The 144,179-nt window shown below is 32.1% G+C and overlaps 7 protein-coding genes and 2 long non-coding RNA genes across 20 annotated transcripts; 6 read left to right on the top strand and 3 right to left on the bottom strand.

The window, feature by feature from the left end:
• Positions 1 to 10,386: 10,386 nt before the first annotated feature.
• LOC133031566 (uncharacterized) lies at positions 10,387 to 12,834 on the top strand. The gene is made up of 3 exons (XR_009684681.1): positions 10,387 to 11,799; positions 11,902 to 12,000; positions 12,176 to 12,834. It is a non-coding gene; the product is annotated as an uncharacterized LOC133031566 (long non-coding RNA).
• Positions 12,835 to 12,901: 67 nt separating this feature from the next.
• On the top strand, positions 12,902 to 14,907 carry LOC115704035 (THO complex subunit 6-like). Its single transcript, XM_061105094.1, has 7 exons — positions 12,902 to 12,914; positions 13,022 to 13,075; positions 13,207 to 13,287; positions 13,608 to 13,647; positions 13,888 to 14,000; positions 14,081 to 14,383; positions 14,466 to 14,907. Exons 3-6 carry the CDS (start codon positions 13,225 to 13,227, stop codon positions 14,234 to 14,236), a joined length of 372 nt encoding a protein of 123 aa, XP_060961077.1. The 5' UTR covers positions 12,902 to 12,914; positions 13,022 to 13,075; positions 13,207 to 13,224; the 3' UTR covers positions 14,237 to 14,383; positions 14,466 to 14,907.
• A 27,944-nt stretch (positions 14,908 to 42,851) lies between these two features.
• Positions 42,852 to 62,556, top strand: LOC115705449 (THO complex subunit 6-like). 6 transcript variants are annotated; one of them, XM_061105088.1, is made up of 14 exons: positions 42,852 to 42,998; positions 58,969 to 59,164; positions 59,254 to 59,285; positions 59,381 to 59,479; positions 59,657 to 59,733; positions 59,983 to 60,028; positions 60,360 to 60,420; positions 60,526 to 60,579; positions 60,713 to 60,793; positions 61,115 to 61,154; positions 61,390 to 61,502; positions 61,583 to 61,693; positions 61,765 to 61,881; positions 62,045 to 62,556. In XM_061105088.1, the coding sequence occupies exons 2-14, from the start codon at positions 58,970 to 58,972 to the stop codon at positions 62,135 to 62,137; spliced, it is 1,119 nt and encodes a 372-aa protein (XP_060961071.1). In that variant the 5' UTR covers positions 42,852 to 42,998; position 58,969; the 3' UTR covers positions 62,138 to 62,556. The 6 variants fall into 6 exon arrangements, with proteins under 6 accessions (XP_060961071.1, XP_060961068.1, XP_060961065.1 ...); XM_061105085.1 differs by having other exon boundaries at positions 42,876 to 42,998; positions 58,962 to 59,164; XM_061105082.1 differs by having other exon boundaries at positions 42,882 to 42,998; positions 58,916 to 59,164.
• Positions 62,557 to 75,819: 13,263 nt separating this feature from the next.
• Positions 75,820 to 79,815, top strand: LOC115705447 (eukaryotic initiation factor 4A-10). 2 transcript variants are annotated; one of them, XM_030632783.2, is made up of 5 exons: positions 75,820 to 76,109; positions 77,802 to 77,871; positions 78,001 to 78,104; positions 78,321 to 78,751; positions 78,950 to 79,815. In XM_030632783.2, exons 2-5 carry the CDS (start codon positions 77,804 to 77,806, stop codon positions 79,583 to 79,585), a joined length of 1,239 nt encoding a protein of 412 aa, XP_030488643.1. In that variant the 5' UTR covers positions 75,820 to 76,109; positions 77,802 to 77,803; the 3' UTR covers positions 79,586 to 79,815. The 2 variants fall into 2 exon arrangements, with proteins under 2 accessions (XP_030488643.1, XP_030488644.1); XM_030632784.2 differs by having other exon boundaries at positions 75,936 to 76,643.
• Positions 79,816 to 85,349: 5,534 nt separating this feature from the next.
• Positions 85,350 to 88,874, bottom strand: LOC133029592 (uncharacterized). The gene has a single exon (XM_061101902.1). It carries the CDS (start codon positions 88,872 to 88,874, stop codon positions 85,350 to 85,352), a length of 3,525 nt encoding a protein of 1,174 aa, XP_060957885.1.
• Positions 88,875 to 96,420: 7,546 nt separating this feature from the next.
• On the top strand, positions 96,421 to 102,040 carry LOC115704840 (diacylglycerol O-acyltransferase 1B). 2 transcript variants are annotated; one of them, XM_030632050.2, is made up of 16 exons: positions 96,421 to 97,162; positions 97,580 to 97,660; positions 97,863 to 97,936; positions 98,070 to 98,145; positions 98,363 to 98,430; positions 98,656 to 98,779; positions 98,872 to 98,970; positions 99,125 to 99,226; positions 99,318 to 99,454; positions 99,650 to 99,731; positions 99,857 to 99,877; positions 100,178 to 100,240; positions 100,545 to 100,592; positions 101,027 to 101,089; positions 101,290 to 101,343; positions 101,556 to 102,040. In XM_030632050.2, the coding sequence occupies exons 1-16, from the start codon at positions 96,716 to 96,718 to the stop codon at positions 101,658 to 101,660; spliced, it is 1,644 nt and encodes a 547-aa protein (XP_030487910.1). In that variant the 5' UTR covers positions 96,421 to 96,715; the 3' UTR covers positions 101,661 to 102,040. The 2 variants fall into 2 exon arrangements, with proteins under 2 accessions (XP_030487910.1, XP_030487911.1); XM_030632051.2 differs by lacking the exon at positions 100,545 to 100,592 and having other exon boundaries at positions 96,444 to 97,162.
• Positions 102,041 to 102,529: 489 nt separating this feature from the next.
• On the top strand, positions 102,530 to 103,570 carry LOC115704841 (uncharacterized). Its single transcript, XM_030632053.2, has one exon. It carries the CDS (start codon positions 102,929 to 102,931, stop codon positions 103,322 to 103,324), a length of 396 nt encoding a protein of 131 aa, XP_030487913.1. The 5' UTR covers positions 102,530 to 102,928; the 3' UTR covers positions 103,325 to 103,570.
• Positions 103,571 to 106,492: 2,922 nt separating this feature from the next.
• LOC115705415 (casein kinase 1-like protein 1) lies at positions 106,493 to 111,146 on the bottom strand. 2 transcript variants are annotated; one of them, XM_061105062.1, is made up of 16 exons: positions 110,850 to 111,146; positions 110,421 to 110,539; positions 110,270 to 110,310; positions 109,697 to 109,766; positions 109,374 to 109,522; positions 109,182 to 109,277; positions 109,012 to 109,082; positions 108,865 to 108,926; positions 108,693 to 108,756; positions 108,538 to 108,622; positions 108,331 to 108,457; positions 108,118 to 108,200; positions 107,984 to 108,047; positions 107,532 to 107,674; positions 107,052 to 107,342; positions 106,493 to 106,916 (listed from the first exon to the last, which is right to left on the bottom strand). In XM_061105062.1, the coding sequence occupies exons 2-16, from the start codon at positions 110,494 to 110,496 to the stop codon at positions 106,911 to 106,913; spliced, it is 1,428 nt and encodes a 475-aa protein (XP_060961045.1). In that variant the 5' UTR covers positions 110,497 to 110,539; positions 110,850 to 111,146; the 3' UTR covers positions 106,493 to 106,910. The 2 variants fall into 2 exon arrangements, with proteins under 2 accessions (XP_060961045.1, XP_030488610.2); XM_030632750.2 differs by having other exon boundaries at positions 106,493 to 107,342; positions 110,850 to 111,117.
• A 24,680-nt stretch (positions 111,147 to 135,826) lies between these two features.
• On the bottom strand, positions 135,827 to 143,846 carry LOC115705112 (uncharacterized). 4 transcript variants are annotated; one of them, XR_009684679.1, is made up of 8 exons: positions 143,657 to 143,840; positions 143,511 to 143,565; positions 142,760 to 142,791; positions 141,938 to 142,628; positions 138,331 to 138,394; positions 137,899 to 138,157; positions 137,634 to 137,801; positions 135,827 to 137,374 (listed from the first exon to the last, which is right to left on the bottom strand). It is a non-coding gene; the product is annotated as an uncharacterized LOC115705112 (long non-coding RNA). The 4 variants fall into 4 exon arrangements; XR_009684678.1 differs by having other exon boundaries at positions 141,938 to 142,791; positions 143,657 to 143,846; XR_009684680.1 differs by lacking the exons at positions 142,760 to 142,791; positions 143,511 to 143,565 and having other exon boundaries at positions 143,657 to 143,839.
• Between the last annotated feature and the right edge of the window lie 333 nt (positions 143,847 to 144,179).

Raw genomic sequence — 144,179 nt, 5'->3', positions numbered from 1 at the left:
CCAACCATACCATCGTACACTATCAATCAAACATAAAACCAATAAAAATTAAATAGGATTGTATTGGTTTGCATATTTTCAATTTTGTAGAACCAAATAATTATTTTGATTTATGAAAATGTTTAAAATCAAACCAAACTAATTAAATGCTCAAACTGAACCAAATCGTTGGTCTTAAGAATGAATTTGTTCGGTTTGAAACCATGATTTGTATTTTGTAATTATTTTAAAAAAAAATTAAGATTGTTTCTTTTTTTACTAACTTTTTTATTTTTTATTTTCAATGTTTATAATGTTAGAAAAATTAATAATAAATCCAATATCAATTTGTATATAACGCAGAACACAATAATAATATATAATAATTAGGTATGCGTACCTGATTGATTTATAGCAATTACCTCAATTCGATTCATAGCAATTACTTCAATTCGATAGTGTAATACTATCAACTAAGTCTTCCTCCTTATATCTCTAAATAGAAGCAGGTTATTTATCTGATTATCAAAAGGTATACAATTGTGATGAGACAATATGTATTTATAGAGTTAGGGAGGGGACTTAGCTACATAACCCTAGTTGGACTGGGCCTGCTCATCAAATGCTTCAATTAACTAGAAAAGCCCACACTTTTGTTTCACCTAGACTTTACACACAGATGCTAAGCCCATTAACAATTGATCACTAATAATATGGGCTAACACAAGAAAGAACTATCCAATCAACCAAGTTTTAAATAAAACCAATAAAAGTTAATGTAAGCCCAAATAAAAAGTCTAACATTCTCCCACTTGGGCTACATTAATTTTTATACATATATATTATATATCAAAATAATTTTGTTTAAAAGGACTCATGGGTTGAACAACAGGAAAACATTTGTGGCCACTTTAAAAAATGATAGTTCTCTGATAGCATCTCAATATACCGGTCCAATTTAACCTTTGATAATGAACTATGACAATCATATTATTTTTAACTCACCAAAAGACATTCATAATCACAAATACCAAAGTATTAAATCGACATGGTCAATAAGTCTAGTAGTGTGGTAAGGAATTATGTTCAACATGTGATCAATTTAAAATAACATAATATCCTTATCAGTCCTCAATTTTACTGATACCGTGATACTTAATAAATAAGCCAGTAAAATTAACCATACACTACTTAATAAATAAGTTAGTGTCACTAAACTTGCTTAAAAAATTAAGCCAATAAAATATCATTGTCATTAAGCAAATATACTTAAAATACAATGATCACAACAAGATATGAACTACATGCTTTCAATTCAATTATTATCGAGAATATAACAAAACATAATTGAAAAGCATAAACATCCAATAATAAAAATTATCGGCCCACAAAGTAGTTCATAACATCAACATGTAAATTACATATAAATGTAATCTCAAAAGATAAAACAAGAAACTCCCACTAACCCAAAGGAACAAAAGATTATAAAATGCTCATATCAAAAACATGTTTATCAAACAATATGGCACTTAATCCTTTGGTTAGAGGATCTGCAAACATCAACTTGGTCTTTCAATATTCTATCACAATGTCTCCTTTCTTGACCAAGTCTCTAATAGTGAGATACTTTATTTCTATATGTTTGGAAGCACTACTAATCTCATTATTCTTTGAAAAGAAAACAACAATATTATTATCACAATAGATTAGTATAGGAGAGGAAATAGAATCAACTAGTCGTATCTCTAAAATCAAAAACTGTAACCATAAAGCTTGCAAAGATGTCCCATAACATACGACAAACTCAACATATACAGTAGATGATGTGATTAAAGTCTATTTAACACTTTTTTAAGAAATAGCAACACTAACAAAAGTAAAAATATAGCCAGAAATTGACTTTAAATCATCTACACAACCACCAAATCTAAATGTGAATAACTAATAGCTTGAAAATTGTCAACATGCTTATATACAAGCATAAAACTCTTCGTTCTATGCAATTATCTCAAAACTTTCTTGGCTGCAACCCAATGATCATGGCCAGGATTAGATAAATATCTCCCAAGAACATCGACCATGAAAGCAATATCAGGTCTAGTACAAACCTAAGCAATACATCAAGCTCCCTACTACACTTGCATATGGGATATTCTTTATTGCTTCTCTTTTTAAGTCGTTCTTGGGACAATGTTGCTTAGTAAATTTGTCCCTTTCAGAATATGAACAGAACCACCTTACAAAAAATTTATGTTAAACCTTTTGAGTACACAATTAATGTAAGCTTTCTTGAGATAAGTCAAGAAATTTTTTATTCTTATCACGATGAATCTCAATCTCCAAAAGATGCCTCTCCAAGATCCTTCATATCAAAAAATGGTAGACATAAAAATTTTTGGTCTCATTTAGTAATGACAAAACACTGCTAGCAAGTAAAATATTGTCCACATAAAGAACAAGAAAAATATGACAACTCCCACTGATCTTCATATAAATACACCGGTCAAACTTGTTCTCGATGAAACCAAACAGTGTCACAACCTTATCAAACTTCAAGTACCACTTGTGAGATGCTTGTTTGAGACTATAAATGGATCGTTTCAATTTGTAAACCAAATTGTCGTTTCTATTTTTCTCGAAGCCTTCAGGTTGAGACATATAGACTTGCTCACTCAATTCTCCATTCATAACAACAGTTTTAACAACCATTTGATGCAACTCTGAATCAAAGTGTGCAACTAAATCCATAATAATTCTGAATGAATCTTTAGTGAAAACAAGTGAGAAAGTTTTAATATAATCAATACACTCTTTGAGTAAAGCCTTTTGTCACTAAACGTGATTTATACCTTTCAATTTGTCCCATTTTATCCTTTTAGTTCTTAAAGATCCATTTGTAACCTATTGATTTAATACCATAGGTAATAGAGCTAACTTCCATATATACATTATTTTTGTCCATGAACTTAATCTCATCATCCATAGCTTCTATCCATTTTGAAGAATGTGGACAATTAGGTGCTTCACTATAAGTGAGAGGTTCCACAAAATGACCAAGATCACATTCACCTTCTCCAAGGTAAACAAAATTATCATCACACCTTATTGACATCTTTTGTCTTTGAGATCTCCATATAGGAGGTACTTCTGGAATAACCTTTATTTGTTGACCATCATTTTAAATGACATATTCCACAATTAGATTTCTCCGATAACAGAATCCTCATCAGCAACAAAACCTTCTTCAATAATAAGTTCCTCATTAATAATAGGACTCTCGTCATCTTAGATATTAGGAGCAATATATTCATCAACAATGAGAGCATTACCAACTGGAGCAGGATTAAGACTACTATTATCATCTCTTGAAAAAGACATAGGAATAAAAATTCTTTTAGATGACTCCTTTGATTTATCATACTGAATGGTTCTCATTTCATCCATAAAATATTCAACTGCAGTGTTTTCACTAGTGTCATATAATTTTTCTACAGCATTGAAAAAGTCATTAGCATTTGAGGTGTTTGGCAAACCATTAAATGAATGTTTTGGAATTGAACTTTCATAGCAATGAGACTAAGATTATTTGAATTTTTCCATTGTGCATGAAGAATTTTTTAGGCGACAATGCTGATATTAGTAAAAAAAAAAAAGTACATAAGTCCAAATCTATTATGCCTAAAGTAATTTTCACATCTCGTTTCCATGTTTTAAAGTTAGAAGCATTCAGAATTCAGATAAAAACGTTATTGTTGTTCGCAGAAAAGGAGACCAAAAAATAAAACTTGATTAAGCTATATATGAGCCAAGCAATTAGAAAATATTGTAGAGTCAACTGGTCATTATAAACTCCCATTTGGGGTGAGAATATAACACACATGATCTACCTTCATGAAGTTAACAATAAAAAAAAAAATACATATCAAGTAAGAATTTATTACTTTTGGGCAAATAAATTTCTTAAATAATATATATTAATTTAAGCAAAAAATAATAATAAATATATATTGAAATTATTACCTTTGGACAAATAATTAAAATATACACATTTAATATTAACTCACTTCATGGAATGTGAACTAATATATATAACTACTACCTTTGGGTAAGTAATTACACATATAGTCAACTAAAATAAATATTTTCTACAACATATGAAACTTGGTGATAAAATAATCATTAAAAGATAAATAATTTTCAACTAAATTTCTAAAAAGTTATATATTAATTGCTTGTAATATATTGACAATAAAAAATAAAGTGTCCACCATAACACATTATTTTTACATCAAACACTCAAGTTTTACAAACTTTAGAACAACAAATAATGGAAAGATGTGAAAGAAAGAATATTGGTGGAGATTATATAGTCAAGATAAATCAAATAAGAGAGTGACTACGTCAAACAGAACGAGAAGAAACTCAAAAAAAAAAATCAATGATTTACGGATTTCGAAAAATCATCAAAAATTATTTTTAATAATTTTTTAACTACATAATTATCATTAAAATAATAATTATTATTAAACGGAGTCAAAAAATTATTTAAAAATCATAGAAAAATCATAAATTAAATTATAAGCACGCTGGAAAAAGAAACGTCAAAAAACGACATCGGAAGTGGCTGCACGCGCCCCCACGCACCGCTGCCGAGAGTGGGCATCGCAGAGGAGGGTCTTCTTCTTCCTCCAGCCGGTTCCTCATGCAGGTCACGCGACTCGGTTCGTGCCCAGGTGGGTCGGAGTTGTTTTCCAGCCAAAAACGCGACGAAAACTTCGGGAAAAGGAGGGGTTTTATTCGGGATTGAATTTCTACTCTATCTATGGATTCAATTCGGCGTAAAACATCCAAAACAACGGTAGATCTAGTAATTTAATCCGCAAATTTCAAACCGAAAAAAAATCATTAAACCTACTGATTTTGGACTAAATCGGTAATGGAAATAGGTAGCCGTATTAGAAAATAATGTAGAAATCATTTATGCATAATCAATTTCAATCAATTATAATTATAATAAAAAAATCTAAATATAATTTCATCATTAAAAACACAACAACCCTAAAATTTTAATCTTGAAATTCTCCTAATTTATTGAACAATTTTATGCAAATAATATATCAAAAGAAAGAGAATTTAATGAGGAATAAAACCTCTAAACTTTTAAGATTGAAAAACAAAAAATTCAACATAGAATAATAACGAAATTAATATGTAATTGAAGAAAATTAACATATACATATTAATTGTTATACAAATTATAGGTTCTAAATCATATACAATAGGCAATCTGATACCACATGTTAGAAAAAATCATTTAATAAACCCAAGATCAATTTGTATATAACATAGAACACAATAATAATATATAATAATTAGGTATGCGTACCTGATTGATCTATAGCAATTACCTCAATTCGATTCATAGCAATTACTTCAATTCAATAGTGCAATACTATCAACTAAGTCTTCCTCCCTAGATCTCTAAATCAGAAGCAGTTTATTTATCTGATTATCAAAAGGTATACAATTGTGATGAGACAATATGTATTTGTAGAGTTAGGGAGGGGACTTAGCTACATAATCTTAGTTGGACTGGGCTTGCTCATCAAAGACTTCAGTTTATTTATCTGATTATCAAAAGGTATATAATTGTGATGAGACAATATGTATTTATAGAGTTAGGGAGGGGACTTAGCTATATAATCCTAGTTTAACTGGGCTGCTCATCAAAGGCTTCAATTAACTGAAAAAGCCCACACTTCTGCTTTACATAGAGATTGCACACAGATGCTAAGCCCATTAACAATTGATCACTAATAATATGAACTAACACATCAAAGAACTGTCCAATCGACCTAAGTTTTAAATAAAACCAATAAAAACTAATGTAATCCCAAATAAAAAGTCTAACAAAAAAAATCTCGAAGCAGTATTAAAACAATATCAATATTTTGTGTAAGATTGTTCCCAATATCAATATTTAATAAAATAAAAAAATATATTAACTATACATAAAGAACTTAGTCTATTTGATTTGGTTTGATATTACATTGAATATTTTGTTAGTTCGCTCTAACGCTTGTTTAGTAGACAACAAGTGAATAAGCCTGGGCAAACTGTTTGTGAGATTTATAAAATTGTGATCAAACTTAAAAAATTATAAATGGTTAAAATTGACCACTCTAATGGATGGTCAATACCAGAAGAAATTCACATATATGAGAAAACTAGAAAGAATTATGGAATTTCTTTCCGTTTAGAAGTCTAAGACTTCTAAGTTTGTTCTATTCTTGTTAATATTGCCATTTACTAGCTTCCCAGACACCCTTAAAGTAATAAAAGAGAAAGATAAAAGAGCATGGATTATGGAATTTTTTGTCTTTTACTTAATAGTTTATTTAATCAATGCAAAGCCTTGACTTTCAAAGTTTAAATAAGACCAAGACCAAGACCAAGACATAATTTACTATCGTGAACTCCTTTTTGTTTGAACAAGCCTTGTTACTAAAGAAAATTATGTCCAGCGTGGAGATAAAAATTTAAATATGGTGTAATGAAATCATATTCTTCATGACACAAACCGTAGAAAGAGAGGAACTCCATGAAAGTCTTGCATCTCACGTGGAAAGAAAAGATGCTGCCAAAGCTTGCTGCAAATGAGGCAACTGCAAAGGGCATAAAGCTCGCTCTTACGAAGGAGAAAGAAAAGAACCGACATTGTTATTGGAGCTACTAATGACAAATCCATGCTCTTTCGACCTCCAACCACCATGATGATGCAGATGTCACCTCTTTATGGTGTGTCGAGCTATACGACTAATATAATTTATCATTTTTTTATTCTATTTTATGAGGAATAGATACATAAATAAAAGTATTATTATAATTATAAAAAAAAAATTTAATGTCTTTTGAAGTTTTCGAGTTATAAATTATAAATTATGCTATTTTTTAATCAGAACAACAAAGATTATGCTAATTTTGTATTATTTATTTGGCATTAGCCATTAGGTATAGCGAGAAAAATCATCTATAATAGTTAAAAATATCGATAACTTCAACACTAATAATATGAAAAGGTTCCCAAATATCAAGGTGTATTAAATTAAAAAAAAAAAACAACAGTAGCAAAATTATTGTTAGAAACAAAGGGAGATTGCTTTTGTTTAGCAAAATGACATATAGAGCACATATAATCTAGTGGTTTCTCACAAAATTGCAAATGTTTATTTAAGATAGTAGTAATGTTCATAGAGGGATGACCAAGGCAAAGATGTCGGGGGTCCTTGAAAGTACATGTATTGTTTGAAAAAATAGAAATATTAGATGTGAGAAAATGTTTGCAAAACAGTTGTCCAATTTTTTTAGCAGTCTCAATCGTGAAAGTAAGGGAGGAATTCTGAATCGAACATTGAGTAGAAGTAAATGTGAGTTTATTAGGACAATGTTCAAGATAAGCATTAATAGAAAATAAGTTAAACTGGAATTATGGAATGTATAACACATCAGTTAAAGTTAGTTTATCAGATATTTTCACGATTCCATGTTTGTTGATCTGTATCTGATGACCATTAGGTAAAGTAACTAAGTTAGCAAAAGGATTTTTATTGAGAGATGTAAAACAATGAAGAGAATGACATATACGGTGTGTGGCTCCACTATCTACAATCCATAGAAAAAGTGTAAAAGGATTCTCATTACCAAAGACGTTAGAAACCACAGGAAGACTGTCACTGGTGGAAAGAGCGCCTCAAATTTTTTGATTGAGGAGGGAAATCAGTTGTTGGCTGAGTTGTAGCTGGGAAGAACCGGTGATGGAAGCCTTTGGACTAGTAGAAACTTGATTGTCCGAGTAGTAGATTTATTTTTCCTCTTGTCACCATATCCTAGTGGAAAACCATGAATGAAGTAGCACTTCTCAACCAGGTGACCTGGTTTAAGACAGTTGGAACAAGTTGGTGGAAGCTTCTTACTCCAAGAAGGTTGATTGGGGTTTGGTTTAGCAGGGGCAACAACAATAATACTGGTGTTGCCAAAACAACGTTGGTGCTCTTGTTGAGCGACCATAAAAAAAACTTTAGACAGTGACAGAAAAGGATCAAAGAGAATAATCTGAGCCCGAATGCCCAAGTAAGATTCCTTGAGACCAATCAAGAATTGAAGAATCTGGTCTCTGGTGTAGTAATCAACTTTTTGCATAACACCACAAGTGCAACCACAAGTGCAAGGAGTGTTTGGTTGATACTCATTGAGTTCATCCCAGAGGGCTTGTAACTAGGTAAAATAGGTAGTGACCAATTTATCGCCTTGTTTAATATTGTTAACAAAGGTCTTAAGTGTTGGAAATATTTTACCAGGATCTAGATTTACTACCAAGTATGTTTGATTAACATCCTAATATGAATTCTAAAACAATGAAATAAACACATATAAAGTTTAGTTAACCTTACATTGGGTGCAGCGGAATATAATGACTCCTTCCATTCAGATCTCTAGCCCTTGATTCCTTTCTGTAGCAGAGCATTATCAAGATCTGAATCTGGATCTCTTTCTCTCCTTCCTTTGATGCTGATTCTCCTTCTTGTTGTTTGGATTCTCCTACAGTCTTACACACTATGATTGAGATACCACTTGATGTGTGTGGGCACTACTCTATCACTCAAGGATTTCGAAATTTTAAGAGAAGAAAAGAGAGAGGAAAGTGGCTATGGCTTTCTCTGAAAGAAACAATGTGCAAGTCATGAGTTTCCTGAAGCCAACACTTTCTATTTATAGAATGCCCTCTAGGTTTAGGTTAGAATTGTATGGCATTAAAATAATGGAAAAATAAATAGTAAACCCTTTGCATAGTGGGCGGCCATATAAGGAAATTGGGCCTCACTTTGCAACTTTCCCATTTTGTTATTTTTCATTCCCATTTTCTCAAAAATGCCAATTTTCTAATTTAACCATTTAAATGCCAATTCTAATTATTTAATAACTTAAAAATAATTATTAAATAATATTGTCATTTAATATATTTATTAATTTAGACGTATAAAGTCTCTTAATTAATAAATAAACCTAGAATCTCTTTTCTTTACAATTTCGCCCTTGCTTAGTGAAAATTCATAAAGTAGACATAGTCTAACATTAGAATTATAATTGATTAATTAAAATCAATTAACTGAGTCTTACAAGCAGTATGGTCTCAACTAGTATGGGGACCATGGGCCTATATTTTCGAGCTTCCAATAAGTCGAAACGAATTTACCAAGTAATTTCCCTAACTTATTAATTCCTTATTGAATCCACACTTAGAACTTGGAATTGCACTCTCAGTCATATAGAACGCTCTATATGTTCCACGATATAGATACGTCATTAGTTATCTATTGTTATAATCCTAATTTGATCAATGACCCTCTAATAGTTGATCTACATTGAATAGGCACTAAGTTACCGTTACACCTTCACTGTATTTTATCCTTAAAATACTTAGCTCCGTCTAAATGATATTTCAGCGTAGTGAAATGAGATCTCCACCATTTATCTCTGTTTAGCCAAGCTCGAAGGATATCATCGTTTCACTTCTAAATTCCTATAGAAGTTATAGATTCCATATTTATGTTAGCGCTCCCACTCAATTATACTATCATGTTCCCAAAATGTACGTATCACCCTGACCCAAAAGTAGGCTTAACTAACAAATCAAAGAACATGTATAGTACTCTTGAGATCGAACCTAATCATATCAGGATTAAGATCATTTGATCTAGGATCAACGGGTGTTATTGAATTGAATAGATATTACGGTAAATTTTAATATATCTAATCAAAATTCAATATTGGTCCCTTCCGATGTATACTCCACCGATACTGGTAAACTTTGCCAATGTCTTGGAAAGGACATAACACTTTTCCGAGGTGTAAGAATACCTATCGCTGATTATACCATGTCAGTCTAAATCCAGTGTTCTGACAAATCAGGGAATAAACTTTCGAACATATATAATTAAGATTATATTCCACTGTGCTAACAACACTATAATCATTAACAAATTCATATGTTCTGGACTTAAATAGAATTCATACATTATATATAATCATGAAATAAATCATGTGAACCATGCAACATAAAATGTTATTTCTGATCTTTATTAATAAGTAAATCTGATTATATTGAAATGGATTTTATTTAGGGCAAAAAACCCAACATTAAGTTGGAGAATACAAGGGTCATTACTCTGGCAAGGGGACCAAACAGGGGCAAAACTGCCTCGTCGAGGCAAAAACACAAGACCCATAATCTGTGTAACACATTTAAATAAAGTCAATATAATGCTTAATGTTATTCGGCGAATTGTTATATATCTTGTCATTACGGGCTCGCCATATCGTATCCACTCCTCTTGTCTTCGAGTTCCAAAGAAAAGTTACCCAATCCCAAACCCGAGCTCCCGAGTCTAAAATTGGCATGATACCCCATGGGGAAGACCTCCATAGGTCGTAAGCAAAATTATAGTAGAGGAAAATGTATTCCATAGATTCCTCACCCTCCCCACAAATTGGGCAATCGACCTTCTCAATGTGCATTCTCTTAATGAGTTGAGCACGAACAGGTAGAGCATTTGAAAGGATGCTCCACCAAAGAATCTTATGACGCTCCAAGACTTTTGAGTTCCAAAATTTATTCCACAAGGCAGGAGCAACATTGCACAACGGATCACGATCAAGAGCTTGGACTAGGTAGGAAAATTTAGACGAAAACAAACCACTCGGCTCCTTAGTCCAAACCCATCGATCACTACCTTGTCCACTAGGCTTTTCCCGAAGAGGGAGTGGAGCCTAGGTATGTAGTCCCCGTTATCAAGGAGAAAATCTGCCACTTTCTCCAAACCCTCAAGCCTAGTAGAGGAAGGCTTAGGGTAGTAATCTTGGTCATTGATAATCCACAGGTCATCCCAAATATTTGTCCATTTCACATCCACTATAACTTTGCAAGCACCTTTCTTGAGGATAGATATCGATCGCACCACATTATTTGAGAACCAAGAATTCAAATTTTTAGAGGAACACTCCAAGAACGATTTACCTCTCAAGTACTTGGCTTTTAAAATTCACAACATAGCGATTAATCCTCATTAATAAGTGCTCAATCCCATTTGGCTAGCAAGACCTTGTTCATTTTTATAGTCTTTCTAAATTCAAGACCACCCCGAGATTTAAGGAGGCATAAATGGTCCCAAACCTTTAAATAAATTCCACGATTATTTTGTTCTCAACCCCTCCAAAAATCCCTAACCATACCATCAATTTTAGTGGCAACCCCACCATAAATTCCACGGTTTAATGAAGCTTTCATAATTTTTATTTTTTACATAGAGGGATTTTGGTATTTCATTAAAGTCACGACCTACGTCGTGTCGTTTTAGGCCAATTTTATATTTTTTTAGTTAGTTTTGGTGGCAGAATACTTCAATCAAACCAGATAGCTAAACAGTACTACTACCTCTTCAAATTCCAGAATGTGCGGCGATGTGACCAACTGGGACGAAGAGACTTACAGGGAAACCATATTGAAGGATAGGGAGATTCAAACCCGAACCGTTTTCAGAACCGCTTGGGCTCCCTCCCAAAACCCTAATCCGGACTCCATCGTCGTCGCCTCCAGTGACAGATCACTCGGTTCTTACTCCATTTCTTCAATTATCTCTGACCTTGTACGTTCATCCTTTTCTCTATCTAAATATAATCCTTATCCTCTCGAAATGGCGATTTTCTTCTTATAAATAATATCTGACCATTGCTACTGGGACTAGGGAACGCCAAAGCTCCACAGTATGTATGGCGAGTTGATTATTTATTTATTTTTTTGTTTGTTTGAGAAAATTATGCTGAACTGAGCTGAGTATGGTGTTATGTTGCTTGGTTTTGATGTAGCTATTTTGAGGCTGAACCTGAGTGTTTCCTTCAAGGGCATGAAGGACCTTTATACGATGTGAAATTCTATGGTGATGGTGAAGATGCTCTGTTCCTAAGGTAATGGTTCAATTATACATTTTGAGTTTTGTATTTTGTAAAGAGATGATGCTTGTTAATGGCACTACGCTCATTGTTTCATGTTTGAATTTTAAACACAAGTTTTGTTTCAAGAGCTAAACATTTGTTGAAGAAAAATCTGAAAGTCATTTTTTTTTCTTTAAAAAAAATGCAGCTGCGGTGATGATGGTCGTATTCGAGGATGGAGGTGGAAGGATTGTACAGAATCTTACGCTCCTATTCCTTTGCAAGGTATTGAATGTGACTTTCTGCAAGTAGGTCTTAAGCAAGCATTCCTTTTGAATTTTGTTACTACTTGTCTGATATAGATATCGTATAGCCCTATGTAGTTTTTTTTTTTTAGCAGTGTAGCTTGGTATTTCTACATTACATAATTTGATAATTGATATTGGTAACAGCCTTGTTTTTATTAGAATTTTGTAAAATCTCACTTCTTCTTCTTTTTCTTCTTCTTGTTCTTTCATTATTATGCTTTCAGGAAAGCACATGAGACCAGTTCTTGACTTGGTGAATCCTTAACGTAAGTGAGTTATTTAAAATGATAAATCATTTCACTACAGTTTATAGTGTTGTTCATATATCAGAGTATGAAGGGAGTCTAGTTGCAGGATTTGTCATATGTAGTCTTGTTACCGCCTGTAGATAATATGTAAAGTAAAATCATTAAACCTTGTTGACATGCTGGAAATTTATTTACTGAAACAATGATTTGATGTTTCGATTTTCTTATCAGAATTGAGGTTTTTTTTTAATATTTTTATGATGCTTATTTTTTGTATGTTCTTATTAAGGCATTCTACATTTTGATTTGGTATTTCCTAATTACTGTTTTCTCATTTTCATCTCATGTTATTGTGCTTTGTAGAGGTCCTTGTATTGCTGTTAATACTCTGGTGTGTGCTCTTCCAGAATTTCAATTCTTCGGGTCTTCTCATCTCTCCTTTCAGAATGATGGTGCAATGCAATGATTATATTTCTAACCAAAACTTTTTTTTTTCAGAGTGGGTCCATATATGCAGCTGCAGGGGATTCTTGTGCTTATTGTTGGGATGTGGTATGTATTTGTTGTGGGGAACGTACTACTCATGTTATGACTTTTCCGGGCAGACATATACATTACTTCTATTTTTATTGCTTTGATTTCCTTTCTGCACTAATCCTGTACGACGTGTTCAAAAATTGTAGGACACTGGTCAAGTGAAAATGGTTTATAAGGGGCACTCAGACTACTTGCATAGCATAACTGCTAGAAACTCTACTAATCAGGTGCAGATGTCGTTTTTAGTTTTTCTTAAACTTTCACGAGAGCTTCATCTACTAAGGCTAACCTGTAATAGATTTTCCTCTTACCCTGCTCTCTTCAACACAAATTGCTTCGGAGAAACATGTTTCATCAACAGAAGCACAAATTTCTTGAATTAAGATAATAAGGAGGGTGGGGTGGGGTAGGGGGGAGGGGGAGTAGCTGTCATTTGACATCTTTATAATTTAATCACAGTGATAACTCTAAAAGCAGAGTGCCTTGATATAGAGATCATGCATTACTTTCCTGAATTTTGTTTATTCTCATTTTTCTTAATATTCAGATTATAACTGGTTCAGAGGATGGCACAGCACGAATATGGGGTAAAAATCTAGCCTTTTGGTTTTGAGGTATTCAGAGCAGAAGCTTCTGCACCAAACCATTTATATATATTCCTTTTCTTTGTTTTGATTTCTTTGTTCTCTTTCTTATGTGGTTTATTGGTTTCTGTACTTTGACTAGTACTTTGTAATGTATAAGTATTTCAATTTGTTTTCCTCCAATTAGCTTTAAGTAGTACTGAACTATCTTTTTAGAAGAGGAAGTAATGCGGTGTAACTTAGATTACAGAAGTGGAAAGTGTATTCAAGTGATTGAACCAGGAAAGGAAATGAAGCTGAAAGGACATTCCTCGTATGTCGGTTGCATTAGTCTTGATGCAAGTGAAAGCTGGTTGGTTAGTACGAATTTATTACAGTAGTATTCTTTTTCTTTTCTTCATTTTAGTATTTCTTACTTCAAATTAAACATTTTTAGGCTTGTGGGAGTGGTCGGAGTTTATCAGTATGGAACCTTCCTGCTTCTGAATGTATTTCAAAGATTTCAACTTCTGCATCTGTGCAGGATGTGGTTTTTGATGAAAACCAAGTGAGTGGCTTTTCTTTTTATTCTCAACGGTTAGACATGGAGTGAAGCTTTTAACATCTTTTTGGTCCATATCAGATACTAGCAGTTGTGGCAGAACTCCTGCTCAACCGGTTCAATATAAATGGGGAGATTCTTTCACAAATACAATGCGCTCCTCAGTCAGCCTTCTCTGTCTCATTACATCCATCTGGGGTATGATTTTTATCTCTCTCTCTATTCAAGTGACTCAGGCTTACCCATGCTTCTCATTTCATTGAGCCACTGTTTGGTTCAGGTTACAGCCGTTGGTGGTTATGGAGGTCTTGTTGATGTCATCTCACAATTTGGAAGCCACTCATGCACATTTCGCTGCCAATTTGAATATTAAGAATTCTACTGCAGTTTCAACCTGTGTGAACATGTTGCTGAAATTGTAAGTTGTTTTTGAATTGAAACAAGCCTCAGGAGTCAGCTAGTAGACATCTTTTCCCTGCACAGAATAGTTTAAGGTTGCTTGTTGGATGCTTCACTGTGTTACTAGCATGGAATTTTTCAGCACCTCTATTTGTGACATTGTTTTACTGCAAAAATATTAGCAACTTGTAGTTTACTAATTTTGGCAATACCACCTTGTAATAATTAGGCCTTCCAAAGATTTAAGTTATAGATAATTTGGATGTGGTTGATTTAACGAGTGTTAGCTCATTTACATTTTGAGGAAAGAGGTCTTTCGATTATTTGTATTTTCTTCATCTGATTATGGTTTTAATTTGTGGGGTTTGGTGATTTAGGCGCAAATCATAATTAGGTGTAATAATCATTATAGATTGCAATACTTAAGTCTAAAGTCTAATCTAATCTAATCTATAATAAAAATATTGGAAATGAAATTACACTCGCAGCACATGAATATTTATTTTTTTTAAGAAAACATTCTTATTAGGCACGTTGATGTCTTGCAAAATGATTAGCGATTGAGAGTCAATAGTGAATTGTAGTGATATGATACTTTAGGTGGTGCTAGTCTTTTAGTATTTTTTTTTAAAAAAAAAATGATTGAATAAATAACCAATTGTCTATCTTGGTCGGGAACATTTTTCACGAATGAATGATAATCTGATTTGAGTGGGGCTTTTTGATTCGTCTGCTATTTCTGAATTTTTGTTCATGTGATTTGTTGCTGTGTTAGTTTTTATGCTTATTAAGTTATTTTTGTTTTGTTTATTACTCTTGCTCTATTGGATATTTGGTGTATGCATGAGGGCATCTTTACTGAGAAGGTAATCATTCTCTTATATTTGTTTACTTGAATTATTAAAATTAGGAAAGAGAGAATTTAATTAAACAAGAGATAAAAGAAAGGGAATACTTCCTCCACTAATTTTGTAAGGAATGTAATGGATTTTATTTATTTTTATTGAGAAATTTTATTTACACCTCAAAATTTTTTATAGACACCGTATTTTAATAATTTCATTTTATATAAAATTTCTTAAAAACCGTGTTTTTACAAATGTCAATTATATATACGAAAATATAAAACTGTATGCGTCTGCAAAAGCAAAATGTAATTCTGTTATTGTAGAAAACAGTTTTGCAGTAACAAAACAGAACAGGCAGAATATAAAATATTTGCAGAAAAATAAATAACTTGACACAAGAGATTTATACGTGGTATCAGTGTTCTCCCGAACACTACTAGTCCACGGGGCCACGCCCAGAGAATGAAATCAATTAATAAAGTATCAAAATTACAAAGACAATTGACTTAAACAAGTTTAGACTCCCTCTAAAGTATTGTCGCAATCTTTTGTAATCCACTTTATGAATCTGACTTCTTGAAACACCTTCAAGCCTGAACTCCCTTCGTCTTTGAAGTGTGAGTGCTTACTTCCTCCCGAAGTAAGGCTTCAACAAGTCTTCTCCCGAAGACCAAGTGCTTACTTTCTCCCGAAGTAAGGCTTTATCAAGTCTTCTCCCGAAGACCAATCTCTTGTTCAGTCAAGTAGTTCTTCACAACCTCTAGGACAGAGTAAGAACAGAAATAAACAACTAGAACCTAGATGAACAACTAGGCTCTCACAAAACAAAGAAACTCTCTTCTCTCAAAAGATAAATGCAAAAAATGAATAATGGAAGAGCTGATTTGAATGACTGCTCTCTAGGCTCTATTTATAGAACATAGAAACCTTAGAGACAGTCACAAGGTCGAATCTACAGCTGTACAAAAACTTTCCTAAGAATACACGATCTGCAGCATTAGATTCGGATGCTGACGCAACAGATCAGACCAGAAACGGGAAACTTGCTATAATCGGGTCCGATCCTCTATCAATGCTTGATTCCTGCCAAAAACAGATTAGATATTCTGATTGTATCAAGATACAATCGAAATCAATAAGGAAAAGGCAATAATCAAAGTTTCCCTAAAAAAGACAACTTTCCCAAAAGAGAATTGCTTCTCTTTTAAGAAGTTTCCAAACAAAGGAAAGTTCAGCTGAAAAGTGCAACTTTCCTAACAAGGAAAAGAACAACTATAATCCGAATAAACAAGGTAAGAAATCGGTTATGAATGCAAAAGAATCTTACCATAAAAGAAAAAATATTTTGTCAACTAACTTGCCAAAAAAGGACTTTACAATCTCCCCCTTTGGCACTTTAGATGAACAAAATATTTTTTTAACACAAAGTACCTGCAAGATAAAGTTAGCCATAACAAATAACTACTCCCCCTGAGTAACACAATCGAAAACCAACAATAACTAAAGAAACATGCTAACTTTTAAACAAAATAGTTCACAAGTACTAAACACAACTCTCCCTGGAAAAAGGGTCCAGAGTTGGTCCAAACAAACAGTTAAAATCAAAATATTACTCCCCCTTTTTGTTTATCTAAGGGCCAAAGATAACAAATAAGAAAATAGAAATATGTCCAATCAAACGCAAAGAAGAAAAAAAACTTAGTCTCGGTAGAGCTTGACCAAGGAGGTCAACTGCTTGGACATCTCTTGCTGAAGTTCCTCCATGGCAACAAGACGATTGTTCACCAGCTGAACCTCATTCTTGACTTCCTGGATTTCTGCAGCAGCAGAACTCGAACTTGCAGCAGCAGCAGCAGCAACAGCTCCAGCTTTAGGCCTCTTTTGAAACACACCATCAAAGTACTCCGAGGGTTGGAATGTTGGTCCAGTGATTGAAGGCTCAAGTGTTTCATGAGATTGGGCCACATTTTTCTGAGAGGATAAAACCTTAAAGATTAGATTTGGAAATACAAGCTTAAAGGTTGGCTTTTTACCTCTTCAAAATGAAACAATTTGGTTCAAAATGTGGGAGGCCAAGTCAATAGATGCTCCAGAGGTGATGCGGTAGAGGAATGAGGCCACATCTTGAGACACCACGGTCTTGTTGGAGTTTGGAACCCAATTGCTAAGAGCAAACCTCATGAGTGATGCATGAGCAAAAGTAAGATGGGTGATTCGAAGACTCTCCCCTGATTTTAATTCAGACCGTGCACCAGTGAGTTCAGAGAGCATCAATTCACGATCCATAGACATAATGGCATTTGAGACATTCTCTGGAAGTTGCAAGGCTTGAGCAATGTCTTTTTCAGAAAAAGAAAACCAATGTCCCCTAACATACACTTTTCGAAAAAAAGTCTAGAATTCTCATCAAGAAAATCATCAGAGAGATTAGCATAGAAATCCTTAACAATGTTTGCAATGTACCCATTGAAACCAGTGAGAGTGTTTTCCCATTGATGAAATTGAATAAACTAAACAATTCCATAGACCCGATGAGCATGCAAATCATAATTTCTCTCACTCTCAAACTTACGGGTAGCATACAGATTCCAATCATGCTCATTATCATGATAATAAAATCGAGGACAGTGAGAAAGGGTTGTAGGAACGTTACCAGGAGAGGATTCCTTCAAAGGCAAGCAGCAGAAGCCTTTGCTGCTGAAAAGGATCGAGCAGGAGTTGGAGCAGATTTGGTCAATTGAGGCTCTATCTCGAGTTCAGTGTCCTCACTATCTGAGGAAACTCCCATGTCCTCTGGAATCTCCTTCTCAGAATGGAGAGAAACAGATTTGTCAGAGGAGACTTCCGTTGGATCTTCTTCTTCTGAACTCGAAGAAACCGAAGGTGGATTCGTTTTAAGCTTCTTCTTGGCTGGAGGCACTGGCTTATCACGACTTCGAGATGATCGAAGTTCCTTCTCGACAGAAGCTTGCTGGGCATGAGTTCGAGTAGAAGGACCAGATGGGGTAGATGCAGGAATTGATGCAGCAGGAGGAGGAACTGCAGCAGGTGGTGGAGATTCCTTCGAAGATGAAGACGATGAAGACCAAGTCCTGTAAGGACGCACAGATTTTGAGCCACTTGCTTAGGAAGACGTTTTGGCTTCTCGGGCTGAGATTCACGTTGGGGAAGCGATGAATCTCCTGTTTTTGCAGCAGCAGCAGGAGGCACGGTTGAAGCAGCAGGAGGTGCATTGGAGGGGGTTGCATCGGTTTCCACCATCTTTTTGGGATGCCCTAGGTTCTTTGTTCTCACCATTTTGATCTGAAAGGGACGATGAACAGTTACAACAAGAGAGACAAGAAAATAGGTTCGGGTTGTTGGTATTACATTTATCCAGGATCTTAGATCTACTCACAAGTATGTTGATTTAACAACCTAATATTGAACTTCTAAAACGATGAACTAAACACATAAAAGTTAAGAATAACTTACAGTGATTGCAGCGGAATTAATGTCTCCTTCCACTCAGATCTCTAACCCTTGATTCCTGTCTGTAGCAGAGTATAATCAAGATCTGAGCCCGAAAGTTCTTCAGTTGGATGTGATCCTTCACAGTCTTCCAAACTATAATAAGGTACTGAATGATGTGTGTGGGCACTTCTCTCTCACTAGGAATTTCGAAATTTCTCTCTTGTTTTCTCTCTTGATTTCGTGTGACACACAATGCAAAGCAAAGTTTTCTTTTTCAAGCACACCAAGAGAAGAGAGGGGGCGGCTATAAATAGGAAAAGGGAAGACCACAACTTTCCAAATAAACAGTTTCCTCTTTTACTGTGTAATTGAATAACTGCCTTATTTAGTGTGATTCACCACTTTCCTATTTAGGCTAGGCTTTGATTAGCAATTATATGGCAAATTAAATTGAAAATAATAATTGGGAAATATGCAATCATGTGGCCGGCCATGGTGTGTGTGGGCCTCACATGGATTTTGCAGTTTCCTCAATTTTATTTCTATTTCTCCAAAAAATGCCATTTTTCCAATTCTAATCATTTATATGCCAAAACTAATTATTTAATAACTAAAATAGATTATTAAATAATATTGCCATTTAAAATTAATTATTAATTTAGACATGCAAAGTCTCATAATTAATAATTAAACCTAGAAACCCTCTTATTTACAATTTTATCCCTAAACTGTGAGAATTCACAAATTAGACATGGTCTAACTTTTAGAATTATAATTGATTAATCATAAATCAATTATAGAGTCTTACAAACAGTATAGTCTCAACTAGAATGGGGACCATGGATCTATATTCTGAGCTTCCAATAAGTTGAACCGATTTACCAAGTAAATCCCTAACTTATTAATTCCTCGTTGAATCCACTCTTAGAACTTGGAATTGCACTCTCAGACTTATATAGAGCATATCATATGTTTCACGATATCAATATGCTATCTCATTTAACCATTGTTATAATCTTAATGTGATTTAGAGATCCTCTATATAGATGATTTACATCGAGAGGGGACCAATTTACCGTTTACACCCCTCAATGTATTTTGCCCATTTGAACACTTAGTTACCTGTAAATGATGTTTTAGTGATCTAATATATAGTCACTGAAACAAGAGCTCATCCATTTACTTCTATTTAACTAAGCTCAAAAGGAATCATCACTTTACTTCTATACACCAGTAGAAGCTATAGATTTCCATATTTATGTTTAGCACTCCCATTCAGTTATGCTATCATGTTCCCAAAATATATGTATTATCCTGACCCAAAGGTGAGCTTTAACTAATAAATCAAAGAACAAGAATAGCACTCCTGAGATTGAGCCTAAGCATATCAGGATTTAGATTCTCTTAATCTAAGATCAACTTCTGACATTGACTTGGAAAGATACAACAGTAAGTTTACAATATCTTTAACCAAGTTCAATATCGGTCCAGTCCAATGCATACTCCATGCATTCGAAACTAGTATACTTTGCCAATGTTCTAGAAAGAACATAACACTTACTCCAAGTGTAAGTATACTTCATCGCTGATTATCACATCAGTGTAAATCCAAAACACTGACGAACAGGGACCAAATCTTTTGAATCATATAATCACAATCACATTCCACTGTATTGACGATACTGTAATTGTGAATAACTATATGTTCTGGATTTAACTGATTTTGTGCATATATCAAGTATATATATTAAACCATAAACATGTAACATACATGTAATCATAATTCACTTCTAAATTGATAACTAATCAGATTGTAATAAGTTTTATTTAGGGCATAAAACCCAACAAACTCCCACTTGCACTAACATAAAACAAGTTGTGCATTACAATCAATCTTTTGTCTTGATCCTCTGATCAAGTGTAGTATATTTGAATCCACCCATATGTCTGGAACCAGGTTCATAAGACCCATGAAACCTCCTTAACTTATGCTCTACTCATCAAGGGATACTGAAATCCTTACTGCCCATTAAGTACATCTGAACAACCAGAAGACATATCTCTCAAATTTTAAAATTTGGAATTGAGATAATGCAGTGTACAATTTTCTTCAGTAAAATAACTTTCTGGTAATTTTGAATTTACAAAATTATATCTTCTCTGATGAAGCTTGAATTATTATAGATGGGTTTTAACACTCTTCTATAATGATTCCTCCACCCCCAGAGTGACCACCATCTCACAATGAGTCGGTGTGCAAATCAGGATCGCTAATGCATAGTTCCTTATATAACATATATGTCACTTTTGTAAATCTTTCTTGATTGTCCCCTAATGTTCCCCATTTGATTACATCTCAGATGGCTCCCACTCAATAGCAGATGTCTGGTTAGAAACTTTTAACCTTTTACTATTGTTTCTGGGAACATCTCATTGTGACTTATTATCTTAAGCTGAAACTGTAAGTTTCTTTAAGATTAGGTCAACAACATAGCAGTCTAGTATTTGAAGTGTAAAATACTTGCTAGAGATTTAAGCAATCAAATCAAGATACCATAAAATGTTATGAGGAATAGACATCTTGAATCAAGTCTTTCGAATAGACTATGCAAGAATTCTTCTATCTTACTCTCATAATTCTGATAAGTTATTTCTATCCATGTGAATGGTTAGACTTGTTTTTATCAGAGGTGTTCTTAAGTTCCTATCACAATTATCAACCAAACGAAGATGGGTAAAGAATTTTAATATTCTCCCACTCAACCAAGGTAATGTGAAACATTATCAAAGAATTTTAATGGTATCAATAACTATTACAACAGTGAATTTAAACTGGAACATATAATCAAGATCAAGGATTTATTCTGATAATAGCTAATTTATTATATTATTTCCATGTTTAAAATTATGTGTCACAAAGGGTACTGTAGAATAAAGTCCACCCCTAAGTTTATAGAGATTATGGTCCACCCCTAAAGGTTGTAAATCTCTAAGTGTGATAGAGAGTCTGTGGAGTTGAATATAATCCAGAGTTCATTAGATATAAAAAATCGTTTGAACTGCATATTATTCTTAACTTTTCTCCACCCCTATTAGATCAAAAGATCTTTTTATTAAACAAATTCTCAAATAATTGTTTTTGGAACTAACAATTATTCATAAACATAGAAATAACTTCTAGTGTTTATGCAGTAATTACTTTGTAAGGAGTTTAAATACCTTTTGAATTTGCATCAATAATAAAAACACATACACATTCAAACATAGTAAATATAATAATCGGTAATAGATAAAATAAAGAACTGAAGCTCAACTCATAAATTGCAATATAATTGAAAAAGATATTTTATTATAAACCCAAAAAAAATTGTTTGCAATATTTATGAGAACCAAACAGGGAATTAAGATCCCAAAACTTGAAATCCAAATTGTTTGAAAAACTAAACAATTAATTCAAATGAACGAGCTTCTTCTTTATTGTAGACAATCTCCATCCACCATCCAGCTTTCTAATCCAACTCGTTAAGACAGCACCCGAGTTTAAGAAGCTTTAGCTATAAGAAGAATAATAAACAGGGTTAGTAGTCCAGAATTATTAATCCAAAAGGATAATAATTCACTAAAAACACATCAGTTTATAAAGAAAATACCTTGTTTCTTTGCGAGATACTTAGGACATTGGGATTTCCAATGGCCTTTCTCATTGCAGTAGAAACACTTTCCTTTTGGTGTATTGCCAGAAGCTCCAGCATTTTTGTTCCTAGCTGCATTCGCAGCTTGAGCTCGCTTCTTGGCATTTTTCCACTTCTTCTTATGATTGGATTTGGAAGTAGAAGCAACAAGTGCCTCAGGACTACTTGTCTTATTACCATTTCCAGAATACTGAAGTTTATTCCCTCTTTTCTTGGGACCTCCAATCAAATTTTCATATGTCTGAAGGTCATTGACTAAAGTATGAAAGTCTTGTTCCTTCTTATTCATGACATAATTTGATGTGTAGGGCAGAAAATCTGGAGTCAGACTATTCAAGATGAGACTCACCTGAGTAGTCTGATCCATTTCAGCACCATGATTCTGGGCTTCCTGGAAATAACTAGCCATCTGGAGAAGGTGATCATGCACATTCTGATGGGGTTCCATCCGTGCGTTGATGAATTTCTTAGTCGCGTCAAAACGAGACTGGATAGATGCCATACCGAATAGCTCGATTAATCGCGTCATGATTTCTGCAGCCGTGACAGTGTTTGCAAACCTTGTTTTCAAGGTGTCAACCATGCTGGAAAGCATGAAGTAACGAGCTTTATTGTTAGCATTATGCCAACGCTCGAACTTCTCTTTCACTGTTTTGGTTTCATTGTCACTTGGCTGCTCAGGGGACGGCTCAGTCAACACAAACGAGGCACTTTCACCTATGAGAGCAATATGAATGTTCTCTCTCCACTTTGGGAAGTTAGACCCATTTAGCTTATTTTCAGTTAAGAGTGACAACATGGGATTTGACATTGCAATTCAGGATACTACAAGACAACACATAGATATCAATTATGGTTTATCACAAAATCTTATTTAGAAATTATTGGCATACAGCAATTAGGAATGACTAGAGAAAATACAAAAAAAAATTCAATCCTAAATAATTTCCAAGGTTTTCAACAAATTGATATCAGTGTCCCGTTTAGGCGAGAATCAAAGCTATCATTCATCGAATAGAGTTGTCAGCTCATCTAAAATGGCAAACATTCTAGCAACCTTTTATTCGATCGAAAAGAGAATCCGACGTTGTCCCGTTTAGGCGAGAGTCAAGGTCATTCTTATTTCATGAGCTTCTACCATTGTTTCATATGTTTGTAAGTCTTATACAGTACCCACCATTAGGGTGATTAATACCAATATAAAACACTTACAAACATATTTATCTTTCGAGATTAAACGGTGCTAACTTGCTAATGAACGTTCCTCCATTAGGGAGGATTACTCACTAAAACAATAGCTATGTAAAACCAACAATGGAGATCGAATATCTTTAAATAATAAAGCTCATTATTTAAATTGTATTTTCTTCTATTATTTATTTATTTTAAATCTATATATATATTTATTAAATTTTAAATTTAGAATAGAATCTAAATAAAATTTAATTTAATATTTGTAAAATTAAACTTAGATGGTTAAGAAAATAAAATGAATTATTTCCATCTTAGTGTTAATTTTCCAACAAATATTAAGAAAATTACTTAATTTAAGTTGTATTAATTTAAATTAATTTGCAACTCAAATTAAAATTTTCTACAAATATATATATTGTATTTCCAAAATATACAATTTTCGAAATACATTTAAAATAAATCAAACTTTACTTAGAAAAAATACCTCAAGCAAAAATATTATCTATCTAGATTTTCTTGACTAATTAATCCAATTTCTAACAATATATTTCAGTTCGTTTATTTTAAATTAATCATTAAATGAAAAAATTATTGATTTAAGTTGATTCAAAATTAATTAAAATAATTAATTTACAACTTCAATCTATCTTTCAAGATAAATTCAAAATCATCTTGCATAATCAAATGCAATTTTGAAAAATGATTAATAAAATAAATAGAATATATTTTGAAAATTATTCAAATTTAAGTTGTTATGGAAATACCCAACTTAAAATAATTTTCTTATTTAATTAAATATCATGAAAATAACAATATCTAAGTATCATTATGAAAATCAACTTAGACATTTAATTTTCAATTTAATTAAATGTATTAAATTCAGGAAATAAATAATTAAGTATAGAGAAGGCTTAATCATTAATTTCCAATTTAATACAAGGAAAAATATCCTTAATTGAATTGTACCAAAATTAATTATTAAACAATTAATTTCACAATCAATGATATTTTCCTATATTAGAAATAACAATAATTAGTATGGAAATAACTATCTAGAAAATATCTCAATTCTACTAAGTATCTTTTCAAGATCTGGAAAATGTCTGATTTAAGTTATTATAGAAAGAATCTATAATTTACAAACTTAAAATTTTTCCAAACATCATTTAATTAAATATCAAAATTAGGTGGTAACTACCTAATTTAAAGATATTCCCTTTTTAAGTTTAAAACCAACTTAAAATAATATCTTTTAAGAATCTTCAATAACTAATTCCTAGAATTCCTCAGCTTAATATTATTATCAAAATATATTCAAATTTAAGTTAAAAGGAAAAATTAGTAATTACTAATTCATAACTTAAATAAGAATATTTAATGAAATAATAAAAGTAAGTTTCAGAAAGAATCTAGTTAGTTAAAATTCTTTATTTAATTAAATACAAGAAAAATGCAAATAGTTTATCTAGAAATGAAATTCATTAAACTATGTTTTTTTCTTAAATTAATTTCGAAGAAATTAATTATGTTGCTATTCAATTTTATTAGGTCAAACTAATATAATTAACCTAGCACAGTTATCCAAATCAGGCAAATGGGCCTTCACAATTGGGGTTGTTCATGTGAGGGGAGGCTGGGTCCAGTATGTCGCACCCACTTCTAAGGCTCCCAACTCTCACACAAGGCCCAAAAGAGATGAATTTAACCTTAAAATGAACAACTATTATTAATTGAATAGGCCCATTAACTAAATGAGCCTAAATAATATCTATCAGGTTATGACATTTTATTTAGCAACAACAACCTATATGTATCTATAATAGAAATTAAACATATAGGCTCACACAGGCACACAGATTTGGATGGATCCTATCATGTTACTAGGTCATACACAGATGAAAGAAGTTTGTAAAAAATTACCTGTTACAAATTATCTACTTGATCTATCATCAATTGAACCATGGGTTAAAATCAGATCATTTGATCTGTCAACAAGTTAACCCTGGCAATTTAGATCAAGTAATAATAGGTTTTAGAAAAACTTACAAACAATCTAAAACACATACTCCTGCAACAAGGTTAGATCTGGATAGTTGGATGTAGGATTTATTTAATTTTAAATCTATATTTCGAAAAATAAAATTAAAATTAAACCTACCATTTTGAAAAAATTAGGTTTTGGGTAACCTAAATGCATTTCAAAATTAAATTGCTAACTTTCCTTTTAAATTTCATGTTATTTAATAAATCAAATAATAAAATAGAAAATGGTAAATACATACCCTTTTCTTATTTTACAATTTAATTTAATTGAAAAATAACAAAATTTAAAAGTTAACAAAAATACCTTATTTCCTCTTTTAAAATTATCATGATTATTTTGATCTTATTTTAATTAAGGTCAAGTTACCAAAAAAAATTAATATCTGACCTTAAAAAAAATAAAATAATCAAATTTTAAAAGAAATAAGAAAAGAGGTAAGCAAAACTTGATTTTTCCCATTTTCAAAATCAAATTGCACTAATATCTAAAATTAATTTTAAAAATTAAAATTAATTTATTTCTGATAATTAGATTTGAAATTTGAAAAACAAAAATCAACATACAAAACTACACAAAAAATCGGAATTTAATTCCATGAAATAGCATGAAAAATCGAAGAAAACGAAGAAAATAGCAGGTGGTACGGACAGCATGCAAAGCATGCTGTCCGCGCGCGTGGAAGGGGAGACATAGCCCAGAAAACTGGGCGCAAGCACCCCTGCGCATGATTTCCGCGCGCGTAGGGAAGGTGCTCACCACCTAGATTTTTCCCGATTTTCAAAAATTCATAACTAATTCAAATTAAATCGAAATCGAGTTCTGTAAAAAAGTTAATTGCTTAGAATTTTCCAAACTATCCAATAAAAATAATTCCAGATACAGACAATCAATTATTTTTCCCATAATTCACAAACATCAATCAAACATCAATATGACACATCATGAAACCATCCAAATCACAAGCAAATCGTTTTAAGTCCAAATTTCTTGCAAGCAAATCAATTACCATGGCTCTGGTGCCAGTTGTTGGTATTATATTTATCCAGGATCTTAGATCTACTCACAAGTATGTTGATTTAACAACCTAATATTGAACTTCTAAAATGATGAACTAAACACGTAAAAGTTAAGAATAACTTACAGTGATTGCAGCGGAATTAATGTCTCCTTCCACTAAGATCTCTAACCCTTGATTCCTGTCTGTAGCAGAGTATAATCAAGATCTGAGCCCGAAAGTTCTTCAGTTGGATGTGATCCTTCACAGTCTTCCAAACTATAATGAGGTACTGAATGATGTGTGTGGGCACTTCTCTCTCACTAGGAATTTCGAAATTTCTCTCTTGTTTTCTCTCTTGATTTCGTGTGACACACAATGCAAAGCAAAGTTTTCTTTTTCAAGCACACCAAGAGAAGAGAGGGGGCGGCTATAAATAGGAAAAGGGAAGACCACAACTTTCCAAATAAACAGTTTCCTCTTTTCTGTGTAATTGAATAACTGCCTTATTTAGTGTGATTCACCACTTTCCTATTTAGGCTAGGCTTTGATTAGCAATTATATGGCAAATTAAATTAAAAATAATAATTGGGAAATATGAAATCATGTGGCCGGCCATGGTGTGTATGGGCCTCACATGGATTTTGCAGTTTCCTCAATTTTATTTCTATTTCTCCAAAAAATGCCATTTTTCCAATTCTAATCATTTAAATGCCAAAACTAATTATTTAATAACTAAAATAGATTATTAAATAATATTGCCATTTAAAATTAATTATTAATTTAGACATGCAAAGTCTCATAATTAATAATTAAACCTAGAAACCCTCTTATTTACAATTTCATCCCTAAACTGTGAGAATTCACAAATTAGACATAGTGATTAATCATAAATCAATTATAGAGTCTTACAAACAGTATAGTCTCAACTAGAATGGGAACCATGGATCTATATTCTGAGCTTCCAATAAGTTGAACCGATTTACCAAGTAAATCCCTAACTTATTAATTCCTCGTTGAATTCACTCTTAGAACTTGGAATTGCACTCTCAGACTTATATAGAGCATATCATATGTTTCACGATATCAATATGCTATCTCATTTAACCATTGTTATAATCTTAATGTGATTTAGAGATCCTCTATATAGATGATTTACATCGAGAGGGGACCAATTTACCGTTTACACCCCTCAATGTATTTTGCCCATTTGAACACTTAGTTACCTGTAAATGATGTTTTAGTGATCTAATATATAGTCACTGAAACAAGAGCTCATCCATTTACTTCTATTTAACTAAGCTCAAAAGGAATCATCACTTTACTTCTATACACCAGTAGAAGCTATAGATTTCCATATTTATGTTTAGCACTCCCATTCAGTTATGCTATCATGTTCCCAAAATATATGTATTATCCTGACCCAAAAGTAGGCTTTAACTAATAAATCAAAGAACAAGAATAGCACTCCTGAGATTGAGCCTAAGCATATCAGGATTTAGATTCTCTTAATCTAAGATCAACTTCTGACATTGACTTGGAAATATACAACGGTAAGTTTACAATATCTTTAACCAAGTTCAATATCGGTCCAGTCCAATGCATACTCCATGCATTCGAAACCAGTATACTTTGCCAATGTTCTGGAAAGAACATAACACTTACTCCAAGTGTAAGTATACTTCATCGCTGATTATCACATCAGTGTAAATCCAAAACACTGACGAACAAGGACCAAATCTTTTGAATGATATAATCACAATCACATTCCACTGTATTGACGATACTGTAATTGTGAATAACTATATGTTCTGGATTTAACTGATTTTGTGCATATATCAAGTATATATATATATGCACATGTAATCATGTAACATGTAACATACATGTAATCATAATTCACTTCTAAATTGATAACTAATCAGATTGTAATGAGTTTTATTTAGGGCATAAAATCCAACACGGGTAGGTGGTGAGTATAAATGACAAAAATAAACATGGAAGCAAGAAAAGAAAAGCAAACCAATTTTGAAATTTTGAAAGGTAACCGCCAGCCCATGAACAAAAAGGAAACCACCCACTCTCTTCCAACTCCTTTCTTTTTTTAAGAAAAAATAAAATAAAAGGAAACTAGAATAACCAACAAAATTTCCAAAAATAAGACAATCTTTCAAGATTAAAAACACATTACCATATAAAAGATCAATCTTTAAATGGAAACATATCAAAATAAATCAAGGAAGAATAAATATTGATACTTACCAATTAAGCACAAAATTTCCTTAGCCCATGAATCAAGTCACCAACACCTCCCTCTCTTTATTTTTTATTTTTTAATTTTAAAGAACTGAAAATAAAATAAAAGATGTACAATAAATATAAGAAATTCTAAACCAAGCAATTTAATCAAAAATCATTACAAATGACAAAAATATATGTTATGCTTTCGAAAGAGAATAATTAATTAGTATTTCAAGAACAAATCATACTTAATTGATGTTGAGGAAAAAGATATGCATGTTACTAACAATTGTGAACCAGGATTTTTAATTTATTTTAGTAGAGTAGACTTACAAAATTGAACACACTTGTCAGACATAAGTGTGTGCAGTGAAAATAGGATCATTGTCCTTGGCAAGATTTTTCATTTTAGCCTTTTTCAATTTGATCCCGCAACTGGATGCTATCACACCATACTGAAGGTAGCCCTTTTCTATGGTAGTGCATCCTCATCATAGTTGCTAATTACAATATTCCAGCTTACTCAAAAGATGGCTTTCACACCTCAGTATGGGTAGCTCTATTCCAGCAAGGGGCCTGACAAGTAACTGAAACAAAAATTGCTCAACTCTGTATAAGAACATTATGAAATCCCAGACACAAATAAAGTAACATGAAACTTTTAACTCAACCTCAAAAAGTATGATAAGAATGAGATCCTAACTAATTATAACCCCAAAGCATAAACATAATTTGTCAAAATAAAATGAAAGAAGATTAAATGCTAGAAAAGAAAAACTTAACAATATTGTACAGAATTATGAACAAGAGAGATTTAGACAATGCAAACTCCCAAAGACTTTCTGAGGGAGTCAAAGCGACTTGAGTCTAGGGCCTTGGTGAAAATATCAGCTAATTGTTTTTCAGTATCAACATATTCTAATTGCAAAGATTTATTTTCAACAAGTTCCCTGATAAAGTGATGCCTTATATCAATGTGCTTTGTTCTAGAATGTTGAACAGGATTTTTGGAAATATTTATGGCACTAGTGTTATCACAAAAGATAGTTAAAACACCCAATTCAAATCCATAATCAATCAACATTTGTTTTAACCATAACAGTTGAGTACAACAACTGCCAGCAGCAATGTACTCAGCTTCGGCTGTGGACAAGGAAATGGAATTTTATTTCTTGCTATCCCAAGATACTAGATTATTTCCAAGAAAGAAATAACCTCCACTTGTGCTCTTTCGATCATCAGCATTGCCTGCCCAATCTACATCACTAAAACAAGCAAGGTTAGAATTTGTATCTTTAGAATACCAAATTCCATAATCAAGAGTACTATTAACATATCGAATAATCCTTTTTACAGCAGATACATGAGATTCCATAGGATTACTTTGATATCTAGCACAAACACCCACACTGTAACAAATATCTGGACGACTAGCAGTTAAATACAATAGACTTCCAATCATACTACGATAAAGTGTAGTGTCTACCTTTACTCCATTCTCATCTTTTGTCAATTTCAATGTGGTGCTCATTGGAGTACTTACCTGCTTAGCCGATTCAAGACCAAACTTCTTGACAAGGTTCTTAGCATACTTACTTTGAGATACAAATGTACCTCCTTCCATTTGTCTAACTTGAAGACCCAAAAAGAAAGTAAGCTCACCAACCATGCTCATTTCAAATTCACTTTTCATTTGATCAACAAAAACCTGCACTTCATGGTTAGATGTAGAACCAAAAACTATATCATCAACATAAATTTGAGCAATGATAAAATCTGATTTTATATGCTTGATGAAAAGAGTTTTATCCACACTACCTCTTTGATAATCATGAGAAAGTAAAAATTGAGTTAACCTTTCATACCAAGCTCGAGGAGCTTGTTTCAGACCATACAAAGCTTTTTCAAGTTTATACACATGGTCTGGAAATTGAGGATCTTCGAATCCTTTTGGTTGCTCAACATAAACTTCCTCACTCAAAATACCATTGAGGAAGGCAGATTTTACATCCATTTGAAACAATTTAATATCCAAATTAAAAGCAATACACAAAAGTAAACGAATTGATTCTATTATGCAACAGGAGCAAAAGTTTCATCAAAATCAATACCTTCTACCTGTGTGTATCCTTGTGCCACCAATCTGGCCTTGTTTCTCACAATTGTACCGAACTCATCACTTTTATTTTTAAAGATCCACTTTGTTCCAATTATATTGATACCTTTTGGTCTTCGGACCAAAATCCAAACCTTGTTGTGAACAAATTGGTTGAGTTCCTCTTGCATTGCATTAAGCCATTCTTCAAAAGTCATGGCTTCCTTCACATTTTTCGGTTCATATTGAGAAACAAAACAAAGATAGCTAATCAAATTAACATACCTTCTTCGAGTTACCATGCTTTCTTCAGGATTTCCAAGAATGAGATCTTTTCGATGATTCAATTTGACTCTGGTGCTTGGTTTTTTCTGGATAGAATCAGTGATGATGTTTGGATGAGTCAAGATAGACGGTTCTGGTTCTCCAGTCTCAGTTGCAGCAGCAGATTCGTCATTTGCAGCATCAGCGTTGGGTTCTGCTACATCAGAATCTACTTTTGCTGCTTCTGGTGGAGTATCCATAAAGCTATCTATCTTGGCTTCGGTGGAAAACTCTGAAAAATCTTTAAAATCATCAACAACCACATTAGCTGATTCCAAAACAGTTTGAGTTCTCATGTTATAAACACGATAAGCTCTGCTGTTTAAGGAATATCTAATAAAAACACCAACATCACTTTTAGCATCAAATTTACCAATATGCTCACGATCTCTATAAACATAACACACACATCCAAAAACATGAAAATGACTTACATTGGGGCATTTACCTTTCCAGATTTCATAAGATGTTTTTGAGGTACCTGTACGAATAAACACTCTGTTTATTATATAGCAAGCTATGTTAATAGCTTCAGCCCATAAACGCTTTGTCAACTTCTTGCTATTTAACATCACCCTTGCCATTTCCTGCAATGTTCGATTCTTCCTCTCAACAACTCTATCTTGTTGAGGATTTTTGGGAGCTGAAAATTCATGAGTTATACCTGTAGACTTACAAAAATCATCATACACAGAATTTTCAAACTTCTTACCATGATCACTCCGAATTCGAACAATTTTCCCAATATTACAACCTTTTTCAACTCTTAATCTCAGACAAAGAGTTTTAAAGGCATCAAAAGTGTCAGACTTTTCTCTTAAAAAATATACCCAAGTGAAATGAGAGAAATCATCAATACAAACAAAGATATATCGTTTACGATTTAAACTTTCAACTTGAATTGGACCCATAAGATCCATGTGAAGCAACTCCAATACTTTTGAGGTATTGATATCAGACACAAGTTTGTGAGTGATTTTTAATCGCTTCCCAAGTTGACATGGTTCACACTTACCAACACTTTCTTTACCAAGCTTGGGTAGACCTCGAACAATACCAGCATTTGACAATTTTTTCAGGTTTTTATAATTAATATGCCCAAGCTTGGCATGCCACAAATCCGAGGTGTTGTTGATAGCTGAATGACAAGTAAACACAGGAGTTAGGGTATAACAGTTATCATTGGATCGAAATCCTTGCAAGATACATTCATTATCATCATTAAGTACATAACAATGATCACTGTCAAATGAGACAGTATACCCTTGGTCACAAATTTGACTAATGCTAAGTAAATTAGCCTTTAGTCCTTCAACTAACATCACATTTTTCAGTCTAGGTAACCCTTCAAAATTTAGAGTTCCCATACCAACGACTTTTCCAGGTAAGCCATTGCCAAAAGTGACTTCTCCACATTGCATAGGTCGAATGTTAGTCAAAAAGTCCTTGTCACCTGTCATATGTCTAGAACAACCACTGTCAAAATACCACATTTGAGATGCAGCACTTTTATTAGAAAACCAACTAGACAATTTTTCTTAACCCATATTTGTTTCAAACCTTTATGTTTCTTTTGAGTTTTTTCCAAATTACCAAAATAATTTGTTTTAAACAAATTTTTCAACGTGAAACATTTAGGTCTGATATGTCCTTTTCTACCACAAAAATGACAGGTAGGCACAAATATTTTTACCTGAGATCTTACTCTTTCCGTAATTCCTAGAGATTTTGCAACATCAGAAACAGCTTCTGCTACAACAGGCTGTGAAACTGTTGCAGCAGACTTCACATTTGTAGCCTCAGGAAGATTCATTGGAACACTAGATTTCACAAACTTCGTGATTCCAGAACTTTCCATCCCATTTGATCCAATGCCAGCGAAACCTCTTTGACCTGCATTTTGAGCTTTTTCAAAAATATAAGATCCAGGGTTAAGCATTTGAACATTTTTCTTAAAATTTTCAAGTTCCTTCTTTAAGAGAGTGATTTTTTCATCTTTAACACAAAAATCTGTCTCATACTCTTTTATTTTTAGTTCACACATTTCAATTTGATGAGACAATTTTTTATTCAATTTATTCAACTCTCTATTTTGAGAAGTAACCTGAATCCATTTTTCATACATGACTTTGTATGATTCAGCAAGAGACTCTTCACAGATCTCAGACTCATCCGAATCTGATTCCTCTTGTATAGTGGTATTATTCAAACATACCAATCTAGTTTTCACCTGTGAATCACACAACACATTAGTCATAACAGAAGTTAGGGCAACATTCTCAGAATTATCTTCATCACTCTCGGTTTCATCATCACTCCAAGTAACATTGAAACTTTTCTTATTCTTTTTCAAGGTGTTTGCACACTCAGATTGAATATGCCCAAAACATTCACATTCCCTGCACTGAATTCCCTTTTTGTTAGAAACAGATGGTTTAATAAGAGTATTACCCTTTGAAAATTTTGAGATATTCTTTTTATTTCCCATCTTTTTCATATATTTCTCAAAATTCTTTGTTAATAAAGCAATCTCATCATCATCACATTCACTATCAGAATTTTCATTATCAGCAACTTTCAAAGCGATACTTTTACCTTTATCGGCAATGGATTTGGGTTTGTCCTTTTGTTTAATTTGTTGATTTAATTCAAAAGTACGCAAGGAACCCATCAATTCTTCTACCTTCACTGTGCTAAAATCTTTAGCTTCCTCCATTGCCAAAAGCTTAGTATTGAACCTCTCTGGAAGAACTTTAATAATTTTTCTCACAAGAACAGAGTCATCAAGTTTCTCACCAAGAGCAAAATATTCATTAGCAATATCAGATAATTTATCATAGAATTCAGTTAAGGTTTCATTATCTAACATCCTAAGCTCATCAAATTTAGTTTGAAGCATAATGAATCTAGAGCGCTTAACATCAGAAGTTCCCTCAAACTGAGTTTGAAGGATCTCCCAAGCTTCCTTGGCAGAAACACAAGATGATATAAGTTTAATATAACCTTCACCTACACTGTTAAATATAGCATGCAAAGTTTTGCTATTGTAGGCAGAAAGTTTATCATATTCAATAGACCATTCCAGTTCAGATTTTATAGTAGTATTACCTGAAGAATCTGTCTCAACTGGAAGAGACCAACCTGATAAAGCCATCCTCCAAGCTTTCTCATCTTGAGATTTGATGAAGGCCCTCATTCTAACTTTCCAATAAGGATAGTTAGAATCATTAAGCAACGGTGGTCTAGAAATAGAACTTCCTTCTGCAAAAAATGACATTTTAACACAAAAATGTTATAGGACCACACTAAGAGTTTAGTGTCCTGCTCTGATACCAATTGAAAAACCGTGTTTTTGCAAATGTCAATTATATATACAAAAATATAAAACTGTATGCGTCTGCAAAAGCAGAATGTAAATCTGTTATTGTAGAAAACAGTTTTGCAGTAACAAAACAGAACAGGCAGAATATAAAATATTTGCAGAAAAATAAATAACTTGACACAAGAGATTTATACGTGGTATCAGTGTTCTCCCGAACACTACTAGTCCACGGGGCCACGCCCAGAGAATGAAATCAATTAATAAAGTATCAAAATTACAAAGACAATTGACTTAAACAAGTTTAGACTCCCTCTAAAGTATTGCCGCAATCCTTTGTAATCCACTTTATGAATCTGACTTCTTGAAACACCTTCAAGCCCGAACTCCCTTCGTCTTTGAAGTGTGAGTGCTTACTTCCTCCTGAAGTAAGGCTTCAACAAGTCTTCTCCCGAAGACCAAGTGCTTACTTCCTCCCGAAGTAAGGCTTTATCAAGTCTTCTCACGAAGACCAATCTCTTGTTCAGTCAAGTAGTTCTTCACAACCTCTAGGACAGAGTAAGAACAGAAATAAACAACTAGAACCTAGATGAACAACTAGGCTCTCACAAAACAAAGAAACTCTCTTCTCTCAAAAGATAAATGCAAAAAATGAATAATGGAAGAGATGATTCGAATGACTGCTCTCTAGGCTCTATTTATAGAACATAGAAACCTTAGAGACAGTCACAAGATCGAATCTACAGCTGTACAAAAACTTTCCTAAGAAAACACGATCTGCAGCATTAGATTCGGATGCTGACGCAGCAGATCAGACCAGAAACGGGAAACTTGCTATAATCGGGTCCGATCCTCTATCAATGCTTGATTCCTGCCAAAAACAGATTAGATATTCTGATTGTATCAAGATACAATCGAAATCAATAAGGAAAAGGCAATAATCAAAGTTTCCCTAAAAAAGACAACTTTCCCAAAAGAGAATTGCTTCTCTTTTAAGAAGTTTCCAAACAAAGGAAAGTTCAGCTGAAAAGTGCAACTTTCCTAACAAGGAAAAGAGCAACTATAAACCGACTAAACAAGGTAAGAAATCGGTTATGAATGCAAAAGAATCTTACCATAAAAGAAAAAATATTTTGTCAACTAACTTGCCAAAAAAGGACTTTACAATTTCTATCTTTCTTTTTAATGCAAATTGGAATTTTATTAATTTGCTAAATCAACCAAAAGACAAGATTGTAATTCAGTAGGAACATCCCTCCCACTGAAAACTCGATCTGGAAAAGAATATGATGCTCTAGCAAAGCTGTGCGCAATCATATTAGCAGATCGTTTAATGAAAAACAAAGAAACATTATTTAAAATAGATAGAAGCTTTCGACAGTCCATCATCACTCCCCCAAGAGGTGAAACCATGGTGATGTTACTTCGAATAGCTTGGACAATTGAGAGACAATCGGGCTCGAGTTCAACATTATGCCATTCATGATCCTTGATCCAACTTAACGCCTCTTTAATGGCTAAAGCTTTAGCCATATCTGGTGCCATTGTACCCCTGCGATAGACTGTTTTGGCCTCCACCAAGTACCCGTGGTGATCCCTTGCCACCAACCCGAAACCATATGATGAACTGTGGTCAAAAGTTGCTGCATCAACTGAGATTTTGAGTACATTCTCAATAGGCTTAACCCAAGAAACCGCCCCATCACCTGTAATATTTGAGGGATAATGAGCGATGTTTGACTTATCTTGAGCATTCATCCATTGCATAAAATACTGAGAAGTTGCAGACACAACACTTGCCACCGTGCGTCTTTTACCCTGCCAAACCAAATTGTTCCTCACCCCCCATAAAGACCAACAAATCATGGCAATCTCACCCCATTTTTCACTGCTGAAAGAAGCACAAATTCGATCAAATCAGGTTGTAAAATCAGTGATATTTGCAGCAAAAAAACTAGGCAACACCACCTGCCAACACTGAGTAGCAAAAAGACATGAAACCAGAGCATGAAACTCTGTTTCATCATCCATATTACACACAGGGCATGTTCTTTGTACTTGAACATGTTTAACATGTAATTGACTCAAAGTTGGCAAGCATTGGGACAGAGCTCTCCAAAGCAAGTTGAGAACCTTTGGTGGAACTTTAATTTTCCACAATTTATTCCACAAGCTACCACTATCAGCAGGATGCCATCTTTGTTTCTGCAATTGCAACAACTTGTATGCACTTCAAATAGTATACATCTCAGACGCTTCTTTGCACCAATAAATTCTATCTTCACTCTGGTTGTTGCTCAAAGGAATGTTGAGAATACAAGCTTGATCTCAAGTATCAAACAAATCAGTTATGATCTCCATATCCCAAGCTCGCTCATTACTTTTCATTAGAGATGAAACTTTATTACCAATCAGTGACAGTGAATCGGAAGTAATAAAAGGATTTGCATCATCAAACAACCAAGGCTGCCCCAAAATGCTAACACTATCACCTGAACCGATTGCCCATCTCATCCCAATAGAAAGCAGATTCTTGGCCTCCCAAATGCTTCTCTAAATAAAGCTTGAATTATTCCCTAGACTAGTATCAAGAAAATTGCCCAAAGGAAAATACCGAGCTTTGTAAAGTTTGCTAACCAAGCTATTTGGTTGAGTTAAAAATCTCCAATCTTGTTTACCCAACATAGCAGGATTAAAATCATGAAAATCTCTAAATCCCAATCCACCCGAGTCTTTATGCTTAGTCATCTTATCCCAACCCATCCAATGAATACCTTTACCTTGAGAGTTATTTGTATGCTACCAAAATTTAGTAATTGACCGTTCTAGATCCTTAGTCACCTCCATAGGAAGAAGAAAGACACTCATAGCAAAAGTTGGGAGGTATTGCACTACTGTTTTTATGAGTACTTCCTTTCCAGCTCGAGATAGTAATTTTCCATCCCAATTCTGAATTCTCTTTCTGATTTTATCCTTTACAAAACCCATAATTGATGTTTTGTTGTGACCCAAAGTGTTAAGAAGGCCAAGATAAGTACTATGACAAACAAAAAAATATATCTTAAAAAATTTATACCTTTAATTGTACTAAGTTTTTTTTTAATTTTTTTTCTTCCAATTCATATTCTTAAAAAATATATTTATCAAACAAAAATAAATTATATTTTAAATATTATGACAAAAAATTAAAATAAAAAATTATATGAAATTTTCTTAGAAAAAAATAAAAAAAATATATATACATGAGTGAGAAAAAATTATGAAAATAAAATTAAAATAAATATTGAAATTGACATAAAATAGTGTGAGGAAAAAAAATATATTAAGAGTAATTTTTAAAAATTATTTAAGTTTATATTTTTTTTTTTTAATAATGGGTGTATTTATCATTTTATGGGGTGCAAATAGAACTCCCCATTTTTATTTTATTTTTTAGTATTAAATATATAATGACAATTTTGTCCTTTAAAACATATCTTATAAAATAACTACTAAATACTATAGTTTAACTCAAAAAGACAATTTAGTCAATTAAAGCATTTCGATTACGTTTTTTGATAAAGTAAACAAGATAAATCACTATTATTTCATTTCCAAAAAATTTTAGTAAACAACATATTACAAATATTGATTCCGATTATTCTTCATTTATTATGTTACATTTATCCATTAATTTATGCCAATTCTGACTACTGTATAGTAAACGTAAGATCCTAGCACAGGTTTCAAGTTTTCTTTTTTGTAAAAAAAAAAAAAAATTGTAAATTTGTAACCGTAGAAAAAAAAATTGAATCTTCCAAGAAATATATAATTCAGAAAAAAAGACATGCATTACACCAAGTATTCTTGTATCAAACTTTATCCTTTTTATTTTAATAAAAATAAAATAAGTTCACTAGTAAATTAATAATTTTTTTAATAAAATCACCCAAAACATAATATTTATTTTATTATTAATAGAAAAATATTAACATTATATAATTTAATTAATTTTAATATTTATTCTTTCTATTTTTAGTGTTAGTAATAGGGAAATTTACATTATGTAATAACTTTTCCCCATTTATTACAAAAATACTGTGACACGCTTACATTTACGTTTTTACTGTTTTTTTTTTTTAATTCGGCAGTATACTGCCATTAGTTGTAGGTTTGTATATATTATATGGCTTATAGGTGTCCTCATAGGGTTTAGTCTCTACATTTTTTTTAAAAAAAATAGTGCTTTAAAAAGTGATGATTTGACGTGTTGTGTCACTTTTTGTGACACTTTTTTATCTTTTTCGGGTTTTATTATTTTTATAAAATATTTTCAAATCCACTCTCCCATAATCTCTGTTCATCTTCTTCTTCTTCCACATGTGGGTAGTTTGATATTTCTTTTCAAAAAATTTCAGTTATTACATTTTCTTCTCAAGCTTCCCTCTTAATTTTCCCCCATTTTTTGTTCATTTTTCTCTATATAATACTACTCCTCCTCAATCTAAATGACAATTACACGTTCATCCTCATCATCCCCTATTGCTAAAAATTCTCCAAAACAACCCCAGAAAATGAAACCCAAACCAACAATAGGTAAGAAAAATTTGAAAGATAATCCTCCTAGCCCTACTTCTCTTGTTGCCCCTAAAAGAAAACTACTTGATGGAACTTCCAAGAACACTTGAGGAAAACGTCCTCGAACTGTTGTGGAGAACTCGGACTTTGATTTTGAGTTGGAGACTGAGTTTGTGAAGTCTCCTAAATCTGTGAAGGTATTTTCGTATTGATCTTGTATTGTTTTAGGGTTTTTTTTTACATTTTCATTGTATTGTTCATTTCTCTGTAAATTATTTGGGGTTCTCATTTTGCATGTTGATTTTTTTTGTTTCTTTTATTCTATGATTTTCTATTTTTTCATGTTGTGTATTGTTGTTGTTTTGGTTTTGTTTTCTTAAATTTTAGGGAAAGGGTAAATCCCTAGTAAAGATTGTGCAATCAACAGATGTGGTTGAGGAAATAATTGGAAAAAGGGTTGTAGAGGTGTGTGATTTCATTTATTTTTGTTCTATTTTTTTTATGCTTGTTTTTGTTATTCTTTAATTTTTTGGTGTTATTGTAGTATTTTTTTAGTAGTGTTTTCTTTTATTTTTTTTTAGGATTGGGAATCTAAGTACACCCGATCAGAATACTACCATTCTAGAGTAGTAACTTCTGGTTATAGCCAATATCACTGGAGAGTTTGATGCTCTTCATTTTCAAGTACTATGTTCAAATTTTTTGGTGTTATTGTAGTATTTTTTAGTAGTGTTTTCTATTATTTTTTTAGAATTGGGAATCTAAGTACACCCAGTCATGATACTACCATTCTAGAGTAGTAACTTCTAGTTATAACCAATATTACTGGAGAGTTTGCTGCTCTTCATTTTCAAGTACTATGTTCAAATATTAAAAGAAATGGAAGAAGAAGAAGAGAAAGTCAGTCTATTACTTCAATTCTCTTATAATAATACCCTTAGATGTTTGCAAGCCCGTTTGGCACTGAAGTTAGGGACCAATATCCTTATCCATGTGAAGCAAAATTCCAAACTATAACTTCATGTAATCGTGGCTCTCAGTGGAGAGTTTGTCATGTTGTACAAAATATTGATGGAACGTCTTAATTGGTTACACGTGTCAGAAATGTAATAAAGATATAGACTACTTTACTTCTAGGTGGTCCTTGATAATATATATTATGTATATAAAGAATCTAAATGAATGTTGACTATCATCTTGTACACGTGTAAGATCATCCTCCTACGTGGCACCAAAAGGCTCATCTAACACACACCTATCTCATTTTGTTTTAAAAATAGATGTTTACAATTATACAACTTTTATACATATCATGGGTTAAGAAAGTTTGATTGAAGTAATATTGGCTATACTCCTTCCTCCAGTGGGTGTTTTCCCTCCGCTTTGGTTGTGCGTAGTAGCTGAGGAAATTCTTCAGAGTTTCCTTGTTCTTGTATGCTTGACTTTTTTCTACTTCTGGGTGATGTTTGTGTGTTATTAGATTCGCGTTGTTGATGTCGAATTTCGGATCTAGTTTTTTACTATTGTTTTCAAGTTTTTCTACCATTTTTTCAGCAACCAGGTTCTCATAGTCAACTATGTCAAATTTTTTGTTTTCAAATTCTCTTGTTTCTGACTCTCCTCCTTCTTTTAATTGGTGTTCCAATATGTATGATTCTGTTGTTGCTGTGTTGTTTTCAAGTATTTGTTGTGTTATTTTCGAGCATTGCCACATTCTCTTGAAATAATTATGTTCTTTTTTCCATTGTCCATTGCTCTTTATGAGAACTGGTATAGATTCCATGTCCTGTCATTTTTCACAATATTTCATTTACGTGGCCTTTTTTTCATATTAAAACAACAGTAAAATAACACTACAAAACAGTAATTTGTTGTTGATTTAGTAATTTTTTCTCTTAACCAGATTTTATAGTTTTTTCCTGGTGTTTCAAAGATTCCGGTGTTGATTTGTCCGTCCCCAACCACGAAGGAGAGGTGTCGTTTGTGTTTTGTTATTGTTTACAGTATAAAAGTAAATATATTGGGCCTGGGCAGTATAAAAGAAATAAAAATGAGCTTGGACAGTAAAAATGTAAAATTTGTCGTGTCCCAGTATTTTTGAAAACATTTGGTAAAAAAGCAGTATTTTTGTAAGTTTCCCTAGTAATATTGAAAGACAGCCCACACCAGGCCCGTATACTATGTTATCGGAGAGGGTGGAGGTGGACCGGTGATCCAGTCCAAGTGGCTTATTTTTGGTTGGACCGCCTGAAGGGTCCATCTACTTTCTCTCTCCATAATAAACACTTTTCTCCTTTTTTATACAATTATTTATTGAATTGATCCACCAACAAAACTCCAAAACGTGTCTCATTCTGAGTATATTTCGATAAGTACTAAATCGAGCCCAAGTCGGTTTCCAAAACCCAAGGGTAATTTCGGAAACGTAAAAAAGATTTCAATTTAATAAGGGAAATTTACATGGTATACTAACTTTTGCTATTTTTTTACAAAAATACTGCCAGACGTTATTTTTTACTTTTTTACTGTATTTTTTATAAGTTTCATATTGCAGTATACTGTGTTAAGTTTTCACTAGTGTTCTACTGGTGTTTTATAGTTTTTCTACTGTTGTTTTGAGTTGTTCTGTTCTGTGTTCTACTGGTGTTTACACAATATTTTTGAAAACATTTCCGTTGGACAGTATTTTTGTAAAAGTTAACTCAAATTCCAGTATTTTTGTAAATTTCTCTTTAATAACCCTTCTCTTTGGGGTAAGTTGAAAAATACCCCTTTTATTAATCAATTAATTAAATATACCTCTAATTTTATATTTATTTGAAACATACCTTTTTTTATATGTATTGTACCCAAAATACCCTGACATAAGAGAGTCATATGGAGAGTATCTTGAAGTGACAAGGGCAAAATTGGTACAATGTTTTAAAAAAAAAAAAAGTAAAAATGATAGACTTCAATAAAAAGGTAAAAATAAAAGAGGACAATATAAAAGGGAAATTTGAATTTTTATGCTTACATTTGGTTAAAAAAAATTTTCTAAACAAATAATAACTAATATTTGTAGGATATGACAACTTTTATGGTATCCCTAAAATACCCCCATTTACATCACCCCTATATGCACCATCGGACCACCTATCGGACTACCCATCGGACCACCCATCGGGCCACCCATCAGACCACCCATCGGACCCATCGGACTAGATCTGCTACCAATTTTCTTTTTTTTTTTATGTTTTTGTACCTACAAAAGTAGGATCAGGTGACCATCGGACCACCATCGGACCCCATCGGACCCCCAATTTTTTTTTTTTATGTTTTTGCACTAAAAAAAAAGTATGGGAAATTAGAGAAGGGTATTTTTAGATTTTAGATAAAGTGATCATATATTTTCAATGGTGATATGTTTTAAGAATAAAATATTAAGTATATGTAAGTATAGAAAATCAAATTGTATAGAGTGTAATTTCCTCCTTTTCTTTCTCATCTCAAACCCTCATTCGCTCACTCCCTTATTTCTCAACTCCGAGGTCGATCCGAGGAGTTTGGGAAAAAAACCCTAAATCACTCTCTCGATCTCTCCTCTCTGCCTATTTTTCACTTAGCTTGTTCAATCTTTACTACTTCAACTACTTCTTCATTGTTATCTTCAGGTACGTAGTGTTGGAAATTATTTTACCAGGATCTTAGATCTACTCACAAGTATGTTGTTTAAACACCCTAAATATGAACTTTCTAAAACGATAAATTAAACACATATAAAGTTAAGAAAACCTTACATTGATGCAGCGGAATTAATGTCTCCTTCCACTCAGATCTCTAACCCTTGTATCCTTTCTGTAGCAGAGTATAATCAAGATGTGAGCCTGAATGTCCTTCTTCTTCAAGTTTGATCCTTCACAGTCTTCCAATCTATGATTGAGTTACTGCTTGCTGTGTGTGGGCACTTACTCTTTCACTAGGGTCGAAAAAGATGAAGGAGAAAAGAGGAGAGAGGGTTTCGGCCAAGGTATAGAAAGTGGGGAAGGCTCAATTTTTCTGAAGAGAGAAATTTCTGTCAGAAAAGGTTATTGAAAACTTGTGATTTGACTGAGCCATCACTTTCTATTTATAGGCAACTACTAGGTTTAGGTTAGGATTTATTTGGCATTAAAATAATGAAAATATTAATTTGAAAAACCTATTTAAGTGGCCGGCCATGGTGTGTTATTGGGCCTCACTTAATTTTGCAGTTTTATCAAATTTTATCTCTATTTTCTCAAAAACGCCAATTTTCCAATTCTAACCTTTTAAATGTCAAAACTAATTATTTAATAACTAAAATACATTATTAAATAATATTGTCATTTAATTTAATTATTAATTAGACATATAAAGTCCATTAATAAATAAATAAACCTAGAAACTCTTTTCTTTACAATTTCACCCCTGCTTAGTGAAAATTCATAAAATCAGACATAGTCTAACTTTAGAATTATAATTGATCAATCACGAATCAATTAATGAGTCTTACAAGCAGAATGTTCTCAACTAGAATGGGGACCATGGATCTATATGCTGAGCTTCCAATAAGTGAACCAAATTTACCAAGTAAATTCCTACTTATTAATTCTTCGTTGAATCCACTCTTAGAACTTAGAATTGCACTCTCAGACTTATATAGAGCATATTGTATGTTCCACGATATCAATATACTATCTCATTTAACCATTGTTATAATCTTATTGTGATTTAAAGATCCTCTATATAGATTATCTACATCGAGATGGGATTTCTTTACCGTTCTCACCCCTCAATGTATTTTGCCCCTTAAAACACTTAGCTACCTGTAAATGGTGTTTAGTGATCTAATAATTAGTCAGTTAAACAAGAGCTCATCCATTTACTTCTATTTGCTAAGCTCGAAGGGAATCATCACTTGACTTCTATACACCAGTAGAAGCTATAGATTCCGTATTTATGTTCAGCACTCCCACTCAATCATACTATAATGTTCCCAAAATATACGTATCACCCTGACCCAAAAGTAGGCTTAACTAATAAATCAAAGAACATGAATAGCACTCCTGAGTTGAGCCCAAGCATATCAGGATTTAGATTCTTTTAATCTTAAGATCAACTACTGATATTGACTTGGAAAGATATGTATAACGGTAAGTTTGTAATATCTTAACTTAGTTGCAATATCGGTCCAGTCCAATGTATACTCCATACATTCGAAACTAGTATACTTTACTAATGTCCTGGAAAGAACATAACACTTACTCCAAGTGTAAGTATACATCATCGCTGATTATCACATTAGTGTAAATCCAATAACACTGATGAAACAGGGACCAAAACTTTTGATTCATATGATCACAATCACATTCCACTGTGTTGACGATACTGTAATTGTGAATAAACATATGATTTGGATTTAACTGATTTTGTGTGTATGAATGTAATAAACATATTAAACCATTAGCATGTAAAATTCATGCAAACATCAATCACTTCAAATTTATTGTATTGATAACTAATCAGATTGTAAAGAGTTATATTTAGGGCATAAAACCCAACAAACTCCCACTTGCACTAATATAAAACAAACTGCGCAAATAGGTCAATCTGATGTCTTGATCTTCAGATCAAGTGTAGCATATTTGAATCCACCCAAACTTCTGGAAACTAGTTCATAAATACACTTATGAAACATCCTTTACTATATGCTTTACTCATCAAGGGATACTGAAATCTTTACTGTTTTAAAAGTACATCTGAATTAACAGAAGACATATCTCTCATATTTTAAAATATGTAATTGAGATAATACAGTGTAGACTTTTCTTCAGTGATATAACTTTCTGGTATTTTCGAATAGACCAAGTTATAGTTCTTCTCTGGTAGAGCTTGAATTATTATACAATAATTCCTCCACCCCCAAAGTAAGCACCATCTTACAGAATTTCGAAATTAGATGGTGTGATACAAAGACAACTGATACACAGTTCCTTAATATCTGACATATAGATCACTTTCATAAATCTTTCTTGAATATCTTCTAATGTTCCCTATTTGATTACATCTCAGATAGCTCCCACTCAATAGCAGATGTCTGGTTAAATAATACTTTTAACCTCTGATTGTTTGGAGAGTTACCTAGTTGTGACTTTTGTATTAGTCTGAGACTTTAAGTCAAGACTAAGTCATCAACATAGCAGACTAGTATTTGAAGTGAAAAATACATGCCAGAAATAAAGTAATCAAAATTAAGATACCATAAAATTTTATGAGGATTAAGAATTCTAAGTTCAAGTCATTTGAATGGACTGAACTAGAGTTCTTTATCTTATTCTCATAATTCTGATAAGCTATACCTATCCATGTGAATGGTTAGATTTGCTTTTCAGTAATGTTCTTAAGTACCTATCACAAGTATCAACCTAATGAAGATGGGTATAGAACTTTAAAATTCTCCCACTCAATTAAGGTAGTGTGAAACTTTAACAAAGAACTTTCAAAGGTATCAAACTTTTACTTACAATAGTAAAACGAAATGGAACATACAATCAAGATCAAGAATTTATATTGACAATAGCTGACTCATTATATTACTTCCATGTGTTGCATAGGGTATTGTGGAATAGACTTCACCCCTAAAAATATACATATAGGGTACTTGTGGATAACCTCCTCCCCTAAGTATATATAGAGATTATGATCCACCCCTAAAGGTTGTAAAGATCATGATTCTCTTAGTGTGATAGAGTTTATGTGGAGTTGAATACTATCCAGAGTTCATTAGATATAAAAGATCGTTGAACTGCATAGTTTTCTTAACTTTTCTCCACCCCTATCAGATCATAAGATCCTTTTATTAAACAAATTCTTAATAATTGTATGAGAATTAACAATTATTGATAAACATAGAAATAATTTCTAGTGTTTATATAATATAACTCTATGAAGAGTTGTAAATATTATAGAATTTGTATCAATAATAAAAACACTTACACATACAAATATACAAATATAATGTGGTAATAATTGATGAAGATAAAATTAAATGAAGCTCAATCTCATAAATTGCAATAGTGAATTTCGAAAATTAGAAACTTTATTAATAAAAAAAAATGTATTGCAACAATATGAGAGAAACAGGGATAAATATCCCTAACTAAAATTTGAAATCCAAATTGTCTTTAAACTAAAACAATTAATTCAAAAAAATTGAAAAGCTTCATCTTCATCTGGACGATTTCACCCTTGGTCCAGCTTTCTGATCCAACTCAATTGAGTTCAAGTAGCTTGGCCTATAAGAAGATTAAAACAATTAAACAAAGTTTAGTCCAGAATCATAAATCCAATTGGATAATAATTCACTAAAACTCTTAAAGTTTATAAATTGAAATACCTTGTTTCTTTGCAAGAAGTTTAGGACACTGGGGTTTCCAATGACCTTTCTCATTGCAGTAGAAACACTTTCCTTTAAGTGTAGCATCACCGGAAGGAGCAGCCTTTTTATTGGCTTTTGTTCGCTTCTTAGTGTTGTGCCACTTCCTCTTCGATTTGCGCTTTGAAGCAGAGGCAACATTTGCTTCAGGTTTTATCGTCCCATTACCATTCCCAGGATTGTGAGGTTTACTCCCTTTCTTCTTGGGTCCTCCAATCAAATTTTCATAAGTTTGAAGGTCATTGACTAATTCATGAAAGTCAATTTCCTTCTTATTCATGACATAATTTGATGTCTATGGTAGAAATGCTAGAGTCAGGCTATTCAAGATAAGGCTAACTTGAGTAGCACTGTCCATTTCAGCACCATGATCCTGGGCTTCTTGGAAATAACTGGACATGAGGAGAACATGGTCACGCACGTTTTGATGAGGTTCCATCGGTGCATTAATGTACTTCTTAGTCGCGTCAAAGCATGACTGAAGCGATGCCTTACCGAATAGCTCATTTAACTTCGTCATAACTTCAGCAGCCTTCTCGGTTTTAGAAAACCGAGTTTTGAGGGTGTCAACCATGCTAGAAAGCATAAAGTATAGAGCTTTGTCATTTGCTTTCTGCCAACGCTCATACTTTTCTTTCACAGATTGGAAGCATTGTCCCCAGGCACTTCAGGTGACGGCTCAGTTAAAACAAACAAGGCACTTTCTCCTATGAGAGCAATATTAATGTTCTCATTCCATTTATTGAAGTTAGATCCATTCAGCTTATTTTCAGTCAACAGTGATAACATGGGATTCATTTTGACAAAACAGGATACTACAAAATAATAGAAATCAACAAATAGAAATTAATAATGGTTTAGCACAAAATCAATTCAGAAATTATAAGCACATAGCAAGTAGGAATGATATGAGAAAATACTTAAAAAATTCAATCCTAAATAATTTCCAAGGTTTTCAACAAACTGATATCAGTGTCCCGTTTAGGCGAGAGTCAAAGCTACCATCCATTGAATAGAGTTGTCAGCTCATCTAAAATGTTAAACATTCTAGCAACCTTTTATTCGATCAAGATTGGAATCCAGCGTTGTCCCGTTTAGGCGAGAGTCAAGGCTATTCTATCTTATGAGCTTCTACCATTGTTTCGCAATTTGCAAGTCAAATATGGTCGCCACCATTAGGGTGATCTATACCATATAAAACACTTACAAACTACTTATCATGCGAGATTAAACGGTGCGAAATTGCTAATGAACGTTCCTCCATTAGGGAGGATTACTCACTAAAACAAACGCGGTGTAAAATCCACAATGGAGATCGAATATCTTAATAATAATAAAGTTCATTCTTTAAAATGTATTTTCTTTATTATTCTAATAAATAAATTCTCATTAAATTCGAAATTAAGAATTGAAATTCAAAAATAAGAATTTAATATAATATTTATAAAATTATACTTAGATGGTGATTGAAATAAAATTAATTATTTCCATCTTAGTAATAATCTTAAATATAAATATTAAGGAATTAATTTAAGTTGAATTAAATTAAATAATTAGCAACTTAAAAATTTCCTTTGAGAATATATTTATTGAGTTCGAAAATTTAAAGTATATATTAAATAAAATATACAATTTTCGAAAATAATAAAAATAGAAAAGAAATACTTCAAGCAAAAATATCACCTATCTAGATTTTCTTTTGACTAGTTAATTCAATTTCTAATAATATATATATATTTTAAATTCATTTATTTTATATTAATCAATTAAATAAAAAAATCATTGATTGTAGTTGGTCCAAGAATTAATTAAAATAAATAATTAATTTACAACTCAATCTATTTTTCAAAAATAAAAAAAAAAATTCGAAAATATTGCATAATTAAAATGCAAATTTCGAAATTGATTAATAAAATTAAGAAAAAATATATATTTTGAAAATTATTTAAATTTAAGTTGAAAAATTAAATTTCAACCTAAAAATAATTTTCTATTTAATTAAGTGTCATGAAAAATCAATAAATATTTAAGTATCATGATGAAAATCAACTTAGATATTTAGATTCTTCAAGTTAATTAAATGTATTAAATTCAAGAAATAATAATTAAGTGTAGAGAAGGCTTAATTATTAATTTCTATTTAATACTAGGAAAATATACTTAATTAAAATTGTACTAAAATTAATTATTTAAATAATTAATTTCACAAAGTATAATATTTTCCTATTTAAATATTAGAAATAATAAGTAGTCTAGAAATTACTATCTAGAAAATATCTTATTTGACTAAGTATCTTTTCAAAAATTTGAAAAATATCTAATTTAAGTTAGATAGAAAAAATCTAAAACTTAAATAATTTCAAATTTAGATTTAATTAAATATCAAAAATTAAGTTGTAACCACTTAATTTGAAGATATCTTTTTAAGTTAATATTCGAAAAGATATTAACCTAAAAATATCTAAAATATTCCATTTTAAGTTAATATTCGAAAAGATATTAACTTAAAAAATATCTTAAGAATCTTTAATAACTAATGCCTAGGATTTCTCAACTTGATTTAAAATTTAAATCAAATATTCAAATTTAAGTTAGATAAGAAAAATCAGTTGATACAACTAATTTATAACTTAAATAGGAATATTTAATTAAATAAGCTCCAGAAAGAATCTTAGTTAGTTAAAATTCTATATTTAATTAAATACAAGAAAAATACAAATAGTTTGTCTAGAAATAATATCTAAAACTAAAAGTATTTTTCTTAAAATTAACTTTAAAATATTAAAATGAAAAATAAATTTTCATATATTTTAAAAGTTAATTATGTTGCTAATTCAATTTTATTAGGTCAAACTAATATAATTAACCTAGTACAGTTATTTAAATCAGGCAAATGGGCCTTCACAATTGGGGTAGTTCATGTGAGGGGGTGCTGGGTTCAGTATGTCGTACCCACTTCTATGGCTCCCAACTCTCACACAAGGCCCAAAAGAAAGGAATTTAACCTTAAAATAAATAACTGTAATTAATTGAATAGGTCCAATAACTAAATGGACCTAAATAAAATCTATCATGGTGTGACATTTTATTTAGCAACAACCTATATGTATCTATATTAAAACAAAATAAACATATAGGCTCACACAGGCACACTTTGGATGGATCCTATCATGTTGCTAGGTCATACACAGATGAAAGAAGATTGTAAAATTTACCTGTTACAAATTATTAACTTGACCAAGGGAGCCATCAGATCATTAGATCTGGCAAAAAGTAACCATGGCTATTTGCAATCAAGTAATAATAGGTTTTGAAAACTTACACACAAGCTAAAACCACATACTCCTGCAACAAGGTTAGCTGGATAGTTGGAAGTAGGACTTATTTAATTTTAAATAAATAATTTCGAAAAATAAATAATTAAATAAAAATATTTTAATTTTCGAAAAAAAAAATAAAAATAAAAAATATTTTAATTTCGAAAATAAAAAAAATTTAAATTTCGAATTTAAAAAAAATATTTAAAATTAAACCTACTTTTTGAAAAATTAGGTTTCAATCAACCTAAATATCATTTCAAAATTTGCTAACTACTTTTTAAAAGTTAAATGTTATTTTAAAAATAAAAATTAAATAAAAAATTAGAAAAGATAAATGAAATATCTTATCATATTTTTAAATTTAATTTAAATAAATAAAATAACAAAATTTTAAAAGTTAGCAAAATATCTTACATCTATTTAAAATTACATGATTATAAATATCTTATTTTAAATTTAAATAAGGTCAAAATGTCTAAAAAGATTTAATTTTAAAAAAAATATATATATAAAATCTGACCTTAAATTTAAAAAAAAAAAATAAGATAAGATATAATCAAATTTAAAAATAAGATAGATTTTTAAGCAAGAAGATAGATACTAATTCTATTCAAATTCAAATTACACTAATATCTTGAATTAAATTTAAAAAATATTAAATTAATTCAAAATTATAATTAGAATTGAATTAGGAATAGTAATAGTATATATACAAAACTATACCAAAAATCGGAAGTTAATTCCATGAAAAAGCATGAAAAAACGAAGAAAAACGAAAAAATTGTGAACTGTACGGACAGTTTCGCGATTGCAGGAAAATTTCAAAGACAAAATTTACCCCCGATTTTTTCAAATCTTCAAAAATTCATAACTAATTCAAATAAAATCGAAATTGAGTTCTGTAAAAGGCTAACTTGCTTAATTTTTTCCATACTATCCAATAAAAATAATTCCAGAAACAAAATCGCAATTATTTTTCACGAAAATTTACAAACATCAATCAATCATCAAATAACACTCAATACAACATGATACCATCCAAAAACAAACAAACAATCGTTTTAAAGTCCAAATTTCATGCAAGTAAATCAATTACCATGGCTCTGAGGCCAGTTGTTGGAAATTATTTTACCAGGATCTTAGATCTACTCACAAGTATGTTGTTTAAACACCCTAAATATGAACTTTCTAAAACGATAAATTAAACACATATAAATTTAAGAAAACCTTACATTGATGCAGCGGAATTAATGTCTCCTTCCACTCAGATCTCTAACCCTTGTATCCTTTCTGTAGCAGAGTATAATCAAGATGTGAGCCCGAATGTCCTTCTTCTTCAAGTTTGATCCTTCACAGTCTTCCAATCTATGATTGAGTTACTGCTTGCTGTGTGTGGGCACTTACTCTTTCACTAGGGTCGAAAAAAATGAAGGAGAAAAGAGGAGAGAGGGTTTCGGCCAAGGTATAGAAAGTGGAGAAGGCTCAATTTTTCTGAAGAGAGAAATTTCTGTCAGAAAAGGTTATTGAAAACTTGTGATTTGACTGAGCCATCACTTTCTATTTATAGGCAACTACTAGGTTTAGGTTAGGATTTATTTGGCATTAAAATAATGAAAATATTAATTTGAAAAACCTATTTAAGTGGCCGGCCATGGTGTGTTATTGGGCCTCACTTAATTTTGCAGTTTTATCAAATTTTATCTCTATTTTCTCAAAAACGCCAATTTTCCAATTCTAACCTTTTAAATGCCAAAACTAATTATTTAATAACTAAAATACATTATTAAATAATATTGTCATTTAATTTAATTATTAATTAGACATATAAAGTCCATTAATAAATAAATAAACCTAGAAACTCTTTTCTTTACAATTTCACCTAACTTAGTGAAAATTCATAAAATCAGACATAGTCTAACTTTAGAATTATAATTGATCAATCACGAATCAATTAATGAGTCTTACAAGCAGAATGTTCTCAACTAGAATGGGGACCATGGATCTATATGCTGAGCTTCCAATAAGTGAACCAAATTTACCAAGTAAATTCCTACTTATTAATTCTTCGTTGAATCCACTCTTAGAACTTAGAATTGCACTCTCAGACTTATATAGAGCATATTGTATGTTCCACGATATCAATATACTATCTCATTTAACCATTGTTATAATCTTATTGTGATTTAAAGATCCTCTATATAGATTATCTACATCGAGATGGGATTTCTTTACCGTTCTCACCCCTCAATGTATTTTGCCCCTTAAAACACTTAGCTACCTGTAAATGGTGTTTAGTGATCTAATAATTAGTCAGTTAAACAAGAGCTCATCCATTTACTTCTATTTGCTAAGCTCGAAGGGAATCATCACTTGACTTCTATACACCAGTAGAAGCTATAGATTCCGTATTTATGTTCAGCACTCCCACTCAATCATACTATCATGTTCCCAAAATATACGTATCACCCTGACCCAAAAGTAGGCTTTACTAATAAATCAAAGAACATGAATAGCACTCCTGAGTTGAGCCCAAGCATATCAGGATTTAGATTCTTTTAATCTTAAGATCAACTACTGATATTGACTTGGAAAGATATGTATAACGGTAAGTTTGTAATATCTTAACTTAGTTGCAATATCGGTCCAGTCCAATGTATACTCCATACATTCGAAACTAGTATACTTTACTAATGTCTTGGAAAGAACATAACACTTACTCCAAGTGTAAGTATACATCATCGTTGATTATCACATTAGTGTAAATCCAATTAAACTGATGAAACAGGGACCAAAACTTTTGATTCATATGATCACAATCACATTCCACTGTGTTGACGATACTGTAATTGTGAATAAACATATGATCTGGATTTAACTGATTTTGTGTGTATGAATGTAATAAATATATTAAACCATTAGCATGTAAAATTCATGCAAACGTCAATCACTTCAAATTTATTATATTGATAACTAATCAGATTGTAAAAAGTTTTATTTAGGGCATAAAATCCAACACGTAGTGGCTTTCGTCTTTATTTTTCCTTTTCAATCAATCTGTAGTAGTTGGTAATGATTTCTCTTTCGTGATTTGTTTTAAGTTGATTCAATATGTTCATATCTAATTGATTTTTTCTCAACACAATAGTAACTCGAAAAACAATTTTCAAAAAAATTGATTTTGTACTTTAAAGTTTGTTTTTCGAGTTTGAGAAAAAAGCTCAATACACCCAAAGTTCTCACTTTCTCGTTCTCTCTACCGTAATTGTAAATACATTTGTTTTGAGAAAATTACGTACAAAGACGAAATTTTAAAATAAATATCATAATTATCGTTAATTATTTAAATATATAATAGAGTGTTAGTTTTTTAATTTATATTGGACACGTGCATACATATGCAATCTGCATATTATTCTTGTTTTTTTTTTTTTTGAAAGACAATCTGCATATTATTCCATTTTGCTTTAGATTTTAATTATATTGTTTTGCTTTTTTTTTCTCTGTCTTCTAATTATATATACCGGTTAGTTTTTTATTTTCTAACAATATATCTATTCATATATTTTTTTTTTATCTTGTATATTTTCAAGCTACAACATTTTTTATTATTATTTTAATAACAATATTCTTTTTAAAATTTTTTGGTCTTGCTATTTTTTTTTTAAAAAAAATGTTTGGATTAATTTTATTATTTTTGTTTTTTTTCTGAAAGCAATTATTTTTGTTATTTATTGTCTATCTTATAATTTGAAAAGTCTTTTCCAACTACACCAATAATTATTTGAATTTAAAAATTATATTATTGTGAGATACTAAGATGATCATTTTAACAATAGCTAAAGAGTGTTGTTGAAGATGAGGATGATTTTGATTCAGAATGTGATGAAGCACCTATTGTGTTGCCAAAAAAATTAAAGGTTAGTATATTGTTTCTATATTCCGAATAGTGTATTATTTGATTCTTGTTAATGTGGATGCACATTTATATGTTAGTTGTTTTTTTGTATACAGAGTTGTTTAGTATACTAAGTTGTTCACATTTTGTTTGTGTGTTGTTTAGAGATCTATATGTAACTTTTTTAGTGAATAGTTTGTATGTTAGTGTACTTTTTTGGGTTTTTTTGTTGTTAGTGTAGGTTGTTTAATAGTGTATTTTTTAGTAGTTTTTTTTGTTTACCGAGTTCTATAATTTACTGAGTAGTTTATTTTTTTGGTATATTTTCTTGTTATTCAAATGTTACAGTTTACTGTACAGTTTCTTAATGTATGGTATATATGTTTAGTTTTTTTTTGTTTTTAATGTGTTTATGATTTAGTAGTCTTCCTTTCTATTTACTTGTGTTTTGCTTAGTTTTTTTTTGTGGACACCAACTGTTTGGGAATTTGTTTCTGAGAGTGCCCGTAAAGAAATTTTTGGTTTACTGAGTAGTTTATTTTTTAGGTATATTTTTTTGTTATTCAAATGTTATAGTTTACTGTACAGTTTCTTAATGAATGGTATATATATATTTAGTTTTTAGATTTTTTAGTGTGTTTTTTTGTTTTTAATGTGTTTGTGATTAATTTATGATTTAGTAGTTTTTTTTTACTTTAATTTTTGTTGTTATACTATTTAGTTTACTGGTTGGTTGCTCTTTATTGATGTTATGGTGAATATTTGCTAGTGGATTTATCTATGATTAAGTATTTTTGATTTGATTAAGGTCACATTTCTCAGTAGAAAACTAGAAAGTTTAGTCAATTAATTGTTTTGTATATCTTTCTTGAGAAAAGGATTTTGTTCTACTGAGTTTAATGCATGAAGAAATGAAGAAATATAAACCAGTGTTCAATACTATAATTACTGTTGTCATCTTATTATATGGTTATGTGTATGTTTGTGTTTATATGCTTTTAGAATTAAAATTCAAGAGAAAATGAAGAGAATAGATTATTAGGATTGAAATTCCTCATCTTATGATTTTTAGGATCCCATAAAGCTGTTTTTTATATTTTTAAATGTGTATAAGGTTAAGAATTCTCTCGAACTAACATAGTAATTTTGGTTTACTTATTAGCTTCTTTTTAAATGATAGTTTTCTTGTATTACTGATGTATTACTTTTTATTTTTAAATTCATTATTTCAGTTTATAGTTTACTTGTTAGTTTCTTTTTAAATGTTTTATGTTTGTTTCTAAATTTTTTTACAGGTTTGGGATTTTTACTTGAAACCAGAGGATAGATTTTGTGGAAAAATCATATACTCGTTTGATGTGGGTGTTATTGCAGAAATCAAGGGTAGATTGACTACTAAGCAACTTACTATGTTTCAAGAATCCTGTTTTAGACATTTTCTAGATCTTGAGGAGTGCAACATGCAATCTCAAGTTATACACACTGCTTTGTGTAGGGAGGTTCATTAGGCAAATGTTAAGGAAATTTTGTTTGATTTTGGTAATTCTAGGACTCGATTTGGGTTAGGTGAATTTGTTGATCGAAGCTTTTGTCAAGCTTTAATGGTGTTTTGTTTTTGCAAGTTCGAAAGTTGCAGAGCTTCAATGGTGTTTTGAATTTTTGAAGGTTTCTTTTTGATTTTTTTTTTGTTCTCAAATGGTTTTATACGGTTTGGCAGTATGATACGCACGGGTTGATCCAATTTTTTATGGTTCAGTAGGAATTTTTTTCCTAAATTTCGGTAGGGATATACATATATATGATATTTTTGTTTTTTTCGGTAAGTGTAAGATTAATATGTTAATTTGGTATATTAGTAAAAATTGCCCCTTTTTTTTTAAAATAGTATTTTTGAAATTAATGGTAGTATAAATTATAAATGTTTATCTTTTTTGTTAGCCCAAAATAGAAAAAAAAAAAAAAAAAGCCCATTTGTAATGTTTGAGTTAGCCCAATTGTGGTTTAGCAAGAAAAACCGAAGTCATATTTATTAGACTTTCGTCCTAAGTCATAGCATAACTTTTTGGCTCTCTCTCCGTAACGCCATCTCTCTCTCTATATCGGCCTTTTTTGGCTTTCTTACCTCGTTCACTAGCTGATCCGAGATCGGAGAGGAGGAATTCTGTTTCATTCATTGGCCGGTTAAACAATTACTTCACTCATAACAGGTACTGCACTTACGTTTTTGAAGCTGCTAATGAGGATTAAGTACAGATCTGGTTGTTTGAGTTTTATCAAGTGATTCTCTCTGTTTGTACAGAGTTCCACTTCGGCATTCTACATGGATATGTTTTAGCTATTTTCCAATTCTCTCTTTTTTTTTTTCTTCTTTTTAATAATAGTTAGGTTTTTCATAATTGGTTTGTTATGTTTAGCTCTAAGACTTAAAAGTGTGTACATTATTACCTTTTGAAACGTTATGATAGGAGTATGTGTTGATAATCATACTATTTTGTTCTAATCTGGATGGTTCCGAGATTCTGTTATCAATCTTTTTGCATTTGAAACGTAAGGGCGAAGAAGCTTTCATAATTTCTGATTTTGGTGCAATAAAAAACATTCTGTTTCTTTTATGTGAATCCCATATGTATGGTATTTGTTCCTACATGTCTTTTATTTCAGTACCGTGTTAAGTTGGGATAATTCTATATCTTGGTGTTGATGAAGTGTTTGGTGCCATGGAGAAACTTCTCTTTAAATTAAATTTTAATTATGGTGTTTCTAGGCAATTTTCGAATGCTAATTATTTTAGCATCTCCTACGGACAAATAAGTTGCCTGTAGTTTCAAATTTTATCCGGTAATTTAATAGAAGGAAAATAGGCTATGTTTCATTGAATAGGTATCAACTAATAACCTGTTTAGAGAAGTTTTGAACCAAATTGGACAATAATTTATTGAATAGCTACCAACTAATAACCTGTTTAGAGTTGTGAACAATTAAGGCTTATTCATTTGCATCTCTTCAGCATTTGTTGTTAGCATTTGACATGTTTCTGAAAAAGCGAACAATTTTTTTGAAAGCATTCAGTTAAGCCACAAGAAATTCTGTTAGGCATTATTATATTAGTCAGACTCTCTGATTAGTTAAGTCTACATAAGTCTTTTAGGTTCGTGATTTCTGGGTAATTACTTAAGTTGCAGAGAGGCATCTTATAGGCTTCTTAGCTCTCTAAACTCACAGATATTACAAACTTTTTACTCTTTTTGTCTTGTTCCTTCTGTCAGCTTTTCTAGTAAGCTTTTCTTGATTGAGGTTTCGTTTAGCAGAGGCAACAACAATAATACTGGTGTTGCCAAAACAACGTTGGTGCTCTTGTTGAGCGACCATAGAGAAAACTTTAGACAATGACAGAAAAGGATCAAAGAGAATAATCTGATCCCAAATGCCCCAGTAAGATTCATTGAGACCAATCAAGAATTGAAGAATCTAGTCTTTGATGTAGTAATTAACTTTTTGCATAACACCAGAAGTGCAGCCACAAGTGCAAGGAGTGTTTGGTTGATACTCATTGAGTTCATCCTAGAGGGCTTGTAACTGGGTAAAATAGGTAGTGACCGAGTTATCACCTTGTTTATTATTGTTAACAAAGGTCTTAAGTTGGAGAATACGAGGGTCATTACTCTGGTAGGGGGACCAAACAGGGGCAAAACTGCCTCGTCGAGGCAAAATCACAAGACCCATAATCTGTGTAACACATTTAAATAGAGTCAATATAATGCTTAATGTTATTTAGTGAATTGCTATGTACCTTGTCATTACGGGCTCGCCATATCGTATCCACTCCTCTTATCTTCAGGTTCCAAAGAAAAGTTACCCAATCCCGAACCCAAGCTCCCGAGTCTAGAATTGGCATGATACCCCATGGGGAAGACCTCCATAGGTGGTAAGCAAAATTATAGTAGAGGAAAATGTATTCCATAGATTCCTCACCCTCCCCACAAATTGGGCAAGTGACCTTCTCAATGTGCATTCTCTTAGCGAGGAGAGCACGAACAGGTAGAGCATTTGAAAGGATGTTCCACCAAAGAATCTTATGACGCTCCAAGACTTTCGAGTTCCAAAGTTTATTCTACAAGGCAGGAGTAACATTGCACAACGGAGCACGATCAAGAGATTGGACTAGGTAGGCAGATTTAGATGAAAACAAACCACTCGGCTCCTTAGTCCAAACCCATCGATCACTACCTTTGTCCACTAGGCTTTTCCCATAGAGGAAGTGGAGCCTAGGTATGTAGTCTCCTTTATCAAGGAGTAAATCTGCTACTTTCTCCAAATTCTCAAGCCTAGTAGAGGAAGGCTTAGGGTAGTAATCTTGGTCATTGAAAATCCACGGGTCATTCCAAATATTTGTCCATTTCACATCCATTATAACTTTGCAAGCACCTTTCTTAAGGATAGATATCGATCGCACCACATTCTTTGAGAACCAAGAATTTGAATTTTTAGAGGAACACTCCAAGAACGATTTACCTCTCAAGTACTTAGCTTTAAAAACCTTACAAAATAACATAGCGGTTGATCCTCAGTCATTAATAAGCGTTCAACCCCATTTGGCTAGCAAGACTTGATTCAATTTTATAGTCTTTCTAAATCCAAGACCACCCCGAGATTTAAGCAGGCATAAATGATCCCAAACCTTTAAATAATTTCCATGATTATTCTCTTCACAACCCCACCAAATATATCCCTAGCCATACCATCAATTTTAGTGGCAATCCCACCATACCATCACAACCCCACCATAAATTTCACGGTTTAATTAGGCTTTCATAATTTTTATTTTTTACACAGACGGATTTTGGTATTTCATCAAAGTCACGACTTACGTCTTGTCGTTTTAGGCCAATTTTATATCTTTTTAGTTAGTTTTGGTGGCAGAATTTCAATCGAAGCAGATAGCTAAACAGTACTACTACCTCTTCAGATTCCAGAATGTGCGGCGATGTCACCAATTGGGACGAAGAGACTTACAGGGAAACCATATTGAAGGATAGGGAGATTCAAACTCGAACCGTTTTCAGAACTGCTTGGGCTCCCTCCCAAAACCCTAATCCGGACTCCATCGTCGTCGCCTCCAGTGACGGATCACTCGGTTCTTACTCCATTTCTTCAATTATCTCTGACCTTGTACGTTCATCCTTTTCTCTATCTAACTATAATCCTTAACCTCTCGAAATGGCGATTTTCTTCTTATAAATAATATCTGACCATTGCAGCCACTGGGACTAGGGAACGCCAAAGCTCCACAGTATGTATGGCGAGTTGATTAAATTTTTTTTTTTTTTGAGAAAATTATGTTGAATTGAGCTGAGTATGGTGTTATGTTGCTTGGTTTTGATGTAGCTATTTTGAGGCTGAACCTGAGTGTTTCCTTCAAGGGCATGAAGGACCTTTATACGATGTGAAATTCTATGGTGATGGTGAAGATGCTCTGTTGCTAAGGTGATGGTTCAATTATACATTTTGAGTTTTGTATTTATTTTGTAAAGAGATGATGCTTGTTAATGGCACTACGCGCATTGTTTCATGTTTGAATTTCAAACCCAAGTTTTGTTTCAAGAGCTAAACATTTGCTTAAGAAAAATCTGAAGTCATTTTTTTTTCTTTAAAAAAATGCAGTTGCGGTGATGATGGTCGTATTCGAGGATGGAGGTGGAAGGATTGTACAGAATCTGACGTTCCTATTCCTTTGCAAGGTATTGAATGTGACTTTCTGCAACCAACTCTTGTGCAAGCATTCCTTTTGAATTTTGTTACTACTTGTCTGATATAGATATAGTATAGCCCTATGTAGTTTTTTGTTTTTTTTTTAGCAGTGTAGCTTGGTATTTCTACATTACATAATTTGATAACTGATATCGTTAACAACCTTGTTTTTATTAGAATTTTGTAAAATCTCACTTCTTCTTTTTCTTCTTCTTGTTCTTTCATTATTATGCTTTCAGGAAAGCACATGAGACCAGTTCTTGACTTGGTGAATCCTCAACACAAGTGAGTTATTTAAAATGATAAATCATTTAACTACAGTGTTGTTCATATACTAGAGTATGAAGGGAGTCTAGTTGCAGGATCTGTCATATGTAGTCTTGTTACCGCCTGTAGATAATATGTAAAGTAAAATCATTGAACCTTGTTGATATGCTGGAAATTTATTTACTGAAACAATGATTTGATGTTTCGATTTTCTTATCAGAATTGAGGTTTTTTTAATATTTTTATGATGCTTCTTTTTTGTATGTTCTTATTAAGACATTCTACATTTTGATTTGGTTTTTCCTAATTACTGTTTTCTCATTTTCATCTCATGTATTGTGCTTTGTAGAGGTCCTTGGGGAGCTTTATCTCCAGTCCCTGAGAACAATGCTATTGCTGTTAATACTCTGGTGTGTGCTCTTTCAGCATTTCAATTCTTCGTGTCTTCTCATCTCTCCTTTCAGAATGATGGTGCAATGCAATGATTATATTTCTAACCAAAACTTCTTTTTCAGAGTGGGTCCATATATGCAGCTGCAGGAGATTCTTGTGCTTATTGTTGGGATGTGGTATGTATTTGTTGTGGGGAACGTACTATTCATGTTATGACTTTTCCAGGCAGACATATACATTACTTTTATTTTTATTGCTTTGATTTTCTATCTGCACTAATCCTGTATGACTTGTGTTCAAAAATTGTAGGAGACTGGTCAAGTGAAAATGGTTTATAAGGGGCACTCAGACTACTTGCATAGCATAATTGCTAGAAACTCTACTAATCAGGTGCAGATGTCTTTCTTAGTTTTTCTTAGACTTTCATGAGAGCTTCGTCTACTAGGCTAACCTGTAATAAATTTTCTTCTTACCTTGCTCTCATCAACACAAATTGCTTCGGAGAAACATGTTTCATCAACAGAAGTACGAATTTCTTGAATTAGGATAATAAGGAGGGTGGGGTGGGGTGGGGTGGGGTGGGGGAGTAGCTGTCATTTGACATCTTTAAAATTTAATCACAGTGATAACTCTAAAAGCGGAGTGCCTTGATATAGAGATCATGCATTACTTTCCTGAATTTTGTTTATTCTCATTTTTCTTAATATTCAGATTATAACTGGTTCAGAGGATGGCACGGCACGAATATGGGGTAAAAATCTAGCCTTTTGGTTTTGAAGTATTCAGAGCAGAAGCTTCTGCACCAAATATATATATATATATATATATTCCTTTTCTTTGTTTTGATTTCCTTGTCTTTTTTCTTATGTGGTTTATTGGTTTCTGTACTTTGTAATGTATAAGTATGTCAATTTGTTTTCCTCCAATTAGCTTTAAGTAGTACTGAACTATCTTTTTATAAGAGGAAGTAATGCGGTGTAACTTAGATTGCAGAAGTGGAAAGTGTATTCAAGTGATTGAACCAGGAAAGGAAATGAAGCTGAAAGGATATTCCTCGTATGTCGGTTGCATTAGTCTTGATGCAAGTGAAAGCTGGTTGGTTAGTATGAATTTATTATAGTAGTATTCTTTTTCTTTTCTTTATTTTGGTATTTCTTACTTCATAGTAAACATTTGTAGGCTTGTGGGAGTGGTCGGAGTTTATCGATATGGAACCTTCCTGCTTCTGAATGTATTTCGAAGATTTCAACTTCTGCATCTGTGCAGGATGTGGTTTTTGACGAAAATCAAGTGAGTGGCTTTTCTTTTTATTCTCAACGGTTATGGAGTGAAGCTTTTAACATCTTTTTGGTCCATATCAGATACTAGCAGTTGGGGCAGAACCCCTGCTCAACCGGTTCAATATAAATGGGGAGATTCTTTCACAAATACAATGCGCTCCTCAGTCAGCCTTCTCTGTCTCTTTACATCCATCTGGGGTATGATTTCTCTCTCTCTCTCTCTCTCTCTCTCTCTCTCTCTCTCTCTCTCTCTCTCTCTCTCTCTCTCTCTCTCTCTCTCTCTCTCTCTCTCTCTCTCTCAAGTGACTCAGGCTTACCCATGCCCATGCTTCTCATTTCATTGAGCCGCTGTTTGGTTCAGGTTACAGCCGTTGGTGGTTATGGAGGTCTTGTTGATGTCGTCTCACAATTTGGAAGCCACTCATGCACATTTCGCTGCCAATTTGAATATTAAGAATTCTACTGCAGTTTCAACCTGTGTGAATGTGAACATGTTGCTGAAATTGTAAGTTGTTTTTGAATTGAAACAAGCCTCAGGAGTCAGCTAGTAGACATCTTCTTTTCCCTGCACAGAATAGATTAAGGTTGCTTGTTGGATGCTTCACTGTGTTACCGGCATAGAATTTTTCAGCACCTCTAATAGTGACATTGTTTTACTGCAAAAAAATTACCAACTTGTAGTTTGCTAATTTTGGCAATACCATCTTGTAATAATTAGGTCTTTCGATTATTTGTATTTTTTTTTCATATTGCAATACTTAAGTCTAAAGTCTGAATATTGAAAATATTTAAAATGAAATTACACTCGCACCACGTGAATATTTATTTTTTTGAAGAAAACATTCTTTTTAGGCATGTTGATGTCTTGCAAAATGATTACCGATTGAGATTTGAGAGTCAATACTTAATTGCAGTGATATGATACTCTAGGTGGTTTTAGTCTTTTAGTATTTTTCTTAAAAGAAATGATTGAACAAATAACCAATTGTCTTTCTGTTGGTCGCAAATATTTTTCTCGAATGAATGATAATTAGGAATGTCAATTTGGGCCATTTTCGCGGGCCGGGTCGGGCCCCTGGCCCGAATTATTCGGGCTCTTATCGGGCTTCTGGCCCGGCTCGACCCGGTTTCAAATATTAAAAAAAAATCTAAATCCCTAAAAAACAATCCCAATTTCTAATTTCTTCTCAGTTCTCGACTTCTCTCTCGTTTCCTCTTTTTCTCTCTCCGACGATGACAGAACAGTCTTCACTTCGATATCATCTCTGTCGAGCTGGTCCTCTCGTCTCTACCCTCTCTCCACAAAGTAATACTCACTTCGATCTCTTATCTACTCAATCTCTACTCTCTGATGCAATCCCTAGAAAAGCTTCTTCTTCTCTTTTTTAGGTAAACTTACATAATCTCTACACTTTCAATGCTCAATCTCTACTCTCTAATACAATCCCCAGAAAAGCTACTCAATTTCTTTTTGAACCATCTTTGTTTTTCCTGAAGCATACACGAACTAGCCTACATTTATATCCTAGAGACATGTAATTTGACCTGAACTATAATCCCAACTGATAAAAATGACACCGGTGAAACAAACCTTAAAATATACTTGTATGTAAATTACCTCTCATAATATGATTAACCTGTCTCATTGAAAACATGCCTTGACTATTTTTTGTAGTGGGAATTTAATGATATTTTATTTGTCCAGAATGAATTATGTAAAAAGATGGTACTACTGTTGGGTTTTATGCCCCAAATAAAACTTCATTTCAATGTAATCCATTTTATTCAATATCAATAAAGAAAAAGAAGTATTTTTCATTCATTTGTATGTTTTGGTTCATGTTATCAATTGCTTGTCTATTTGATTTATAAATTCATCTGAAACCCTTTTCACATACTTGATCCTGTTTATTGTGTTGTCAACACAGTGGAAAGTAAACATGACTATGTGAATAAAGATTGGGATTTTTTCATTAGTGTACAACAAAAACAATTATATTACAAAAAATGTGCGAATATATTTTTTTCATTTTCTTCGATTTTTCATGCTATTTCATGGAATTAACTTCCGATTTTTTGTGTAGTTTTGTATTTTGATTTTTACTTTTCAATTTTCAAATCTAATATCAGAAATAAATTAATTTGAATTTTTTAAAATTAATCTTAGATATTAGTGTAATTTGAATTTGAAAACAAGTAAAAATCTATCTTTTTGCTTGATTTTATATCTTATTTTTAAATTTGATTATTTTGTCTTATTTTTAAATTTAAAGGTCAGTTATTAAATATTTTTTTAAAATTAATTTTTTTTTAAATTATTTGACCTTATTTAAATTTAAAATAAGATTACTATAATCACGTAATTTTAAATAGAAGTAAGATATTTTGCTAACTTTTAAATTTTGTTATTTTTTATTTAAATTAAATTATAAAATCTGAAAAAGATATTTTTTTTTATATTTAATTTATAAAATACCTTTAAAAATTTAAAAGGTGGTTAGCAAATATTTTTGAAATGATATTTAGGTTAGTTGAAACCTATTTTTTCAAAAAAAAAAAATTGTAGGTTTAATTTTAATATTTTTTTTATTTTTTAAATAACGAAAATATTTTTTATTTATTTAATTATTTTCGAAAATTAATATTTAAAATTAAATAATTCCTACATCCAACTATCCAATTCATCTTGTTGCAGGAGTATGTGTTTTAGCTTGTGTGTAAGTTTTAATAAAATCTATTATTGCTTGATCTAAATTGTCATGGTTAACTTGTTGACAGATCTAATGATCTGATTTTAACTCATGGTTCAATTGTCAATAGGTCAAGTAAATAATTTGTAACAGGTAAATTTTACAATCTTTTTTCATCTGTGTATGACCTAGCAACATGATAGGATCCATCCAAATGTGTGTCTGTGTGAGCCTATATGTTTAATTTTGTTATAGATGCATATAGGTTGTTGTTGCTAAATAAAATGTCATAGTTTTTGATAGATTTTATTTAGGCCCATTTAGTTTTTGGGCCTATTCAATTAATAACAGTTGTTCATTTTAAGGTTAAATTCCTCTCTTTTGGGCCTTGTGTGAGAGTTGGGGGCCAATAGAAGTGGGTACGACATACTGAACCCAGCTCCCCCTCACATGAACTACCCCAATTGTGAAGGCCCATTTGCCTGATTTGAATAACTGTACTAGGTTAATTAGATTAGTTTAACCTAATAAAATTGATTAGCAACATAATTAATTTCATTTATTTTGGAATTAATCTAAGAAAAACATAGTTTAATGAATTATATTCAAAGCTAAACTATATGTATTTTCTTGTTTTAATTAAATATAGAATTATAACCAACTAGATTCTTTCTGAAGCTTAATTTAAATTATTTCATTAAATATTCCTATTTAAGTTGAAAATCAGTTATTTCTAACTAATCAACTTAAATCTGAATATCTTTTGAATTTCAAATTTCAAAATTAAGTTGATGAATTTTAGGAATTGGTTATTAAGATTCTTTAGATATTTTTTAAGTTGATAGTTTTTCAAATATTAACTTAAAATGGAATATTTTTAAATTCAATGGTTACAACTTAATTTTTATATTTAATTAAATCTCATTTGAAAGATATTTAAGTTGGATATTTTAGATTCTTCTAAACAACTTAAACAAGATATTTTTTCAAATTTATTCTATTTTCAATTTCGAATTTATTTTTCGAATTTAAATAATAATTGAAATTTAATTAAAGTTTGATTTTTTTTAATAAATTATTTTTCAAAACCAAATTTAATTTGTAATTTTTCATTATTATAATACAGAATAAATGATTAAATAAAATACATATTTTAAAATAATGAGCTTTAATCAAGAGACATTCGATCTCCATTGTTGCTTTTACATAGCTTTTGTTTTAGTGAGTAATCCTCCCTAATGGAGGAACGTTCATTAGCAAGTTAGCACCGTTTAATCTCGAAAGATAAGTATATTTGTAAGTGTTTTATATGGTATTGATCACCCTAATGGTGGCGACTGTATTTGACTTACAAAATATGAAACAATGGTGGAAGCTCATAAGATAGAATAGCCTTGACTCTCGCCTAAACGGGACAACGTTGGATTCCAATCTTGATCGAATAAAAGGTTGCTAAAATGATTATCATTTTAGATGAATTGACAACTCTATTCAATGAATGATGCTTTGACTCTCGCCTAAACGGGACACTGTATCAGTTTGTTGAAAACCTTGGAAAATAAACTATGTTAGATTTAGTATTTTTTATAACATATGTGATTATTTGTTATTTTCTGAACTTGTGTATGAATTTATTTGAACAAAAACCTTACTTCTGTTTTATTGATGTGTTGTAGTGCCAATATGAATAACCCTCACCCCGATCCACTCCTAGTTAATATCTTAGCAAAAGAACTCTATAGTGTGAAAATCCATCCTAGTAGTTGCATAAACTCGCACCTGTTGATGATGAATCTGAAGTTCCAAAAGGCAAATCTACTGGGAATTGAATTATCAAAAGAACAATGGGTACAATTCATTCTTAATAGTCTTCCTCCGGAGTATAATGGATTTGTTGTATCTTACATGATCAACAATTTTGTCTCCTCCGACATGGACAAGCTCGAAGCAGAATTACGAGCCCATGAACGGAATCTAATTGCAATGGGACCTCCTGGGTTTGCAAATCTTAATCAGATGAAAAGGATTAAGCATGAAGGCTCTAACAAAGCTGCTTCTTCAAGTACAATTATCAGACATAATCTTCTATGTTCGAATTGTAAAGAAAAGGGACATCAAGAAGAACGATGTCCCCGGCTTCTAAACAATTCAAACGAAGGTAATGCTTTTGTCTTTGAATCATGTGTTTTAGAGAACGACAAATCCACTTGGATTGTTGATTCTGGGTCTACTAACCATGTATGTTCTTCATTGCAGCTGCTTGAAACTTTGGAAAATCTGCTTCCAGAAGAGTTAAAGCTTAAAGTTGGGAATGGCGAGTTAGTGTCGGTCAAAGCTAGAGGAAAAGCCCGTATCAAGTTTCAACAAAAAATTTTAATTTTAAAAAATGTTTTTTTTATTCCGAACTTTAGTAGAAACTTGATTAGGGTTTCATGTTTACAAACACAGTCTTATATATTGAATTTTTTTGAGTTCTTATTGTTCAATTTCTCGTAATGGATTTCATATATGTGTTGCTCACATGGAACAAGGGTTTTATGTTTTAAGACCAAGTACACAAATCTCACTAAATAGTGAACTTTTCAATGTAGCTAAACGTAGAAACCTAAAAAGAAAAGAGATTGATAATGATGATCAAACTTATCTATGGCATTTACGTTTAGGTCATATAGGCTTTGATAGACTCAAAAGGCTAACCAAAGACGGTCCATTGAAAAATGTCGTCTTAGGTGAATTGCCAGTATGAGAGTCCTGCCTAGAAGGAAAAATGACCAAACGTTCTTTCTCTGCAAAGGGAGAGCGTGCCAATCAACCTTTAGGGTTAGTGCATTCAGATGTTTGCGGACCCCTGAATGTCAAAGCCCGAGGTGGTTATGAGTATTTCGTCACTTTCATTGACGATTACTCTAGATATAGTTTTCTTTACCTAATGCAAAAGAAATCTGAAACGTTTGAAAAGTTTCAGGAGTTTCATGCTTTGGCTCAAAACCAATTAGGTAAAACATTAAAGATCTTGCGAACTGATAGGGGTGGAGAATATATGGATATGCAGTTCAAAGATCATTTAATTGAACTTGGAATTGAATCCCAATACACTGCCCCAGGCACTCCACAACAAAATGGAGTTGCAGAAAGAAGAAATCGCACTCTTTTGGAAATGGTTAGGTCTATGCTGAGTTATTCAACTCTGTCTACGTCCTTCTGGGGATATGCTATACAGATGGCAAATGACATTTTAAATGTTGTTCCATCTAAAGTAGTCCCTAAGACACTCGTCGAACTATGGAATGGTTGTACACCTAGTTTACGCCATTATAGAATTTGGGGGTGCCCTGCTCATGTCTTGAGAAAGAAAGAAGGCAAACTGGAATCGCGAACTGAAGTTTTCATGTTTGTCGGGAATTCTAAAGAGACTAGGGGTGGACTGTTTTATAGTCACAAGGATAATAATGTGTTTGTTTCTACAAATGCTACTTTTCTTGAAGAAAACTATATTAAAGACAACAAACCAAAAAGTAAAGTTGTATTAGAGGAAATGCTTTCAGATATAACTCCTTCCAATGTTCCGTCCTCTTCCACTCAAGAAGAGGATAATCCCACTCCCTCAGTCGAACCAACTGAGAAAACTACTACCAAAGTAACTGTTCAGAAGATCACTGCTCCTCGTCGTAGTGGGAGGGTTTTCACAAAACCAGCTCGTTATGGCTTGGATGGTGAAATCAATATGGTCGTTGGTAACGGTATTGATGACGACCCATTAACCTATAAACAGGCAATGGCAAGTCCGCAACGGAAACGATGGTCAGCCGGCATGGATTCAGAGATGAATTCCATGAAAAAGAACAAAGTTTGGGAATATGTAGACGCACCCGATGACTATCGTCCAATCGGATGTAAGTGGGTTTACAAGAAGAAAAGAGGCGCTGGAGGCGATGTCGAAACTTTTAAAGCTAGACTTGTAGCCAAGGGTTATACCCAAAGAGAAGGTGTGGACTATGAGGAAACTTTTAGTCCTGTTGCCATGCTCAAATCCATCCGAACTCTTCTCTCCATAGCTCATGCTTTCGATTATAAAATCTGGCAAATGGATGTCAAGACTACCTTCCTTAATGGGATACTTGAAGAAACCATCTATATGGAGCAACCAGAAGGCTATGTTCTTCCAGGGCAGGAAAAGAAAGTTTGCAAATTAAATAAGTCTATCTATGGACTTAAGAAGGTTTCTCGCTCATGGAACAAAAGGTTTGATGAAATCATCAAGACCTACGACTTTCTTCAGAATGAAGATGAACCTTGTGTTTACCAACTCAAGGAAGACCAAGTAGTAGTATTCCTGGTCCTTTATGTTGATGACATTTTGATTATTGGAAACAATATCAAGAAAATGACTAACATCAAGGAATGGCTTGACACTCAATTCGATATGAAAGATTTGGGTGAGGCAGCCTATGTTCTTGGTATTCAGATTATCGAAAACCGAAAGAACAGATCCCTTACTCTCTCTCAAACAACCTACATTGACAAAGTTTTAGAGAGATTCTCCATGAACAACACCAATTGGGCAAATATGCCTTCTAGATACGGTATTCGTCTATCTAAGGAACAATCTCCTACTGATCCTTAAGAGATAGAGGACATGGCGAAAATTCCTTATGCTTCTGTAGTTGGAAGTCTAATGTATGCAATGTTATGCACTAGACCTGACATCTGCTATACAGTTGAAATCGTGAGCAGGTATCAATCAAATACAGGTCATGAACATTGGAATGCAGTTAAGTATATTCTGAAATACTTAAAGAGTACAAGAAATCTTGTGTTAGTCTACAAGGATGGTGCTTTAAATCCCATAGGCTATACCGATTGAGATTTCTAGGCATCTCTTGAAGACAGGAAATCTACATCTGGGATGGTGTTTACTCTTAAAAGAAATGATTGAACAAATAACCAATTGTCTTTCTCTTGGTCGCGAACATTTTTCTCGAATGAATGATAATTAGGAATGTCAATCTGGGCCATTTTCGCGGGCCGGGTCGAGCCCCCGGCCCGAATTATTCAGGCTCTTATCGGGCTTCTGGCCCAGCCCGGCCCGATTTCAAATATTAAAAAAAAAACCTAAATCCCTAAAAAAAAATCCCAATTTCTAATTTCTTCTCAGTTCTCGACTTCTCTCTCGTTTCCTCTTTTTCTCTCTCCGACGATGACAGAACAGTCTTCACTTCGATATCATCTCTGCTGAGCTGGTCCTCTCGTCTCTACCCTCTCTCCAGAAAGTAATACTCACTTCGATCTCTTATCTACTCAATCTCTACTCTCTGATACAATCCCCAGAAAAGCTTCTTCTTCTTTTTTTTTTAGGTAAACTTACATAATCTCTACACTTTCAATGCTCAATCTCTACTCTCTAATACAATCCCCAGAAAAGCTACTCAATTTCTTTTTGAACCATCTTTGTTTTTCCTGAAGCATACACGAACAAGCCTACATTTATATCCTAGAGACATGTAACTTTGACCTGAACTATAATCCCAACTGATAAAAATGACACCGGTGAAACAAACCTTAAAATATACTTGTATGTAAATTACGTCTCATAATATGATTAACCTGTCTCATTGAAAACATGCCTTGACTATTTTTTGTAGTGGGAATTTGATGATATTTTATTTGTCCAGAATGAATTATGTAAAAAGATGGTACTACTGTTGGGTTTTATGCCCTAAATAAAACATCATTTCAATGTAATCCATTTTATTCAATATCAATAAAGAAACAGAAGTATTTTTCATTCATTTGTATGTTTTGGTTCATGTTATCAATTGCTTGTCTATTTGATTTATAAATTCATCTGAAACCCTTTTCACATACATGATCCTGTTTATTGTGTTGTCAACACAGTGGAAAGTAAACATGACTATGTGAATAAAGATTGGGGTTTTTTCATTAGTGTACAACAAAAATAATTATATTACAAAAAATGTGCAAAAAAATACAATTTTAAAAATGTACACATTTGAAAACATATTTACAAAAATTCATACATATTTTTAATTAAATTATAATAGATATATTAATGATTCAACTTTCTATATTTAGATTTGTATAACTATTTTTTATGACTAATTGATATGGTGTTAATAAATAAGCCTACTAATTAATAAAATTTGTATATTAATAATTAAAAAACATAATAAGATTCTAATTATAAACAATAATATTTGTTGTTATCATACAACTCACGTCAACATCATTTATAACAAAAATGAAATATTTTTAAAATTCAAAACATATATAATCATAATTTTATTGATTAACTATGTTCAATATCATTATTAGCATATTTTTAAAAATCAATATTTCCACTAGTAAGAGTATCTTTTATGATTTGAATAACTCTATAATCCGATGTATAAGAGAGTCTTGCTTTTGTCCTTGACTCCGGTTTGAAATAAAAATCCCAATCCTAATATAAATAAACACATGAAGATAGACACGATGAATAAATTATATGAAAAGTACTAAAAATACATACATGAAAAAAAAAATAAAACCAAAAAATAAACAAAACAATAACATCGATGAGAAGATGATTTATTAAAAATATACAGATGTAATATTTTAAATAAAAGACATAAAAAAATAATTAACGATTAAAAATAATAAACAGTTTTAAATTAATAATAAAAAGCGAAAAAAATACATTAAAAAAATAAACAAAAATAACTCATCAAGTTTAACAAAAACATATATAAATTTAAAAAAAAATACTAAAAACAAATATACAATATTAAAAAAATATTACAACACGATACACAACAAAACATAATAAAAAAATCACAAAACAACAAAAGAAAAAAAAAACAACTAACAAAGATAAAAATACCAAAGAAAAGACATTTATAGATGGAGCATGGATAATTCTTCCACCAAAAAAATACATTAAAAAAATAAACAAAAACTTAACCCATCAAGATTAACAAAAACATATATAAATTTTTTTAAAAAAAAACACTAAAAACAAATAAACAATATTAAAAAAATATTACAATGCGATACACAACAAAACATAATAAGAAACACCACAAAAAAAAAAAAAAACAACTAACAAAGATAAAAATACAAAAAAAAAAAAGACCTTTATAGATGGAGCATGAATAATTCTTCCACCAAAAAAATACATTAAAAAAAAACAAAAACAACCCATCAAGTTTAACAAAAACATATATAAATTTTAAAAAAAAAACACTAAAAACATATAAACAATATTAAAAAAATATTACAATACCATACACAACAAAACATAATAAGAAACACCACAAAAAAAAAGATAAAAAAAACAACTAACAAAGATAAAAATACCAAAAAAAAAAGACCTTTATAAATGGAGCATGAATAAATCTTCCACCAGAATCTGAATCGGATACTTCATCTACATGCGGATGTGAGAAAATTTTTAGCGGGTCTTTTACGGTCCGGTTGCTTCCCACTAATTTTTTTCTTGATCCCAACTTTCTTCACACTCACAAGGGATGAGATCTTCTCATCATCACTAACAAAATCACCACACTCAATAGACATATTATCAGTGGAATGAGTTTGCACCATTGAAAAATTATGTAACAAGATTGCAATCTATAAAATAAAAAAGAAAGAATGAATGAAAATTAAAATATGGAACATATATATATAAATATCACTAATTCAAAATATATGTTAATTAACATTAAAATATATTAAATTGGCTTGATATGATAATATGTATAATTAATATCAATTTTCAATATTTTTCCAATAAAATCTGATAATATACGTATAGCTAAGCTTTTTAATAATCATATACATAATTAGAATTTGATAATTATGATTAGATTATGATAATATACGTATAGCTAAGCTTTTTAATAATCATATAACATAATCAGATTATTAAATTAATATCATAATTATTTTTCATTTCCCTTAAAATTATGATTATATATGTTTTGAATTGTAAAAATATAACATTTATGTTTTTCACGTGAGTTGTATGATAACACCAAATATTATTGTTTATAATTAGAATCTTATTATGTTTTTTTAATTATTAATATACAAATTTTGTTAATTAGTAGGCTTATTCATTAATACCATATCAATTAGTCATAAAAAATAGTTATACAAATCTAAATATAGAAAGTTGAATCATTAATATATCTATTATAATTTAATTAAAAATATTTATGAATTTTTGTAAATATGTTTTCAAATGTGTACATTTTTAAAATTGTGTTTTTTTGCACATTTTTTGTAATTATTTTAAAAAAATATATACATTTATGTAAAATACCCATAAAGATTCCTAGATTTATCAGAACACGGGGTTTTACTGATATGATAATCTACAACAGAGTTTACTTGCATTTGGTTAAATGCTATGTTCTTTCCAGAGCATCAGTTAAAGTAAAGCTTGGGTTGGGTGCATGGAGTATGCATCGGAAGGGACCAATATTGAACTTTGACATAGATTTAATTAAACTTACCGTAATATCTATTCAAGTCAATATCGCCTAGTTGATCCTAGATCAAATGATCTCAATCTTGATATGATTAGGCTCAATCTCAAGAGTGTTATTCGTGTTCTTTGATTTGTTAGTTAAGCCTACTTTTGGGTCAGGGTGATACGTACATTTTGGGAACACGGTAGTGCAATTGAGTGGGAGCACTAACATAAAGGATGATTTCCTTCGAGCTTGACGAAACGAAAATAAATGGTGGAGTACTCATTTCACATAGCTGAAATATCATTTATACGGGGTTAAGTGTTTTAAGGATAAAATACATTGTAGGGTGTCACAGTAATTTAATCCCTTTACAGTGTAGATCATCTATATAGAGGACCATTGATCAAATTAAGATTATAACAATGGATAACTAATGACGTGTCTATATGGTGGAACATATAGAGCGTTGTATATACTGAGAGTGCAATTCTGAGTTCTATGCGTGGATTCAACGAAGAATTAATAAGTCAGTGAATTTAGGTTATAAATTCTTGATCTGCTTATTGGAAGATCGGATATATAGACCCATGGTCCCCCCACTAGTTGAGACAATATTACTTGTAAGACTCATTTAATTGGTTTTGATTAATCAATTATAATTCTCAAATTAGACTATGTCTATTTGTGAATTTTTCACTAAGTAAGGGCAAAATTGTAAAGAAAGAGTTTTTAGGGCATATTTGTTAATTAAGATACTTTGTACGGTCCAATTAATGAATATGATAAATGACAATATTATTTAATAATTATTTATAGTTATTAAATAGTTATAATTGGCATTTAAATAGTTGAATTTGAAAATTGACGTTTTTGAGAAAATGAGATGCAGAAATGATAAAACTGTAAAATTGCAAAAAGTGAGGCCCAAATCCACATTGCTTAGGGCTGGCCACTTTTATAAGCTTTATCATCTGATATTTTCATTATTTTAATGCCAACTAATTCAAACCTAACCCTAGTGGAATGCTATAAATAGATAGTGAAGGCTTTAGGAAATTTACACTTAATTTTCTACTTTTTCCTTCAGAGAAAAACCTGAGCCTTCTCTCTCTATACCTAGCCGCCACCTTCTTCTCTTTCTTCTTCCTTGAAATTTCGAAATCACTTAGTGTTAGAGTAGTGCCCACACACAGCAAGTGATACCTCAATCATAGTGAGGAAGATCGTGAAGAAAGACTTTCAACAAGAAGGAGTTTCAACACTAAAGAAGGAGAGAAAGAGATCCAGGTTCAGATATTGATAATGCTCTGTTACAGAAAGGAATCAAGGGCTAGATATCTGAACGGAAGGAGTCATTATATTCCGCTGCACCCAATGTAAGGTTTCTCATACTTTATATGTGTTTATTTCATAATCGTTTTAGAAGTTCATATTTAGGGTGTTAATCAACATACTTGTGAGTAGATCTAAGATCCTGATAAAATAATTTCCAACAGGGCTTGACCCGCTAGGCCAAAAGAAAAGGTCGGGCCGGGTCGGGTCGGGTTTGTGGCGGGTCAGGCTCGGCCCCGCCCGACTGACATTCCTAATGATAATCTGATTTGAGTGGGGCGTTTTGATTCGTCTGCTATTTCTGAATTTCTGAATTTTTGTTTACGTGATTTGTTGCTGTGTTAGTTTTTATGTTTATTAAGTTATTTTTGTTATGTTTATTACTCTTGCTCTGTTGGTATTTGGTGTATGCCTTAAGATCCTATAACCGGTTTCAAGTTTTTTTTTTTTTTGTCGTAAAAAAAAAGAATTTGTAAATTGTAACCGTAGACAAAAAAATTGAATCTTCCATAAAATAATATAATTCAGAAGAAAAGACATGCATAACAGTGAGTAATAGGGTGGGTATTATCCAATCTAATTTAACTGAACCGATCGAATCCAATTACAAAATGTTAGATATCTAATTACAATTGAATTAGATTGGATGCTAAAAGTTGGATTCTAATTGGATTGGATTGGCTATTGAATATCAATCTCAAAATTTAATAAACCGACCCAATTTAATTACATTTATATATATTAAAAAATTATTTATACAATAAAAAATATTAAAAAATATAATATATATTTATTAGATTTTTTTGTATGTTAAATTTGTAACACTTGATTGTTTTGTGTATTTATTTTCATGATGTTTTGTTCTATTTTATTACTTAAAAATGTTGTTGTTTTAATTATTTAAAACTTTGGCTTACATTAAACTTGTTAGAATAGTATGTTTATAAAGTATTAAACTTAAATAAAAAGTGATACTTAGAGCATGTTTGGTATTGTTTTCTGTTTTTTGTTTTAAATATTTTTTTTTTTTTAAAAAATGAGAACAAAAATAGTTTTTTAGTTACGATTCCAAACATGCACTTAGTTTTAATGTATTTTTCTTTATATTTTTTTAAGTTAATATTAAACTTTAGGTGTATAATTGGATATCCAATTAAAAAGTTGATCCAATCAAATTAGTAATCCAATTACTAATTAGATCGAATGAGGAAAAAAAAATTAGATTGGATCGAATACCCACTCCTACCGAGTAGTCTCATATCAAACTTTATCCTTTTTATTTTAATAAAAATAAAATAAGTTCAGTAGTAAATTAATAATTTTTTTTAATAAAATCACCCAAAACACAATATTTATTTAATTATTAATAGAAAAATATTAACATTATATAATTTAATTAATTTTAATATTTATTCTTTCTATTTTTAGTGTTAGTAATATTGAAAGACAGCCCACACCAGGCCCGTATACAATGTTTTCGGAGAGGGTGGATGTGGACCGGTGATCCAGTCCAAGTGGCTTATTTTTGGTTGGACCGCCTGAAGGGTCCATCTACTTTCTCTCTCCGTAATAAACTCTTTACTCCTTTTTTATACAATTATATTTATTGAATTGATCCACCAACAAAATTCCAAAACGTGTCTCATTCTCAGTATATTTCGATAAGTACTGAATCGAGCCCAAGTCGGTTTCCAAAACCCAGGGGTAGTTTCGGAAACACAAAAAAGATTTCAATTTAATAACCCTTTTCTTTCTCATCTCAAACCCTCACTCGCTCACTCCCTTATTTCTCAACTCCGAGGTCGATCCGAGGAGTTTGGGAAAAAAAACCCTAAATCACTACTTTTCGATCTCTTCTCTCTGCCTCTTTCTCACTCAGCTTCTTCAATTTTTACTACTTCAACTACTTCTTCATTGTTATCTTCAGGTACGTAGTGGCTTTCGTCTTTTATTTTTCCTTTTCAATCAATCTGTAGTAGTTGGTAATGATTTCTCTTTCGTGATTTGTTTTAAGTTGATTCAATATGTTCATATCTAATTGATTTTGTACTTTAAAGTTTGTTTTTCGAGTTACTATTGTGTTGAGGAAAAAGCTCAACACACCCAAAGTTCTCACTTTCTCGTTCTCTCTACCGTAATTGTAAATACTTTTTCTTTTTAAAATAGTATTTTTGAAATTAATATGTAGTATAAATGTTTATGTTTTTGTTAGCCCAAAATAGAAAAAAAGCCCATTTGTATTGTTTGAGTTAGCCCAATAATGTTTTAGCAAGAAAAACCAAAGTCATATTTATTAGGGTTTCGTCCAAAGTCATAGCATAACTTTTCGGCTCTCTCTCCGTACCGCGATCTCTCTCTCTATATCGGCCTTTTTGGCTTTCTTATCAACCTCCTTCACTAGCTGATCCGAGATCGGAGAGGAGGAATTTGGCCGGTTAAACAATTACTTCACTCATAACAGGTACTGTACTTGCGTTTTTGAAGCTGCTAATGAGGATTAAGTACAGATCTGGTTGTTTGAGTTTTATCAAGTGATTCTCTCTGTTTGTACAGAGTTCCACTTCGGCATTCTACATGGATATATTTTAGCTATTTTCCAATTCTGTCTTTTATTTTTTTCTTCTTTTTAATAGTAGTTAGGTTTTTCATAATTAGTTTATTATGTTTAGCTCTAAGACTTAAAATGTGTACATTATTACCTTTTGAAACGTTATGATATGAGTATGTGTTGATTATTATACTAATTTGTTCTAATCTGGATGGTTCCGAGATTCTGTTATCAATCTTTTTGCATTTGAAACGTAAGGGCGAAGAAGCTTTCATAATTTCTGATTTTGGTGCAATAAAAAACATTCTGTTTCTTTTATGTGAATCCCATTTGTATGGTATTTGTTCCTACATGTATTTTATTTCAGTACCGTGTTAAGTTGGGATAATTCTATATCTTGGTGTTGATGAAGTGTTTGGTGCCATGGAGAAACTTCTCTTTAAATTAAATTTTAATTAAGGTGTTTCTAGGCAATTTTTGAATGCTAATTATTTTAGCATCTCCTACGGACAAATAAGTTGCCTGTAGTTTCAAATTTTATCCGGTAATTTAATAGAAGGAAAATAGGCTATGTTTCATTGAATAGGTATCAACTAATAACCTGTTTAGAGAAGTTTTGAACCAAATTGGACAATAATTTATTGAATAGCTACCAACTAATAACCTGTTTCGAGTTGTGAACAATTAAGGCTTATTCATTTGCATCTCTTCAGCATTTGTTGTTAGCATTTGACATGTTCCTGAAAAGCGAACAATTTTTTTGAAAACATTCAGTTAAGCGACAAGAAATTCTGTTAGGCATTATTATATTAGTCAGACTCTCTGATTAGCTAAGTCTACATAAGTCTTTTAGGTTCGTGATTTCTGGGTAATTACTTAAGTTGCAGAGAGGCATCTTACAGGCTTCTTAGCTCTCTAAACTCACAGATATTACGAACGTTTTACTCTTTTTGTCTTGTTCCTTTTGTCTGCTTTTCTAGTAAGCTTTTCTTGATTAGAGCTATGCAATTTTATCATCATATACAAATATTGTGATTTGCCATCTACTCATTAGTCTTGCTCATTTATCAGTCATGGCGGGATTAGCACCAGAAGGATCACAATTTGACGCACGTCAGTATGATGCCAAGATGACTGAGTTGTAAGAATTGCATCTGTCTAAGACTGTACTTTGTGTTGTTGATTTTGTGTTACAAGGTTGCTTATATAATTTGTTGAAAAAATGAGTATCTAATTTTTGTTTTTGTTGCTGTATTGAACATTTTTATAGACTTGATGGACAAGATGATTTCTTTAAATCATATGATGAAGTTTGCGATAGCTTTGATCTTATGGGTTTGAAAGAGAACCTTCTTAGGGGCATTTATGCTTATGGTATAACTTTATTTTTCTTTCTCAATTAAGTATCTTGTTTGATGATTTACTGATGAACAGAATAGTTGGATTTAATACTGATCGGATTGACTTCTAATTATTCGATTTCATGAACTATGTATCTTGATTGATGTTTTGTTATTATATAAATATGGAATTAATAGTTGAGCAATTATTATGCCACAGTATCTCTGACTTGGTTGAGGACTTCTTTAGGTTTTGAAAAACCCTCGGCCATTCAACAGAGGGGAATAGTTCCATTCTGCAAGGGTCTTGATGTCATCCAACAAGCCCAGTCTGGTACTGGAAAGACAGCAACTTTCTGCTCTGGTGTTTTGCAACAGCTTGACTATGATGTGACCGAATGCCAGGCTTTGGTGCTAGCACCAACTCGTGAGCTTGCTCAACAGATTGAGAAGGTCATGCGTGCTCTTGGAGACTATCTTGGTGTTAAGGTGCATGCCTGTGTTGGTGGCACAAGTGTTCGAGAGGACCAGCGCATATTATCAAGTGGTGTTCATGTTGTTGTTGGAACTCCAGGCCGTGTTTTTGACATGCTGAGGAGACAGTCCCTTCGTCCTGATTACATAAAAATGTTTGTTTTGGACGAGGCTGATGAAATGCTTTCAAGAGGGTTTAAGGATCAGGTTTACTTTCTCCCCACTATTTATTTATTTATTTTTGGTTAATAAGTAACTTTTTTACAATGAATTAATTCTTTCTGGCCTTCTGAATGTGGTTGAAAATAGATTATGAATTTATTAGAAAGTTGCATCTAAAGTTCTCTACTTGTTATGATGCGAGTAAATGTGCGGTTGTTCACTCTTTAATTTTCTTGGTTTCAGATCTATGATATTTTCCAGCTTCTGCCAAGCAAGATCCAGGTTGGGGTATTTTCTGCTACTATGCCCCCTGAAGCTCTGGAGATCACCAGAAAGTTCATGAACAATCCCGTGAGGATTCTTGTTAAGCGTGATGAGCTTACCCTCGAGGGTATCAAGCAATTTTATGTCAATGTTGACAAGGAGGATTGGAAATTTGAAACCTTATGTGATCTTTACGAGACTTTGGCCATTACCCAGAGTGTCATTTTTGTCAACACCCGTCGCAAGGTAGACTGGCTGACTGACAAGATGAGGAGCCGAGACCACACAGTGTCTGCCACCCATGGAGACATGGACCAGAACACCAGAGACATTATCATGCGGGAATTCCGATCTGGGTCTTCCCGTGTTTTGATCACCACAGATCTCTTGGCTCGTGGTATTGATGTGCAACAAGTCTCACTTGTTATAAACTACGATCTCCCAACTCAGCCTGAGAACTATCTCCATCGTATTGGACGTAGTGGAAGGTTTGGAAGGAAAGGTGTGGCAATCAACTTCATAACTACCGACGATGATAGGATGGTCTCTGACATCCAGAAGTTCTATAATGTTTTGATCGAGGAGCTGCCTTCAAATGTTGCTGATCTCCTGTGATGAGTTATTTTATTTTAGTAGAGAAATTTGGAATTTGTTTAGGCAAGTCTTGAAACTTTAATTTAACGTGTTTTTTTTTCCTTTCTTTTTTTCCTTTTTAATTTCCCGTAGGAATGACTTTTCATCAAGTTCTAGCAATGTTCTATCATTGCGAGATTTTGTGCTATGGCAGCCGTCACAAGTTTTCTGCCAATTTTATTTTGAATGCATATTTTTCTTTTCTTGACAAAGAGGATTTTAAAATCGTAATTTTCAGCTTAATATTTGTGTGCCATTCTCATTTTGTTTACTAGGATAAAATTTCAATTCTTGTTCCATTCTATTCTTATAAGTAACTTTCTTTGCATTAGGTGCTCTTGACATTTTTGAACAAGAAGGAAAATGAATAAAGAAGAGATACATTGTTAATAGTGCTATTTTCAAAAATATGTAAAAAATTATTAAGGTTATGATAAATATGAATATAGTATTATCTAACCAATCAAACTAAAATATAGTTTTTTTTTTTATAAAACATTAAAAAGAAATTTAGATTTAAAATTCATAAAAAATAAAAATTTAATTAAATTACTATAAAAAATATTAAAATTTCTTTCATATTTATTTTTTTTCAAAAATAAAATAAATAAAACTATAGTGATCGCCGAAGTTGTCATTCGTGCTGGAAAAGTCACCGGAGTTTATTACTGGCACCAGTAAAATCGTCAGAGTAGCCGTCGGTACCGTAAGTCACCGGAGTTGCTGCCGGCGCTGAAAAAGTCGTCAAAATTAGCATTGTCGCTGGAAAAGTTACCAAGTTGATGAAGAAGAAACCGGTTTCTTGGAAACCAGTTTCTTAGTATTTTTTCGGTAATTTTACCGGTGACAATGCCAAGTCCGGCGACTATTATGGAGTTTGATGTCGGTACCGGAAAAGTCGTCGGAGTAGTTGTCGTTGTCGGAAAAATTGTCGGTGTAAACAAAATAGTCAGAATTGGCATTGTCGCCAGACAAATCACTAGAAAAATCACCAAGAAAGTGGTTTTTTCATCAAGAAACAAAAATGATATACACCGAAAATAATTGAAACCAGTTTCATCAATCAACCAAATAGAGAAAAAAATACAAAAAAAAATTACCAAGAAACTAGTTTCTTCATCAAGAAATTGGTTTCTTGATGAAGAAAAAAAACCAGTTTCTTGGTGATTTTTTCGGTAATTTTTTCGGCGACTGCCAATTTCGACAAATTTCTCGGAGTTCACTGTGAAAAAGTCACCGGAGTAGTTGCCGGTGTATTAGTCGTCAGAGTTGCTACCAACGCTAGAAAAGTCGTCAGAATTGCCATTGTCGTCAGAAAAATCACCGAAAAAAATCACCAAAAAACTGGTTTCTTCATCAAGAAACCAGAAACCAGTTTCTTGGTAATTTTGCCGGCGACTATGCCAATTCTGATGACTTTTTCGAAGTTTGTTATCGGTGCCGGAAAATTCGCGGGAGTAGCTGTTAGCGTCAGAATAGTCGTCTGAATTGGCATTGTCAACGGAAAAATCACAAAGAAACCGGTTTCTTGGTGAATAAATCGGTTTCTTGGTGATTTTTCAGTGATTTTATCGGCGACAATGCCAATTCCGACAAATTTTCTGGCGCTGGCAGCAACTCCGACGACTTTTCCGGCACCGACCGCTACTCCGATGACTTTTCCGGCACCGACAGCAAACTCCGGTGACTTTTCTAGCATCAATGACAAATATAAACTTCCTAAACAAATAAAAACATTAAATATGAGATTTAAAAACCTAATTACATATATATGGCATATCAAATACTATAAAAAGACTTAAAAATTAAAAAGAATACCATATAAATTGGTCAAACTTAAATGTGCCATATTTATCATAAGAACTTTTAAAATCCCATAGTAAGTGTAATTTCCTCTTGTTAATAATACAATAATCTTTGATTATTAAGGATCCTATTTCTTTCAAGTCAAAAAAGGAAAATTGAAGAAGGTAGAAGGGGTTATTGTTTCTTTCTATAGTATTAGATTAACTAAATAATTTAATTATAAGGTAGTACTTATTGATTGGTGGTGTTTTTTTGTTGGCACGTTTTAAGAATTTTAGGGTTGGTTGAGCAAGCATTATAGGGTTAGTTTGGTATGGTGTAACACTATATTCAGATAAAATAATACTACATTAATTATTAAAATTTTAATACAACGTAAGTTGTATTATTTAATACATAACAAATGATATGTATTAGCTTGTATTATAATATTTATAAAGAATTTGGGATCAACTCCAATCTATGACCTGGATCCAGGGATCTGAACTCGGACTTAGGATCTCGATACGAACTCGAGACCCGAATCTCGAATCCGAGCACAGACCTGAACCTTGAACCTGGATCCAAACCTGGGCACGGACCCGGATCTGACCTGGAGTCGGTGTTAAAGTCGAGTTTATTAAAAATATACTATCATTTTACATAAACTATTAATACAACTTACCAAATATACTATTATATTAAATAATACTAATACAATATAATAAAATACGTCATACAAACTGATAGTATTTTGCAAAATGTTGGAGTGGTGTATATTGGACTAGATAAGTTAATGTTTGGTTAAATTAAACTATCCTTAGCTTTAAACTTAGTCAACCCAGGCTGAACCCCATACTCAAGCATACTAAAACGTAATGTTTCTCTTAATGTGTCACATCACATTAATATGTTTTATAAAGTAGTTAATGCTTAATTTATTTTTACTTTTCCGAGAAAACCCACAAAACCTTTCTTACAACTATAATAAAACTATATTTACGATATGAGATGATATTATTGAGGTAGGTAGGTTATTTGATTTTACAAGGATGAAGACTAGTGTAAAAATTGTGATATATGGGATACATTTGTATCAATTTAGTATTGTGCCACAATCGCAAAATTTGATGTTTAGTTAATATTTTTATTTAAAATATAAAAAATAATAATTTTATTGTATAAAATAATAAAAAATAAATGTAAAATATTTATAATTTAATACATAACTAAATTTAATAATAAAATATTAAAAATATTATAAAATAATATAAAAGTAGTACAATTTTCATTTCTACTATTTTCCCACTTCCTTAGTCGCTTGTGTTATAAAAAGTTTCTTTCTACCATAGCAATAAAAAGTTTGGGAAGGTTTCTCCCAAGAAGAGATGCTCTTATGTTTGAAAAAATATTTTATGGGACAAGGAGTTATTTGGTCTTGGTGCTATTTGGAGGGTCAATAATGGTAACTTTATCTCAATTTACAATGATCATTAGCTCTTGTTGAACTCGAAGCTCATCACTTCTCCGCCTTCTTTCTTAGGAATAGAGGCAATGGTGTCCTCATTGGGCAACTCGCATGATGGTTGGGACACTGGCCTTATTCGACGTTCTCATTTGATAAAGCTTGTGCCATTTTTTCCATACCTTGGCCTATGGGCAATGTGTGGCTGATAAACTTGTTTGGGAGCATAAGAGACGTGGCTTTTATTCAATTAAAAGTGGTTATTGGTTTGCCATTCGACATGTCACTGAAAACAATGCGTCTTCTTTCTCTAATAATTCTACTTGGTAGTATCTTCTCCGGAGTCTTCATTTACCTGCTAAGGTCAAAAGTTTTGTGTGAAGGTTGCCTTTAAATTGCATCCCTACTATGATCAATCTCCAAAAGCATGGCCTCCTCAATGGTAATTTGTGTTTGGTGTGCTCTTTACTACTTTTCATGCTCTTCGGGATTGTAACAATCTCGCTTCAATTCAAAAACTCTACACTTTCAAGCTTGGCGATCCTTCTTAAGTGACATTTATGGCTTAATTTGCAATGCCATCCAACATCTTCTCCAAAGAAATATTGAATTAATTCTTGTCACTAGGTGGCACATTTGGTATTATCGTAACAAGTTTGTGCATGATAAGATCACCATTCCTCCAGAATTAGTATGTCCTTGGGTGACTAATTTTTTTCACTCTTATCATCAAGAAAACAGCTGGGTTACTCCCCTTTGTCCAATTGTTCCTGCTTGCCAGCTTTTAGAGCTCCCCCCTTTTCGGACTCCTCCAGCAACCACGGTCCTCAAAGCCAATATCGATGTTGTCCTCGATGTTAATAGTACCTCTTGTGGCCTCGGATTGGTCTTTCGAGATTTGAATGGGGCGATATTTGCGTTGGTAGCGTGAAAATGTGAGTCTTTTCCTCAACACGAGTAGGCATAGGTGCTTGCTATTAGACAAGCGGCTTCGCAATTCATATCTATTAGAATTCACATCCATTTCGGATCTGATTGCCATGGTTTGGTTCATAAAATTAATGTTCCTATAGTCTTAGATTTGTCTTTGAATTTAATTCTTGATGATATTAGAGTTTTTCTTGTAAACATTTTAATATTGTGAGTTTTACTTTTTGTCCCAAAACTGTCAATATAGTAGCTGATACTCTTGTTAAATTTGCCTCAACATCTACTACAAATACAGTCTAGTGGCCTAGTTATCCAAGTTGTATTTAGAACCTTATTTTGCTTGAGGCCATTGATCAATGAATTTCCTAGCTCTCGACCCCTTAGTTGCTCTTTGTATTTTGGTGGTGTTCTCCAAGGCTATTTTCTCAACAAAAAAAAAATGCATTTATTGTGATGCAGATTTTACATATGTCATATTATATCATGATCCAAAGTTGAATTAACTTTTGGTATGTGACAATTTACATCAATTTTTGGTAATAGATCACCAATTTAGTGAAAGTACTTTCAAGTGCTTTATTTTTTTTAAGCAAAAGTAGTAATTCTACCTTTAATTCATCTAATCTCCTTGTTTTACCTTTAATTCTTATGTCGTCTAATATCTTCTGTTTACCTTTAATTCTTATCATTAAAGAATAATAAGATATTTTTTAATCTCTACAACTAACAATTAGAGCCATAAAATTTATCAATTCTACATAGGTCTTTCTTCGCTTAAAAAAATTGCATTTATTAATTTAGTCCAATCTAATAAGAAAATTACATTAAATTAAATGGAAATTTTATTTACACTCTAAAAACTTATAGATATACCTAATTTTAATAATTTTTATTTTACATAAAATATATATTTTTAATTATGTTAGTTTTTTTTTAAAAAAAAAAAAATTCTTTCAATTCATATTCTTAAAAAATATACTTATCAAATAAAAATAAATTATATTTAAAATATTATAACAAAAAATAATAAGTGAAATTTTATTAGAAAAGAAAAAGCATTATATAGTTTATAAAAAAATTATAAAAATAAAGTTAAAATAAGTCATGAAACAAAATAATATAAGAAAAAATATATATATTAAGAGTGATTTTTAAAAATTAATTTAAACTCAATTTTTTTAAAATATTAAGATATACTTATTATTATTTTATAGAATACAAATAAAAATTCTATAAATTAAAGTGCTTCATTTAGTTTTATAATCTGGCTGTGATGGCAAAACAATTATAAGACTACATAGACTAATCAATTCCATTCCAAACCAAGAAAGTAGAAATTTCATACCAATCTAATAATCTTAATGAAGATACAATACAACCGTGCGGATAAGTTGGTCGGTAGAATGAAGTAGTATTAACTATTAAGATGTCTTTAGGAATGGGATTGATGATGTAACTAATCAAAAGTATTAATTAAATATGTTATCTAAAAATAAAAAAGTATGAAATATGTTTGTATTTTTTTTTTTTTTGAAAATTGCGTTTATAAATAAAATAAAATTAGAGTTAGACCTCATGGTCATTACAAAAGATATTAACAGGTATAGTAGAGATTTCTACCATGCCCGTAACATTGTGGGCAAATGCCCATTTAGCCACATTATGGGCCGCGTAGTTACAGTTTCTAGTAATATAAGAAAAATTACAATTAGTCATAAAAGTAGAGAGGAGTTTGCAATGACGCACATAGTTCTCAATCCCCCAAATAGAGTCATCCCCTTTTAGGTTCTTGATAACAACATCAGAATCACTCTCCACTAAAACAAAAGGATGATGTAATGAGACCGCCGTCTCCATGGCTAAAAGACAGGCCGCAGCTTCTCCAGTGAGTGGGTCAGTGAATTGTAACCTTTTTGCCGCCACCCACAAAACTGATTCATTATGGTCTCTCGCAATCGCCACTGCACACATAGTCTCACCTCCGACTTTGACATCGCAGTTGATTTTAATCCAATCTTCCGGAGGCGGAGACCAAGCCTGAGTCTCAACAGACTGTGGAGGGGAAAGAAGGCAGGAGCCATAGTCTGTGTAACAAGACAAAATAGAGTCAATATAGTGTTTAATGTTACCCATTGAATTATTATGTACCTTGTCGTTGCGGGCCCTCCAAATCGTATCTACCACAATTGAGGCGTAGAGGAACAGCTTATCAGTATCAACTCCTCTTGATTTAAGATTCCATAGAAAAGTAACCCAGTCCCACATTCGGGCTCCTGAATCGAGCACAGGCATAACCCCCCAAGGAGAGGATCGCCAAAGGTGGAAGGCAAAGTTGCAATACAGGAACAAGTGCTCTGTGGTCTCCTCAGCCTCTCCACAAATAGGGCAGGAAACCTCCTCAAAACCCATTCTCTTAGCAAGAGGGGCTCGTAAGGGTAGCGCATTGGAAAGGATACTCCACCAATGGACCTTATGCCGCTCCAAAATCTTTGAGTTCCAAAGTTTGTTCCATAGTGCCGGAGCAATGTTGCACATAGGAGCCCGATCAAGGGCTTGAATAAGATATGCAGACTTGGTTGAAAACAGACCATTTGATTCTTTTGTCCAGACCCATCTATCCCTTCCCTGACCACTCGGAATACCGCCTCTTAAGATGTTACTAACAGTTTCCTGGTCAAAAAGGTTGTGGAGCTTGGGTGTGTCCCAATTCCCGTCAGGTAGCAGTAAATCCGATACTTTCTCCAAGCCCCGTTGTTGACGATAATTAGACTTAGGGTAAAAATCCGTACCGTGGATAACCCAAGGGTCGTCCCAAATACTTGTCTCTCGCCCATCGGATATTAGCTTGCACGCCCCTTTTCTTAAAATCTCTTTTGATCGCACCACATTTTTCCAAAACCAAGAATCGGAGCTCTTAACCTCACAGTCAAAAAACGGTTTACCCTTAAGGTACTTAGATCTGAGAACATTACAGCACAGCGACTCTTCCTCAGTCAGCAGAGCCCAACCCCACTTGGCGAGCAATGCCTGGTTCATCTCCACAGTCTTTCTAAATCCAAGCCCCCCACGGGACTTAGGAAGGCACAACTGGTCCCAGGCTTTAAGATAGATGCCTCTATTACCTTGTTCACAGCCCCACCAGAAGTCCCTCACCATACCATCAATCCTAGATGCAAGCTTTTTAGAAAGCTTTGTCGTCTGCATCGTGTAAATAGGCAAAGCAAGTCCCACCGATTTGATCAATGTAGCACGACCAGCCTTTGATAACGATTTTAACTTCCACCCATGGAGTTTTGACACCAGATTATCAAGAATGAAGTTAAAATCTGCATCCTTTTGGCGGGATCTAAAAAGCGGGAGTCCCAAATAGTTTATGTTACCCAATTCACAGTTCAATCCCAAAGCTTGCCTGATGCCTCGTTTCATACCATCACTTGTGTTACCGCTAAAGAAAATGGAGGTTTTGAGCTTATTAATTCTTTGACCAGACCAATCACAAAACTTTTCCAGGCAATGCCACATACCCCTTGCTTCATCAAGGTTTGCCCTGCCAACAAGGATCAGATCATCGGCAAAGAACAGATGGGAGAGTTTGGGGCCCTCTCTGCTTAGCTTTATACCACTTATGGTACCGTTATCAAGGGCGTGCTCAAGGATGCGCGAGAGGATTTCAGCAGCCCAGATAAAGATGTACGGAGATAGGGGGTCTCCTTGTCTAATGCCACACTCCGGGGTCAAACTGTTAAATTTCCTTCCATTGAGAAAAAGGTTGAAGGAAGTTGTTGTGATACACTGGCGTACCCAATGGCAGAACTTGTCAGGGGCCTTGAAACTACGCAAAACATGGTCAATAAATTGCCAACTCAGTTTGTCGTATGCCTTAACCAGGTCAATTTTGATTGCAAAAAACCCTTCTTTCCCTTTTTTTCTCTTGAAGGAGTGTATGATCTCTTGGATTAAAACATTATTATCTTGGATGTTCCGGCCAGGGACAAAAGCTGCTTGAGTAGGACAGATCAATCTGGGCAGGAACACTCTGATTCTATTTGCAATGATTTTCGAGATTACCTTATAAATCACATTGCACAAAGAGATAGGTCTGAATTGGGATACTTTTTTTGGGTTGGGGACCTTAGGAATGAGAGTAATATTTGTAGCATTAAAGCCTCTATGCATATTCCCTGACTGGAAAAAGTCCACAACTGCATCGCAAAAGTCTTGTCCCACAGAGTTCCAATAGTGTTTGTAGAAGAGAACTGGCATACCATCCGGACCCGGAGCCTTCAAGCTTCCCATAGAGAACAGCGTTTGTCTAATTTCCTCGTGACCTGGGATGACCTCAAGCTCAGACTGCTCCAAAGGGGATAGATGATCATGGATTAAGTAGTCTAGGCTTTGGAGAGGGCCCAGAGGCGGGTTTTTGAAAATGTCACCCAAAAAACTAGTAAACTCATTACCAATATCTTCTTTATTAGTTATCCACACACCATCCTTGTTCAAGATACTGTCCACCGAGTTTCTTCTATTACGGATCGTGGCAGAAATGAAGAAAAAATTAGTACACTTATCACCATCCCTAATCCAAGAGACCCTAGATCTCTGTTGCCAGTAAATTGCTTTCCGCCTTAAAGCCTCATTAAGCTCTTTCCTCACCTCCACCTCCGTAGCCCAATTTCTTTCACCAGCAGGCAAACTCTGGACAGCTTGTAATTGACCCTCCAACTTAGAGATACAAGAATCCAATTTGCCAAATTGCACCCGATTCCAGTTACTCAGGGCCAGGCGGGTCGCACCACCTTTCTTAAACACTCTAGCAGGGGCCCAATCATGTGAAACAGACCCCCACGCTTGATCCACCACCAAGGAACTACGAGGGTCCCTTGTCCACCAAGCTTCAAAGCGAAAAGGCCGTCTGGCGTTAGAGACCGAAGAGTCGGTATTAATAAAGAGGGGCCGATGGTCAGAATTGCAGGTGGTGAGAGACCGAACGACCGTCCTAGGAAAGATTTGCAGCCAACCGTTATTTACTAGAGCTTTGTCCAGGGCTGACTTAATGTGATTAGCACCGTCTCTATGATTGTCCCAAGTCATGATATCTCCTTTAATAGGCAAATCGACCAACGCATGACGGTTAATCAACTCCGAAATGGGTTTAGGGTTTAGGGTTTAGGGTTAGGGTTTAGGGTTTAGGGTTTAGGGTTTAGGGTTTAGGGTTTAGGGTTTAGGGTTTAGGGTTTAGGGTTTAGGGTTTAGGGTTTAGGGTTTAGGGTTTAGGCATCATTCATCTTTTCTCTCTCTCTCTCTCTCTCTCTCTCTCTCTCTCTCTCTCTCTCTCTCTCTCTCTCTCTCTCTCTCTCTCTCTCTCTCTCTCTCTCTCTCTCTCTCTCTCTCTCTCTCTCTCTCTCTCTCTCTCTCTCTCTCTCTCTCTCTCTCTCTCTCTCTCTCTCTCTCTCTCTCTCTCTCTCTCTCTCTCTCTCTCTCTCTCTCTCTCTCTCTCTCTCTCTCTCTCTCTCTCTCTCTCTCTCTCTCTCTCTCTCTCTCTCTCTCTCTCTCTCTCTCTCTCTCTCTCTCTCTCTCTCTCTCTCTCTCTCTCTCTCTCTCTCTCTCTCTCTCTCTCTCTCTCTCTCTCTCTCTCTCTCTCTCTCTCTCTCTCTCTCTCTCTCTCTCTCTCTCTCTCTCTCTGGATATGTTTGTATTTTAAGTTGCTCTTACGTAGATATGCGGCACTTTTGAGATTTATACATATTTGTTATAAAGTCAACATCATATTTAATCAACTAAAATAATGAATAAAATAATGCTCATCATCTCACATAAAAAAAAATGCACCAAACCAAATAGTTACCAACTGAATATTCACATGAGCATATTCGGCCAACTCTCTAATTAATTAATTTGTAGCATTTAACTTGTACTAAAAAGAAAAAAGTGTATTGTTGCGGAGCATTCTATTATGGGAGGTCGTAAAGTATACGATTAAGATAAAATTAAATTTTAAAGCCTCATTTAATTATTATTAAAATAATAGTTTGAGTATTTTAGTGTAATGTTAAAGCTTTTAAAAACTCTTAAGAATTCTAAAATTCAATCCTTTATACTTACACATTAAATATATATATATTTTAAAATAAAAATGTAAAGATTAAAAATTTATTTTAGCTTAAAGTAATACTCTTTACCACTACACTAAATAATATTTGTTATATTTTCTTAATATTTAATATTTTATCTTTATATTAATATTTTTTAATCACATTTCGGGGGCCCGGGACGCACACCTAACTTGCCTAATCTTAAGGTGGGCCCTACTTGACACTACAAAAAATGTCACTTTTACCAGTACAGTTCGCTACTGTGTTAGTACTGCGCTGGTAAAAAGGTCAAAGTTTTACCAACGCACATTTGCAGTGGCTAAAATTTAACTTTTACCAGTGCATTTACGCATTGGGAAAAGTCATTTTTACCAACGCTTTTTGTTTTGTGCTGACAAAAGTAACATTTTTTGTAGTGTGACCCTTTATAGTCCATTACTCTTGGGCAGGGCATAGCGGCTTTGACTCTTGTTCAAGTTGTACATTATTAAAGTTAGAGAGAGAGAGAGAGTTATTTATTAAAAAATATTTGAGAAATACTAAAAGGTCATAGTGATGCCTCATATCCTCTAAGATGTTGCAGAAATATTTAACATACACAGAAACTAGAAACTGTTTGAATAGAAACTTAATAAGTTAAATAGTTTATAATAGAAGATAAAAATAAACATAAAATAAAGAACACTCTAAATTATGTGGTATAAGTAATATGCTCGAGGTCATGCTCAGAGAATAAAAGTTATACAATTACAAAACTAAATTGACTTATATAAATAAAGACTCTTTCTTGAATTTGCCGCAACTGTTGTAATCTAAACTCCTAATCAAAATTTTGAAGTGCTAAAATCTTGAACTCTTTCAAATCATAACACTTGCACTCTAGAATGACTTGCAAGCAAGACTTCTCCTGAAACTTGATGAACAACATCCAAGTGTATATAACCTGCACAATTATTATAAGAAAAATAATACAGAAGCACACTATAATAAAACACTAAGAATTTACTAGACTCAAATTCTTTACACAATAAAGTTCTCTCTAAAAACTTCAAAAATATTTAGAGAATAATACTACAGGAAAGATGATCAAAACTATAGTTGTAAATATGTGTGTGTCGAGCCAACCCATAAAAAGATATGGATTGTATCGTATCGTGCTAATATTTAAAAGTAAGCCCGACACGGCTCGTAAATCCATATTTTCGTGCCATACTTTACTCGGGTTGGTTCATTTTCACAAATGGGTCATCAACCCGTTTTCTTATAAGCGCTCGAATTCAGACTCTACTTTTTTACTATTTTTTTTATATAATTAATGAGTTAATCACTAAATTATATATGTTTTTTTTTATAGTTTTAATTGTTTTTATATAATTTTTTAATAATATTTTACACATAGTTATATAAAAAACTTAATTAAAATAATTAAAATTTGAATATTTATTATTATTATTATTACTATTATTATTATCATCAAATTATAAGAATTTTTAATGTTTTGTGCTTTTGGATTAGTCTATTCATACTTATGTGTCGTGTCTTCGGGTTTGTTGTGATGCGTTGTTCTTAAGTAGATTTTTTTTATATCGTGTCATGCCAATTTACAACATCATGTCATGTTGTGCTCAAATGTATATTTTTTCGTGTCGAGTTGTGCCCGTACTAATTTTATGTCATGTCAAAAATCTTAACTCGTATATACAGCTTTAATAAGAATCAATGACCTAAGGATGTCCTTATACACTCTAAGACACCTTAGATCGTGGAAAAAAATAAAAAAAAAATGAAACAATCACAAAGCAAATGCAAAATATTTTCTGTTAAATAGATTCAATAAACTTTAATAGTTTAAGCAAAATTTTTTAAGTAAGGAAATAGTATACTCATTTACTCCACAAGGTAGGCACGAGGTTTGGACGAGATATATGATCAAGAAATTCACATTCAATAAACAAATTTTCTATAATTATAAATATCAAAATATTATACACTTTATATAAAAAAAATCAATTTATTTATTTACATAAATAGAATATTATTATAATATTTTCAATACGCAAGTATACGTATTGTTAACAAGTAATAGACTCACAAAAAGTAAAGTCGATCCCACAATGATTGTAATTAAGCACTAATTAAACTTTTACTTCTATTTAGTTATTCAAATTTAAGAAAAATTAGAACTAGACTTTAATGCAATAAAAACAAGCAAGTAAATTAATATGTAAATTAACAATGATTGAAGATTAGAATAATTGATACCCACTTTTCAGATTTCGTATCAAAATTATAGACAATTAATTAATGACAGAGCAATTAAAACTAATTGAGTATAATAAAATAAAATACATAGAAAATTAGGAGAAAATTTATTCACATTAAATAGATGTCAAACAATATCCATCAAACTCCTAATAAACTGTTTAGCTACTCTTGTTTAAGGGAGTTAATTGGACCACATCCAATGATTTTAGGCCTATCCAGATCCGATCCAATTATATATTGGATGATCACTACTACAAAAGTCAGAATTCGCGACGGTCCTAAAAATATTTTTTTTGGAGGCTGTCGCTAAAAAAATTAAGTAACTGTTTAAAACCGTCGAGAAAAATTAGTATTCCATACGGTTTACAACAGTAATTACAGGAATATGCGACAGTTTTAACTGGAATTCGTAAAATTTATTGGCCCTTATAGGCGACGATTTTAAACCGTCGGGTATAAGAGCCCAATAAAAAACTGTTACCTACTTCTCGCCACATTTGCCACGTGCCCACCTACTTATTTTCTATTTCCCACATGCCCACCTATTTTTTCTTCATTTCCCACACCTTAAAACGAAAATCTTAACTCTCCAAAACCCCACCCACGCATCCGCACCATCGCCCTCCTCTCTCGTTGTCTTCCTCCCTCTCTCGATCTCCCAATCTTCTCGTCTCTCTCGTCCATCGATCTCCACCCACCCCTCCTCCCGTCGATCTCCCTCTCCTCTCCGTCGCATACGTCGAGCCACCACTACCTCCCATCGGTGTCCCTCTCATCTCCGTCTCATACGTCGGACCACCACCACCTCCCGTCCGTCTCTCTTTCTCTCTCCGAGCTCGGTATAAATACATTTATTTATATATATACTTTTTTATTTATTATACTTATTTATTTTGTTATTGTATAAATTTAATGTGTTTTAAAGTTAGTTGTTATTGTAATAAAATTAATTAGTTGTTTTATTTTAATTTAGGTAAAATTATAAAACTAATGCAGGAAAAAAATACGGATTTTTCTGCCATTAATGGCAGAAAAATATGTATTTTTTTCTCTTTTTTTTTTTTTACATTCCCGACAGTTTTAAACCGTCAAGAAGTACACATTAGTGACAGTTTACCTATTTTGTCCGTTTTACGATGGTCGTATAGGCGACGGTTATAGAAACTGACGGGAATACTTTAAACGACTGTTTAAAAATGTTGGGAAAAACTATTTTTGTAGTAGTGGATAGATTTTACTATCCGATCCGATCCAATTAAGTTTTAGTCATCCAATCGATCCAACATCCATTGGATGTTGGATTAGATCGATTCTATCTATTGGATGTATTCCATATATATTTATTGGTTTAATTTGGGTTTATTTAATATTTCAAACCTAATTTTTTTGGAACGAATTGGATCCATCTAATATTTTAGGTCTATTATATATTGGATTGGACTGGATCCATCCAATCCAAGAAAAAAAAAGTAAAATATTAATGTTAATTTTCATAAATACATATAGAATTCACGTATAACAATATAAAATCCAATTACTTATCCAAAATAAATAAAAATACTAATTAATTTTATTGGATGTTGGATGTATTAGATTTTTAGACACCCCATCCACCATCCGATCCGATCTAATTGGATATTTGAAAATAACATCCAATTCGATCCGATCATAATTGGATATCCAATGTATGTTGGTCGGTTGTAATTGGATCGGTCAGTTCTCATTAGATTGGATTGATTTATGCACACCCTTACTAGTCTTATTCATCGTAGCAATTTCACACATGTCAATTAAGAATAAAAAAAGAAAATAAAGAAGAAAAGAATGTTGAAAACTCTGTTGAAAAAGCCTTCTTGATTGATTTTGCTCTCTGATTTTTGTACCCCTAGATTACTTGCTGAAAAATATCGAAATTCCACTCTTTTTATAGCACAAAAAAAAAAAAAAAAGATAAAATAAATCATCTTTTTGAAAATTAAAAGGGAGGGCCGCGACACTCAAATCCTATATTGCAGCCCGTGTTTCCAAAAATTCACGCCTCATTTGATTCCCAGACACAGGCCTAAGCATAGGATTTCCATGCCTAGGCATAACACCCCTAAATTTAGGCAGTGAGCTTTCTGCTACGTCGACGAATAATATTTTGGCCATAACTCTTTCAATATTGCTTAGAATTGGACGATTCAAAATATTTTGGAAAGATAAAAGAGAAATTTAAAACTTTTATTCACAATATTTTTCCTAAAAGTAAACGCAACATAGTCAAAAATTCAATTGAAGCTTCAAGCTTAATTTTCAATCACAAACGGAGCGTGTTGAGCATCCAAAACTTAGAATTTTTCACCAATTATATTTTAAAACTCCAAATTCTATGATAATTCATCATATTTATCTCATTTAACATATTTTTTTTCTCATTTTCAATTCACATTATGAATGTTACCATTTAAACCTAAAACAAATAGAAAACAAGCATAATTCTCCACAAAATGAATATAATCAATTGAAATATACATCTAAAACACTTTATAAAATGTACATAAAACTAGCCTATCAAATATTTTGATTTAAAAATCTTTTCACACTAACAAAACAAACAAACTATATTTAAAAAATAATACAAAAAATCAATTTTGTCAATTTTATCAAATATGTACTTGTACTAAATTATACTTTCGGAATTTGACCATTAAAAATTCATTCAAAGTTATTGAAATTGTTTAATTCAAAAAATTCTTTCCAATTTAGTTTAATTTTACTAATACGATGATTGTCTATTTACTAAATCGTGCCCTCGGAACTTTGATATCTACAAAATTGTGCCTTTGAACTTTGATACCAAATCACATTCCTTGAACTTTTTGTTAGTAAAATTGGACAAAAAATTTTTAAATCCAACAATGTTACTAGTTTGGGAAATTTTTTAACTTTTTTTAAAAATTCAATGAATCAAATTTGATACATGTAAAAGTTTTGGGCAAAATCCTAAGTCTCCAAATTAGAAAGACACCTTGCATTTTCAATATTTTTTTTTGGGTAAATATCATTTTGGATCCTGTGTTTGTAAAAATTATCGATTGGACCCTGTATTTTGTTAAATGACAAAATTGATCCTATATTTTCTAAAATGTTAAAAATAGGATTTTGAGCTTAATTTTTGACCTTTTTTTTTTTGTATATATATAACCAATTTAAAGACAATTCTTAATATAAAAAGTAAGATATTAAACATTTTTGTCACACCATTTTATTTTGTTATATACTTCTGTCCCACCCATCGGATCCTAAGGCATTCTCGGAGACCACCTTGCATTTTCAATGTTAATTTTAAATATGACGATGTATTTAAATTATTTTTTAACAGTTCTATCGCTGAGGTGATTAGACATTTTAATTTTAATTAGAATAGTGTTATAGGCCAGGTTACATCACACCAAAAAATGACAGTACCTTCAAAATCAAATCCAATAGCCAACATACTTAGTTACATACTAAATGGTAGATGACTTTAGATACCAATAGCAAATGAAAAAATGTCATATTGTGAGTAGCACTAGCTACAAATTTTGAACATTTCCCAATATCTTTTCTTATCATTATTATCAACAATAGAATTTAATCCTATTATATGTAGCCTAATAATGGTCACACACGGTTTCTGTCTCCAGCCAATGCCTACCTTCCAAAATCTTCTGTCTCTTTCCTTCTTAACACAATATTGTAGGGAAATGTTAAAGGGTACAAGCAGTACTTACCCTCTTATGTGTAAATATCGCTATTAGTCAAACTAAGTATTAAATTTTATATAGTTTAATATAATAGCTTTGAGAGAGTATCGTTAATCGCAACGCAAAATGTCAAAAAGGTGCTAAACACTACTAGTACATAATATCAATACTCTAATATAATATTATTGTAAGAGAATTGCTATAAAGTACTACTATACCTAGTATCCTTTTTGATATAATATTGTTATTAGTATAACTTAAAAAAATAACTTTTAAAGAATATCGTAATCAATTATAAGAAGTTAAGTATAAAAGGTATTGTACACTATTAGTATTTAATAAAATAAGAAAGAGAATAACTATTAGGTACCAATAGTGTCTAGTATTTTTTTATATGTGGTAATCAATATTGGTATAATTAAGTATTATGACTTATATAATTTAATATAATAATTTTTTTACAGAGTATCGTTCATATTTAATATATATAAAGGTGCCGTGGCCAATAGCAATAATAGTAATATAAACGCACATTTAAATATTTAAAGAGGTGAAGGTGAAGTTTTCTTTGCCTTCCCAAAAATAAAAATTAAATAATAATAATAAAAAAACTTTACTTAGCTTTGCAATACATTACAATATTACATATATAGATATATATACACATAATATATTTTACATAGATTCACCGCCACTGGCGAGATATATATCTCTGGGTTTTTCCTTTAGACGAATTTAGAGTTGTCAATGGAGAATTTCTTTTCATAATTATTTTCTCACTGCATTTTCCAAACAAAACTCGTACTGTTATCTTATCTTTTAAGCTTATTTGGAGCTCTTCCTTTTCATGGCGATTTCAGATTCGCCTGAAAGCGTAGGTACCACCGTTACCAACTCCATCGATACTAATCACAACGACGTTTCAGATCTCAAAGTCTCCTCGATTCGGAGGAGACCTAACGCTGGCGTTACAGAAGCTTCATCTGATTCTAGTTCAGGGACCAGCTCTCCTCTTCTTCCTCTTGACGCCGATAATTCTCTTAAAGATTTGGTTGCCGACTCGGCTAGTGATGTCTCTTCCGTTGGCCGTGTCAGCGACAACGATGGAGATCGGATTCCCGCCGTGGACTTTGCCACGGACGCTGTTGATACGAAGGAGAGCCCGGAGAAGGTTCGTAATGGTGAGGATCAAGGACATGATTTCTCGGCTATGAAATATTCTTACAGGCCGTCAGCTCCTGCTCATCGGAGAGTGAAGGAGAGTCCTTTGAGCTCAGACGCAATCTTCAGACAGGTTTAACTTTGTATTTATTTTTTTACCCGAAGACGAAACTATTATTTGAGTAGAAGTTTTTCAAACTTGAATTCTAAAAGTTCATAGAGGTTCAATTGAATGGGGGAGGATTTGAATCCTTGGGGTTTAGGGGGAATGCTTATTACTAGTCGAGTATAGTTGAATTGATTTTATTAATTAACGATTATATTTTGATGGTCGTACAAATGAATGCATGAATGAAGGAATGATTTTGCCAAAGTGTCACGAATGTATGTTCTATGTAGACTCCTGTTTGTGAATGTTTTCTTCATAATGAGTTACGATAAAGAAGTGTAAAGTTCGACGAGTTCAGTGATGCTTCTATTGAAATGAGTTTGCGTTCTATTGAATTAGGATAGAAGGATTGCTGACATATTATGTTAATTTTTGTGGCAGAGCCATGCTGGTCTTTTCAACCTCTGTATAGTAGTACTTGTTGCTGTCAACAGTAGACTCATTATTGAGAATTTAATGAAGGTTGGTATTTAAATTTAACATGTACAGTTATACATATGACAACTAAATTATGTCAAGGCGACTCCTGTTATGGTAAAGGTTTATGCAGGCTTACTCAATGTTGGATTAACTTTATTGATTTTGGACTGTGATTTTTTTGCTAAAACTTGTGGACCTAGGCCTAATTACATTTATGTGGCATGTCTTCTAACTGTTGTTGCAGTATGGTTGGTTAATCAAATCTGGCTTTTGGTTTAGTTCAACATCGTGGCGGGATTGGCCTCTTTTTATGTGTTGGTACTAATTCCATAACCTTTGCCTTCATCTTTACGGTTGAGAATGATATAATTAGTGTTAATGCCTCAGGGCTTTTAGTTTAGTTCAGTATCATTTGACCAGATGTTTTTCTGCATTTCTCTGTTTTATGCAGTCTTACTCTTCCACTATTCCCACTTGCGGCATTTACAGTTGAGAAGTTCGTTCAAAAAAAGTACATATATGAGCCTGTAAGTGATCCTGTTCTATCTACTTTGATAAGATTTCTGCACACAATTCTTGATCTTGCCAACTGGACTTTAATAATTAAAATTTTGCTTTGAAAGGAACAGAAAAAGAAAGGAGAGTAGATATTCAACGTTAGTGCCATTTCTATCATGCTTTCCACACGCTGCTTTTTAATTTCCAAGATATGTTTAAATTTAATTGTGTTTTTTAATATTTCAGGTTGTTGTTTTTCTTCATGTGATTATTAGCACCACAGCAATTCTGTGTCCCGTTTTTGTTATTCTCAGGTCAGTTAATCATTGCTTGTATGTTAAATGTGATTACATTTTTTGCTCCCTAGTATCTAAACCTTCTGTTATAGTTAGTCTCTGTAAAATATACCCTTTCCGGAGACTATCTCTAGTGGATTGCTGGAAAGAATAACTCAATACATTGTTCAGTTACATGTTTTGCATCATCATTTGATAAGGCTGACAATATTGAATGTGCTTTATTGAATTAATGACATGCAGGTGTGATTCAGCTGTACTTTCTGGCTACGCGCTGATGATGTTGGCCTGTATTGTATGGCTGAAGCTGGTCTCTTATGCGCATTCAAGTTATGATATGAGAGCACTTTCCAGATTAATTGAAAAGGTATTCAATCCATAAAATTTGAGCTAAAAGGAATTTTTCCTACTTATATTATAGAAACGAATGATTGAAGAAAATAATAATTGAGTGTACAGGGAGAAGTTCTACCCAGTTCATTGAATGTAGATTACAATTACAACGTTAGCCTCAAAAGTTTAGCATATTTCATGGTTGCTCCAACATTATGTTACCAGGTATTGGTTCACGCTCATTATAAGAGAGGGGTCTTCCATATGACCTTTTTTTTTTAAGTTTGAATTATTTGTCCAGCTTTTCTGTATATTTACTACTTGTAATTGGTTTTTGTTTCCAGTTGAATTGATTTTATATGATGCATTTTCTTTACAGCCAAGCTATCCTCGTACAGCATACATTCGAAAGGGTTGGGTCTTTCGTCAACTTGTCAAACTGATAATTTTTACAGGAGTTATGGGGTTTATCATTGAACAGGTAACTCAGGAATTTTCACCCCCTTCCCCCCCCACAAAAAAAAAAAAAAACTCTGTTTTTGGTATGCATATTCTAACTTTTGTTTCTCCAGTACATTAATCCTATCGTGAAGAACTCCCAGCATCCGCTAAAGGGGAACCTGTTGTATGCCATAGAGAGGATTTTGAAGCTTTCAGTTCCTAATTTATATGTGTGGCTCTGCATGTTCTATTGTTTTTTTCACCTCTGGTATGTTCCCATGTTTTGCTTTAGCATACCCTTTATTTCCTTATATTGCCCTCTTCTATACTCTATGTGTTTATGTTCCGGGCTGTGGGGCTATTTTTAGAACTAAGATTTACTTACCAATAATGTAGTATGCTAATAATTTTTCAAAGAAAACCAGTCTTCAGAAACACTTACACTTACAGAGTGAAAATGTAGGTTAAACATACTAGCTGAGCTTCTTCGATTTGGTGATCGAGAATTCTACAAGGATTGGTGGAATGCAAAAACAGTGGAGGAGGTAGGTTCTATGTCTATGACTTATGCCTTTTCTTATGTTTGTTCTAGCAGCCCACGCTAGAGATAAGCTTTTAACTGTGTTCGTATTTTGTTTTTTGTATGTCTCCCTTCTGTGGCTGTTATCAGTATTGGAGAATGTGGAATATGGTACGTGTCTTATTCTAATTCAGTATTTATCTTAACCTTTTATTAAAACTTATTGCTTTTATTGAATTGTTTCTTTTTATTTTCTAAATATTGCCACCGTGATAAATCATTTGCCTGATTGGTTTCAAAAGTGCAAAAGTGTTCTAGCATTGTGGTTGATATGGAATGGGTGAACACAATTTAGTCTATACTGTTTTTTTTTTTTAATGAATATATAGTCTATACTGTTGAAGTCTTCTGTTTGGTGTAATATGATTATGTATATCGTTTGCATTTCTTATTGGATATTTTTTGTTTCAGCCTGTTCATAGATGGATGGTCCGCCATATCTATTTACCATGCATAAGAAAAGGAATACCAAAGGTAGTTTATATGTTCCTTTTTCAAATCTAAGTGCTTGAAAATCTAACATGGCATTGATAAACGTGCAACTTTGATTTATTGTTGTCTTCCAATTTCCAAAGAGTACTTGATATTTGAAATTCTAGTAATATGCTTCATATGTGATTGCTTCCTATGCAAATTATTAACTTTCCATTTTGTATAATTTGTCTAATTAGTTGCCATCTTGTGATTTATATGTTTACAAGTTGAACTTTGTACTGAGATTTCCAGTAGTAGTTGCCATAATCTTACTTTATTTTTTTCCCCCATTTCTTGAGTTCAGGGAGGTGCCATTTTGATTGCATTCCTAGTTTCTGCTGTTTTTCACGAGGTATATTACTTTCCCTTTGCAATTTCTACATCACTAAACAATTCTCTATCTTTAACTTGTTATTATCTCTAGTTTGGATTTGTCTAATTATTATACAAGATGGCTATTGTTTATCTGCCTTTACTCAGACGTATTGTTGTTCACTTTCATTAATCCAAATAATGGTTTTGCTCTTGTAAATAATCTTTTTTATAGCAATAAAAGGATCCTTTAGTTTTTTTCCTCTTTATTTCACCCTTAATGGGAAAGGGAATTAGTGATGTAATGGAGAAAAACTGAACAATATGCCTGAGGGAGCTGTAAAATTTTGAACTGCAGCAAATTATTATTTTCTTTTTTTCAATTCCTTTATTCCTCACAAGTCACATCCCTTGCTCTTCAACTTCGATTGTTTACTAATGCTGGCATGTCATAACTGTTTCATTTGTCTTCAGTTATGTATTGCAGTTCCCTGTCACATTTTCAAGTTATGGGCGTTCATTGGAATTATGTTTCAGGTAAAAAAATATTCCATTTTGCAGGCTTCTTCTTTTTCTCTCTCTTTTTCTCGCTATTGTATTTTTCCGTTCCTGCTAGGCCCTATGCAATATTGAATCTATTTTAGTCTTCTACTAAGTTTTGTTTCCCTTCATTTCTGTCCCTTGTGTAGCAAATAAGAGTTGTAATGTAAGATCTAATGATGGTACTTTTTACCCAGGTTCCCTTGGTATTGATTACAAATTACCTGCAAAATAAGTTCAGAAACTCAATGGTAAGTTTATTTTTCCGAGGAATCATTTTATATATATTCCTATTTACAATTTTAACTGATTTTAGAGCCACTCTGCCATAAAGTAATTGCACCAAGCAATATCTGATGTAGTCAAGACATAATTGCAAGCAAAACTACTTAGTTGTTTATTGAGTTACTTCTTAAATTCCAACCCATTGTCTTGACAAATTTGCTTATAACTTAATTTCCAGGTGGGAAATATGATATTCTGGTTCATTTTCTGCATTCTCGGGCAACCGATGTGTGTGCTCCTATATTACCATGATGTGATGAACCGAAAAGGGACAAATGAATAACCATGGAGCTCTGCTGTATAATCTGACCGTAGTTTAGATCACTCGAAACCGTAAGTTGTCATTGATGTGCTTAAAACTCCATGGATTCTTCAAGGCAACTCGACTCATGTGGCAGCGTGTTTAAATTCTACGACCATGTAGGATGCAGCGAGCTTCCACAGACATTTCCTCTATTCGATTTCTCTTGAGCGGATTTTTTTCTGACCCAGTCGACTAACACATACAACGCTTTGAGAGTAAAAAGTACCACAATTTTTAGGCCTCAGTTTAATTAATACTTGTCTGGTCTAATTTACTATTGTGGAGAAAGCTTGTAATTTGTAAACGTTTCATGATCAAACTTGGTTAGAGGCCAAAATACAACATATTTTTTCATATAATAGTTATCATTGGCGTATTTCTTAAGAGATTTCTAAACCCATTTGCCAATGCCTTTCTGTTTTCGCTCATCTACAATCTAATTAGATGATTTTGTCGACTTAATTTGTAGTGTCATTAAAACGTTTGAACTTATCGTATTTAAAATAATAATAATACACCAAACCAGAGTTGTTGATTCACTCCCACTCCGCAATCAAAGGTCTTAAAAGGAGAGCCTAATACTAACTTTTGACTACCATGTCAAGTAAGTCCAATCCATAGTCAACTTTACCACGAGATTGATAGAGAAAGAAACAAGAATGAGAGCTCAAACCACTAGACTTAGACTCTATATGCAGTCCTTATCAACCTTTTCTTTTTAGGTGATTAATCTACAAGCTTGTCCCCCTAATGTTCTTCTCTCCTTTATCTTAAAATGTCACCATAAATAGTTAAAATTCTCTTTTATCTTAAGTGTCACGGCAAACTATTATTATTCTATTCAACTGGAGTGAAGTCAAGTCAAGTACCATTCTAAATGGTATAATAATGAGATTAGACAATAATAAATAGAGCTTATACTTTTCTTTGCTTGTTTGTTTGTTAAATTTTGAAGAAGCTTCTTCGTGAATAGAACCACCGACGCAGACGTCATCATCATCATAAACAATCCCTATCTTAGTCTCAACTCTAATTAATAAAATTAAATCAGATTAATTCTCAAAATGTTTAACTGTACGAAACCAATCATAATACATAAATAAATCTATTATGAAAATGTCAAACTTCCACAACGGTTTATTGATTAAACTATTCCAATTACAGAAAGAGAGTAAAGGTGGACCTTTCTAGAGAGAGAGAGAAAGAGAGCTCGAAATCTCATCTCTCTGAGCTTGGGGGGCTTAACAATGGAAGATTTCAGATCCAGATCATTAGGGCATGGAAAAATGCAGATGGAGAGTTACTACGGGACTGGGGGAACGGGAACGGGCCCCACCTCGTCTGGGGTCAGTGGTATGCAAGATCTCAGGTGTTACAGTGCTTCGTACGCAGCCTCAGTCCACCCAACCCAAGCTCAATCCCAATCCCAAGTTGGGATTGGGAACGAGGGAAAGTTCAAGAAGGGCAAGTCCACAAATGGGTCAGTCTCCAAAAGTTGGAGTTTTAATGATCCAGAGTTGCAGAGGAAGAAAAGGGTCGCTAGCTATAAAGTCTACACAGTGGAAGGGAAGGTCAAAGGGTCTTTGAGGAAGAGCTTCAGGTGGCTCAAGGAAAGGTGTAGCAGAGTGGTTTATGGATGGTAGTGATTGAATTCTCCCGGGAAAACCAAAAATCGGTAGTTACTTTTTCAACTCCTCTTTTCTTGATTTTTGGTTGTTTGATTTGCTTAACGCCTCAATAGTGTATTGAATTTGGTGTTCGTTTTAGAATCTAAGAAGTGTTGGTGATTTCGTTAAGGCTATATATATATGTCTATTATTATTGGTGAATAATTGTGTATATTCTGGCACTCTTTTATGTCAAATTGTATGGCAGCTCTCTTTTCATCAGTTTGTAATTGCTCTTGTTTTTTTTTTCTTTTTTACCTTAAAACTGATTTGCTGAGGAATATAAGCTTTATATTCTAGAGAAATTGAAGGCTGAAACTTGAATTTATATTTGATTATATCTTATTTAGCTATGAAACTCAGTGCTGAAGCTTTCCCCTTCTTTAGGGTGTTTAAGCACAATCTTTGTTGAAAGGATTCTATTGATTCAGTTATAGTGGACAATTTGGTATCAGCCACTAACGTTAACAAATTCATTGTTATATGTTAAAGCAAAAGACTAGGCCACATTGTCCCTTCCAAAGCTGCCTGAACAATCCTTTTTGAAATTAGACCATTAGTTATTGAGGCCAATTGGTTTTAATTGTTTTATGGGACCTTCTCAAATTCAAGTTCACTTGTTAGTGTTATGAGCCATATGATTAGAATTCAAGTTCACTTGATGATAGTGTTTACTTTTTGAGCCTGGGGTAAGTAAGTTGTTGTGTGTGAAGTGTTTAAGTGTGTGATTTGGCTCAAAACTTGGCGTTTCTTCTATTTTAAATTTCTCAGAATTGGCCTTCTTGGTTGGGGAAGAAGAAACCTTAGATTATTATAGAAGTGAATGCTGAACATTTGAACCAAAAAATAAGAAAGTGGCTTCCTCCCTTGAAGTAGTGTTTTTCGTTGGTTTGTTTCTTTTATCACTTGATAGGAGAGTGTCATTTTAGAGATTTTCAAAGAAGTTCTCACCTCAAGATTAATTTTGGATAATATGGATATGGATAGACTAAAAAAATAAGGAAAAGGATGCAGTAAGGGTGTACAAGACAAAACTTCAGTCCTATCTAATTCTATTCCTTTTTTAAGGTATTGGTATAGGGTGGTCCAAAAAGTGAAATGCACATAAAAGGCTGGCTTTAACTATTTTGATTCTCTACTCTCTAGAGATCTTCCATTTCAATTCTAAAAGGGTTAATGTTCCTACATTTATGTGCTGACTCAACCTCCGGTGCCTACATTTATGATTGAGCAATAACTTTTATAATAAAAGATTTAACAAGAGCAATAGCAGCATATTACTCATCAAGTTTTGTTCACTTCTACATTAATCTATCTGTCTCTCTTCTGGAAAAGAAGCATATTAATTCTACCAGCGACATTTTTTGGGATATTGAATGGTTAAATTGAAAATATTAGTATTATTAAAGAATAATAAATTATATAAATTTAAAGTCATAAGATTACAATGACGAAACTTCCTATCAAAGTAACTTTGTTGTGTATTGTACGATTAGTGAATTTAGCCCTTATTGGAATTTCATAACAGAAATAGTCTCATTTTTTGGTATCCTTTCCAATCTCGTCCTTCTAAAAGGAGATTGATTCTATCTAGAGGTTCAATCAAGTAACAATCGATATTTCTTTCTTTCATAATAAGACTACTTATCAAAATACGTACCCATTATTTTTTTTACATTGTATTTTGTATATTAAAATCGTTATAGAATACTTCTTTTGTATTCAAATTTTATTGGTAGGATCGAAATGTCTTTATTTGTTACATATTTAAATTTTATTATTTAATTAATTATATATATATATAACTAAAAGCAATTTCAAATTAGTTTTTTAAAAAAAAAGAAACAAATTGAAATTGATAAAAAAAAATCAATCAAATTTAAAGTATATCCTGTCTTTTCTTATAAATAAATTTATGTATATATATAATTATGTAGATTTAAGGGGATTAGGTGGTGTAAATTTTTTTTCCATTCTTTTGGTAGCTTTGATAATTTCAGGGACTACGTGCTAGCTATAAGAGTCATATAATTTATTCTGTCTTAATTGGATTATTGGTATGCACTTCACGAAAGTTCTCGCTCCATTAAGAATGACACCACTACAAGAAGTTAACCTCTTCAAAAGATCAAGCATAATAACTTAATAAGGAGTTCTGGTAGGATTTGAACTCTTGATCCAAACAAAGAAAGATATCAATAAAGATTTTCCTACCACTATATAACAAGTTGGTTCCAAGTAAATATTAAATTGGAGGAATTCTGATTGGGAGTTTCAAGTTGCTTAGTTACTACACATTTATTAACTGAAAATATATAAAAGGAATCCATATTGTAAGTCAATCTATAATTGAGAGTACTTTATTATGTAAGAGAAATGCTTAAAGACTACAATGGTAGTACCTAATAGCAGTACTCATTTTGAAATCACTTTAAATATAGTGATTGATCAGATTAGCTAACTTTATTGGCAGCACAAACATCTATATGCTTTATACTCTTTTTACCTACACCGTTAATTAAGCTCTTCTTTTTGCAAAGATGCTCTTCTTTTCTAGTTTACAATCTCAGTTAAAGTAACACTCAATGCATTTTATGCCCACTCTGGTTTGTTTTTGTTATTTTAGGATTCAATTGGCATTCTAAATGAAAATCAAGATTTTGGCCATAGATATTTGCAATGAAGGTAAAGAAGCTGCGATCAAATTGTAGGATTTCATCGTCCTTATTAGACATATGTGCAAGAAAAATTTGTAGAAACAAATTGGAATTTTATGCCCACTTTAGTTTGTTTTAATTATTATAAGATTCAATTGCCATTGCAAATGAAAATCAAGATTTGAGCCCTCGATATTTGTAATGAATGTAATGATTTTACAAGCTGCAATCAAATTGTAGAATTTCATCGTCCTTAACTCCTTGTTAAATATATGTGCAATTTCAAAAGAAAAATTCGCAAGAGCACATATACATTAGAAGGTAATAATAAATAGATTACTTTTAGAACGAACTACAACAAAGCCACAACTTTTACGAGCACCAAAAGCTTATCAATAATTTTTCTAAAGACTGGAATCTTATTCTACCGCCCACTAATTCGAGATATTATTCAAATTTCAAACATAATTTCCACAAGATAACGGGGAAAACACAAGAATAAACTAATCATTTTATTAAAACAAAACAAAACAAAAATGAATGATACGCATACTAGTTAAACGCTGCAAAACAATTTAATGGAGGAAGAGCAAACATATCATACTAGCATTTGTGCTCACAGTATTACGAAAAATGATATAATGAAAAGAGATGAATACAATGGCCTGTTTATGGAGCCAGCAAGTTTAACCCTGTTAGTGCAAAACAATACCATAAAGCACATCTTAAAACCAAGAACGTAACATGCAGCGAGAGGACATACGATAAGACGAGTTGAAGCCAGAATAAAATGTAATCACCCCTTTCTCTTCTGGCTCCCAACCAACAAAAGCAATTCACCAATTTTTTGTAGAAAGTATTCCCTTGGCCTAGTCAGTAGCTTTTAAGAATTGAGACTGATTTAGCTATAGCTGCACATAACCCAGAATTCCAGCAGTCAAGTCATAACGTCCTAACCTTCAGAAACTCCTAGAAAATAAGTCATTCTAATGCAAACAATCCAATAGAAAATTAAGAACAATAAACATGAATGTCTAATAATGGACCTTTTCTTCATCTAGTTGTAGACTTTCGATGCCTTTGAGAGCTCCGTCAAAGTTCCTTATGTGAGAAGTATGTCTCCCAGATGATGTACGCTTGGTTTCAGAAGAGGCACCCATAGGTGAAGGTACACTTCTTTGCCCACTTGAAATTCTGTACGATGCACCAGGGCTTGCTTCAGCTGTACGGGAGCGATGTGGATCAGACTCACTTCCAGCAAATGCATCTCGGCTGCTAGAAACAGCAGCTCGCCTCGATGATCCACTTGAGCGGGCCAATAAGTTTGAGTTTGATAACTGCAATACACAATTGGTGTGTTTAAATAAGTGGGACAGCAGGAGTTCCTCAAAGAAAAAGATTCACAAACATGATTCATGAATTAAAACGGATGCAAATAACAAAACCAAACAAACTTGAAGTGTGACAAGAAAAAACAGAACAGACAATTTAATTTTTATTAGAAATAGTAAGTGTAAGATACACACCAAAGCTTCTTTACTAAATGTTGATTCTTGTGCAATTGGACTCTTCTGCTTTGAGAAGGGTCCAGAATTCAAGATTGGTCCTGATATTCTCCGTCTGGACGAATCCATGGAAGACAAACCAGTTGGTCGCCCTTCTTCCTCACCTGTGAAAAAGAGAAAGAAAGGACATCAATGGAAACACTAAATTTTACAGCTTAAAAGTAATAATAGCGAATTTAAAAGAATCAACATATTGTATATAACAAATAAAAAGATAACAATACTGCTTTATCAAAAAGCTCAAAATGATGTAACAAAAAAAATGATTAAAAACTAATCACTTCAAACAAAATGCATGTTTAAAAAAAAAAAATGAAAGCTACTAACTCAAAAAACCTTAAACGTGAGAGAAAAGGGGCAATAGAAAAAAAACACATTCGAATGAAGCTCAGGGAATATGTGCTAGCAAATACCTATCTGCCTGTCTGCATTGGCAACAGCAAGGGGCATCGCAGAACTAGTTCCTGCACCAGGACCCTAAAGAAGAGAGTGTTACGTAAAATAATGAACATTGATGAGCAACAATGTAACAGATTAAAATACTCACAAGGGCACGGGTTGGAGGAGTTGCAAGCTGTGATTGCTGATACTTCAATATTGTCCAGTCAAATACATAATCAAACTGGAAACCTAAAGCCAATACCAATAGTCAGAATTACTACTACCCTATATAATTTCAGAAAAGTTAACACATGCAACCTGCAGCAAAACCACTACAATAAATGCTAAGCCTAGAACACAAACTATATAAAATTATAACCTTCACGAATAAAGAGGTCACGGAATATTCTTTTCAGATAAGCATAGTCTGGTTTATCGTCGAACCGTAGTGATCGACAGTAATGGAAATACGAAGCAAATTCAGATGGATACCCACGGCATAATGCCTGTAAAAATAATTGAATATTCAGTTACGATGGAATAGACAGGATGAAAAAAATACGTAATTATGCATGCTACACCATACCTCAATTGAAGTAGAAACTTTCTTTTCACTAATTTTCTCATACTTTTGTTTCTTAGTTCCAGCTTTCAGTCCTTGCCAAGGAAGACTGTAGTAAACTATTATTAATTTAATAGAGCTACAAAAATACAAAAAGTGGCACAAGAAAAAACAATTACCTTCCTCTAAGGAAGTACATAAGAACATATCCAAGAGATTCTAAATCATCCCTCCGGCTTTGCTCTGTAAAAGTCAGAATGTCACATATCTTATTGATGACACTAATAACTTGAAAAAAACTTTACTGTGAAACACTAACGGCAGAAGGAAAATAGTCACAAGATGACATACCAATGCCAAGGTGTGTGTTCATGCTTGCATATCTTGCAGTTCCAGTTAAATTCTTATTTTCTCTGCAAAGTTATGACGATAAACTTAAGAAATTAAGCTTAAATTTTATCATTAAAACAAAGTAGAAAGGTTCAAGCTTAGACTTACCTGTAAGGAATATGTTGATGTGTGGAACTGTCTCTATATTTCTTTGCTAGACCAAAGTCAATTATGTAAACCTGCATGCAAGAGAAAAGCAAATACCGAATTGGCATACACTCACTGACAAATAGAACCAGTATATCCAAATGTCTTTCTACATATAAATTTTGTCAAACCTGATTTGCACGCCTCCCTAGACCCATTAGAAAATTGTCAGGCTTGATATCGCGATGTAGGAATGATTTCGAATGAACAAATTCAACGCGATTGATCTGAAATAGAAGAGCAAAACAGCTGACAGTGAATAATCGGTTGAAAGAATAAGATTAAAAAAAACACATACTAAAATATCAACAAGAAAGACCAACCATTTGATCAGCAAGCATAAGAACTGACTTTAAAGAAAGTTTCCTACTACAGAAATTAAAGAGATCTTCAAGACTAGGACCCAGCAAATCCATCACCAAAACATTATACTCTCCTTCAACTCCAAACCACCTGACATTCGGAATTCCCGCTGTAACAACAAATTACAAGTAGTCAATATGAGAGAGATTCAATCGAACATCAACAAGGAAGAACTGACTGTGTCACGCAAAAAATTAAAAATAAAAGAACTGACACTTTAAAATGATACAAATAAAACTTCATTTACTATAATAAAAAAATAGGCAAAAGGAAAATTCAGTACTTCCTCCTTGCAGAATTCTGTATAATTTTGATTCGTAGAGCAATTGAGGATGCTTTGTCTTAACATTCTCCTACACATAAACAACAAGAAAAACATGAGCATTAATTATTAGAAGTAAAGTACCACCAAACCACAAATTTAATAGACAAACATATTGCTGCATTACAATAGACATTTTGATTGCTTTTTTTCGTTTATGATATTCATTCTCCCTCAACTATACAATCATTGAGAGAGAGGAGAGTACGGCAAACTTTTACACACTAAACCTCATGGAGCAATATATCATGGCTGACCACTCAAGCTAACCCCTTTAGAAACATTCTTATAAAAGCTTTGACAATATTACCTCTTCTTTGTATCTACTAATAGTCTAATACCCAGATAAATTAAAGCTGAATAACATCTACCAATTAATCCTACATTTAATAAGAACTTGTTTCCAGTGTTGACACCCAAATAACCAGCGAATTATAAATCACAAGTGCACACACAGAAACAAAGTATACAACCCAACCAATGAAACTACAACAGAATTACTCCCAAACAGAATTACGTAAACAAACAACTTACAAGCTTAATCGCAACCTCTTCATTAGTCTGTATATTAGTACCTGCACGAAAAAAAATCAGTGACACCCATTATCCACATTCAGCCAAATACATAAAATAAAATAAAAAAAATAGCAATAATTTCAAAAATAGATAAATATAAGGCACAAACCTAGATAGATCTCTCCAAAAGAGCCACTGCCGATCTTCCGGCCAAGCCGAAACTTGCCCCCGACACGAGCGTCCATCGGCGACAACGCAAAATTGAAGCGCTAGCTATAATACCAAACCCTAATGCACCGAAAAACAATTAAAATAATAATAATAATAATAATTTCAAGTAAACAACCTAACTAAATTTCAACGCCGCTGCATATACTTTCTTTAAAAATATATAATTTAAAATTTAATTTTTTAAAAAAAAAAAATCACAAAAATTGGCTAATACAATCGGACAGCATCAAATTCCATAACAACAACAATAGCGAATATAATAATCTATGTAAGATTTAGGGCTCTGAACTTTTGAAGCATTGAAGATATTTTCTTGGTGAACCAAAAGATTTTACAAAAATAAAAAATAAAAATTGAAAAGCCATACCTTGTTTCTGTTACTCTCTCTCATAGTTGTTATTACTAGTTTTATTGTTTAGATTGAATCACACAGAGGAAAAGCTTCGAAAATTAAACGCTATTATTTGTTTTTAAATTAAAAGAAAAAAAGAAAAAAAAAAGAAAAGAAAAAGTATGCTCTCTCGTGTGAGCGTGTGAGCCACGCGCAAAAGAAAGAAAGAAAGAAAGAAGCACTCTAGTTTGGGTTGGGTTGGGTACTCACGTGGCTTTTATCCAAACTCATTTCTCTCTTCTCTTCTATGTGTTGTTCTATTCTATTACTCTAGTCTTGAGGTGCCAATTGGCAAAGGCAATTCTATATCTCTATTCTATATTTCAGATTACATTGTTATGAAAAGAATAAAAAAGAATTACTAAAGCATTGAATTTCATTTAATTTCAAACAAAATGTGAACTTTTTTGAGGCTACCAGCATTTTGGAACGTGAAAACAAATTGTATAATATTGCATTTGTGATTTTAAATGATAATAAAATAAATATATGTACCAGGTTGTTGTACTGACAATCTAATACCAAATAAATTTGGTTCAACTACTCACATTATCATATAAAAATAAGTGCAAATTTTATTGTATAACTATTTTTTATTTATTATTTTAAATTTTATTATTTTTTTAATTTATATTTAGTTTTATAAATTATATTCCTACGATGTGTTTAGGAACTTTAATAAGTTGTATATATTTAGTATTTAATTATGGTAGAAAATATTTATTAATTAAATTTATTTTAAAGTTATATTTAATTAATATATAATAAAAAAATAATTTTCAATCTATCCCTAAAAATAATAGTAACTCAAATAAACAAATTACCCCAATATATAGAGAGATTTGGAAATAAAAGTGTGAAATAATAAAGCTCTTTATAGGTGTCCATTAATTACATTAATAACAAATAATGCTTGATATTCAAGCAACAAAATTTGGGTAACGGCTCGCGTAAAAAAATATTGGGTGACGATAAAAATAAACAACTAAAATTAGAAATAAAATAATCTCAAAACAAAAACAACTATAATAAAAATAAAAAATGCACAATTTTTATAAAAATGGAAAATATATAAGAAAAATATAAAAAGTAAATTGGCATGTCATATATCAACTTTCCTTTTTTCATATTTTGTTGTAAATAGCCCTATATATAACTACTAGTAAAAAGTTACGTGCGAGACACGTATATTAAATTTTATGTTAGTTATTTTTTATTTTATTTAAAAGTGATAAAATTAATAATTGAAGAAAAAAAAATTCTAAAAAAATAATAATTGAAGAAAAAATATTATTAATTATTAGGTGAGATTATAATATAATATATGATACACATATACATTCTAAATCGAGAAATCTTTCCTCATGTCTCTTTACTTTTGAATTGTGAATCTAAATAGTTACAAACAATAAGTACCGTACATTATAAACTGGTAACAATAAGTACAGTTACAAACCTTCCATTTTCTTAAATAAAATAAAATAACTGAAGACCATCCATCACTTCTGATTTTGATAGAAAACAATCAGAGTAAAATAATTATATCTTAAGGAGTAATCATAGAGCTATAAAAAGCCACGTGAATATCATTTTTATTTAAGTTTTAGTGGTTTTTTTTTTAGATTTTGGTAACTAATTTTAAATTATTATTCGAACGATTTGTTTTATAAAATTAAATTTGGTGAGTGTACCATTGTTGTGTATATAAACTTATGGCTAATTAGTAATTTTTTTCCCCCGAACTTTGTACTAAATCATGCCCCCTGAACTTTTTTGGCCGTTAAAAATTTATCCTGAACTATTAAGATTGTTAAATTTAAGGACTTTTATTTAATTTTAGTAAAAAATTCTAACATGGATAAAAGTTCAGGGGGCATGATTTAATACATATAAAAGTTTGAGGGGCATGATTTGGTAGATATCAAAGTCTGAGGAGCATGATTTAGTACCTAAAACAGTAAAATTGAATGAAATTAGACAAAAGTCTTTAAATTTAACAATCTCAATAGTTTAGGGGGAATTTTTAACGGCCAAAAAAGTTCAGGGGGCATTATTTGGTATATGTCAAAGTTCGGGGAAGAAAATTACTAATTAGCCTAAACTTATATGCACATTGTTATTAATAATAAATAGTAAAATAATCTTAATATATTCATACTCATATAGTAATTGTCCTTAATGTGATGAAATAATTTATAATAAGTCATAACAACATATGACTTTAATATTTATTCTTTGTTTCGGGAAAGTTAAAAGCATTAATATGTGTTTTACAAAATTTAAAAGAAATATTATGTAGCAAAAATGAATGAAAAAGTATCATCTTGAAATTGAAGAATATAATTAGTAATTAAAGTGTTAATATAGAAAACTCTATGAAAAATAAAACTAAGCATAATTAAACGTTATCTTAATCTTCCATCGACTGAACAATTTGTATGGTGGATTAATTGTACTTTGGGCTCATACGTTATTTGTTGGGTTTTATGCCCTAAATAAAACTCATTTCAATATCATCAGATTTACTTATTAATATAGATCAGAAATAACATTTAATATTGCATGGTTCACATGATTTATTTCATGATTATATGTACATAATGTATAAATTCATCTGAAACCATTTTCACATACTTGATCCTGTTTATTGTGTCGTCAACACTTTGGAAAGTAAACATGACTATGTGAATAAAGTTTCCTAGATTTATCAGACACAGGGTTTTACTGATATGATAATCTTCAACAGAGTTTACTTACATTTGGAGAAATACTATGTTCTTTCCAGAGCATTGGTTAAAGTAAAGCTCAAGTTGGATGCATGGAGTATGCATCGGAAGGGACCGATATTGAACTTTGACTTAGATTTATTAAACTTACCGTAATATCTATTCAAGTCAATATCGCCTAGTTGATCCTAGATCAAATGATCTTAATCCTGTTATGATTAGCCTCAATCTCAAGAGGCTATTCGTATTCTTTGATTTGTTAGTTAAGCCTACTTTTGGGTCAGGGTGATACTTACATTTTGGGAACACGGTAGTGCAATTGAGTGGGAGCGCTAACATAAACATGGAATCTATAGCTTCTATCTGGCGAATAGTAAGTAAAGGATGATCTCCTTCGAGCTTGACCAAACGAAAATAAATGGTGGAGATCTCCTTTCACATAAGCTGAAATATCATTTATACGGGGTTAAGTATTTTAAGGATTAAATACATTGTAGGGTGTAACGGTAATCTAATCCCTTTACAGTGTAGATCATTCATATAGAGGATCATTGATCATATTAGGATTATAACAATTGATAACTAATGATGTGCCTATATGGTGGAACATATAGAGCATTCTATATACTGAGAGTGCAATTCTAAGTTCTATGCGTGGATTCAACGAAGAATTAATAAGTCAGTGAATTTAGGTTAATAAATTCTTGATCTGCTTATTGGAAGCTCGGTTATATAGACCCATGGCCCCCCCACTAGTTGAGATAATATTGCTTGTAAGGCTCATATAATTGGTTTTGATTAATCAATTATAATTCTCAAATTAGACTATGTCTATTTGTGAATTTTTCACTAAGTAAGGGCGAAATTGTAAAGAAAGAGTTTTAGGGGCATATTTGTTAATTATGATACTTTGTATGGTTCAATTAATAAATATGATAAATGAAAATATTATTTAATAATTATTTATAGTTATTAAATAGTTAGAATTGGCATTTAAATGGTTGAATTTGAAAATTGGCGTTTTTGAGAAAATCAGATGCAGAAAAGATAAAACTGCAAAATTGCAAAAAGTGAGGCCCAAATCCACAAGTATAGGGCCGACCACTTTTGTAGGGTTTTCCCTCTGATATTTTCATTATTTTAATGTCAAATAATTCAAATCTAACCCTAGTGGAATGCTATAAATAGATAGTGAAGGCTTCAGGAAAATTACACTTTTCTTCTGACTTTTCATTCAGAAAAAACTGAGCCTCTCTCTCTCCCTATCTTTGGCCGACCCCACTCTCTCTCTCTTCTTCCTTGAATTTCGAAATTCTTAGTGTAAGAGTAGTGCCCACACACAGCAAGTGATACCTCAATCATAGTGAGGAAGATCGTGAAGAAAGACTTTCAGCAAGAAGGAGTTTCAGCACTAAAGAATCAGAGAAAGAGATTCAGGTTCAGATATTGATAATGCTCTGCTACAGAAAGGAATCAAGGGCTAGATATCTGAACGGAAGGAGTCATTATATTCCACTGCACCCAATGTAAGGTTTACTAAACTTTATATGTGTTTATTTCATCGTTTTAGAAAGTTCATATTTAGGGTGTTAATCAACATACTTGTGAGTAGATCTAAGATCCTGGTAAAATAATATCCAACATTATTTTAGATCTACATACGATTGGATTCTCCATTTAATAACTGATAATTTCTCTATAGTTTTTTGGAAAAACAAACGATGTTTCTGTAAAATTTAATTTTAATATTACTTTTATTAAAATAAATTTTAGTGTGTAAATATATTACATACATATAAATATAAATATATGATATTTTAAATGTGAAAATATACCTCATTATTTGAATATGACTTTAATTGAACCCCATCATTACAAATTTAACAATTCGAAACCACAATTTAAATAAGCATGCTACATGAGTACTGAGACAGTATGAGATATAAAAAAAATGAATAATCTTAGAGATAAGCTTGGCTCAGAAATATGTTCTCACTGTTAATAGCATGTAACAATAAAAATCATCACTCCATACCAGAGTGACCACAACCAATGTGAACTGATAAAAAAAGATGGATTCGTCTCAATTAGCGCCTCTGGATACTCTTCTATAAACTTGGCCTTAACAGCGTCATTAAGCTCTTGAAGAAATGCACAGTCACTTTTTGCCTTTGATTGTCCAACGCACGATTCATCAACTAACAAGACCCAACTAAAATGAGGACAAACTCAACAGTAACCAAATGCAACACGACACCATGAAATACATACCCATAAACTTATTTCCAAGGTCACTAACTTCAACATTAGAACCATCCACTACAGTGATGCTACCAACCCCACCACGGATAAGATTTTTAGTGTTTAAGAGCTCGCGGGGCCACAATTAAGCACACATATACTGGCTTTCTCAAGAGCAGTCTGCCCCTGTTCAACCCATATTCTACAATTTTTAGTTTTAGATGGAAAATTTACATAACGAAAAAAGATATATAAATCTCATTTTGCTTAAGAAAAACCAACTGTATCACACATTGTAGTATATATATATACATAATGTTGGAATTATTTTACCAGGATCTAGATTTACTAATATGAATTCTAAAACAATGAAAATAAACACATATAAAGTTTAGAAAACCTTACAGTGGGTGCAGCGGAATATTATGACTCCTTCCATTCAGATCTCTAGCCCTTGATTCCTTTCTGTAGCAGAGCATAATCAAGATCTAAATCTGGATCTTCTTTTCTCCTTCTTTGATGCAGATTTTCCATAGTCTTACATACTATGATTGAGGTACCACTTGATGTGTGTGGGCACTACTTATTCACTCAAGTGTTTCGAAATTTAGAGAGAAGAAAAGAGAGAGAGAGGCATGTAGCTTTTCTGAGAGAAACCAATGTTCAAAGTTATGTGTTTCCTGAAGCCAACACTTTCTATTTATAGAATACCCTCTAGGTTTAGGTTAGAATTGTATGGCATTAAAATAATGGAAACTATAAATGGTATTTCTTTTGCATGTGGCCGACCATACAAAAGGAATTGGGCCTCACTTTGCAACTTTCCCATTTTGTTATTTTCCATTCCTATTTTCTCAAAAATGCCAATTCTCCAATTTAACCTTTTTAAATGCCAATTCTAATTATTTAATAACTTAAAATTAATTATTAAATAATATTGCCATTTAATATATTTATTAATTTAGACATATAAAGTCTCTTAATCAATAAATAAACCTAGAATCTCTTTTCTTTACAATTTCGTCGTTGCTTAGTGAAAGTTCATTAAGTAGACATAGTCTAACTTTTAGAATTATAATTGATTAATTAAAATCAATTAAGTGAGTCTTACAAGAAGTATGGTCTCAACTAGTATGGGGACCATGGGTCTATATAACCGAGCTTCCAATAAGTTGAACCCAATTTACCAAGTAAATTCCCTAACTTATTAATTCCTTATTGAATCCACACTTAGAACTTGGAATTGCACTCTCAGTCATATAGAACGCTCTACATGTTCCATGATATAGACACATCATTAGTTATCCATTGTTATAATCCTAATGTGATCAATGACCCTCTAATAGATGATCTACATTGAAAAGGCTATAAGTTACCGTTACACCTTCAATGTATTTTATCCTTAAAACACTTAGCTCCGTATAAATGATATTTCAGCAAAGTGAAATGAGATCTCCACCATTTATTTCTGTTTAGCCAAGCTCGAAGGATATCATCGTTTCACTTCTAAATTCCTATAGAAGTTATAGATTCCATATTTGTGGTAGCGCTCCCACTCAATTATACTATCATGTTCCCAAAATGTACGTATCACCCTGACCCAAAAGTAGGCTTAACTAACAAATCAAAGAACATGTATAGTACTCTTGAGATCGAACCTAACCATATCAGGATTAAGGTCATTTGATCTAGGATCAACATGTGATATTGAATTGAATAGATATTACGGTAAGTTTTAATATATCTAATCAAAGTTCAATATCGGTCCCTTCCGATGTATACTCCATACATCCGATACTGGTAAACTTTGCCAATGTCCTGGAAAGGACATAATACTTTTTCAAGGTGTAAGAATACCTATCGCTGATTATACCATGTCAGTCTAAATCCAGTGTTCTGACAAATCAGGGAATAAACTTTTGAACATATACTTAAGATTATATTCCACTGTGCTGACAACACTATAATCTTTAACAAATTCATATGTTCTGGACTTAAAAAGAATTCATACATTATATACATATAATCATGAAATAAATCATGTGAACCATGCAACATTAAATGTTATTTCTGATCTTTATTAATAAGTAAATCTGATTATATTAAAATGAGTTTTATTTAGGGCACAAAATCTAACACATAAAATGCCACATCTAGAGCTTACAATTAGATATACATAATACTAAGTACTAACTCCATTGAAACACAAAAACTAACTCAAGATAAGATGTTAATGACACAGTTACCCAATTATAAAGATATTAATGTATGTTTTTGTAGAAAGCAAAAGAGGATGACGAGGAGTGTGAAGGCAAATAAGGACGAGATAGAGATGAGGGTGGCCTTGTGGCTGACGTATAATCCGCGTCTGTGGTGATTATCGTTATTCTTATCTTCATCAGAACCCATGGTTACTACACCACTTTAGATTGATATGTTTTGAAGGAAATTAATATAATATGTTTGACCAAGAATATGGATGCACCATACAATTTTTCAAAACTATTCTTTTTTATCGTTAATAGTATTATGAAGCAATATTATCCTAACACGATTTTAATTAATAATATAGATGGTGGATGGTAGATGAAAGTTAACCGAGAATCGTTAAACTTGCTGTTATTTAGGCACAAAAATAGTTAAACTAAGAATTAAAACATTATTATTTTAATAAATTGTTATAAAAAAAAGTTACCCAATAATTTCTTATAAACCAAGAATTCGGTTATATAGCCACATTTTATATAGAATAGATATATATAAAGAGATTGTCTAGGTAGGGTTTGATATGCAGAGGTAACTGTGTGCTGAGATAAAGAAAAAAGAAAAACAGAAAAACATCAACGATCCATTGATCTGTAATAGATTTGGAGATGGAGAAATTGGGTTACGACAATATGTTGGAGATTCTGAGAAGATTAATAGAGGACAAGAACAAGAAAGAACTGATACGATACAAGTGTGTGTCCACATTGTGGCACAACGTTATCTCTGATATTCATATTCGAATAATATGGTCGCAAACCCCTATTGGCAGGATCTATTTCCGCATCATGCGAGCTCCCCCTTTCGTAAACTACATAGTCTCACGCCTATCACCTACTACTTGCACTGTTTCGGAAAGGCAGTTTTTGAAGACTCACATGCTTTCCAATTATAATGAATACAACAAAACAATTTTCATTCCCATGACTTGGGACCACGGGGATAACCGCTTCGACTCAAATAACTCTGTCTTCATCGACTGTTGCAACGATTTGCTTCTCCTATTTCACTTCAAATACGATACTTACTACGTTTCCAACCCCTACACTAGACAGCGCGCCCACATACCTAAACCACCTCATCATCATTACGCAAAAGATAATATTTTGTGTGCGGCTCTAGCTTTCGATCCTACTGAATCTAGTTTTTACAAAGTTGTTATTATCATAGGTGGTGGTGATGATGATTTTGAGGTTATTGACATATTCTCTTCCTCTACTGGTAAGTGGAATCTGTTGGAGAAGGTAGTTAGTAGTTTAGTTATTTCTGTTATTAATTAGTTACACAGTTATGTATACAGAGTTTGTTACAACTCTTTTTCTGCTTCTCTTAACAGAATTCTGTTCTTGTATTTTACTCATCATAAATATATATAAGATCTGAGAGACTGTGTAATTCAACACAACTCTTTTTCATCATTCTCAACTTGGTATCACTGCTACTGGTTCTTTTTCCTTTCTCTGTTGAATCTTGTTCTTGAAGCAGTCTCCAATGGCGTCTTCCTCAAATGCTGGTCTTACGCCTGAAGGCTCCTCTTCCTCCGCTGCCACACATACGAATCAACTCCCGGTCGTGCAAATCATTTCCAATGATATTGTTCCTCTCATTCGTCTTGACCGTAACAATTTATTTTACTGGCGCTCACAGGTGTTATCTACTGTCCGTGCTCGTCAGCTCGAAGGATTCCCCAATGGAAATCGTCCACGACCTCCATGTTGAATATATTTTACCAGGATCTAGATTTACTAACAAGTATGTTTCATTAACATCCTAATATGAATTCTAAAACAATGAAATAAACACATAAGAGTTTAAGAAAACCTTACATTGGGTGCAGCGGAATATAATGACTCCTTCCGTTCAGATCTCTAGCCCTTGATTCCTTTCTGTAGCAGAGCATCACCAAGATCTGAACCTGGATCTCTTTCTCTCCTTCCTTTGATGCTGATTCTCCTTCTTGTTGGTTGATTTTCCACAGTCTTATACACTATGATTGAGATACCACTTGATGTGTGTGGGCACTCACTCATTCACTCAAGGATTTCAAAAATAAAGAAGAAAAGAAGAGGGAAGTTGCGGCTAGAAAAATTTCTGTGAAGGAATGAGATGTGTCATTTTTTCCTGAAGCCATCATTACCTATTTATAGGTAACCATTATTTGGCATTAAAATAACGAAAAAATAAATGATAAAACCCTATAAGTGTGGCCGGCCATGGGCTTTGGATAATGGGCCTCACTTATGCAATTTTGCTGTTTTATCATTCTTGCATCTCATTTTCTCAAAAATGCCAATTTTCAAATTCAACCATTTAAATGCCAATTCTAATTATTTAATAACTAAAAATTAATTATTAAATAGTATTGTCATTTAATATATTTATTAATTAGACATATAAAGTCTCTTAATTAATAAATAAACCTAGAATCTCTTTTCTTTACAATTTCGCGCTTGCTTAGTGAAAATTCATAAACTAGACATAGTCTAATTTTAGAATTATAATTGATTAATTAAAATCAATTAACTGAGTCTTACAAGAAGTATGGTCTCAACTAGTATGGGGACCATGGGTCTATATATCCGAGCTTCCAATAAGCAGATCAAGAATTTATATCTTAAATTCACTAACTTATTAATTCTTCGTTGAATCCACGCATAGAACTTAGAATTGCACTCTCAGTATATAGAACGCTCTATATGTTCCACGATATAGATACGTCATTAGTTATCCATTGTTATAATCCTAATGTGATCAATGATCCTCTAATAGATGATCTACATTGAATAGGCACTAAGTTACCATTACACCTTCAATGTATTTTATCCTTAAAACACTTAGCTCCGTATAAATGATATTTCAGCGAAGTGAAATGAGATCTCGACCATTTATCTCTGTTTAGCCAAGCTCGAAGGATATCATCGTTTCACTTCTAAATCCCTATAGAAGTTATAGATTCCATATTTATATTAGCGCTCCCACTCAATTATACTATCATGTTCCCAAAATGTACGTATCACCCTGACCCAAAAGTAGGCTTAACTAACAAATCAAAGAACATGTATAATACTCTTGAGATCGAACCTAAACATATCAGGATTAAGATCATTTGATCTAGGATCAACTTGTGATATTGAATTGAATAGATATTACGGTAAATTTTAATATATCTAATAAAAGTTCAATATCGGTCCCTTTTAATGTATACTCCATACATCCGATGCTGGTAAACTTTGCCAATGCCCTGGAAAGGACATAACACTTATCCAAGGTGTAAGAATACCTATCGCTGATTATCATGTCAATCTAAATCCAATGAACTGACAAATCAAGGAATAAACTTTCGAACATATAATTAAGATTATATTCCACTGTGTTGACAACACTATAATCATTAACAAATTCATATGTTCTGGACTTAAATAGAATTCATACATTATATGTATATAATCATGAAATAAATCATGTGAACCATGCAACATTAAATGTTATTTCTGATCTTTATTAATAAGTAAATCTGATTATATTGAAATGAGTTTTATTTAGGGCATAAAACCCAACAAACTCCCACTTGCACTAATATAAAATAAAAAGTGCATTTCAAATAATCTCAACACCTTGATATACAAATCAAGTGTAGTAGTAGTATACTCCTCGTAATAGGATCTGACAGGTTGAATTAACCACAACCTCTCCTTCACCATTACTCTTCCTTAATCACAAAATTATTGATAATGTGAAATTCCTCTCTATATGTCTACTCTTTTGGGATACTGGATTCTATACCTTTGGCAACTACTTTTGGTTATTCAGGAAATAACACTAGTAGTTAAGACAGGTTGGAACGGTGCCACAATTGTATAGAACTTTCCTTGGACTGAATAAGTACCTTTCCTGCAACTTTAACATTCAGTCCCTCTCTGGTAGACCTAGAGATTTCAGATAGGTTTTTACACTTCTCCAAAATCACTACTCCACCCCCAGAGTAATCACCATCTTATCAGCAGACTTTCTAGCACAAAGGCAAGTCTCGAAATCTGATGTGGTGTAGTCTAAGAGTTTTAAACACACCCTTATTGACTAACATATAGTTCCTCTTCTTAATCTTAAGATTTACTTGATTGTCTTCCAATGTTCTTCTCCTGGATTAATCTGATACCTACTCATTACTCCCACTCAACAGCAGGTGTCTGGTCTAAGGCATACTAAAGCATATCTGAGACCTCTCACTGTTGATTTAAGAAATTCTTTCATGACTTTATCTTTTCTGGAATAGTTGAGATTTTTTCTTAGATAAATAAAATCTATGCCCAGAAGTCGAGAAGCTTCTATAGATTGCCATTAGAAAGAAAATGCTTCAGCATCTTACTAAAGTAAGTTGCTTGCACTAGAGTAAGTAATTACCAGGTATACCACAAGCCATTGGTTTAGATAAACTCAAACCTATAATACTAAGAACAGAAAGTTTTGTTAAGTCCATTGAATAGACTTATTAACGAAAATTTCCTTTTATGTCCTTGTAATAGAAAACTTTAGGTTACTCCATGTGAATGGATCAAACCATAGTTCTATTGGCTTTTCTTCTTAGTTTTTTTATCTTGACAATCCATTACTTGTTTAAACTCACAATGGATTTTAATCACTAGTGTCTTCCAAGTCATAAGAAGGTGAGTTCCTAGAAATTCTCCCACTACGACAAGGTACCGTGAATTATGTCTAAGAAAACTAAATGGTATTGACTTCTTTGGTTGTGACAAGACAACAGAGGCAGTGGGATCATCTTGTATCGAATAAGATGATAGAACATTTATGGAATCAAGAAAAAAATATCTCCTTTATTTGCTACTTTGTTTTTCAGACTTAGTCATTTTCTTAGAAAAGTAGTATTTGTTTAAACAAACACTTTCTTATCTATTGACTATGGGATGGTCCACCCCTAATCACTTAGAATAGCTAACAAACATGCAAACCATGGTTAACAGTTCTAGCTTTTCTTAAGATTTTGATTAGGTCATCCATGAATCTAGTAATGATTTACTTTAAGTATACAACCATTGCATCATTCTGAAATTGTATTACCATAGAAGGATTTAGGCAACGACTAGTAACTAATCATCAATATGCAAAGCGAAATTTCTGGGGAGGTGAGTTTGGATATAATTCAAAAGTCAATTTAATGATCTTTGAACTGCATATCTACTAACTATTTCTCCACCCCTATCAGTTCGCAAGATCTTTAACCACTTACCTTAATGTTTTATCACCATTGCTAGAAATTAATGAAAATTTTAAAACATTTCAAATTTCTTTGCATAAGGTATAATCTAGAGTGATCGTTTTAAGAATGCAACGAAAAACTCATATCCACCTTTGAATGTACATCCATCTGCGAATGAGATGAACTTACTTTCAGTGGATATAGGCATATTACTCTTTGCAGAGATTGATCTTGTCAAAACCAATATGAACAAGATACAAATGCCATAGATTAAAAAAAATGTGGTTGTGTCTTTTTGATGATTTAGGTTTAGTTACATCAAAGAGTTCTTAGAATAGTGCAAGTAGATCCTGGTCACAGAATATTAAACTCATATTCCATACAGTTTGAATCCATTGATAGAAAATGCTTATTAAACACTTTTGAAAGTGAAACTGTATTGTAAACTGGAATTAGAAATATAAGAAAATTTCTGTTTGGAATCTAAAATTAAAGTCAAAGACTTAAATTTATACCAAATATAATGAGTAATTCTTTCTTGGACCAGCACTACTAATTTAACTCTAAGTTTGATTTGCCCATACAAGTAGAAGATTTCTAAGATTGAGGATTTATATCATTTTGGAATAGAATTCGGGATTATAATCATATGCGTCATTTAATTCTTGAAGAGAAAAAAATAGAATGACATGAAATGATATATAGACCATTCATCCAATAATATGTTATTAAGCTAATTCGAAATGAATAAGCTAAGAGGAATTAGGATAATTTCGGTTATAAATAAGAATCCAACGATGCTTCGATTAGCGAGAGTCAAAGTAATCTTATTTACACAATCTTCTTGTTTCATATTGTAAAAATACTAGTCTAAGGTATCATCAATTGATGAACAGCTAGATGTTGCATATACAATATTTATCTTTCGAGATCTAACACTATTATGTATGTCTAATGGTGAAAATCCATTATGGATTTATCTCATTAGATAAACAAACCAAGTTAGACCAACAATAAAGATTCGAAATTAAACTACAATTTAATAACAAAAAATAACATGGTTCAATATAAATTCATACACAATTCAGAAATTATTAAACATATAGCAAGTAGGAATGACAAGTGAAAATACTAAAACATACAATCCTAAATAATTTTCAAGGTCTTCAACAAACTGATATCAGTGTCCCGTTTAGGCAAGAGTCAAAGCTACCATCCATTGAATAGAGTTGTCAGCTCATCTAAAATGTTAAACATTCTAGCAACCTTTTATTCGATCAAGATTGGAATCCAGCGTTGTCCCGTTTAGGCGAGAGTCAAGGCTATTCTATCTTATGAGCTTCCACCATTTTTTCATATTTTGTAAGTCAAATACAGTTGCCACCATTAGGGTGATCCATACCATATAAAACACTTACAAAGCTACTTATCTTTCGAGATTAAACGGTGCTAACTTGCTAATGAACGTTCCTCCATTAGGGAGGATTACTCACTAAAACAAAAGCTATGTAAAACTAACAATGGAGATCGAATGTCCTAATAATAAAGCTCATTATTTAAAGTGTATTTTCTTCTAATATTTATTTTAATCAATTTATTTTAAATATATATATTTATTTAATTAAAATTTCCAATTTAGAATGAAAAATTCTAAATATAAATTTTAATTTAATATTTATAAATTTTACTTAGATGGATATGAAAATAACATGAATTATTTTCATCTCAGTAATAATTTCCAATAAATATTTAGAAAAATATTCAATTTAAGTTGTTACAAAATTAATTTAAATTAATTTACAACTCAAATTTAATTTTCTATAGATATACATTGCATTTCGAAAAATTGAAGTATTTCAAAATACTATTTTCGAAAAAATGCTTTAAAATAAAATAAAAATAAATTCTGGAAAAATTATTCTAATTTAATGTTGGCCCAAAATTAATTAATAAAATTAATTTACAACAAAAAAATATAATTTTCTTATTTAATTAAATATATATATGAAAAATTTAAAATATTTAAGTATCATGATGAAAATCAACTTAAATATTAATTTTCTATTTAATTAAATACACTAGAAAAATACTTCAAGCAAAACAGATAATATCTATCTAGATTTTCATTGACTAATTAATTCATTTTCTAATTAAATATATTTTACTTCATTTATTTTAATTAATTTTATGAAATGAAAAAATCATTGATTTAAGTTGGTTCAAAATTAAAATAAATAATTTACAACTTTAATCTATTTTTCAAATAAAATTCGAAATTTCTACATTTAAGAAATGCAATTTTGAAATTGTGGAAAAAAAAAGATTAATAAAATAAAATAAAATATATTTTGAAAATTATTCAAATTTAAGTTATATGAAATAAGATTTCAAACTTAAAATAATTTTCAATTTTAATTAAATAACATGAAAATAATAATATTAAAATATCATGATGAAAATCAACTTAAATATTTAAAATTTCAATTTAATTAAATGTATTAAATTCAAGAAATAAATAATTAAGTATAGAGAAGACTTAATTATTAATTCTAATTTAATACTAGGAAAATATACTTAACTTAGATTGTACCAAAATTAATTATTAAACAATTAATTTCACAATCTATGATATTTTCCTAATTAAATATTAGAAAAAATAACTAGTTCTAAAAATAACTATCTAGAATAATTTCATTTACTAAGTGTTTTTCTAAAATTAACTTTAAAATATTAAATGAAAAAATAAATTTCATATATTTTAAAAGTTAATTATGTTGCGAATTCAATTTTAATTAGGTTAGACTTATATCATTAACGTAATACAATTATTTAAATAAGGCAAATGGGCCTTCACAATTGGGGTAGTTCATGTGAGGGGGAGCTGGGTTCAGTATGTCGTACCCATTTCTATTGGCCTCCAACTCTCACACAAGGCCCAAAAGAGAGGAATTTAACCTTTAAATAAACAATTGTTATTCCTTGAATAAGCCCAAATCTAATTGGGCCTAAATAAATTTACTTATGTCAAAATTTATTTTAACAACCTAGTCCATTTACTTAGTAAAACTTAAATGGGCTTCCTATATGCATCTAAGCCCAATAGCAAACATATAGGCTCACACAGGTCAAAAGATTTGGATGGATCCTATCATATTACTAGGTTTACACAGATGAAAGAAATTACAAAATTTACCTGTTACAAATTATTTATAAGATTTATTGACAATTGGACTATGATTAAAATCAGATCATTGGATCTGCCAACAAGTTAATCATAACAATTTAGATCAAATAAATAAGGTTTGTAAAAAATTTTTTTGAATACATAATAATATAATCAAACAATACAAACAAATAACTGATCTGGAATATCTGGAAAGTAAGCTAAAATATCTCAATTTTAAAATTTAAAAAAAAATTAAATTTTAAAATAAATATCTTAACTAGAATTCAAATTTAGGTTGTTAGAGAATATTTGAAAAAATTCAAAATTCAACAAACTCCTAAATTTCTTAAATTCTAACAAAAAATTAAAAAAAAATATCTAACCAATTTTTCAAATATCAAGTTTATTCAAAATTTAAATTTATTTGAAATTTCTAATAAGATAATATAATAAAATATCTTAAATTTTAAATTTAGATATTTCATTATATTCTGAGTCTTATAATTTAATCAATTTAAATATTGCATAAATAAACTAATTAAAAAATAAGATATTTTATATGGTTAGAATATTTTAAAAAATAATAATAAAATAATAAGTTTGAAAAATTTATGGTTTGAAACCCTAAAATATCTATTCAAACTAAACTAACCAACTTTTTTAAATCTTCATGTTATTTTTACCAAAATATAATTTTAATAAAAAAAATGTCTAATAAGATAAAATGTTAAACCTAACATATTCCTAATCTTATAATTTTAATTAATAAAATATATTTTGAAAATAACAAATTTGAAAAAGATATGATATGGTTAGCAAATTTTTGAAATTAGTACAAGATTATTTTTAAAAGATAATATTTTAATATCAAAGTAAGATCATTCAAATTTAAAAAAAATATCTGATCTTATAATTAAAATAAATAAAATAATCTAAAATTTTAAAATTAACCATAAGGCTCCTTTGTGAGAAATCAAATTTTCAAAATTCAAAGCCTACTAATATCAGAAACTAATTTTAATTAATTAAAGAATTAATAAAATTAATTTTATTCTGAAAATTAGATTTTTAATTGAAAATTTAGATTCTACACAAAATTCTACCAAAATTTGGCTTTTGTTTCAATGAAAAACGATTTTTGAATCAAAAGTTATGACGAAAACAAGTTTGAGGCAGAGGGGTATGCATTGCATACCCCTGTGCGCGCGGAATGGGGTGTCTGGCCGAGCAAAGAGGCTGCAAGCAGCCTCATTTGACCGTGGGACGTGGGCGCGAGCTGCCCTTCAGACAAGGAGCTGTCCCAGCGTCCGCGCGAGCGCGTGTGGATTCAAATCCTCATATTTTCGTTCAACTTCAAAAAATCATAACTAATTCATAAAAAAATCCAAATTGGGTTATGTAAAAGAATAAATTTATTAATTTTTCGTCTACTTTTCAGAAAAAATAATTACAGATCGAAATAAAAAAATATTTGAGTAACATATATTGCGATTTCTAAATTATCATCAAATAAGCACATAAACCACATGAAACCATCCAAATCAATGCATATCATCGTTTTAATTCATATTTTATGAAAGTAAATCATTACCATGGCTCTGATACCAGTTGTTGGATATATTTTACAAGGATCTAGATTTACTAACAAGTATGTTTCATTAACATCCTAATATGAATTCTAAATCAATGAAATAAACACATAAGGGTTTAAGAAAACCTTACATTGGGTGCAACAGAGTATAATGACTCTTTCCGTTCAGATCTCTAGCCCTTGATTCCTTTCTGTAGCAGAGTATCACAAAGATCTGAACCTGGATCTCTTTCTCTCCTTCCTTTGATGCTGATTCTCCTTCTTGTTGGTTGATTTTCCACAATCTTACACACTATGATTGAGATACCACTTGATGTGTGTGGGCACTCACTCATTCACTCAAGGATTTCGAAAATAAAGAAGAAAAGAAGAGGGAAGTGGCGGCTAGAAAAATTTCTGTGAAGGAATGAGATGTGTCATCTTTTCCTGAAGCCATCACTACCTATTTATAGGTAACCACCTAGGTTTAAGTTAGAATTATTTGGCATTAAAATAATGAAAAAATAAATGATAAAACCCTATAAGTGTGGTCGGCCATGGGCTTTGGATAATGGGCCTCACTTATGCAATTTTGCTGTTTTATCATTCTTGCATCTCATTTTCTCAAAAATGCCAATTTTCAAATTCAACCATTTAAATGCCAATTCTAATTATTTAATAACTAAAAATTAATTATTAAATAGTATTGTCATTTAATATATTTATTAATTAGACATATAAAGTCTCTTAATTAATAAATAAACATAGAATCTCTTTTCTTTACAATTTTGCCCTTGCTTAGTGAAAATTCATAAATTAGACATAGTTTAACTTTAGAATTATAATTGATTAATTAAAATCAATTAACTGAGTCTTACAAGCAGTATGGTCTCAACTAGTATGGGGACCATGGGTCTATATATCCGAGCTTCCAATAAGCAGATCAAGAATTTATATCTTAAATTCACTAACTTATTAATTCTTCGTTGAATCCATGCATAGAACTTAGAATTGCACTCTCAGTATATAGAACGCTCTATATGTTCCACGATATAAATACGTCATTAGTTATCCATTGTTATAATCCTAATGTGATCAATGATCCTCTAATAGATGATCTACATTGAATAGGTAGTAAGTTACCGTTACACCTTCAATGTATTTTATCCTAACACTTAGCTCCGTATAAATGATATTTCAGCAAAGTGAAATGAGATCTCCACCATTTATCTCTGTTTAGCCAAGCTCGAAGGATATCATCGTTTCACTTCTAAATCCCTATAGAAGTTATAGATTCCATATTTATGTTAGCGCTCCCACTCAATTATACTATCATGTTCCCAAAATGTACGTATCACCCTGACCCAAAAGTAGGCTTAACTAACAAATCAAAGAACATGTATAATACTCTTGAGATCGAACCTAAACATATCAGGATTAAGATCATTTGATCTAGGATCAACAGGTGATATTGAATTGAATAGATATTACGGTAAATTTTAATATATCTAATCAAAGTTCAATATCGGTCCCTTCCGATGTATACTCCATACATCCGATGCTGGTAAACTTTGCCAATGCCTTGGAAAGGACATAACACTTATCCAAGGTGTAAGAATACCTATCGCTGATTATCATGTCAATCTAAATCCAATGAACTGACAAATCAGGGAATAAACTTTCGAACATATAATTAAGATTATATTCCACTGTGTGGACAACACTATAATCATTAACAAATTCATATGTTCTGGACTTAAATAGAATTCATATATTATATGTATATAATCATGAAATAAATCATGTGAACCATGCAACATTAAATGTTATTTATGATCTTTATTAATAAGTAAATCTGATTATATTGAAATGAGTTTTATATAGGGCATAAAACCCAACACTCCAGCCACCATAACAGATCCTACAGATGCTACAAAATTTCTACCGAATCCTGAGTTAGCTGATTGGTTGCGCCTTGACTAGTTCCTTTTAAGTTGTCTATTCAATTCGATCTCTGAAAACATGCTTAGTCATGTTGCAAGATGTGAATCTTCAGCTGCACAATGGGAAGTTCTTAGACAACTTTTCTCAAACACATCTCGTGCTCGTATCCTGCAACTGAGAGGACTGCTTCAATCAACAAAGAAAGGCTCCACACCTATCGATGAATATATCCTCAAGATGAGGTGTCTCAGTGATGCTCCAATGGCGGTTGGCCATGCTCTCTCCGATGATGAATTGATCCTGTACATTCTTGGAGGTTTAGGCAGTGAGTATGACTCTGCTATTATAACACTCACCTCAAAAGAATCAATTACACTTCAAGAAGTTCAGTTTCTGGTTCAAACGCAAGAACTTTGGATCGAACAAATGACATTCGTTGCTACATCGGATCTGAAAAATCCTACAACAAATTATGCTGCTGCAAACAAGAAAGGACCTCATCCACCCAACTCCACCAACAATAGTCGTGGACGTGGATCTACTAGAGGAAGAGGTGGACGAAATCAAACTGGTCGTGGAAACAATCGTCCAATCTGCCAGGTTTGTGGTCGATCTGGACACACAGCCATAAAATGCTACCATCGCTTCGATTTGAGCTATCAAGGAGAAGGAAACTCCAATCCTCAAGAATCACCTACTGAAGAGCCCCAAGCCATGTTGGCCACTGCCTCCTCTGTCACCGATCCTCAATGGTATTTGGATAGTGGTGCTTCGCATCACATTACTGCTAATGTTACTGCCTTGACAAACAAATCTGATTACAAAGGCAAAGGAAAGCTCACAGTAGGTAATGGTGCCTCTCTTCCCATATCTGGCATTGGAAATTGTTTTCTTTCCTCTTCCAAAACTCTAATTCTTAAAAAATGTCCTGTTAGTTCCTGCTATACACAAGAATCTTATAAGTATTTCTCAATTCTGTGTTGACAACAATGTTGTCATTCAATTTGATACTAACCAATGTTTTGTCATTGATAAGATGAAGAAGCAGGTCCTTCTTCAAGGAACTCTTACTGAAGGCCTTCACAAGCTATCTCTACCCTCATTCCAGCCCACTGTCACTCTTTTTTCTCATGATAAATTCAGTTTGTCTTCTATTACTGCTACTACTATGTCTTCCAATAAAACTGCTTGTATTGCTTCTAGTTCTTGTAAGATTTCTGATTGTATTTCTACTCTTTGGCACAATAGGCTTGGCCATCCCTCCTCTGTAATTCTTACCAAAGTTCTTCAAGAAATAAATGCCAAAGTTTCCAAATCAGATTTACATTTTTGTGATGCTTGCCAATTTGGTAAAAATCATTTAATGCATTTTAGTAGCTCTTCATTAAAACCACTCAACCTTTAGAACTTGTACATTCAGATGTTTGGGGACCTTCCCCAATTACCACTGCTGAAGGATACAAGTACTATATCTTGTTTGTTGATGATTTTACAAAATATTCTTGGATATATCCCATGAAAAAACAAAACATATGTTTTTCCTATATTCTTAACCTTTAGAACATTTGTGGAAAAACAATTTGACAAGAGCATAAAGGGTTTGCAAACTGATTGGGGTGGGGAATACAGAAAATTACAACCTATTTTACAACAATTAGGTATCCTATTTAGACATCCTTGCCCTCATACTCATCAACAACAAGGAAGAGTTGAAAGAAAACATAGGCATGTAACTGAAATGGGTTTAACTTTGTTAGCTCAAGCCAAAATGCCATTAAATTTTTGGTGGGATGCTTGTGTTTCTGCAGTATACCTAATAATAGGCTACCTACTGTTGTTAATAAGTACATTTCCCCTTTTCAAAGTCTGTTTGGCCTTAAACCAGATTATAGTTTTTTAAAGACATTCGGGTGTGCATGCTTTCCCTTCCTTAGGCCTTACAATCAACATAAATTTCAATTTAAGACCTCTAAATGTGTTTTTCTTGGGTATAGTCCTTTTCATAAAGGCTATAGGTGCCTTCACTCTTCGGGAAGAATCTATATTGCTCAAAGTGTCAACTTCAATGAGCAGGAATTTCTCTATTCAGACCTGTTTACCAACATACACCAGTCATCCTATCACAAAAATCTAATAGCCCTTGCCTTCATCATTCCTAATGTATCTCTTACAGATAACTACTCTCATATTCAGTTTGGGTCTCTCAATCTTCTTTCTGAAAATTCACATAATCCACCTGGTGTCTCCACTTCTCATGTTGATGAACCTGTCGAAACCACTTCTGCAGATGACAATATATCTGCTTCACCTATCTCAGATAATGCCTCGGTTCACACTGAGGAAACTGTTCTGCCAACTCCTATCATTTCTCCCATTCCTCCACCATTACCACATGGTCATCCCATGCAAACCAGATCAAAGTCTGGCATATACAAACCCAAAATATTCCTTGTTATTGCCTCACAAAATCATATTTATGAACTACCAAAAACTGTCAAGCAGGCTCTAAGCTTACCTCATTGGAAGAAAGTTATGGATCATGAAAACTTGGCTCTCAAAAGGAAGCAAACATACATATTAGTCCCCAGAACTGCTGACATGAATGTGCTCTCTAATAAATGGATTTTCAGGGTTAAATACAATAAGGATGGATATCTTGACAAATTCAAAGCTCGATTGGTAGTAAGAGGATTTCAACAAACACCCGGTTTGGATTTTCACAATACTTTTAGCCCTGTCATAAAGACTTCCACTATAAGAATTATATTCTCCCTAGCTGTTACCTATGATTGGGACATCCAACAAATAGATGTCAACAATGCTTTTATCAATGGGGAGTTAAAAGAAACAGTGTATATGCAGTAGCCACAAGGGTATGAGGATACAACCAAACCTAATTATGTTTGTCAACTCAACAAATCCCTCTATGATCTCAAACAAGCACCAAGGGCTTGGTTTGACACATTAAAAAGCACACTTCTAACTTGGGGTGCTCAAAGTCTCTATATCAGATTCATCTTTATTTTACAAAAACCAGCAAGGATCTTTGTTGTTAGTACTGGTTTATGTAGATGATTTACTAATCACAAGTGCTAATTCTCAAGCCATCTCCAAGCTGATAACAGATTTACACACAAAATTTGCTCTGAAATCTCTCGGTTCTGTCAGTTATTTTCTGGGATTCGAAGCCTACAGAAATCATTCAGGCATCTACCTCACTCAGTCTAAATATGCTACAGATCTTCTACACAAAGTCAACTTTGAAGATGCTAAAGAATGCGACACTCCAATGATTCTTGCCAACAAATTCTGTATTAACATGCATCTTACCCTTTCCAAAATGGTTATATTCATCCTCTTTGCCATACCTTTTTGTTGAGGATTTTGGGGAATTGTTTTGTGTTTTCTTATGCCAACTTTCCTACAAAAATTCGTGAACAAATCTTAACAGAATTTCATTACATTGTCAGTTCTCAAATTCTTAACCTTTCTCCAAGTTTGAGTTTCAAGCAGGGTTTTTCCATTCCTTGAACTTAGTTAGGACATCATTCTTGTTTTTCAAAATGTGTACCCAAACATATCTTGAAAAATCATCTATAAGTGTAAAGAAATACCTTGCACCACCTTTGGAAATGGTCCTAGAAGGCCCCCACAAGTCTAAATGTATGTAGTCTAAAATGCCCTTGGATGTGTGCTTTCTGTACCAAACTTGACTTTGGTTGATTTTCCTAGCACACATTGATCACAGAACTCTAGATCATGTAGTTTGTCTGTCCAGAAGACACCCTTTTTCTCTAGAATTTTGAGACCTCCATTGTTGATGTGCCCCAATCTCCTGTGCCAGATTTCTGTATTTCTTTTGACATCACATGCTGCAACATTGACTTGACTACATAAGGTATTTCCCTATAGTATGTAGATCCCATGGTCCTTGACTCCTTTCATTACCATCCTTGATCCCATAATCACCTTTCATTACCCCAATTTGAATTCGAACAGTATACCCTTCTTAATCTAACATAGCCACAGAAATTAGATTTCTTTTTTAACTCAGGAACTGTTGGAAATTATTTTACCAGGATCTAGATTTACTACTAAGTATGTTTTATTAACATCCTAATATGAATTATAAAACAATGAAATAAACACATAAGAGTTTAAGAAAACCTTACATTGGGTGCAGCGGAATATAATGACTCCTTCCATTCAGATCTCTAGCCCTTGATTCCTTTCTGTAGCAGAGCATTATCAAGATCTGAATCTGGATCCGTTTCTCTCCTTCTTTGATGCTGATTTTCCACAGTCTTACATACTATGATTGAGGTACCACTTGATGTGTGTGGGCACTACTTATTCACTCAAGGGAATTTCGAAAGTTTAGAGAGGAAAAGAGAGAGAGGGGTGGCATAGCTTTTCTCTGAAGGAAACAATGTGCAAAGTTATGAGTTTCCTAAAGCCAACACTTTCTATTTATAGAATGCCCTCAAGGTTTAGGTTAGAATTCTATGGCATTAAAATAATGAAAAAATAAAATGGTAAACCTCTTGCATAGTGGGCGACCCATATAAGGAAATTGGGTCTCACTTTGCAACTTTCCCATTTTGTTATTTTTCATTCCCATTTTCTCAAAAATGCTAATTTTCCAATTCAACAATTTAAATGCCAATTCTAATTATTTAATAACTTAAAAATAATTATTAAATAATATTGTCATTTAATATATTTATTAATTTAGACATATAAAGTATCTTAATTAATAAATAAACCTAGAATCTCTTTTCTTTACAATTTCGCCCTTGCTTAGTGAAAATTCATAAACTAGACATAGTCTAACTTTAGAATTATAATTGATTAATTAAAATCAATTAACTGAGTCTTACAAGCAGTATGGTCTCAACTAGTATGGGGACCATGGGTGTATATAACCGAGCTTCCAATAAGTCGAACCGAATTCACCAAGTAAATTCCCTAACTTATTAATTCCTTATTGAATCCACTCTTAGAACTTGGAATTGCACTCTCAGTCATATAGAACGCTCTATATGTTCCACAATATAGACACGTCATTAGTTATCCATTGTTATAATTCTAATTTGATCAATAATCCTCTATATAGATGATTTACACTGCAAATGGATTAAATTACCGTAATACCCTACAATGTATTTTATCCTTAAAACACTTAACCCTGTATAAATGATATTTCAGCTAAGTGAAATGAGTACTCCACCATTTATTTTCATTTGGTTAAGCTCGAAAGAAATCATCCTTTACATTCTATTCCCCAGATAGAAGCTATAGATTCCATGTTTAGGTTAGCGTTCCCACTCAATTGCACTACCGTGTTCCCAAAATGTACGTATCACCCTGACCCAAAAGTAGGCTTAACTAACAAATCAAAGAACACGAATAACACTCTTGAGATTGAACCTAATCATATCAGGATTAAGATCATTTGATCTAGGATCAATAGGTGATATTGAATTGAATAGATATTACGGTAAATTCTAATATATCTAATCAAAGTTCAATATCGGTCCCTTCCGATGTATACTCCATACATTCGATACTGGTAAACTTTGCCAATGTCCTGGAAAGGACATAACACTTTTCCAAGGTGTAAGAATACCTATCGCTGATTATACCATGTCAGTCTAAATCCAGTGTTCTGACAAATCAGGGAATAAACTTTCGAACATATCATTAAGATTATATTCCACTGTGCTGACAACACTATAATCATTAACAAATTCATATGTTCTGGACTTAAATAGAATTCATACATTATATACATATAATCATGAAATAAATCATGTGAACCATGCAACATAAAATATTATTTCTGATCTTTATTAATAAGTAAATCTGATTATATTGAAATGGGTTTTATTTAGGGCACAAAACCCAACAGGAACATGTCTCACTTGCTTCGATTCTGCAACACCTCCACCATGAAGTTGTAACTTGATTTTGCCCAAACCAGTGATAGGACATGATCCATTATCTCATAATCTTACAATCCCTCCTTCCATTGCTTGATATTCACTGAATTATGATTTATCTGGACATACATGAAATGAACATCCAGAGTACATCACCCATCCAGTTCTTGAATTTGCATATGAGACTACAAGAACTACAACCCTACCATATCCATCACTGTCATCACCATCAGAAATCACTTCTGCATCACCTAATCGATTTCGGTTGTAGATTTTCAGAATTGGACAATTTTTTCTAAGATGAGTAGTCTTGCTGCTGATGAAGCACTTTCTTTTAAACTTTGAATTTGATTTCCCTTGATCTTTGTTCTGTCCAGTGTGCTCCTTGCTCCCTTTCTTGGAATTCTTGCCTCGAACAAATAAGCCATCTCCATCAACTTAATTTTTTAGCTCAGATTTCTTCTTTAACTCTTTTGACATCAAAGCCTTCTGAACTTCTTCAAGAGTCAATGATTCCTTTCCAAACATCATTGTATCCACAAAATATTCATATGATTCAGTGGGCAATGAATTCAGAACAGTGATAGCTTGATCTTCGTCTTCGATCTTAATTCCAATATTCTCAAGATCAAGAATGATCTTGTTGAATTCGTCTAAGTGATCCTCCACACTTTTCCCTGCTGTCATCTTGAATGCATACAGTTTCTACTTCAAGAATAGTCTGTTTGCGAGTGACTTGGTCATGTATAAGCTTTCCAATTTCAGACTCCGGAAGCTGTTTTCTCCTTCGAAACTTCACGCAACACCTTATCACTAAGACTGAGAATCATGGCACTATGAGCCTTTTTGAGCATCTCGGTCTTCTCCTTTGTTGTCATCGAAGTTGGCAAGTCTTTCTCTTCCAGTAGGGCTGCTTGAAGCCCTTATTGAACCAACATGGCCCTCATCTTCACATGCCATAGACCGAAGTCCTCGTTCTTTCCAGTATACTTCTCGAGATCATACTTTGCAGTGCCCATCTTCTTTGTTTTTCACTGAATTCTTGAACAAGAAACAAGACAATTCACTTCGAACTACCTTGTAACGTCCTAATCTATAGGGACGCCACGTGGGTAATTTTATAAACTACTTTAATACTGGTAGAATAATTAATTATTAAAAACCGTGATAATATTAAAAAGTTGACTAAAATAAAATACTAAAATGGACATTATAACGGCATAAAAAGTGTGTTCCGGGGATCCCTGTTAAAAAAAGTTTTGCTAAAGAAATATATACGACAACCATTTAAACACAAAATTAAAATACACAATAGATACAGCCAGCCCAAAACAACTCCTGGAAACTCAGCACGCAGGCCAATGAGGTCAATATGTACATTGCTGGAGAAGACTGCCTCCTCATGGTTGATCTAGCTTTTCTTTGCCTTTACCTGCACCACACAACACCCGTGAGTCAGAAGGACTCAGCAAGAAAAGTAATAATAACAATCATATAATTTATTATTTGAATATTGTCATTCATACACAATAAGAATCAAACCATCACACATTGTTCATAAGATGAAATCCAAATCACTACTGGCATCTGCTACGAATAAACATCATTATACAGATATTTGATAATACAAAACTATTATACCAATAATGGAATTCATATTCATTTAATCATATAAATAATATATATGTTACCTCATAAAACAACCATCTTCATAACATCACGTTGCCTAATTAGGCAAGTCGATGCTTTAATCTGATAATCTTGTATTGTATCGCCTAATCAAGCAAGCCCGTGCCATAGCCTGACACCCATATGTCACATAACTGCATCACCTAATCAGGTGAGCCTGTGCCAAAAATCTGCACCCATATATCATATAATTGGATCACCTAATCAGGTGAGCTCGTGCCATAATCTGGCACCAATATCGCATCGTCTAATCAAACAAGCCCTTACCTACACCCGGTACTTATCATATGTCACTGACGCCCGTACCTATGCTCGATTCGTCGTCAGGAAAATCGCATCACCTAATCAGGTGAGCTCGTACCTACGCTCGGTACTCATTATATATCACTGACACCTGTACTTATGCCCGGTACGTTGCCAGGAAAATTGCATCACCTAATCAGGTGAGCTCGTACCTACGCTCGGTACTCATCATATATCACTGACGCCCGTACTTACGCCCAGTACGTTAGGAAAATTGCATCACCTAATCAGGTGAGCCCATATATCACATGCATAATAACATCACATTATCCATATTCAACCAATTAGTCTTTTCATTATATAACAATATTAACTATATCTTAATATTAATCAATTCATAACAATACTATATGTATTACATACAACGTTCTATGTAATACAATATACTTTTCTTACCTTTAATCTAAGTTCATATATTTCGGCCAACCCAAGTGGAGAACTATCCTCGATGATCTTAGCCCTATGTCACAACAACGATAAACCAATAAGTGTTTATCCCAAAACACTGCTTAATATTCACATAAGACAATCTAGGGTTTTCTACCAAACCCTGCGGTATAAATACATTAAAATAAAACTTATATTTTGGCTCTAAATTATACACCACATTGTAGAGCTCGTCTCAAGCTTCGAAACGGCATATAGAATGTCTAAAACGGACACCCGAGTCAAAAGTTATGACAAAAATACGATTTCTGATCTCTTAAGAATTTCTAAAAACTATAAATTCGAAAATCCCAATTTTTGCACCCACCGAAACACTACCAAAATTTATCCAAATCACTCCAAACTTCACAGGGCACATATATACCATAAATATTACCATCCTTACGTAACAGAAATTAAAATCAAGCCCTTAAATGAAAAACGCCATTAACGTTCGGACTAAGCTTTAAAAAGTTCCAAACTCAATTTCTAACCCAAAATCACCTCAGTTTCAACAAGAAAACATCGGAACTAGTCCCATGACTACCCGAGAACAATCCTATTATGTCAGAACCTTCATAGCTATTCTAATTCACAAAACCCCTATACGAAACTAATTATTTTTAAACTTAAAATGAAATTAAACCATACCTTAAGCTTTTCCTCTTCAAGGATTTTCTATCCTGCTACTATCGAAACTTATATCGCTAAGTTTTGGAGTGAAAATCGAAGAAAATGGATATAGGAGGAGAAGATTTTATCGAAGGAAGGAGAACGAAGATTTCGTTCGTCGTTCGTTCTTTACTACTGTTATATCTTAAAACTTAATTTATATATATATATCAAACGAAACTGATTCGTTTTATCTAGGTGATTCTAGCACGTGCACAATGCACGTGCTTCACTCTCTTTGTTTCATGTTATTTATATTTTAATGAGTAATTTGTGACATAAATATATAACTTTAACTCCTAGTTGTAAATAAATACCTAAATTTAATTTTTGCCGGTAATAACACCTAAGTTATATTTCTGGAACTCTATAGGTACCTGACCATTATATATTAATTTATTATCAACGTGTCATTTTCTTATTGGTGTATTTAAACTATTTTTTTTAAATAAAAATTTAATAACTTGGACCAATCAGGAATTGCTACGAGGCAATTTACTTAATATTTAACAGACAGGTACATAAAAAAGTTTCAAAATTATAAATTTAGGTATTTATTTACAACTGTAAATTAAATTTACGTATCTATACTACAAATTACTCTATTTTAATTTGTTTAATTTTTATTTTACAAATAATCATAACAAAAATTTATATAATTTCATTTTTACATCGTATTATAATTATAGTACAAGTTGCAAAATATATATTTTATTATTATATTGGAGATAGAATAGTAAAGGACAAGTATTAAAGTAGATATTGTAGATTGTTTGAACACTCCTTTCTATAATCTAAATTATTTTGAATTTCTTAAAATTTTGCAGAATGTCTTTAACAACCATTATGTACACGACCAATGAAAAAAAATTAAAAAGGGATACATCAATACATTCTTTTTAGGAAGTGCACCATAGAATAACTTCCTACGATATATATTATTAAATTTTTAACCTGTAATCATTTAAAAAAAAAACTAAGAGAAGATTTGTAATAATGTTGTAGTAAAAAGTGTGTTGTCATTTAATAGATACAAGACAAGATAAACTTCTATAAAGAGAAAAGTTTTAAAATATTAGTGTTATTGTAATTTTATAATTTTATTATCGCTACCGAGATTTTTAAAATTGTGACCGAACTTGAGAATTTTAAACGGTCTATATTGACCAATCGCAAAGTGACATGTCTGGAGGTACTATGCACTACTGGTGTCTAATAGCAATTAATAGTCTAAATACCATTACCACACACTCCAAAAAAAATACCATTACCACACTTTATTTCAAAATAATAATAATAATAATAATAATAATAATAATAATAATAATAATAATAATAATAATAATAATAATAATAGTTTATGTATTATTAAAAAGTGTGTTGTCATTTAATAGATATAAAACAAGATAAACTTCTATAAAGAGAGAAGTTCAAAAATATTATTATTATTGTAATTTTATAATTTTATTAGGGGTAAAATTGGTATAGTCAGTATAGATACCATTACTACACAGTAATATTCAAGTAATGTCCTTTGATTTCTCCTGTTTCAGCCTGTGATTTATAAATTACTTCTGCACAAAATGAGAAACAGTCTCTCCAACGGTTGGGAATATAGGTTCTCATCATCTTTGGTAAAATCAAGTCCACCGCATAGACATTCATAAACTACTCTACCGTAATTCTTAGCGGATAACCCCAATATAAATACATTAGTTAAAAATAAAAAAGAAATATGTATTAACAAAGAACACTAATTTTATACTACAATATTACTTTAAAATTAACAATCAATTACTATTTATTATATTCAATCCAATGTATTATTATATTTCGTTAATATAATAATTTAGTTTATGATAAAATAAAAATAAATTTATAAATATAAATATTTATCCATTTTTATGCTTTAATTTTCCATTAGCAATTAATAAAGTGAGAATACATTTTATTTGTTTAATTATTTATCAAAAAAATTAAGTAAAATAAGTCAATAAAACAAAATTTACAGTCAATGTTAGCATATAAATTTATAAATAAAAATAACAATAACATAAAAGATAAAATAGAAAAGATAAAATCTATATTTATTTATGCATTCTTCAATATAATTATAGTAGATATATAATAAAGGTAAAATTATTAATTAAATTCTAGACACTTAGCATATGAATTTGTAAATAAACATAATAGCAGAAAAGACAAAATAGAAAAGATAAAATCTATTTATTTATGCATTCTTCAATATAGTTATAGTAGATATATAATAAAAGTAAAATTGTTAATCAAATTATAGACACCAACGCCACATTTTTATAATAGTAAGATATAATAATAATAATAATATAATAATATTATTATACATATTAATAAAAACTTTATTATTAATAGTTATCTTATTATTTCTTAGTCACTAAGAAATCTCTATTTTAAGGTATTTGGCCAACTTTGAGTACCCTAAAATATATCGATATTTCTAAAATCAACTTATCCCAATAATCTCATTAATATTTCTAACTAAAACTGTTGTGATATTTTTGGCCTCCAATCGGGTCTCCAAGGTCGCCAAACTTAAAAATATTTTTATTTCACAAATAACTCATATTATATCCACGTATTTTAAATAAATCCCCATAATTAACAAATTACGCTTATATTCACTTATTGAGTCTCCAGGGTCGCCGAACCTGAAAATATTTTTATTCCACATATAGCTCATATTACATTCACACATGCTATATAAATCTCCGTAATTAACAAATTACGATTATTTACTCACTTATAGCAAAACTTAAATTTTATGCTGAAATAAATTAGTAGGATCATACACTTATTACCTGATTAACTCATAATATAAATATAAATCCTAATTATTTACCATTAGACTTATCAGGATATTACATACCTCCTCCAATGCTCTGATACCACTTATTATGCAAAGTCTAGCATTGATCTCTCTCAAACACTCATGATGAGCTCACATGGACATAGGTCGATTGGCCATTGAACACCAAGTTCAATATATTACAGTAAAAGAATCTTGTGTTGTATATTATGAGTGTGTATTGTTACAACAACATTAATACAGTAGGTAATTAGGTACTTATATAGATCCTAGGACTAGCTAGGAGTTAGTTAACATAACTAACTTACTGAACAATACCTAACTATAACTGACACGTGTACATTAGGAAACTAATAGTATTACAAGTTCAAATTCAATCCCCTTACGTAGTAAGTTAGAGCGAAAAAGAGAAAAAACAATCAAGTTGCAAATACAACTAGCACAACCATAAATAATTCCCTAAAAACCACAAACTACAAAGCGATCCAATCATGTATCAATGATAACAATATCACATCAATGTCATACCTAACAAGTCTTTGATGATTTTTTTTTTCTTTTTTCTTTTATATTGTGAACAGAAGAGAATTAAATGCAAAGTTGACAAGAAAATTACGCAAACAGCTAAAGTCTTATTTTTTTTTCAACTGAACCGAGCACTTACAATTAAATTAGCAAGGGCAGTTTCAAATGTGTATGATTCTGGGACCTCCTTTAACAAGTTTGTATCAGGCATCAAATCCCACATATTCTGCAACTCAGGGAATTGGAGTGTGAAGCTAGGGACAAATTCTTATATTACTATTGCAAAGATGTATTAAAGTCCCTATTCACTTAATTATTTGAAGAACTAAGGTGAGATAAAGCAGAATAAGTGCTAACCTCAAAAGTTTCAGTAATTTGTCAGAGGCATCCTAATTCAGTATCAAGACAAGTAGAAGCATAAGAACTAAAACAAACAAAATATTGAAAAATATCATACTAAATTGAAAGAAACAACTCGAGGAACAAACAGAAAAGAAAAATCATTTCTTCTCGTCTCTTCTCTTTTATTTCCCCCATTTCAACTACAAAAAAAACTTGAGTCTGGATCTTAGAAATTTGATCCTTTCAAATAAATCGCATTAATCCATTTGACCCACAACAAGTCATGTTTAACCATTATCCATAAGTCTTACTGGGGAGTATCTTTGTTTTACCTCAAAGTGTTGTGCTGGAGGTAGAGAGACTTTGCAGAGGGTTTCTTTGTGAAGGAGACAATGAGAATAAAAAATGACAATACAAAACAAGTAATAGAGAAGAAAACTTATTATTGAGAGCAGGTGCATAAATATTTCTGGTGATATAACAAGGAAATTATGTTTGAATCTCAAGTGACTCATTCATGTCTTTCTTCTTCTTCTTCTTCTTCTTCTTCTTTTTTTTTTTCTATCATGCTATCCAAAATCTCATTATACCAGTAAAGTAAACATTTAGGGGCAGTCACAAAAACTCTCATAAAAATAAAAGAAAACTCTTCCCATTTTGAAGCAAAATTAGAATATGTAACGCAATCGTGCAAGTATAGCAACAAACAAGCCAAGAAGATTTAATCGAATATTAACTAAGATAAATGAATTCTTCTAAGATTTACCTCAATTTCAGCAAGAAAATATCAGAACTAGTCTCATGATTGCTCGAGAACAATCCTATAAGGTAAGAACCTTTATAACTATTCTAATTTGAAAAATTCCTATACAAAACTAATTATTTTAAACTTAAAACTGAATTAAACCTTACCTTAAGCTTTCATGTTTTGAGAATTTTCTATCCCGCTACTATCAGGGCTTGATCGCTAAGTTTTGGATTGAAAACCGAAGAAAATGAATATAAAGAGGAGACGGTTTTGATAGAAAACGAGGGTTTCGTTTCATTTACGTTTACTGTTATAAACTTATAATATAATATATATAATAAACTTATCTGATAAGTTTATATAAAATATATAATATTATAATAATAATATAATAATATTAATAATAAAATAATATTAATAAAAAATTTATTGTTCATAATTATCTTATTATTTCTTAGCCACTAAGAAATTTATATTTCTAGGGCGCTAAATTAAATCCCACATACTCCTAATTATCCCAACACTTATATTATCAATTTATCATAATATTCCCATTAATTCTATCAGTTAAGCCTGTTATGATATTTTTGGCCCCCAATCGAGTCTCCAAGGTCGCCAAATCTAAAAATATTTTTATTACACCGGTAACTCATATTACATTCACATATACCATATAAATCTCTATAA

This window comes from Cannabis sativa, chromosome 1 (genome assembly GCF_029168945.1).
Source record: "Cannabis sativa cultivar Pink pepper isolate KNU-18-1 chromosome 1, ASM2916894v1, whole genome shotgun sequence".
In the NCBI taxonomy this organism is placed as follows: Eukaryota; Viridiplantae; Streptophyta; class Magnoliopsida; order Rosales; family Cannabaceae; genus Cannabis; species Cannabis sativa.
Note: the sequence above shows the minus strand (reverse complement) of the source record. Positions and strands in the feature narration are given on the sequence as shown.

What these genes read in the sequence shown, in the direction of transcription:
- LOC115704035 (XM_061105094.1), top strand. Translation starts at nt 13,225, where the DNA reads ATGGTTTATAAGGGGCACTCAGACTACTTGCATAGCATAACTGCTAGA. An exon ending in CTAGAAACTCTACTAATCAG is followed by an intron (nt 13,288 to 13,607) that starts GTGCAGATGTCG and finishes CTTAATATTCAG; the next exon opens with ATTATAACTGGTTCAGAGGA. An exon ending in ATGCAAGTGAAAGCTGGTTG is followed by an intron (nt 14,001 to 14,080) that starts GTTAGTACGAAT and finishes AAACATTTTTAG; the next exon opens with GCTTGTGGGAGTGGTCGGAG.
- LOC115705449 (XM_061105088.1), top strand. Translation starts at nt 58,970, where the DNA reads ATGTGCGGCGATGTCACCAATTGGGACGAAGAGACTTACAGGGAAACC. An exon ending in TGGCACGGCACGAATATGGG is followed by an intron (nt 61,155 to 61,389) that starts GTAAAAATCTAG and finishes GGTGTAACTTAG; the next exon opens with ATTGCAGAAGTGGAAAGTGT. An exon ending in TCTCTTTACATCCATCTGGG is followed by an intron (nt 61,882 to 62,044) that starts GTATGATTTCTC and finishes TGTTTGGTTCAG; the next exon opens with GTTACAGCCGTTGGTGGTTA.
- LOC115705447 (XM_030632783.2), top strand. Translation starts at nt 77,804, where the DNA reads ATGGCGGGATTAGCACCAGAAGGATCACAATTTGACGCACGTCAGTAT. An exon ending in GATGCCAAGATGACTGAGTT is followed by an intron (nt 77,872 to 78,000) that starts GTAAGAATTGCA and finishes ACATTTTTATAG; the next exon opens with ACTTGATGGACAAGATGATT. An exon ending in TAGGGGCATTTATGCTTATG is followed by an intron (nt 78,105 to 78,320) that starts GTATAACTTTAT and finishes GGACTTCTTTAG; the next exon opens with GTTTTGAAAAACCCTCGGCC.
- LOC133029592 (XM_061101902.1), bottom strand. Translation starts at nt 88,874, where the DNA reads ATGACTTGGGACAATCATAGAGACGGTGCTAATCACATTAAGTCAGCC.
- LOC115704840 (XM_030632050.2), top strand. Translation starts at nt 96,716, where the DNA reads ATGGCGATTTCAGATTCGCCTGAAAGCGTAGGTACCACCGTTACCAAC. An exon ending in TATTGTTTTTTTCACCTCTG is followed by an intron (nt 99,455 to 99,649) that starts GTATGTTCCCAT and finishes GTGAAAATGTAG; the next exon opens with GTTAAACATACTAGCTGAGC. An exon ending in TAAGAAAAGGAATACCAAAG is followed by an intron (nt 100,241 to 100,544) that starts GTAGTTTATATG and finishes TCTTGAGTTCAG; the next exon opens with GGAGGTGCCATTTTGATTGC.
- LOC115704841 (XM_030632053.2), top strand. Translation starts at nt 102,929, where the DNA reads ATGGAAGATTTCAGATCCAGATCATTAGGGCATGGAAAAATGCAGATG.
- LOC115705415 (XM_030632750.2), bottom strand. Translation starts at nt 110,496, where the DNA reads ATGGACGCTCGTGTCGGGGGCAAGTTTCGGCTTGGCCGGAAGATCGGC. An exon ending in CAGAATTCTGCAAGGAGGAA is followed by an intron (nt 109,523 to 109,696) that starts GTACTGAATTTT and finishes TTGTTGTTACAG; the next exon opens with CGGGAATTCCGAATGTCAGG. An exon ending in AAGTTTCTACTTCAATTGAG is followed by an intron (nt 108,458 to 108,537) that starts GTATGGTGTAGC and finishes TTATTTTTACAG; the next exon opens with GCATTATGCCGTGGGTATCC.